This window comes from Alosa pseudoharengus, unplaced genomic scaffold, assembly GCF_046254945.1.
Source record: "Alosa pseudoharengus isolate Yale_2024_CS ecotype anadromous, Long Island Sound unplaced genomic scaffold, YU_APseudo_1.1 YU_APseudo_1.1_scf_4, whole genome shotgun sequence".
In the NCBI taxonomy this organism is placed as follows: domain Eukaryota; kingdom Metazoa; phylum Chordata; class Actinopteri; order Clupeiformes; family Clupeidae; genus Alosa; species Alosa pseudoharengus.
Genome location: NW_027468774.1, coordinates 6,983,578 through 7,106,077, shown reverse-complemented (window position 1 = coordinate 7,106,077; position 122,500 = coordinate 6,983,578). Strand labels below are relative to the sequence as shown.

Sequence of the window (122,500 nt, the reverse complement as noted above, 5' to 3'; positions counted from 1 at the left end):
CCAGTCTGCCCTTACCCACACACACCACCACCACCACCACACCCCCCAGCATCTCTGGGAGAGATTAATCAATGCGCACATCCGTCCACTGCCTTAGAGGAATTAATTGCGCTAAAGGGCAATAAGCAATGGATCTCTTTCAGACCCCGGAGAGCCAGCCCACGGCTCTGCGTATGCATGCTTATTAGGCCACTCTTGAGGCAAACTACACCTGTTAACTACCACACATCACATGGGCTGGGCACATGCCTTTGTATGGAGCATTCATTGTGAAAGCATTATGTAATCCTGTGGACCTGGTGGGTGAAACGCCTCTGTGGGAACGTCAGATGCAAAATTAGCCCAGCAGAGGGGCTTTCCTGAAGACATTTGAGCCATTTGAAAAGTTCCGCAAGAGGCGCCTTCTGCATCTATCAGACACCTGCATTGAGAAGGGCCCGCTCAGCTCCACTCTGCACCACCCTGGACGAAAGAGAATGAGAAAGAGAGAGAGGGAGAGAGAGAGGGACTGAGTGAGAGTGAAAGAGAGAGTGAGAGAGAGAGAGAGAGAGAGCGAGCTGGAGCGAAATCCATCCAGGAGCTCACTGAAGTGTTGCAGGCACTGGGCTCCAACGCTGGCTCTGCAAAGAGTCCCTTTCAAGGACAGACGGGGACGGTGTGGGCAGGGGCGGGGTGTCAGAAGCGCACTGCTGTTTCCCTTCCTCTCACCCTCACTGAAACCAGCTGCTCCGTCTCATAACAATGCCCCCGCTCAGACAGGAGGCAAGCCTGGGACAGCTCCGTCAGGGGGACAGACAGATGGGGGGGTCGAGGGGGGCATAGGACCCCCCCAGAATCCAGTCGGCCACCCCAAGTGCCACCCCACCAGAGATGTTATTTGTTTTCTTAACCAAAACATTTACTTTGCTTTGATGACCAAACTATTCAGGCTATTTTTTCAACCTGGTCTCACGGGAATCCGTGAAATAGCCACGGACGCTTAACTCAAAATCCGTGGTGGGCCCACGGAATCACTGAAATTTCCGTGAAACTCACACGGATTTCGATTCAATGCAAGTTAATGACACTCATATCCCGTGGCTATTTCACGGATCCCCGTTTAAACAACTGAGTGCAGATTTCGCTCAACGGACGTTGTTATCTTATTGGGAAACACACTTTTGATACATTCAGTTCGATTTTTATTGCCTTTTTTAGTGTCTGTGTAATGTTAGCCTGTCAGGCGTTGCATTCCATCCCTGTTTCAACAACTGAGTGCAGATTTCGCTCAACGGAAGTTACATTTCCGTGAAACACACACGGATTTCGTTCCAATGCAAGTTAATGACAATATATTCCGTGGCTATTTCACGGATCCCCGTTTAACAACTGAGTGCAGATTTCGCTCAACGGATGTTGTTATCTTATTGGGAAACACACTTTTGATACATTCAGTTCGATTTTTATGTAATGTTAGCCTGTCAGGCGTTGCATTCCATCCCTGTTTCAACAACTGAGTGCAGATTTCGCTCAACGGAAGTTGACATTTCCGTGAAACACACACGGATTTCGTTCCAATGCAAGTTAATGACAATATATTCCGTGGCCCACACACGGATCCCCCGTTTCAACAACTGAGTACAGATTTCGGTCAACTGACTTTTATAACTTTGGGATACATGGATATTGAATAATTACAGTCGTTTCAGGACTGCATATTTGCCGTTGGCTTAAATTATGCCCTCATTTAAGTGGGATATTTAATAAAAACGTTCTCACTTCTCATTTCAGCGAGGCATAGTAACCGTTGCTAGGTAAACAAAGCCCATGTCAGAAGCGTATCCCCAGAGAATGTCAACTTAAAAAGAATAGCTTACTGATAGCACTAGTTCTTTCGTCTCAATACTGATTATGAAGTTGTTATAAATGTAATACACTACTGCAGAAAAGTTTCTTTCATTCGGAGATGTATGCTCATTATTTTACAAATTTGAGCAAGGATATAAAATATTAAGACTGTACTTTTTCATTGCTATTGATATTTTGGCGCAATTTTGTGCATCGCGTCACTGTGTGCGACGATCCCAGAAACCATTGCCTGGGCGAGATTCCGAGCAGTAAGTACAAGGGTCTAATAAGCAAGAGAAATGCATAGGCATTTAACATGTCTAAAATTGAGTTTTGGCCAAAACAATTATGTCCTCCTATTTGTTTATTTCGAACTCCACTGTAAGAGCTGTATTTGAAAGAGACTGACATAATACAATTCTTTGTTGCATCAAAATAAAATGCAACGTACTTAGCCAGAGCCTCTGCTAGCTAGATAGATTAGCTAATTCGGAACTCTGCTGTTGGTTTATTTACATTGATTTGGACGTGTACTTTTGGCATCGCCAGCTATGTGGCACAATTTGCATATATGTGTAACACGCTTCCACCTAATTTCTGCGCCAGCAAAATTTTGTGTTCAGGGCTCAACATTAACTTTCTGAAGTAGCAGCTACTTGCCAACTGGGCAACCAGACATGGGCTTTTGGATGCCACATTAGCAGCTAGCTAAGCCAAATGGTTTCATCCTGTATAGTTCATGCTACTACTTGAAGTTAAAGCGTTTATAAGTCTGGCAAGGCTAAGTTTATACAAGTACCCAGCGAGCCACAGACACACAGACGATTGTTGCTTTATACATTATGATAGATAGATGGTGCAGATCAGCAGGGGTTGTTTTTTTTTTTGGGGGGGGGGTATGCAAAAGTAGTAGTAGTAGGCGCCAAGTGGATATGATATCTTATGTGTATGCAATGTACGCATGTGCTTCAATCATTCTTGTGTAGAATATAACATGAATGGTTACTGAGCAATTTGATGGTCAGGCGATTAGAGTCAAGGAGATTCTATTCTTGTAGAACATGTAACTAGTAATCATATCATATCTATCATTTTTGCTAATAATGTAGAGATAAAATATCATTCTAATAATGTTTTTTGTCTTTGTTACAGATAATTTACGAGATACATGCTTGTCTCTCTCTCTCTCTCTCTCTCTCTCACACACACACACACACAGACACACACACTCAACCTTTTTTATTCTCATATAGTAAGTATTCCAAGATTTTTATTTTCACAAATTTGAAAGACACTAAATTGTTACTTTATTATTGTTAACCTGAAGAGAATCGGATTCTGTTAAATATCCAATTGGCATTGGGGGAACACCGAATCATCAATCCACGTTTAATGTAGGAACAGCAAATCGCATAGTGTTATACTAGATACCCTGAGTTGGTCCCAAATATCAGTCTTGAAATAGATGAAATCTTGTTTATTACAGGATTGCCTTTATTACAACTGAGTTGAAAGACTGAACATGTTGTTTAATGGTTCAATCTCTCTAAACAACTGAGGAATTTGTATTTTTGAACAATAGCAATTCTAATTACCGGTATGCTTTTCTTGTTGATTTTTTGCAGCCTGTCATGGGAGGGTTAAAAAAAAAAATGCCCTGCATGTCTTGCATCCATTTTTAATGGGTGCAAAATATGCCCAGTATGCACGGCACCACAGCCACAGAAGCTGAGGCAAAAAAAACAACTAGAAAGCTTCAATGAAAAAAAGGAAACCTGGGAGGCCAATACCAAAAAGAATCAACTGACCTCCCATCTGATGGATGATGCTATTATTCTGGTAAGTCATTTGTGCTACATTCAGTGTCGGTGCTCCGCACAAGCAGAACATGCACTGCGCGTGGGGCACCAAGTGCCTGGGGGGCACCAAAAAAATATAGCTCGTAGAAAATCATCATGCCGCAAATCCTCAAATTGTGGCGGGTCTTTTATTTAGGCTACTTAGGTTGTGCAAACCACAGGCCTTTATTCGAGGCAGGCATTTATTTCTTATAAGGCTTCTGTTGAATAATTTTATGTAAAGCCTGTGCTAACAGTTCTCCTGCCCGCTACCGCATCTGTGTGAGCGCGTCCCTACTGGATATTGTGGCCTGTTCACACGTTATGTCTCTTCCTTGCAAACTTGACTAGCTAAACCATTAATGAAAGCAAAGCAACCAGTTACATCTTCATAAAATATCAATTTGCCAGGCATGCCTTCATGGACAACAGGCCTAAGGTATTTTTTCCTGCGTTTTATGGTGAGACACATTTGGAGTGGCATGGTATCAAAAGCAGAAGATTCTCGGTCTAGTTTGGATTTATGCCTAATTAACTTTTGGATTGTTTGATTATATTGCTCAATGTTGGAACTCATGGCCAATATCAAATATGATTGGTATTTTATGCTTCAATGTTCAGTTTAAATTTAGTTCAAACTGTGTCAGGTTTTCCATCCGCTGTTTATTTGCGAGCCAATAGCCACTTCATTCATTTTTTGCACATTAACCTTACTGTGTGTAGCCAAGCCTTATGCCATACCCAAGTAGCCTAAATCAAGGTAATTTTTAATTATGCATGATTTATTTTGTTATTGAATTCGTAGGCTGGGATTCCTCTCAGCAACAATTATGTTTAAAGGTAGCCTACTGCTTTAGCCTTCAGAAGGGGCAGGCAGCCAGGCTACTGACAGAGCGACGTTGGAGACCCATAGTAGATTTACGACTTTTCATTGCCAACAGTAGGCCTATTAAACCAACCAACAATATAAAGTATCCAAAATAGCGGGGGCACCAGAGTGGCACCATGCATTTGTGCTTTGGGCACCCAAATGGCTAGCACAGGCCCTGGTTACATTACCATAGTACTAATGTTAGGTTAAAGGTTGTATCAGTGATGATGAGCGATTTGTAAAGACAAAACACTTTTATAACGTTCAGCTAATATTTTCTCATGGTCGGCTAGCTCTCCTGTCATTCTAGGCGCTGAAAAAGACTGGTATTTTTACGCAGCCCATGCACCACAAACCGCGGAGTCTACCGGACATTAACATTGTGGTTGGTAGTACACCACTAACAATAACCAAGCATTGCATGGATTTTTTAAAAATGAATACTGGTGGTAAGGTTGAGTTATCTCTTGTGTGTCTTGTTTGGTCCTCAGACAAAATATAAAATGAGTTATATATCGGACAAAAACGTCTGCTAAGAAATTTGAACATAAACAATAACAAAAACACAGGCAATATCCGCCAGGATCACTGATACAACCTTTAAGAATGAAGTGTCAAAATGAGTAATACCTCTACTATGCTCCTGTAGTGACACGTTCATACATGAATCATGCACACATGCAAATAGACATGCACACCAAACCCACGCACATATTTTCACACCTTTCCCACATACACTCTCAACAAGTACATTCTCAACTAGTACATTCTCAACTAGTGCATTCCCGTAGCATCTGCTAGCCCGTAGCGTGTTGTAATTTATATGTATGTTGCTTTGGATAAAAGCGTCTGCTAAATACATAAACGTAAACATATATCACTGGCACAATTTATAAATGTTTTTTTAAAGTAACAGGGTTTTTTTTTTTTTCAGATTGAGAAGCTCAATGCTGTGGGCTGGAGTCCCGTCCTCCTTCTTGAATACCCAAAGAGAAACCCACAAATGCTTCTCCCTCAGGGCCTGAGGTTAAGTGGGGGGGAAAGTAAATGCCTCAATAACATTAAGGAAATTTTCACCTTAATGGTTAAAGGTGATTCCACATTTTCTATACATTATAACGTCTCTATACAACCCCAATTCTGAAAAAATGTGGGACACTGAAAATTAGATGACATCAAATAACAAAATGTACAGAAAAATATCATGACATCACTCCTACATTTCACATTTGACCTTATTGTACATTGTGTATTGTTTGTGTTGCTTGTATTCTTTCAGGAAAGAAAGCGCTGACCGATCCAAACAATTTGCCGGGTCAATGAGAGGAGGCCATCTTCATGTCAGAAAATGTGGCTTTCCACCAAGTGTAGATTAGCAATGGTAATTGCGTTAGGGAAGAAAGTCAGTTGCGGAGAATGTAAGATACAGGCCCTAATCTGTACACTGTATGATGAATTATATGATATGCTTGTTATTTGTGTTCTGTATGTATGTTAACATTTTGATTAACATACTACTATTTGCTTATGTCAAACAGTTTCTAGAAAAGGAAGTGAAGAACGAGTGCCCCCACAACAGCCCTATGTACAAGCAGCAGTACAGAAGAGTACTAAAAAAGAGAAAGACAAAGGTTATTTCCATACACAAAATTGCAAATAAAACAATGGATGATGTAACAGTACTTTTTGATCACTTTTAAAAATGTATAATGGCACTGCGGAATAATTGAAATCAGTGATCAGTAACTGTCAGTATGAGTAATCGTACCAGATAATGCGTTTGTTCATCTTTGTGTTTATGTTCAAAATCCCGAACAAGACACGCCAGAGATAACTCACCCCTATATTATATATAAATATAATATAAAGTATTCTCTGAAAAATATTCACGGCATGTTTTAGTATTGTTAGAGATGCTACCAACCCCAGAATGTTTGTCTGCAGTTACTCTATGTTCCAGTTTATGGGACTGTGTAAATTGACCAGGATGTTTTACAGCTCGTATAGGGAATGTAAAGTGAGTGGACCATGAGGAGATATTAACTGAACATCATAAAAAGTGTTACGTATCTACAAAACGCTGATAGTCACTGATGTGAAGTGTTAAAATTTGAATGTTAAGTTGAGTGCAATGTTATCTTTTTAAGCAAGACACTATTTTTCTATGTCTTTGTTTGCCTGCCACAGGGGAAGATGGAGATCTTAATAGATTGGGTGCCTTCCAAAATGTGGTGAGTTGGTTATCTTTTACACCAGATACTCACAATTACACAAAGGGAAATTACGTTGTTCCAGCAGCCATACATATACTGTAGGACATGTAAATGTACCAGATTTAGTTATTATAGTCTATGCTATAATTTAGTTATATACCGGTACTGCAGGCTACATGTAAACATATATACCGTAAATCAGTTTATATTGTAACACTCCTGTGTACCTGATGTTTTAGATGGATAGAAAGATACTTTATTGATCCCCAAGGGGAAATTCAAGTATGAACAGTAGGCCCAAGGGGAAATTCAAGTATGAACAGTAGGGTTTTATGGCAATTGGTAGTAGAGTGTTGTCTGGGGTGAGTGTAAGCTATAAACTATTTTTTATTCATTTGCACTCTGAACTTGTAAATGTACTAACCTGAGATGTTGATAATGTAACTTTTGTCAATTCAGAATGTCAGGGCCCAGTTTTTTTTATTTCCATACTGTGGAGTATTCAGATATTTTATTAGTTGTAACACTATTATGACATTGGTTAATCTAAACATCCCTCCACTAGAATATCTAATCAAACTGGAATACAGGTTACAGTCTTTTTCACTAACCATCTTCCCCCTTTTTTCTCAGCGGGAAAACCTGTCTGCCAACCTGGGAGCCTGCAAGATAAAGATCTACACACACACACACACACACTCACTCACTCACTCACTCACTCAACAGTCAACAAATGTTTTAGCTGAGTGTTGTTCTTTTGTATTTTTTTATATAATATAAGTTAATAAAGACTACTACTGAAATAACATCAAAATGTTGAACCTTCATCCTTGAACCTATCATAGCATGATATTGTTAAAGCTGAATTGTTTGCAGGGGAGGGGTGTTGGCACAAAGAGATTTGAACACACTTTATTGCATCTCAAACTAGATCCACACCTGGCAAAGTTAACATAATAAAATATTGACAAATCAACCCATATTTTGCCTTGATGACATTAGTTATCCCGAAACACCAGACACATGTACAGCTTTGACCATTGTGTAAATGATGCACATGCCTTTCCAACTATTGTCCATTATTCAAATTATTACTGGATACTGTACCAGGTTATGATCTATGAAGTCAATATTACTCTGAAGTACTAGGTCCTTACTACCTCCTGCTCCCATTCAAACAGTTGCCATATTGAATAGGAAGTATCACACATGTTTTACCACCCTGTTTTCTCAACAAAGAATCACCGTGTTGTGTGTTGTTAGCTTGTCTCCCACTACTTCTTGTATTGCAGTTGTTAGGACAAACTGGCAGAAGAACTTTCATTCACTAAACATTTAAAAGTGCCACAGAGTAATTACTGCTTTTGATATTTGTTTTAAGTCATTGTTGCTATTGTAGTATACTTGCTGTTGTTTTTGACTGTGGTCTAGAGGGTCCAGGTGCCTTGTGGCATGGGAGCTCCTGTTACTTCTTACATCAGTAAGTGCATCGATGATGTGACACACACAAAGACCCGGCTAACTGGAAGACATGACAGGAGATGTCCATAGGCTGCCGAGAACGCCTTCAGAGCCAAGGATGAAACTGATCTGAGAACAACGAGAGCCAAACTTTCCCCTAGCATCAGTAAAGCAAAACAGGAATACACACAAAAGATAACCTGCCATTTCAAAGATAGCAGAGACACATAGAGCATTCCCATCATGTGCATATAGCAAATTCTACTACAGCGCAGTCAGAGCCAGACAGTAACGGAGTACATTTACTTGAGTACACCAAGCACCTCATAACATCTATATTGTGCTTTTATCTGATGCAAGTGTTTTGATATGAAATAAACATAATTTGCATGACATGGTCAGTTCTGCTGGTCAGTTTTGACCTACGCGACAGCCCTGTAAAGTACCATCCACACAGCTATTCGGCTGCATTTTTTGACAGTTTTCAAGTTCAGTTTATTTCTTTGTCCCAAATGGGCAATTTGATTGCAGACAGGATCACATACCACACGACATAAATAGGTCTGACAATGCCTAAAAAGTCAGTAAAACCAAGATAAAACTTAATTAAATAAGTTAGATATAAGAGGAGGAAGTGAATGAATATGGGGGGGGGGGGGGGGGGGGTCACTAAATGGACAAATCTATCTTTTCCTGTTGTGTACATTCAGTACTTGAATAGAAAAGGGGATGAAGGAATTTTTGTACCTCTGTTTAAAAGCAATAGGATGCCAACAGACGCAAGCCAGGTGGCAGCAGCACGTATTCAGAATACAGGGGTTGGCTTGTGTCTTGATATATTTGTATCGCTTTGTTGAACACCTGCTTATTAAAATATTCGGTGAGACTAACAAACTTCACTCCCACTATCTTACTGGCCACATTTACTATCTTGGAAAGTGCATTTTTGTCTCTGATGGTGACATTTCCATACCAGCAGATAATGGAGAATGAGGATTGACTCAATAAAAGCTTTGTAAAACAATGCCATCAATGTTTTGTCCACCTGAAACTTAGCCAGTTTCCTAAGTGCAGAGAGTCTTTGTTGCCCTCTCTTGCACACCGAGGTGGTGTTCAGGTCGAACTTAAGCCGGTCATCAATCAAGGTGCCTAGGTACTTGTAAGATGATACAATTTCAACATCTTGATCGTTGATGACACTGTGCTTTGGAACAGGGGGAAGGCGTCTGAAATCTATGGACATGTCCTTGGTTTTACTGATGTTCAGATGCAAAAAAGCATCTTCACACCATGACACAAATTCATTGATAACAGGGCCATGCTCATTCTCATGGGAATTCAGGAGACTGACAATTACAGAGTCATCTGCAAATTTTAGAATGTGCCTGTTGTCATACTGGCTGCGGCAGTCATTGTTGTACAGTATGTACAACAGGGGGGAGAGAACACACCCCTGAGGTGAGCCTGTGGATGATGTTAGGCCACTGGACAGCACTTTATTTACCCTCACTCTCTGAACTCTGCTGAGGAAATCAAGTAGCCAACCAATCAGGCTTGGGTCAAGGCTAAAGTTGTTCAGTAGTTTCTCAATCAGTAGGTGGGGTTGGATGGTGTTAAATGCCGAGGAGAAATCTACAAAGAGCAACCTTGCATGATTCCCACTTTCCTCCAGGTGTTTATAGAGAAGACTTAGTAGAGTGATGGTAGCATCCTGCACCCCCCTCTTGGCCCTATAGGCAAACTGGGAAGGATCCAAGAGAGGTTGCACCTTGATTAGGAGCTCAGCTTTAATCAGCTTCTCTAAGGATTTTGCAATAAGAGATTTTGGATGCACACAAGTTCATGGATCAAACCAAGCACCTCATAACATCTATATTGTGCTTTTATCTGATATATGCAATGATATATGTAGGCTACCTCATGTGCAAAAATGGGAAAATAACATGTATTTAAAAATATTACAAATGTTGCAAGTTTTTGACTTTATAGTCAAGCAGGTGATACATCTTAATAATTCAAGCATGTTTCTCATGTTATATATACAAATATTTTTGTAATTTTGAAATTATAGCTATTTCTGTAATTAGACTACATGCCCCATGACGTGTAGCGTTCATTTCAACGCTGCTTTATAACAATGGCGCCGAATTTGTAGTTCATTAAAACGGCTTTGTATTAAAACATAAACAAATTATTGTTAGGATGCAAAACACTGGCACAGACGACTTTTGCTGGGTATAATATGTAGAGAAATAGTTAAAGCAAGTTAGTACATGACTCATTGGCATTCAATGAAAAGAAGTATAATTCCACAAAATATCGAAAAACGTGTACAGTAGGCTACTTCTGACCCTTGTTGCTAGGCAACGCCCCGTAGGCCTACCTGCTTGGCTGAAGAATAAGGAGGCTCATTATCCTAATATTTGCTGTTCAAAGCAACATATAAATATATAAAACGATATAACACTTAAATTGAACAGGGAATAAATTAAGATGTTGATCAGACTGTAATAAGGACAAGCAATAGGCTAATAAACAAATGCCCATTCAATCAATGATATAATAACAAGTTGCTTACTGTTTAATGGACTAAGTGCATGTTGAACAAATGTGCCTTTAGACCCCTTTTAAAACACTGTAAACTATCACAGGAACAAAGAGCACTGTGCAACTTATTGCACCCACATGGAACCACTGAGGAAGAGTCTTGAATTTAGCGTTCATGAGTGGTCGACAGAATAAATGGTAATCAGAAGACAGCAGTGGGCGGTTGGGGAAGTACATCTTGATCATTGAATTAAAATAACAAGGAGCAGATCCAGTCAGTGTCAGGCCAAAGTGAGAGATTTCAATGTAATGCTGGCTACTACAGGGGGAGTGTAGGAGAATAGGCCTAGGAGTGGATATGCATGCCCGATATCCATACCCCATCTTCCTCCTTGCTGGAACAGTTGGCTCATATATGTATTTTCACTGACACATTATCTATGTATCTATCTAATTTTAATTATGATAGCCATAGTACATGTGAGATTACAACAATAATAATGAAAGTAGTAATACAAACTGAAATGACTAAATGAATGAATTCCTTTATTGTTATTGCATTGGGAAAGAAGCTATTTCTAAATCTGCTAGTGCTAATCTGCTTGTTTTTAGACTCTGTAACATAGGTGGCTAACTGTTTCCAATTGTCCTGTTCTGTTCATGGTACACCAAAACTGTCACACTTGGATATTGAATCAATTACGATGAAAAACACGTAGCTTATCAACAAAGAAAAGTGAGATTGCTTTATGATGATAGATGCTTTACTTTTCCAAAAGATGTTGACACATTAAAGGAAATGACATGTAGTATTCATTGTGATCCTTCTTTATGATCTGCCGCTGCTGCTGGTGGTGTTTGTGGTGCTGGTGGTGTTTGTGCTGCTGTTGGTGTTGCTGCTGGTGCTGGTGATGGGGGTGATGGTGGTGCCTCAACAGACTGCTGCAGCTCAACAGATTAAAGGAAAAGCACATTATTGTTAGATATGTGTGTACAAATCTGTTTTAGTCTGTAAAACACACTGGTATGCAAAAGGTTTTAGACAGGTTCATGCATTTGTATATATACCTGGAGATTGTAATACGCATTGTATGAGCGTACCACCTGCCTCAGCTTTTCAGCAGTGAAAGCTTTACGCCCTTCACCTTTTCCATAAAAAATGACAAACAATGCATCATTACTGGTTTTATCATATACTCTTATGAAAAGTCAAATCATGTTGCAACAGCTGTGTGCATGCAGTTGAAACAGTAATAGTTGGTCAATATTAACATACCGTCACTGACTGAGGCAAAGGGCAATTCCTCAGGCCACCAAGGCGCCCTGTGTTGTGGCAGATATTCAGACAGAGACAAACCCTGACTCAGTGCTGAGATAGAAGGGTGTTAAAGTGTAATCAGATTCAGTAGTCTGCATCATTTTGATCTTTAAATAAGGAAATTGAAAACATACAATGCCAGTCATACCATGTTCTTTTATCAGACGGCCAATTGCCATCCGGCAATGTGTGCCACTGATATCAGGGTCAACGTATGGCCTCTCACCCCCCAAAGCATCTGTAAGACAGTACGCTCAGTGTCATTAAAAACAAATGTTAAGGTTCTTTTTCTGAACTTCAAGAAAGGATTGACACAGAAACAAACCTTAACACCACTTTCATTTATACATACCACTTGACACACCCCTATTAGTGTACATGTTTAGCAGCTCAGCCTTCCTGTCATTGGTCCAAAAGGCCTCAAGATACTTTGGCCCTAAATGAACCGTAACCGGAAAAAAAAACCTTAAAATCCATTATCAATTCGGTTTGTGTTGCCATGTCAATATCATTTTTATCAAAACTCAGGGCCAGATTGTGACCATACTAAAATAATTGTTCTTCCATTGAATGTCATCTTCGATAGATCTCATCATTGAAATGTTGTTGAATAAAAACATATTACATATACCTGTGAAATTAACGGTGGGTGACTCACTGCTGAAGTCAACCCATACGGCAAAAGCCAGGGGTGCTCCAGCCTCACCACCGCACCAATTCTTCATCTGAAAACAATATTAAAAATATTATACTTTCCCTCTCTTTTAAAAGCAGCCTCCCTCCCTTTCTTTCTTCACTGCACCCAATATTAGCATGAATTGAGACATGTCCCACTGTATTCTGAAAGCCTGACCTACTTTCCTGCAGACTTTTGCATATCATACGATCAGTGTTCATAACTCTATACATGGCACTATTTTGTATATTGGCGAACGAGGTACACATATGATAAGTTTTGAGCTCCAACTCAAAGGCAAAGCAGTTTCAGCCATGCAAACCATATATTTTCTGAAAGCTGGTCAGTTGTAGGTGTGATTTAACATACATTAGGACATGTCATGTGGTTACTATGGTCATATTGTGGTTGTTGCTAGGGTAAATTGAATGGTTGCTATGGTGTTGCTAAGGTAGATATGGTGGTTGCTATGCAAAATAACATGGTTGCTATGGTGGTTGTTAGGGTAAGCATGTTGGTTGCTATGGTGGTTGCTAGCTTGACATTATACAAGTGGTTGCTAGGGTAATTAAGATGGTTGCTAGGGTGTTGCTAGGGTAATTAAGGTGGTTGCTTGGGTGTTGCTAGGGTACATATGGTGGCAAAATAACAAAGCAGTGGAATTGCTAACGTTTAGCCATTTTTACATTTTTAGCCAAAAAACTCACTTATGTTGGTCTGATCAGTATGAAATCAGAATATGTTGAACAACGGGACATTACAAACAAGCCAGGCTCAGTTTGGAGTCGGTGGATTATTCCCGGAAGGAGATAAACGGTTCGAAACATACAAGGTTTCCCTCTTCTGCCGCGGTAACGCTAGGTGCTAGAGGGATGGGACCAAGACGCACGGCACCGCCTTGAGGCCCCTGACAACTGTTCCAAAGGTGGGATATCTGAGACACCCACACAAAAAACAGTGAATGAAAAACTTAAAAAAAGTTGACCACTCCCACTTCAGAGGTGGAGTTTTGGGTGGTAGCATGGAGCTACGAGGCTGAAATTCAAGTCAGACCTTCTGCACATGACCCACATAGAGCGTGCAAAGTTTCATCGCTCTAGCTGTAACGCAAAGCATTGTGCCTACTTTTTTGGCAATTTAAAGCAACACCAAAGAACTTTTCCTCTGTCGCACGCACTATTTGTTTATCCAGCACCAGCTTTGCAAATAACAATGTCCACAGACAAGGTAAAATATGTTGCATGATTTTATGAAAGTACGATGTATTGCGACATCAGATGCAAGTCAAATTTGTAGTTTCTCATGTCTCATTCCATCGAACTACATATCCGCTACCCGATCCGGCAAACTTACATAGTGCGGTTATAGCCGATAGAGGGCCTCGAAGCGGATGCAGAAAGTGCCGTTCACCCTGTTACGAGTTGATGAACCACTGAAACGATTTTGGAAACACTATTTTAAGGTACAAAAAACTCTTTGGTGTTGCTTTAACATTTAGCCATTTTTCAATTTTTAGCCAAAAAGCACACTTATGTTGATCCGATCAGTATGAAATCAGAATATGTTGAACAACGGGACATCACAAACAAGCCAGGCTCAGTTTGGAGTCGGTGGATTATTCCCGGAAGGAGATAAACGGTTCGAAACATACAAGGTTTCCCTCTGCTGGCGCGGTAAAGCTAGGTGCTAGAGGGATGGGACCAAAACGCACGGCACCGCCTTGAGGCCCCTGACAACTGTTCCAAAGGTGGGATCTCTGAGACACCCACAAAAAAAACTGTGAAGGAAAAACATAAAAAAAGTTGACCACTCCCATTTCAGAGGTGGAGTTTTGATATGTCAAAGTCAGTAGGAAGGTAGGACATGTCTTAATTAATTGACATCTAGAGGCTATAGGCTTTCAGAAAATATATGGTTTAGGTGGTCAATTCAGCTGTCCCTTAACAGTGTAGGCCTAAATATATCAGCTGTACAATGCGTTTCTCGATCTACAATATGGGCCTATGTACGCCTTATGATGCACCAAAGTCAGTAGGAAGGTGGGACATGTCTTAATGTATATTAATTGACATCTAGAGGCTATAGGCTTTCAGAAAATATATGGTTTAGGTGGTCAATTCAGCTGTCCCTTAACAGTGTAGACCTAATTGTATCAGTTCAATCTACTTTCTACAATCTGTAGAAACAATCTAAATCTACAATATGGGCCTATATTTAGCACAGCGACAACCATATCTAGCAAAATCACAGTAAAAGTAATGTAAAAGTGATGTAAAATACCTGCCAATTGTCCTCTGTATCCACCGCTGCAGTAGACCATGATGTGAGGATGCACTCCATAACACAGCTGTTAATAGACCTCTGAAGTTCGCCTACAAAAAAGATCCAAAACGGCCATCTTTGCCCATATAAGGAGATCCGGTTGTTAATTGAAGCTAACTACGGCACTATGGCAAGTTGCATTGAAAGTTAGCTCTGGAGTAGCAAACATCTAAGTGTGCCGCCTTCACTTACCGGAGATCACAGTATCCACTCGAAGGCAGAGGACAAAAGTGTGTTCAGGAAAACGTCTGCATTTCAGACTTTTTCATCCCCACGAGACTTTAACAGGTGCGATTATTCAAAATCCCCATGTTATTTTCCCATAGGAAAAATCGCCAGATACCGGATGTCAAAGATGGCAGCTTTTTTGTAGGCGAACTTCAGAGGTCTATTGAAGCAAGGACTGAGGTGTCAAGGCCAGCATGCTTCAGCCTCTTCAGGAAGTTGACAAATGAGTAGCCAAACAAGGACAAACAAGGCCTTGCTTACATACTGGCTGTCTTGTAGTTTGACACCACTCTCCTTTCTGTGAGTGTTCTGTTGGAGTAATTTAATGAAATGCAACCCATACATCAGGATATCAGGAGCAAGGATCTGTGAAAACATAAGTAGAGGGGAGAAAAAAAAGACATAAAGATATGTCGAGAAAACATTGCAGCACCATCCCTAAACAACACATCAGGACACCTTTCTTTCCTTTTTCATTTGATCACTACTGCAATTCATACACCTTGTACCCTTGTATACAGGTGAGACAAGGGTAAAACTGATGTGGGTATTTATTCTATTATAGAATAGGCTACTAAAATATAACTCCACAACTTCAAGTGTCAACACTGTAGTTTTGAAGGAGTATTTGTAGTTCTTATGCAGGAAAATCAGTATAGGCTACTTTGGACATTAAAAGCTGCATGCACTACGTAGTACACTCAGAAATGCATTATTTTGGAGATAGAAATGTTGCTTTGTTTTTCAGAAAAACCGTAGTAGCATAACAGAATTTTTTGTCACATGAATTACCCAGACCCAAAGAAACAAATAGCTTATTACGTGAAACTGACCTGCTTATAATTTAATGTCAAACACCATCTCAATCACCATCGCACTCATTTCGATAATTTAACCAAATAACCATAACAATTATTTATTTGGCTAATTATCACGCATTTGTCCACGTCTTTTACCATTATAAGACATTCACTAAGAAATTGCACTAATTTCGCGTGATTCTAGTTGTTTTACAGCATGAAGGGTTTTTGGTCATGATAAGTATACCTATATTTTGTTCGAAACAACAAAAAACAACACCATTATTATTATTATTTACTAAATTAACGTAGTTTAACTTACCTTACCCCACATAGCCAGCCAGCTCTCGCTCTACGATGCGTTTCCGCTTTCTTGTGGTGGCGTGTGTCACATGACAGCAACCAGCCTATCACACTGGGGCTGTTTCCTTTTTCGAGCGTCGCCCTGGGATCGTCGCACACAGTGACGCGATGCACAAAATTGCGCCAAAATATCAATAGCAATGAAAAAGTACAGTCAAAGATCCTTAATCAACCGTCTCTGGTACAGTCTTAATATTTTATATCCTTGCTCAAATTTGTAAAATAATGAGCATAAATCTCCGAATGAAAGAAACTTGGGTATATGTAGCCATTACATTTAAACACATCACTTCCCAGAATGCATCTCTTTGCCAAAGAACTTTATTTCCACCTTAAGCAATATAAACATTTCTGCAGTAGTGTATTACATTTATAACAACTTCATAATCAGTATTGAGACGAAAGAACTAGTGCTATCAGTAAGCTATTCTTTTTAAGTTGACATTCTCTGGGGATACGCTTCTGACATGGGCTTTGTTTACCTAGCAACGGTTACTATGCCTCGCTGAAATGAGAAGTGAGAACGTTTTTATTAAATATCCCACTTAAATGAGGGCATAATTTAAGCCAACGGCAAATATGCAGTCCTGAAACGATTGTAATTATTCAATATCCATGTATCCCAAAGTTATAAAAGTCAGTTGACCGAAATCTGTACTCAGTTGTTGAAACGGGGGATCCGTGTGTGGGCCACGGAATATATTGTCATTAACTTGCATTGGAACGAAATCCGTGTGTGTTTCACGGAAATGTCAACTTCCGTTGAGCGAAATCTGCACTCAGTTGTTGAAACAGGGATGGAATGCAACGCCTGACAGGCTAACATTACGTAAAAATCGAAATGAATGTATCAAAAGTGTGTTTCCCAATAAGATAACAACATCCGTTGAGCGAAATCTGCACTCAGTTGTTAAACGGGGATCCGTGAAATAGCCACGGAATATATTGTCATTAACTTGCATTGGAACGAAATCCGTGTGTGTTTCACGGAAATGTAACTTCCGTTGAGCGAAATCTGCACTCAGTTGTTGAAACAGGGATGGAATGCAACGCCTGACAGGCTAACATTACACAGACACTAAAAAAGGCAATAAAAATCTAACTGAATGTATCAAAAGTGTGTTTCCCAATAAGATAATAACGTCCGTTGAGCGAAATCTGCACTCAGTTGTTTAAACGGGGATCCGTGAAATAGCCACGGGATATGAGTGTCATTAACTTGCATTGAATCGAAATCCGTGTGAGTTTCACGGAAATTTCAGTGATTCCGTGGGCCCACCACGGATTTTGAGTTAAGCGTCCGTGGCTATTTCACGGATTCCTGTGAGACCAGGTTGTATTTTTTATTTAAAGCCTGCGTGAAATATTACATCTGTGTTCAGACGTGATTGCTGATGCTCACCAGTAAACCAGTAGCAGGTCTATAATTTCTTTACATGTTTTATCAATACAAGTTTACGGGTATTCATATGACAATGCCATGCATGTACCGTGTCACTGGGCTCAAGACGCTTGGAAGTTGCTCTATCCAAATTTTATTCTAACAGGCTGGCTACTGTTTTACTTGATTATGACTCCTTTGTTGCATCTACCAAGTGATGTGCTTTAGATGAAGTGACATGCTTCAGACTATCTACAAAGAGCTATTTGCCACTGCATATGTCAAGTTGCTTATTTTATTTGCCTTTACACAAACAGTTTGGTTATTAATAATGTTCAATTTAGTATTGAATTTCGTGCTCTGAACTGTACTTTTTTACCTTGTATAAATGTTTATGTGCCACCCTTCTCTGAGTCTGTGGCCCAGAGGTGGGAGGAGGCTGTGCCAGATCAGAGCAAGACCAGTGTAACCTGCAACGTGTTGACTGGGCACTTCAGACATACAGTGCCTATAAAAAGTCCCCCTGGGATATTTCCACTTTTACTGCATTTATAAATGGAATGTTTATCAACTTAAGTTGGCCTTTTTTACAATAATTTACAAAAGTCCTGTCTTTAATGTCAAAGTGAAAGCAGATTTCTACAAAGTAATGTTAATTAACTAAAAATATATAATGCAAAATAAGACCAATCTGGATTCAAACCCACAACCTTGCAGCACCTTATATTGGGAGGCAGGGTGCTGGCAAGGAGATTCAAATCATTGGGTGCTAGTCTGTGCTGGCAGCATGTCTCTTAAGCAATTCAATGCTCCAGGGCTCCCCCTACAGTTGTGGAGTATTTGTATTTTAAACAACTGTCACACTGCACATGTGGATTTGATCACAAACAGGCAAAAATAATCTCCGGAGCCATGTTGAATGACCAGTTCATATTTACATGATTTCATATAAATAGCAGGCTAGAATTATCATTGTGTAATTTGTGATTCGTAATTCCCTGGGTCAGGGGAGAGCAAAGTTGCAAGCAACGCTGTAGACGGCAAGACTAGTTTGTGGAAGGCGTGTGATTCTCTCTATTACACGTTAGTTTAACATAAAAATGACTTTGAAGCTGCTATAGTAAGGTGAAAAACTTACTTACGCATTTAGGGTGAAAAACGTGCATTTCTTTAAAGGCACCCTATGCAAGTGTTTCAACTTAAAGGCGTCCTATGCAAAGGCACCCTATGCAAGTCTTTCAACTTAAAGGCACCCTATGCAAGTGTTTTACATTGAGGTATACACTGGCATAGGGTGCCTTTAAGGTGAAACACTGGCATAGGGTGCCTTTAAGGTGAAACACTTGCATAGGGTGCCTAATGGAAACCCTTTTGCGTAGCCAAGTAGCCTACATTGAGTAATTGTTTAATTATGCATGATTTACTTTTTATTAAATTTGTAGGATGGAATGCCTTGAGTCGTGGCAACAATTATGTTTAAATGTAGTAGCCTCTGCTTCAGCCTAAGCTTGAAGGGGGTGGCAAGCAAATGAGCTTGAGAGCGAGTGTTGGAGACCCTTTTCTTTGCCAACAGTATTAATCCAACCAACAATATAATAAAGTGATATGAGCATTGTGCTCATATCACAGTTTTTACCATTTTTATCAAAAAATATTTTGAAAATAATCAATGGTATTATATCTGGAAATCTGATATCACTATGGGTTTGTGTTCACAATTTGGCCCCCCTCACTTTCAAAATAACTCCTGCGCCCCTGGGTGCCTTTAAGGTGTCAGGAGGGTTGTTTCCTCGCAGCACATCCCTACCAGCTGGCTGGCGTTAGGCTGAGACCAAACCAGGGTCTAGTCAGGGCTAGTTCAGGCCAAGTCTAGGGATCTTATCCGGGATGACGCCGTAGCTAACATCACCCGTAACCGTACAAAATCATGAACGTAATGTACTTACATTCTGAAGAAATGCAGCCAAAATTGGTCAGCTATTTTGGTAGACACGCTGCAAAATGTGCTTTTTGCAGCCAGAAGAGTAAATAGTGAATTGGCCAGCCTGATCCTGAACTGATCGTCATGGCTACATATGAACCTCCGGTGGCTTCACTTCTGACTGACACACGCTGTGTGTGTGTCTTTACTGCATTAAATAGCAAAGTCAAAGCATGTGTCAAATTCAGCACTCCAAGCCTGAGCCACAGGCATCTCCAGCTCTCCAGCTTGACATCCTGGGCGCTTCATGTAAATGAGATCATGACAAACAGGTCTGGTGACCATTTGCTGCTCTCTAAGATAATCATTTATCTAACCCAGTGGCTGGGATGGTTCTAGAAGGCCTACCCCCCTTTCCCATACAACACCTCAGTTTCCTCACCTCAGGTGTCTGAGCAATGACAGTGTGGACCTTTTGTTTGTTACCGTAATAAGATTACCATTTGGTAGATTATGGTGACCACATCTCACCATAATCTCAAATTCTCTAGAAGGACACTGTGAATCCCTACACTGTTAATGTTGTTTTTTGTACAGTCAAGATAAAACTAGGACCAGACTAGGATGTGTCTAGGGCCCATCTTGGCCAGGTATTTCCTCAGCTGCAATGAAAATGCCTTACATTTACATTTACACTAAATTGTGTAAATGTAAATGTAAGGCAAGAGCTCTAATATATCATGTGATAGAACAGCATGTAATATTCACTTTATTGTACCACAATGTTATTTTACAATGTTATTTATACAATGTGAATTCTTACAATTATGACTGCAATGGGATTCTGTCAATATATAAATGCTAGGACTAAAATGCTATCCTTTTTATAGCATTATATCTAGTCTGGCAGATTCAAGCACTCTCAGACTTTCTCTGTTTCCAATCAACTCTTTAACACCTCAGATTTATTCATGGTGACTTGTGAGTCTTCAGAACTGTGAAATTTTACCAGCACTCATCACTTATATCATCCTGTAACTATAATGTATGATGAAGTGCAGTAAAGAGAGAGTGAAGGTAAGAGTGAAAAACAAAGTTGATTTCAACCCCAAACAAACCTGAGGCCTCTGCACAGCGTCTCCCAGCCCTTCCCCGGTGGAACCATGTCTTCCCTGCACGTCACCAATCCAGTCTGTGCCTGTTCTGTTCTTCACACCTCGCTGGACTAATCAATTGCACTTCTGATTAGATAACCTCACTCGAGCCAGCTAACCAGGAGCATTTCAGGCACACTGGCCGACTTGGGGTGGGATAGGAGCAGGTTGAGGAGATGCTAGATGGCTTTCCATACACCTTAGAGACCTGGTCTCTTAACAAACACATCCTCAGTTGGCCAATGAATTTCAGCAAGAGAACTTTGTGGTCCACAAGACCCACAGTTTTCCGGATTGGCTTTTGATCAAGCCCATGAACAGGCCAATGCAATTGTCAAAGGTGATGGTGGTGCCATTGCCCTAATGTGTGTCTGAAAAAACCAAAGTACCACCTAACTGGAAAAGCTTCCTGCGAGACAATGACAACAAGACTGAACGTTTTGGGTTTCTAGCTTACCTAATTGTGACTTGGTGTCCAGACAATGTGGGGTCATTCCGTGTGAAATCACCCAATTTCAGCGCAATTTGGCAGGTGACCCCCTCCGAAAAAATCTGAAAAAAATCACAGGTGTTTGTAGACCAAATCCATGCATAGATCTTAAATAGTATATCTGTATAACTAATCGTTGCAAAACTACAGCCCTTTGAAACTTCAAGTCATTTTAAGCATTGTGGTGAACAATCCTTTTTGTTCAACTTCCAGCATTATTGGTTCTTTTGGTATTTCACACACATTAGTGAAACTATGTGAATAGAAGTACATTTTCCTGTTGAATTAAAAAATCCAATCGGATCAGACGTATCTTGTATACTTTCCCCTCTGCAAAGCTCTGAAAATGGCTATAAATTCATAATGTGAAAAGACATCATCACCTTTGAGGGCTTCTCATTCAAAAAGTATGTGACACAAATTCATCAGATTTTTTTCCTACACATATATGTATTATAAGGTCCTGTCCATGCATTAACTTTGGTTGTTATCATTTTCATATTTTCAGAGCATTTTTTTAAAATTGGGCTTGATTTTCAAAAAGCCTGTTTTCATCTTCTCATTTCACCACGTGGACAGTTAACAGGATTTTTTTTAATTTTACCATATATCATTCTGTATGTGAGGATCATCTGCCCAACATTTGGGCTTGTTGCTGAGTTTCTTCATTGAGATAAGATTTTTTTTAAATATTGTCTATAAATCCACTGAATTTGTACTGGATCTGCAGTACCACTTTGCACCACATGTGGTGCTCTTTTAATACAATGGAAGTCAATGGAAGAGTAAGAGAGTCACTTGTTTGCTGCACATATCCAATCTAAACACACAGTTTATGGTTCATAGTTGAATTGGTCCAAATAATTATTGCAACATGAACAACATACTACTCAACAACAAGAAACTCAGCAACAAGCCCAAATTTTGGGCAGATGATCCTCACATACAGAATGATATATGGTAAAATTAAAAAAAATCCTGTAAACTGTCCACGTGGTGAAATGAGAAGATGAAAACAGGCTTTTTGAAAATCAAGCCCAATTTAATAAAAATGCTCTGACAATATGATAATGTTAACAACCAAAGTTAATGCATGGACATGACCTTATAATCCATACATGAGTGGGAAAAAAATCTGATGAATTTGTGTCACATACTTTTTGAATGACAAGCCCTCAAAGGTGGTGATGTTTTTTCACATAATGAATTTATAGCCATTTTCAGAGCTTTGCAGAGGGGAAATTACACAAGATACACCTGATTTGATTGGATTGTTTAATTCAACAGGAAAATGTACTTCTATTCACATAGTTTCACTAATGTGTGTGAAATACCAAAAGAGCCAATAATGTTGGAAGTTGAACAAAAAGATTGTTCACCACGATGCTTAAAATGACTTGAAACTTCAAAGGGCTGTAGTTTTGGAACCATTAGTGATACAGATATACTATTTAAGATTTATGCATAGGTTTGGTCTACAAACACCTGTGATTTTTTTCAGATTTTTTGGGAGAGGGTGACCTGCCAGCCACTGGGTGATTTGACACGGAATGACCCTGTGGTGATTGTGACCAAAGAAGAAAATGTTCTTTGCATAAACCTGACAGCCTGGAAGGCCTAAGTCCTTGCAACCATGAAGAGGCTGACACTAGAATCTTTCTGCATGCCCTTCATGCAGTTGCGTGTAACCTGCATTGTGTTGAACCTGTGCGATTCAGCCCTGCACACGCCCGGACTCGAACCCGCGAACAGCAGCACCTTGGATTGGGAGTCGAGCGTGCTGACAATCGAGCTAAAAGCCCAGGCTACTAGCTTGCATGCCAGCAGCACTCTTGAGGTGTCGGGGAGTGAGGTTTACCAACATTCCACACACACAGCTAAGCTACATGCGCAACAGAAGAAATCTGTGTTGATTAAGGCCTGTGACACGGATATTCTTGCTATTGTACTCAGTGTTTTTGGGACTCTATGTGATGCAGGCTTAGAGGAGCTGTGGATTGAATTTGGTCATGGTAAGTCTGTCAGATCGCATGCTTTTTGTCCATGCCCTCACTGGTTGTGATGTTGTGTTAGCCTTTCGTGGTAGAGGGAAGTGGACTGCCTGGCAATCCTGAGAAGTGTGCCCTGAAGTGTCTAATGTCTTTGAGAAGCTCAGTCAATACCCACCAGTAATGGATGATGTGGATCTTAGCACACTTGAAGTTTGTAATAGCAATGTACAAACCCTTTTACCTATATTTAAATATCAAGATCATCAAAATGTGATTATCCAATCCCAATCCAAGTCAAAAACCAAGTATAATGGCTTTCAATGGTGGCCATCTTGGAAAACGGCGGCCATATTGGATTTTTTGCGTGTCTAATGTGCTTTTTGGATAAAGTGGGTCCCAAAGAATATTTGTGCCAAGTTTGATGCTTGTATAACAAAGTGAACGATGGTTTCACTAATCTGCGGCACTATTAGAAGCGTTCTTAAGGTTAGGGGTGTGAGGATTTAGACGGGCAACTAGCATGCTAGCTCAGTTCGCCTCCGTTACACTGTGCAGTGGAGGGAGGGGAGGGGAGGGAGGAGAGAGGCAAGGAGGGGTGGAAGGAAGGCTGAGAACACCTGCCCTACAGGAATGTTAATGTGGAACTGTGGTGACATTTCAAAACTGCATGCCTTCAGCAGGTGCCTTCACATTGGTGTGTGTTTAGAATGTTCTGTTATTGTTGGAATATACAGTATATGAATTCTTTAGAACCTTTCAAGGCACACATTCTTTCTGCCTGGATAAACTGCATTGAGCACATGGCGTCCCTTAGAATTATAAGGTTCTATCTACGTTCTGAGTGGTTCTGAGTGGTATTGAGCTTCAAAGTTTTAGAATTCCATAGAGTTATACTGATAAGCGGAACAAACCTCTTTAGATATAATGTCCAAAAATGTATACAAGAAACACCTCACCTCACCTTCTTAAGGTGTCACAGAAAACTATGGTCTGGACTGATTATGAATACAATAGCCTTGAATATGATTTTATCATTCAATCACTGTTTCATTGATGGTATCTATTTCTAGCTGTCTAAACAGAGATAACCAGTGTTGTTTTTCAGCTGAGACGGCACTGAGGCTCTCTAGTGACTAGTCCATCTCTGTCTATCCTGCCTTGGAGCACACTGCTGGTCTGTCACACAGATGTAAAGGTAGGATATTATGTCAGTAAAATAAATGCATTTCAAGACAACTGACTCCAACTGTATTTCCAAGACCAGACAATTCTGAACACTGCAACAGAGGGCCTCTGGGAGATGCTTGAATCAGAAGACGGAAATCTATTGACTTAGAGATTTGGGTATTTGTAGGCTCTTCCAAAGTGGCTAATTTGCTTCCATGGACTCCAAACTTGCTTTTCTCGGCTGTAAACAAGTTTAAACAGTAATGATACATGGCTTTGTGGAAATTCAGCTGAGTTTCCCTTTAAGGGTTCAATATGACTTCAGCCAGTGGCAAAAGGCATCTATCTCAGGCCCAGACATCTGAGTCAGATGGCCCTACGCCAGCCACAGTCTCCACACTGTCACTGGGCAAACACACTCCATGGCTTCAGACAATAGGCTGCTCAGGGCAGTTGTTCTCCCTCTTCAGGGAGGTGAACAGGGCCTGCCTCTGTTTACTAAACAGATGTTGAACCAAGATTAACCTCTGATTAACTGAGTTTATAATTCTTATTTCTTATTTGTTTATTTAGTTATACTGTTGCACCTACATATGAGGTTTAGCTGGTTTACTTATTATCCTGTTTATTTATACCTTATATTAAATTATTTTGAATGTTGTGCATTTAAATTTTATGTTACAGTCACTTGAAAATGAATAATGAATTTCCCATCAGTGATCCGTGAAGTGAACCCTCATCTTAACTCATCAGGTTTGGCCAAAACTAAAATCAGTTTTTGCATGAATTAGTCTGGAAACACTTAGTCTGGAAACTCTCAAATGACAAACAACTGATCTTGAGTGGTATACAATACCATACAATTGATATGCAGTGCAATTTTGAGGGGCGTAGCACAAGATCCTGCATAGGCAGTCCCGATGGGCCCCCATGTTCCTCATGCCCCCCCCATAAATAATAACAGTGATCGGGCCTCTGTACACATGGATCTGTAGGCCTAGATGTTGTAGTCATTCAACCAACCAAGTTATTCAGCCAATAGAAGCTTTACAAACTTTAAATTTCATCTGACATGCAATATGAAATTTAATTAGGAAATTAAAATATCCAGGTAAAATAAAATATATTCCAGACTTTTCAAGGGCCCTTCCTCCCCTTGGGCCCCTATAATCAGTAGTGGTTTTACCCCCAGTCCGACGCCCTTGCATTCACTGCACCCTAAGACCCAAATAAGTCCATTTAGAGGATGTCCAAACCCCAATGAAAGCCATGACATACAGGAAGTCTGCAGATGCTGGTGGGCAATTCCACGGAAAATGGACTTTATGTCACATCCATAATGCCAGTGAAATGCCTTGGCATTTGTATGATGTCAATGATAACATCAATTTTTTGTGTGTTTTTTCTCATGTACATTCTTCAGCCAAAAATAGCAAATGCTCAAATTTCATGTAATCATTCACATCATACCATACCATCACATTTCATTGGCGTTATGGATGTTACAAAAAACGTAATTTTCCATGGAATTGCCCTAGTACTCTGCTCCATCTGAGAATACAGCACTGGCATTACCGCTCTTTATCCTCTTCCTGTGCTTAACATGCATCGTTTTGCAGTTTGTCTGAAACTGTATTAGTATAAAAACCTGATGTATCGGCCAGGATTGATGCCTTTTGGTACGGTGTGCGCTTACTACTTTGTCTGCATCTTACGGTCACCAACAACAAGTATATTTCATCAACCACCGAATGGTTGCAATGTCACACAGCTGAAACTGTTCCACCTGGTGGCCAAAACATGTATTCCCCCCTCCCCCCCCCCAGCACATTGGTTGGGTGGTGCAATAACATTAAAGAACTGACTCTACTGTGCAGCACACACCCACCTTCATAGCTGTGATCGATGAGCAGCCTGCTCTCATCTGGGAAACTGAATTCAACAGCTATAGAAAATAAGGGAAGCTGCACCAGGCATGCAGGGAGGTTGTATATGGGGTCAGTGCCAAAGGTGGTGATAATATGGACATAAGATCAATGCCATGACTAATACAGAAACACAACAACATTGTAGACATATATAAAAAATAATGCATTCAATCATTAGAACAAATTATGACAAGATTAGATTAGATTCATCATTATTGTGATAGCAGAGATACAGAGCCAATGAAATGCAGTTGACATCCAACCAGAAGTGCAAAAGAAGCATTAAATACCAAAGTGCAAGTTGGCTACCGTATTCTGCACAGTTATGTATATTTTATGAGGATACCGATTTATTATGTACAACAGTGTATAGTTAGATAAATACAGGTTTTATTATGTACAATAGTGTATAGTTAGATAAATACAGGATTTATTATATACAACAGTGTATAGTTAGATAAATACAGGTTTTATTATATACAACAGTGTATAGTTAGATAAATACAGGTTTTATTATATACAACAGTGTATAGTTAGATAAATACAGGATTTATTATATACAACAGTGTATAGTTAGATAAATACAGGTTTTATTATATACAACAGTGTATAGTTAGATAAATACAGGTTTTATTATATACAACAGTGTATAGTTAGATAAATACAGGTTTTATTATATACAACAGTGTATAGTTAGATAAATACAGGTTTTATTATATACAACAGTGTATAGTTAGATAAATACAGGTTTTATTATATACAACAGTGTATAGTTAGATAAATACAGGTTTTATTATATACAACAGTGTATAGTTAGATAAATCCAGGATTTATTATATACAAGTGACAGATAAGGAGTATAGAGGGTTATGTACATAAAGTATCAATAGACATTCTATCTAAATAATATATATATATATTGCACAGGTTTATAGGCAGGTTATGGAATATAAAAAGTATATTGTGCAGTTTTGGGTGTTAGCAGTGCAAAGGCATTGATGAAACAGTGCAGCAGTAAATGTAAACAGGTAAACAGTGCAGAAGTAAAAAGTAAACAGGTAAACAAGTAAACAGCTAAAGTGCAAATGCTAGACAGGACGTGTAGTTTTGTTCAGTAGTGTTACAGCCTCTGGAAAGAAGCTGTACCAAGACCATGGTTTGGGTGGGTGGCATCCTTGACAATGGATTTGGCTTTGTTTTTACAGCGTTTATGATATGTGTTATGGATGGAGGGAGTTGGGAGCCGATAGTCCTTTGGGTCATAATAATTCTCTTTCTCCTAGTCATAATAATTACTGAGGGAAAACAATTTTTGTAACAGAATCTTTCAAATATTCGGTCTATACCTTATTTGGCCCTGAAACCACAAACACATGGGTTTTGATTTTAGCCTATATAGTTTTTTTTAGATGAATAAATAACGCAACAAAAACTACACAGTAAAGAATACGCAGCCCAGTTATTCCAATTAGATCATCCCTCGTTGGGATTACTGGAATATAGACTATCTCAGAAATTACAGGGGGTGGGAGGGGCAAACATCAGTGACATAGGCAGACTAGCGTATAGTTGCGGTTAAGTGCCTTGCTAGATAAGGGCTCTGTCGAGAGCATATGGAACACAAGGAGCCAGTCTTTAGAAACTTGGCAAGTGGCCAACCCGCCCCTTGTCTCTGTGTGTGCATCAGACTAAAAAACAAATCTCCTTCAGCTCAGCCGGTACAGCGGGCTATGTGTGCATCAGACTAAAAAACAAATCTCCTTCAGCTCGGCCGGGACAGCGAGCTGAGGCCCTCGGTGACAAAGGAGCAGCCACGGCACCCATCATGAACTGAGGGGGCGTAGGGGGGGCAGGGGGGCTTGGGTGCGCAGGGGGGGATGGGGGCATTTGATGCAAGCTTGACTGAGTTTGAAAAGAGGTGTTGGGTAGACGCTAGCATTGCACTCGATCCAATCAGACAAACCTTTGAACAGATTCATGATGAACAGTCAGCTTGTCACCCTTGTTTTGTCAGCCCTTTGTCTCATTTTACACCTTTACACTCGTTTGCGCCTTTTCACCAGGTCGAGTGCAATTTGCCCAAATATTGACACAGCTTTCTTTTACAACAGGAAGCATTAACATTTGTCACAACGTACTTAAATTCCCTCTAACTTTTCCCCAAACCATGGAACAGCCGTGCAATCTGTATTAAAGGTCTCTAATTTTGGAAACATGCCTCCTTAGTGATTATTTGGGAGTCAACCCCTTAATTATCATGGAATCCATGGACAAAGATCTACTTACTGGCACTTTAAGACATTGCCTATAAAATTAAAGGCGTGTTTCACTGTGTGTTGCAGTAATTGTAGCTAGCAGTGTGAAGTCTGATACAAGTGCCCTGGCCTGGAGCTAACCACACTGATGAGGAGCTGAGTGAAAACCCACAGCATTTCTCTTTCTCCGACTGCATTTTTATGAGCCTCATTGTTCTGTTTCAAAAATGTTAATGCATTTCTCCACAAAATCTGGAACAAAAAATCTAGATATAGCCTACGGAGTGCACAGGAACTTTATTCACAGTACTTTCAGAATGACATGTGTAGGTTTTGACATTTGTTTTTCTCTTGTAAACAAATATATATTAAAATAGCACCATCCAAAAATATTTGTAAACAGAATTTCAAGTTGTTGTACAGTGGCCTGGTGTGTAAGACTCCTTCCTGGAAGGCAGTAGACTAGGGCATCTGGCCTTGATGAAGGCTAGAGCTGCTGAATCCACCCTGGCCTGCTGGTGTCTGGGTATGCAACGGGCAGGCATGCTGTAAAATGGGCAAAACCACAGGTAATCTGATCCAATGAAAAGTATTTCACAGCAACGCCTTTTTCTTATTGACCTTTCCACTGAGATGCAAAATTCAGTTTGAGGTTTGGATCAGAAGTGTTGTAGGTCACAGGCCAATAACTGATTCACTGGCAATTTTTCAATTTTGCCATTATATCATTATAAATCATTATAATTACGAGGAGTAAAATGACATCCCCTTTTTAATGTAGCTTAAACATGTATGGCCACATTGTAAAGAGGAGCCGATGAGAGTAGGCAAGAAGCCTATGACTCCTAAAAACAATTAAACTTTGAAGATTAATTATAAATATATCATGTCTGTGCTCTCGAAAAACATCTTATGCTCACCGGAGAAATATGCTACACATTCTTGTTCGTAAACAAGTTCAAATTTGTGTGGCAGGCAGCTGCGGTTTGCAAACCCTGCTCTTGTGCCAGTCGTGCTTCTGCTTACCACCATAACTTTCGCTCGAGCTAGAGCTGCCAGATTTTAGGTCAGTTTCGTTCTCTTCACTTAATCCCTCAAAGCAATTTTTTAAGACCGCCTCTTTCAGCGCAAATTAATTGAGGAAACAAAAGCTTGTCACTTCGTATTATGTGGCAGTGATTCGAGCACGCGTGTCGTGGCAACAACTGATGTAACTGTAACCGTGCACGCATCCCCCTCTTATATAACAGACATGAATTAGGACAGAGCCAGTGTGCATTCCATGCAAAACCACATGCACTGCAGTGCAGACATCTTTTTGGGAACATAGTCACAGATAATCTCGCAGCGAGCTCATAATCATAGTGCCACAGAACAAAGACAGTTGGGTGCCATGATCTCAACCCCGCTTTCCGGTTAGTTAGTGTTGAGAACACTGCTTTTACCGTACACGAGTTTCAAGCGCGCACAAAATATTGGTGATTTGGGAGGGGGAGTGTCCCTTTAGCCATGATCAAGCCGTGTGAGAACAAGCGTATTTCTTTTGGGAAATTATTTAAGTTAATATTGTAAACAATCATATGCTTCTGCTATATCCGTGATCAAATACTAGTAGCCGTTGCTGTGAAGAGTCGGGAAAATGTACAGTCTGGCAGTCTTCAGTCGGTAACGCGTTGCAGTCTAATTTTACCACCCCTCGCCTCCATGAGCTACACACACGCTCACCTACATTAGGCTTAACATTACTTTAGTTACTCAACAATTACATAACACGCGCCTTCTGTTGATCGGAAAATAGTTACGTCGAATTACACAATCCATGTGACAGCAGCAGCAGCACACGCTTGTTTTACACTGTGTTTTAGTCTGGTTACTTTATTAATTGCGATTTGTACCAGAGATCAGGCATTATTTGGCCGTTACGCGCTGGGACCCGAGGAAAGAGTAGAAGCATGATACGTTTATTTTAAGTTTCTCCAAAATGCAAAGGTTTTCTGAAATGTTATGAACAGCCTGTGTGGTATCTTATTACGATTCAGATTAGGCTGTGTTTTATAGGTTTTAAAATTGACATTGACGGTGACATAGGAAAACAAAACAAATATTAATTAAATTAATGATGGAAGTTGGTTTAGGGTAACATAGGCCTATTGAACTTGACGCACAAACTAGCAATAATGAAAATAGGCTATTATTATGTAATAATAGATAATATTATGATTAGGCATTGACTATGCATTACACAACATAGATTTCACACCATGGCATTTCATTTTGATTTAGTAATAGGCCTACCTGGTCGAATTAATTGGTTCTCGCACTCAAATATTTTAGCCTACTCCCAAATCTGAATAAAAACTATTCATGGTTAGGGAAAGTTCTCTGTTGGAGCAAAATGGCGTACAACTACTAGTGGCCCATGCTGCAGAAACCTTGAAATTAGTAGATGGCAGGAATAGCGTTGCGTCTTCACAAGGGGGAGTACGGTAGCATCCAAGGGGTGTACATATGATGCGTTGAAAGAGGAGGTAGTTCTTCATTTCAATCAGTTGTGTGTTGAGTTCTGTCTATTTTTCATTTTTTTTCGGGGAGAGGGGGGAAGAATGAAAGTGGTCTTCCAACAAAGCGGACATCATGAACGGCGCACTGTATATTTCGTTTTTTCAAGGCCAGCTCGAATCGGCGCTTGAGCAGGTAGTGCAACTCGCTGTTCAGGAAATAACCAAGACTGTTGGTGCCACCTTGAATTCTATGTTGCTGGAAACAACTGCCAAGGACCAAGAAAACCAACGACTGAGGTTGAAGCTCCAGACTTCAGAGTTTGAATATAATAGAGGACATGGCAAAACGGCCACTTGCAAAGGCGGGAGAGAAACGAATGCGGCCAGCGAAGAAACAAAGCCGGAGCAACACACCCCCAGCCAGAATCGAGAGCGCAACATACAGGGAGACACACTCAGGATTGAGCAGAAAGGGCGAGCTGTGGGTAAGGTTATTTGCACACACTTTGTCCGAGAGCCTTCCTTTCGTGTTCAGCTCTAAAACTGCTTTCTAGCACGAAATCCAAATGTGTCAGCCACCATGGACACAGAGTAAATATGTGTAGGCTATGTCTTTGGCCAAGTGCTTCCTTCAATAAAAACAACCTCATCATTTTCTTTCGCGTAGCCTAATGATTAAGCCCAAAACAGGACAGAACACCACAACAGACGGAAGGAGGGGGAAGTTAACATAAGTATGCTTAGATAATTGCTCCCTTGTTCAATCATTAGTACTTTTTTAAACGCCATATTAAACACGGTTGAGGAATGAATGACGCATGGATTTTCTGTGCCACGCAGATACTTCATTTTATGAGTTCATGGTAAATAACGGTGCTAAGTGTTTATTACACAAGGCAACACACCCCCTTTTAACTCACCACTATTCGCTTACTATGCATTTTGTTCTCTTCCATTATATCCCAAAACAATAACTACATCAGTGTAAACTACAAAATTAGAAACACAAGTGGGCCGTGGAGTAGCTTAGGATGCCTTTTATCAAAACACTCCTCGCGCCTCGCGCAGTGCCATAGGGTGTAATGGTTTGAGGATGGAAGTAGCTATCCCTTGTATTGTCTGAGACAGCTTTCCCCACGGTCAGTGTTATGGTGTGTCGAATAGAGATGTGACCAGGGGTCACTGTGCAGTATGCAAGTAGTGTTTCAGCTAGAAGGCTGTTTATTATTGTGGCGGAAGTGTGCTCTGAACAGGGGGAAAAAATCTGAGTCAGCCTCACTTTGGTCTATATTAAACATTCTTTTGTAGTCTCTCTCTCTCTCTTTCCCTCTGCCTCCCTCCCTCACACACACTCACAGAGGGTTACACTCACATTAAGGCATCATGCATGCACACAGGCAGACACACACACACACACACACACACTGCAGTGCAGTGCAGTGCAGTGCAGAGCAGATTATGGGGCATGTTGTGACTGTTATCAGTGGTGGGTCGGGGCTGTGACGCCATTGTTGTTGAGTGTCTCCTAAGCGCTGCCTCTCACGCTGTGGTAACAGTAGCCAAGGAAAGGGTGGCTTTCCCCCCAATAATCAGCCAATGAGACTAGCTCGACCAAGCCACACCTACCCCATCCATGCGGACATTATCTGCCGAAAAAGGGTAGGGTGGGGAAGAGATGCGAAGGGGGTGGGGTGGGGGGGGGGGGTGGCACCTTCTGGGTCCATAAACGTCATTGTCCTCACTGTCCGACCGAGAAACAAAGCACCACGCACAAAAGTTTCTCCGTGCTCGAGCGTGGACAAGAGAGAGCTCCTGGGTGTAAAGGTTTAATTAAAGCCTTAGATGGTTCCCACACTTATTGTGGAGATAAGTGGCATCCATTTTGGGTTCCGCTCGGCATTCTGGGAGTGGCTGTTTTTGATCATGGCTGTCCATCCTGTGTAATACAGACAACCTTCTATTCTGCCCCTTTGTAAATCTGGAAGACAACATTCAGGAAATAGCAGTGCATGGCCCAGCAAAGCCTCGCCAGTTCCCAGAGGTTTTTGATTATCAGTCACCCCCACGACAAACCCTCAGCAGCCCCATAATTACAGCCTATTTCCTTTGAGCCTCAGAACCAGGAAGGAGTTAAATACCCTCAAACAATAATTTCATGTGTTGTTTTTCAGATTATTGCGCCAGTCTTGAAATAATCTTCACTCGATGCCAACGTTGTTTTTGGTGCAGTTTGAATAGTGTGGGGCATGGCAGTTGAGAGAGAGAGAGAGGGAGAGAGAGAGATAGATAGACACACACACACACACACGTAGGCACACACATCCCATGCAAAGACTTGTTCAGGGTGGCAGTGATCTGTCAATAATCCGATCGGGCAAGTATGCAGATAGTCTAAGCCACCTTGGCACGATTGCATCAGAGCCGTGGTTTTTGAGTGCTAGAAGAGGAAGGCTCTGTTTGGCAGGCCTGGAGCCCATCCGTGCCAGTCTGCTCTGGCTGTCACGAACATTGCAAACTCAGAAGGAAGTAGCTGAATCTCTTGCTATGAAACGCATCCAAACAACAATCAGATGGAAAAAAAAAGTTTGTGGCGAAAGAAAAACAAATTAATTTAAATTCTTATGTGCATTTCTCCCTGCAACACTACAATCAGTGTGCTGTTTGTTTTATGAGGTCAGCTTGCACATGGTAAAAAAAAAAGGTGTTGCATCTAACAGGTTTTAAAATGTACATTCCATTTGTTTCCCCTTAACAACATCACCAACGTGCTGTGTCCAGGCGGAGAGAGAGAGAGAGAGAGAAAATGTGATAGAACACTGAAATGAGGTCCGTGATAATGTCCTATAATTTTGCCCAGGGTTCCATTTAACATTTCAGAGGGGGACTAGAGGACCGAATCCTCCTGTGAGTCTCTCTCAAGTAACTGGTTTGGGACGTGCGCCCATGCACAGATGTGTCCCATGATTCCTTCTCCTCTCTAACTGTGCCGTGCGTCTCACTCCGCTGTAGGTGGTCAACGCACTGCAGTATGGAATAAAGCTGACCAGTACTGCTGTGTGAGATCTCTCAAGGCCAAGACCCACGTGTCCTGTTAATGGTGACCTCAGGAGGATTTCTGAACTGCTAGTTTAATGTCGTGGCAGATGCACTCGTAGCCAGCCGATGGGGTTCTAACTGTGCGTGTTGTTGAGAGGAACTGCTACTTGTTTGCGGAGTCTTGAGCGTGACATACCCTGATCGAATGTGAGTTTGTGTGAAGGGAGGGTGATGTGGACTTAAAACAATATCACAATGTGGCATGGTGTTTTGCATGAATGATGATTGAATGATATGAAAATGCAAACACAAATATCATACCATGCCAAGTATTATATCCTGGATGATGCAATGTGGCACTAGATGGTGCATCATGGATAATGTTACATCAGAGACTGAACAAACAGGCAGTACACCACTAGACCAGGGGTCTCCAACCTTTTTGGGAATGAGGGCTACCTGAAGGACCTGAAATCATATGGAGGGCTACTCATTTGAAACAAACAGACCCTCACCCCTTTTTGCAAGGGTAATCCTCCTGAATAATAGGCCTATGTGATTTTTACATTTAAATTATCAATATTATGCAGGCCTATAAGCCTTTATATATTAAGCAACTTTATTCTTCAATACTTCAATATTAATATGCGGCACTACCAACATTTTAAAGTTTCCATGGGGAATCTAATCTATTTTCTTAAACGAAAAAAGCAATCTTTTTGTGCAATTAATAATTTAGGTTAACATTTTTAGCATTACCTACCATTAAGAATTCAGAGGCTGTTTAAGTTCTGATTTCAGTGGAGAATTCGGTTGTAACATTTCAGTAGCAATCACCAACACCACCCTAACTTATGAAGACGCCTTTTATAGTTATTGCACATCTGAAATTTCTCGATGATCTGACAAAAAAGGTTTTGTGTTTGTGTTTGCATGGTAACGCTATTGCTACGCCAGTAAGCTACGGAGGAGAAGGGGCCCATGGGTTCAGTCCTTGAGCAATTATGCACGAACCGTATGGGACGAACACGGAATAGCCACAGAGCTTTTGCAAAGATATGCTTCCATTGGCTACACCAGACAAGTTTTTTTTCTCTTTTACTGTCTGTGTGTGCGAGCAGCGTGTAGGCGCCCCGCTTCCTTTGTTGTTTATAGATTGAATGGCGAAAGGGAATCGGAGCCAAAGGCTAAAATTTAACCCAGCTACAATTAGTAAGGTATCGCCAATATCAAGTTAATGTTACAGATGTACAGGTCTACAATTAAGTATCTATTAAAAATGTCACAGTGGAGGATGTTTTCGAGCGTGATCTGCTGGTGACTTTAGAAAGTGTGCTGCGGGCACCTCATAGGCGTCCCGCGGGCTACCTGGTGCTTGCAGGCACCGTGTTGGAGACCCCTGCGCTAGACCGTATGGCACAAGACAGTATATCATGCACAATACCACGTGGCACTACTACATCATGGAAGATCTGAAATGAGACTAGGCTGTACGTCTTAAACAACACAGTATGGCACTATACTGTTAATCTGGTCACTTCAGTTTTCTGGCCTACTTTGCACGTGAGTGTTTTGCTACACAAAGGGCCCTCAATTTTGGGCTAGTGACCCCTTACAACTTCCCAAGATCGCTCTCATAATTGTAACATGTAAGGATGTGTTGACAGCCCCTTGCATTTCTACATGCCATTGGAACTGGAGGCCCTAAACATTTCTAAATCGTTTCATCCTTAATACTTAATACTGTCTCTATTGTGCAGTTTTTTTATATTTATATACTTATATTACTTAAGTGCATGTTGTGTGATGTCTGTTTACTATTGAGACCTTGAATTTCCCCTTAGGGATCAATAAAGTATCTATCTATCTCTCTACTTTAGAGCTGTTTCATATAGATAAATAGGCAAAAAGAAATGTAATAACCACTGTGATAATATTCCATATGAGGTCACATCCATTTGTTGACATACATGTGCCCCTTGCATACTACACACGTTCATAGTCAGTATCCCAGTATCCATCCTGAGGCTGTACAGATGCATAGTTTAGTATGAGGTGGAAGCATTGAAGGTTTATTTGAACTGTTGAAGTTATGCATGTGATGCAAGTTCCCTGAGACAGGAAGGGGGGGTGGTGTTCTGTCTAGCTAGCAAGAAGAAGATTAGCCCCGCGTTCTTCCAGTGCAACTTTTGTGGAACATTGCATGAATGTTTACTGTGAGAATCTTGAAAGTTTTAAACGTTATGCATCTCATTTTTTTTCTCCGTCCTGCAGGTCAGCTGAAAGTCGTGATGGAGCAGGTGTTGGAGTTTGCTGTGACGGAGCTGACGAAGATCGTGGAGGACAGCTTTGACGACCTGCTTCTCGAACTTACCAAGGTGGACCACGAGAACGTGGCCTTGAATGACCGGCTGCGGGCAGGCAAGAAACGGCAGGAGAGTGGCAACGGTGGCAAAAGTGACGCCATGCCAGACGTGCTGCACGGGGTCGCCACGATGAAGAAGGAGGCGGACAACGACTCGGACTCGCCCGGAAGCTCGGAGGGCACGCGGTTGGAACCACCCAGGGGCCGAGAACGGGCCGCCAAAGTCACCCGGGCAAAGCAACAGACTTCGAACGAAAGCACAAATGGTGGGTGATGTGCTCCTGGCACGTTGGCGCTCCGGCTCATGTGGTAAATGAATACGCTGGTGAACAGGAAGCACCACTCACTTCCTGATGCCTGAAGCGCTTAGGAATTTAGACTTCTATATATGTGTGTGTATGCCTGTGTGTGTACAAACTAGCCTCTCTCTCTCTCACACATACACACACGCACACACACACACACACACACACACACACACACACACATACACACATACACACATAGCGCGGACCCAAACCTGGGTCCTTGTGGGAACCGGGCCTGTGTATGGTTTGGGCTGCGCATGTCACCATCCATGTGCATGTGTGCTGGGTGTGACTCCAGTGTAATTTGCCTATGTGCTATTTACACAACACTGTACCGGTTACTCTGCCTGTACATAAACATACATGTGACCGCCAACCGTAGCTTCCACTGTTTGGTTACTTGAGCGCACTACAGGCATGCCATGTGATAGTAGTCGATATGACGGCGTTAACCTTTGGGCTACACTGATAGTAGGCGAGTTGCATGGAGAGACTAGCTACCTGTTATCCTACTGGTTGTTTCCATTTCAGTACACATGCACATGATGATTGGGATTGCTTACCTGGTTTGAATGGCCGTTCTCTATCAGAAGGCTTTGTCTACTTATTTGCCTACAGTACTGCGTTGTTGTAAGAAGCAGCAGTCCATGGCCTGTATCACAAGTTTGATGATGTGAGCGCTTATGAACACAGGATTTCCGTAAGAGAGGGGCTGAGGTGAACTGATGCACTTCCCTGGCTGATGTATGGGTTTCTGTGTGTGTCCGTATACCACTGTACATTGCGGAGGAAGAAATCAGAAAATCTAATCAAGCACAGAGTTTCTGCATCGTCTTACAAGTCAGAAATGTAATAATATTTAAGTAAAAAGTCTGAAATACATAACAATAATACACACCATACTGGCAAAAAAAAAGTTACGGAACAAAAAAGTGTTATCTAAACTTTTATACAAGCTACAAAGTTTTTATCAGCTAGCTACACATACATGTTGTTATTTTGTTATTGCTACTGTGATATACTGTATCTGTACCATTGAGAGAGAAAGAACTACAAGGTCATACAACTTCAATCTATGCTGCTTAAATTTCATTCATAAAACTCTTAAAAATGGTCTCAAAAAATTGATCTTGCTGAAACCTGCAGAAACCCTGTAAGCAATACGAGTTGTATTGCGGCCTGTAGGCTGAATTGGCCCTTAGTACTCTTGTCTTGGCCATGTGTGGCAGGAGAGCGTCGGTGAGGAACAGCCCTTTGTTGCCCTGAAATGTTTAGGTAGTTTAAAGTTAACCATTAACTATGGTCTCACCATATAGCTGACCTAGTTGAAGTTCTGCAAAAAAAAATGTCTTGTGTCCTGTACGTCGTCATGCAAAATGTCTCGTAGTCGTTGTCTTTTGTTTGGTTACTGCGGAACCAAAGCCACCTGCCTCATTTGTTTTTTCCCTCCTGCGAAGCGCCTGTTCCAGAAAAATAACACGAACGAACTGGCTTTGGCACTCCTTTGCCTTTGTGGTGTCATATCTCATAGATATGTTACCTAAAGCCAGTGTGACTCAAGGAGTCTGTGGCGTACAGACAGTGTATACTATACTGTCTGGCCTATGTTCTTTATGTTGTGTTTGTGTGGGGGGGGATTTTCATGCCGAAGGTCATGTTTAAAAAAAAAAAAAAAATGTACTCAGCATTTCATTTCTGTGGAGGAGGAGGCTGGAGTGTAGAAAAGGGAACTGACGCAGAGGACTAACTGAACACCTCGTGTTTAAACCTGTCTGAGACCCACGTTGACGGCTGAACCAGTGTGCCGTTTCAGTTGTAGCTTAGGATACAATAAAGCATTCACAGCATGCAGCCAAAGAGCTATGTGCAGTGTTTCCCACAGAATTGAAGAATTGAATTCCATTTGTGGTTGTAGGATTGCAGAATTAACTTGAAAGCAACAGTTTTTAACAAATTTGTGTAGTGTGGTTATGATTCTAACCAGATGTAAGCACAATTTAGTACAACCAGGGAAATAGTTGTGTGGTGGTCAATGTTGATATTGTGGTGGGTTGCCACAAATAAGTCAATGTATGGGAAACACTGACGTGACGTCTCTGTGTTGTTTGTCCAGCGGACACGGACAAGCAGAAGGTGTTGGCCGTGGCGCAGGACTGGGTACCCATCCTGGACAAGGTCTTTGGCCAGAAGTGGTGCAGCGACGCGTGGCACCTCAAGGAGGCGGTGAAGGCCGAGGGCAGTGCAGGGCTTGCGCTCAACCTCGGCCAGGTCCAGGGTCAGATGTCCCAAATGGACGCTCTTATCCGCGAGGCACTGGAGCCCAGTATGGGTCAGTCCCAGTGGCTGCAGCCGGAGGACCACGAGGTCCTGTCCCCACGCTCAGAACCGCAGGGAGTTGCGGTGGTCAGTCCCACAGGTGAGTAGGACCAAGGACAGCTGATGTTTATGGTTTCCCTCGGGCTGTTTTGGAGCAGCTATTTTTTGGCAGGGTTGTGTGCTGTTAGGCAAAACGTTTGGCCACATGACGTGGCTGTGAATGTGTGACTGCCTGTGACTGACACAACATGTTTGACTGGATGGGTCACTGCATGTACCTCCGTAACATTTGATACGTGTCAGTGATTACTGTCTTAAAATGTTGACTCAGCATTCCCCACCTCCTCCTTTCTTTCTTTCTTTCTGTCTTTCTTTCCTTCCTTCCCCCTCTCCTTTCTTTCTTTCTTTCTTTTTTCATTCTTTCTTTCATTCTTTCTTTATTTCTTTTGTTCTTTCTTTACCCCCTCTTTCTCCTCCTTTCGTTCTTTCTTTCTCCCCCCCCCCCTCCAGATGGCGTTCCTGATCTCTCGTCCCCCTCCATGCTGCACAGACTGCTAACACTTCCCTCTCAGCTGCTAGAGGGCGATGAGGAGTCGATGGAGGGACTACCTGTCCTCTCGGAGGCTCCTGCCGACGACTCTTCTGAGCCCCGGCCAGCAGATACCCCTTCGGGCCAGATCACCCCACCGGTGCTGACTGTGGAAGAGGACGTGGCAGTGGCGGTGGAGGAGGAGAAGATGGAAGAGGAGGAGGAGGAGGAGGAAGAAGATGACAAAAGCTCGGACACGGACCACTGTTTCTCTCCTCGGGGAGGGTCACGGAGCTCGAGCAGGAAGTCGCACGTGTGCAAGTGCTGCGGGAGGCGTTTCAGCCGGGCGCACCTCCTCAAGGCTCACGGGCAGGTGCACGAGGCTGGCGACGCCCTCCGCTGCTCCGAGTGCGGCAGGCACTTCACGCAGCCCTCCCGCCTGCAGGCCCACATGCGCACGCACCGCGAGCAGCACCCCAGAGGCCGACGAGACCCTCAGCAATGAGGGCGAAAATGGAAAACACGGAAAAAAAAGGAAAAAATACATATAGGTGAACTTTACAGTGTTTTATTTATATATATATATATATATATATATATATATATATATATATATATATATATCTGACTTGAGTCATTGTGTGCGTCGCCACACAAGGAAAAGGAAAAGAGATGAAGGGAGGGAGAACAAGATTTCAATCCATCACTCCAATTACTAGGAACTGACTCTTGCACCTTTTTGCGACGGGAGTTCAGAACACAGCATTTTTTTCCTCTCTTCTGTTTAGGTACTCTGGATTTCGAACCAGAGCGGTGTAAGGAGTTTGATACCTGCTGTTTCTTTTTTTTCAAATGTTTTGTTTTTGTTTTTAAATGTGTTGTTTTTTATTTTTCTTTCGATCTCAGAAATTGAAGCCAGCTGAAATATCATCACTGTCACTGATTTCTAGGTGCTGACGTTACAGATTGGCAGATTGGAATGGCTGGACTAGAGAGTGGAGGGCGTGTGAAATTCATGTACATATAAGCATGGGGAAAATGTTGCCTAACGTAATGTAACGATAGGCAGTGAAGTAATTTTTCTTTTTAAGGAGAGGAAGAAATGTAACCGAGAGCTTCCCCCCTGAAGCTCCCCCCACCCACCCTCAAAGAAATGAGGCACTGAGGATGTACCTGCATAGTGTATGAAATCAATAGTTGGTTTGCCTTTTGAAATCAAAGAGGAAATCCCTGCAGGTAGAACAGGTTTTCTTTGGTAAAAGAAAAAAAAAGCCACACTGGTTCATGATGTATTGAGAACCCCCAGTGGCTTTTGATGATGGGTAAAGTAGCACAGAACGAAAATGAATGTGAATCCCTTCCACCATCTTCAGCGCTAGAGCTGTGTCTTACATTTGAAACGGCCTCAGTGTCGGTGGAGGGAAGGTTAGCTACTGTTAGCAGTGGACAGAGGCAAGGCCAAATTGATTTTTGATGCCCACCTCTGAATGTGATTTTTTTTTTTTTTTAGATTGAATGAACCAGGGATGTCTAATTATTGACGCACACTTCACAATCCACTTTCTGCAGCCGCCAATGACACAACTTTTTTTTCTTGTATTGAGCCAAAATACCTCATAACAGAATTTCAGATACTTACTTGGATAAAAGGGAACACCTGTTTTTCTTTCTTTGTTGTTTTTTTATAATGTGCTTGGCTACACAGCACAACTGCATACTGGCCATGGATTGGCAGATGGTCTGTCGTAGCTCTGTGACTTGGACATTCAAGAACACCACACCTACTGCAGAAGCAGCACAACATTCATGGTCATTTGTGTACATTTGACAGAAATTAAAGCCCCGTACAAGAGACACAAGGAGAGTAGAGGGGTAAAAGAAAATGTTGAACATGACTACAAGAAGCTCGAGGAAATGCTACTGTATCTTCAGCAGTTATGATGACGACGTGTTGCTGTTGTAGAGAGTCTTGTTGGTGTAGTGTCAAGAATTGTCCTTTTTCTTTTTTGCTATTTTAGGGTGCTTAAATATTTGCATCCTCCTTGTTTTTTTGTTTTATTTTATATTTCTTCATCTTCTATTGGGGTGGGGCAGGGTGCTTACTTTGAAATCCTGACACTTCAGGACTTCTGTTTGCCTTTCCACTGGTCTTTCCCAGTGGCATGCACTCTTTTTTTTTTTTTTTTACGAAAAAAGACAAAACAAAATGTCTCCTCTGGGCAGCCTCCTTGGGTTGCGTAGCGTCTTCCTATTCTCTCTCAATATGCTTGGTGTCTCTATGGATGTGTGTAGCGTCTTGGTTACGGAGGCACCACTGCCCACAGTGAAGGCCGCGGTTCAACTCGGTTGCACAAGGAAGGTCAACATGTGTCTGTTCTGTACATGACAGCAGTCTGATTCAACAACGCGAGGGCTTCAAATAATGCCCAGTCTTCTCAGAGACCACTGGTTTCAAGGGATTCAAACAACGTATTCATGTTGGGTGTTGATTCCCATACTCTTGTACAAAACAGGTTTTTAAACTTGTCTTGGAATCATACTTGATAACATGTGAACTGTGTTCTTAAAATATTGTAAGTGTGTGATTTGGGGGAAAAAAGGCCAGATCCCTTGTCAGAGAAGATCTTTTCTCCAACTCAGTCTCCAGTACTCTGGGCTAACCACCAGTGTCCCTTCAGTCTCCAGTACTCTGGGCTAACCACCAGTGTCCCTTCGATAGATCTGTTAAGAGCTGCACAGGGTTACGTTCTAAGCCACTGTCACGAGTGCCCTCTTCTTACTTTCTTTTTCTACAGAGCTTTTGTTTGCTAGCGCAGGAGACACAGGAAGGATGAATCAATTCCTCTCAATACCTCATTTCCTCTCAATACCTCATTTTCAGGGGAAATAAGACGTCAAGAGAGACGTGCAATAACAAGAAAAGTCGAATTTGTTGGGTCTTGGTTAAAAAAAAACCTCTATCACAGTTTACAAGGGCACTCCTTATAGTGGATGGGATCAAAACCTCATTTTCTATCTATATGCTAGTGTATGATGTACATTAACTTAAATAATTATCTTTTCTATAGGCCGATTATGTGTCGATAGCGATAGAAATCGTTATCGGCCTTCTTTTATGTCAGTCCTGGCATTAATAGACAATAACAGACAGGGCTCAGAGGCTTTTCACTCAGTCGAAACGGTCACCTTCAACCTTAACCTTGCAACTAGCTGAGTTGTGCATCGCTAGTGCTAGGAACAAGCCGGCATACTAAGCTATTGTCTTGTCTCTTCAGCTGGATTTTCAAACCTTGGATCAGACTAGCACTTGTTTCCTATGCTGTGTGCTGCATCCTTCATGTATCTTTCAGAGGCGTTATTGCTGATCTACTTCTCTTCATGTCATCTCGTGGAGCCAGATGCATGTTAGCATGCATGTTTCTGGACAGGTTTTTGGGTCTAAGTGGGGGCAGCAGTGATTAGCAGGTCTTAGTGTTTGTGGGAAAGTTCTAAACCAATTCAGAACGTCAAAGTTGTGTTGTAGTGTGTGGTGCTTCATAGAAGCTGTTAGTGTGCTTTTAAAGATTCACTTAACTGGTCCTTAAGCTCCTCATGGTTCTTTGACAGTCCAGTTTGTGTGTAGGCTTAAAAAAATGGTTTGGATTGAGCCACATCAGCCAAGCAGCATGTCGCTTCATGGAGCATGGAAGGGAAGGGTGTAATTTGATTGGCTGTTGCGCTCAAATATCAACAACCTTTCATCAGACTTGTGGACTGTATCTTTAAAAGTAAAACAAGTGTTTTCAGTCAGATTGTCACCTCTCTCTCAATACCAGCATTATCTCAGTGAGTTGTCTCCAGATGTGCACTCTGATGGCCGTATCTGCCTGGCCCCACGAGATTGCCCAGAATGCATCAGTGCAAATATACGGACCAGTTTTACGATTCCTGTGATAACTATTGTATTGCCACATCAGTCCACTGTAAATAACATTTTCCTTCATTTGATTAATGTGCATTTAGAAGGTATGTGTGACATCAAATGGCACTAGACACAAATGCAGAACACCCTGTCATGTTTCTGATATTAACCACACTGAATCTATGCTTGATGGATGCATTCTCTGACCATTGACTCATCCTAGAAAGGATCCTTGAAAGGATTTCCTTTCATCTGTGAGCACCTGTTCATAAATGGTTCCTCTGTAGAAGCCTCCATAGAACCTGTTTTCTCTATAAAACATTTCAACCCTTTAAAAATTCAACCTGTTGTTGCCCTTGGTGGTCCAACCACGCTGAGTAGATAAAACAACAAAACAAACTCCATTTCATGGTAAAAAAAAAATAGTTGGTAGAACACGAAAGTTCTTTTGAACCTTATCTTTATGAAGCCTTTTGTGTAGGTCATTTTGAACTCTTAGCTTTGCGCAAGATTTCAGCTTCTTTGCTCCACATGAAACTTGGTGATTTTAAACAAAACAAATCTTCACCTTGTCTCCATTGAAGAACCTGTTGAGGTTCTAGTTAGAACCTTCTGATGAGAAGTTATGTAAATAACCATTGAGCCATATCAGCCTTTAAAATTCTAGGTAGAACCTTAACAGTCTTCTGTGGGCAAAGGTGGTCCACCTCTGCGTGGCTGATGTTGGAGACTTCACTGGGTGTTGTTGCTTTTTGATGAATGTTCATATCCAGTGGTGGAGTGTTTTTCTCTTTATTCCATGGTGCCTTTAGTGGCAATTAGAGGGAAGCTCTTGCCTGTTGTTCATATCATTTGTTGCCTCAGTGTTATGTACAGAAATATGTATGCCTCAGACATCAGTGATTTCTTAATGCCTTTTTTTGTAGATGAAATGCATTCATGGCTGTGAATTTTGGTGAAATAGCAACATTGCTTTTTTATTTACTCTATAATATAGATGCTTTGTCTAATGCTGTAGCATGCCTCTCCGCTCATATAACTTCCTCTACAGTTTTTCTGAACATAGCTAGGGAGCAATAGTGTTTTGTACATTACTTGTGTGTGTGTGGGTGGGTGGGTGTGTGTGTGGGTGGGTGTGTGTGTGTTTTAGGCATTTATTTTCCTTTCTTAAGCCATTCAGCTTTTTGCGTTTTCCTAACTGCCCGCTTTTCAACAAATGTCAAGTATTAATGCTACACACTTAGCTTTTTTGTTTTGCAGTCGACCACTTGCACTTTCCTACTTCTCAGTTTCTCTTACAAACCACAGTACCTCATGAGACGTATGAGCAAGATTTATTCATGTGGAATTGGATAGTTGAACAGCCATTACCTCAGCAAGTGTTGATTCCCATCAACACGTTTACATTTTGACTGGTTGATGCAGCATTTGTTTGTGTTATTACCACAACAGATGTTACTTTTCAGTTGCAATGACATGCAGACTTGACTATACCAGTTTGTTGTTTATTAGAAGGTTAATAGTATGCTTGTTAAATATTATGGGAAGACTGCATGGGTCTGATATCATTAGGTTGGTTTTATTTGGCCAAAGACAAACACGCTGATAGTAAACATAGTGTCTCAACTATCCGATTCTAGACATATGACTTTTATTAATTTTGGCTATTTGCTGAAAATGGGCTGATATTATATGGAAGATATTACCGTAAAAATATGATTTTTTTTCTGTTTGGAATAATTAAACCCTTATACCAAATGTGCACATTGGATAAAAAATCAGGGAATTACTAAAATGAGGGATTTTAACAGTAGGCCTAGTCATATTGTAGGTTTAGTTGAAATTATTTTGGATTTTTGTATTTTGTTTTTACTTTGCAGAGGAAATCTCAAAACAACTGACAAAGTTTTTGAGAACGTCAGTCTGACTGATCCTGATTTTCAAATTGTCAATTTATTTTATGTTTCATGAGGAAAATGTGAATGAATTCTCAATTAAAATATTTTTAGATTTGAATGCCCCCAAAGGTGAATTGACTATGCACAGATTTGATTAGGTACTTTGCTAGATTTTGCCAAATCATTGATCATGGATGAATGTTATGCCCAAATACAAGAGCTTCTTCCAAGCTTATGTTTCCCATTTGAAGTACCGGAGAATTCTAAATGCTCCCTCAGTCGTGTTTGAAGTAACATTGCCAGAACAGTGTAATTATGTAGGCCTTATGTCTTCATTTTATACATGTTAGATGATGGAAATGGATACTTACTGTAAGGAAATTAAACAAAATAAACCAAAATATGTTAACATAACCTTATTGTATGAATACATTGCTTATTTCAGGGCAGTTTTGATCTGTCTCAACATTTCAATCAGAGCGCTGAACATATAGCTGTGGATGATTAGTTAATAGATGATTTTTTTAAATGCTATTTTTGTGAATTAAATTTTAAATTGATTTTGGACAATAGATTTGGACACTAAATGGTAAGGTGTAAATAGATTTAAATGAATTAATCAGTATTGATAATATAAAGTAATACTCCTGGATGTAGTTCAAAACGGTCCTAGCACCTCCACCTACCTTTGCTCTCTCCTTTTGCATGTAGTATCCAGCAATGGACTGGGTGTCGTTTCAGATGTTCATGGGCGATTGATATATAATTATTTTTTTTTAATTTTTTTTTTAAAACCACTACAGACTCAAGTTTTAACATAACAAAAACTGAATTATGCATACTGGCACAATGATGAATACAGAATTAAGGTCATTTAAATATGGCACTCTATGCAGGGCACTCTATACAGGGCTAGAGTGCAACCCTCAGCTGAGTTAATTTGTAATACTGCTTGGCAACAGAGCTGCTTATATTACAGCCATTCGTTATTGTTTCAGCTGTACATATTGCATTATTGGAATAGTTCCAAGCTGTTGTTACGTTGAGCACATCAGCTCTGCTGGCCCCATTTCAAACTGTACGGACCATGCTAGAGGTACTATGATCCACTCTACTGATATTTAGTTTACTACTCTGCTATAACTGTAGTATTCATTTAAAGTTACTAAAGGTAAACACCCACTGATGCATTGTAATTGCATAACACTTGGGCTAATTAGAGAGGTTATGTAGATGCAGAGAGTATTTCGTATTCGTAGAGACACTTAATAGGCAACTTACTTAGGTAATAGAATGGTTACGATACCTAGGGATTGAGGGATACAGTTTTACAAATCTGACCTGCAGTTAACAAGTGTGTTATCTATCTGTTTACAAGGATACAAGTATTTTATTTGTCACATATGTAAAGATACTGTAAAACATGTAGTGAAATGGCATTTTAGCTGCTCAACTTTCCTGTGCAGAGGTATTACTAACTATTTATAAGTATAAAGAAGAAAGATTTAAAAGAATTTAATAACTTGAGAGAGAAGGGGATAAAAAGTGCAGTGTGCAGTGCGGCTAGTCCATGTGATGTATTTAGAGTTGTATATGTATTCAAGTATAAGTATATATACTCTTTTGATCCCGAGAGGGAAATTTGGTCTCTGCATTTATCCTAATCCGTGAATTAGTGAAACACACTGCACACAGTGAACACACCGTGAGGTGAAGCACACACTAATCCCGGCTGCCTGCAACAACAGCGGCGCTCGGGGAGCAGTGAGGTGTTTGGTGCCTTGCTCAAGGGCACTTCAGCCGTGGCCTACTGGTCGGGGTTCGAACCGGCAACCCTCCGGTTACAAGTCTGAAGCGCTAACCAGTAGGCCACGGCTGCCCTATTCAGGGTGCGGATGTCCTGAGGCAAGTAACTCCTCCTCAGTCTCTGTTTTAGCCCTGTGAGCACATAGATGTCTGCCTGACCTCAACGGTTTGAACAGTCTATGGTCAGGATATGAATCGTCCTTTAAAATATTACTGGCCCTTGCTTGTACTCTTTTTATATCCTGCAGGGTAGAGAGAGGTGCTCTGATGGTGCGTTCGGCTGATGGAAAACCATGAGAAGACCCATCAGGTGCTAAATAGAGGATACCCGAGAAGACAGCCATAGACCTCTGGAGTTCGCCTACAAAAAGAAACCAAAGCTGCCATCTTTGCCCATATAAGGAGATCTGGGTTTTTATTGAAGCCAACTACCTATGGCAAGTAACATTGCAAGTTAGCTCCGGGATAACAAAAATCAAAGTTTGCCGTCTTAATGTACCCACTTGAAGGCAGACGACAAAAGTGTGTAGAGCAACGTCTGCACTTCAGATTTGTGTCCCCGTGAGAGTTTAATAGGTGCGGTCATTTAAAATCCCCATGTTATTTTCCCATAGGAAAAATCGCAAGATACCGGATCTCCTTACATGGGCAAAGATGGTAACTTTTTTGTAGGCGGACGTCAGAGGTCTATACATAGAGACACATAATCATAATAAAAGGCAATTGCTACACACTACAAACTAAAAATGTTCAGTGTGGGGAACAGTAAACTCTCACTGCCACACATCACCTGTGTTTTTTATCCAACTGCGCTGCCCTCCCCACCTCCGGAGTGTAACAGCATTCTCTCCTTTTGAGCAACCCAAACTAACATCCGAGGATGACGCGCTGGCGGAGGACTACAGTGACGTGGGCGCTGGTGGGGATAGCAGGTGGTGTGGGCGGGCACGCTCTCTCCGGTCCAACTGTCGGAGCTCTCTGATGGCACGTCAGCTCTGGTGAGTCAGGCTGACACTCTGAGCAACCTGTGAAGCTGATGACTTTCTCTGACAAAATCAGAACTGCTAGTTATACACTGAACATATCCACAGCAACCCTAAATGATATCATGTCTTATGAAAAGCATACTATTAGCTCACCCGTAAATCCATTCATGCAACATTGACTGTACACCGGTGTAGAGAGTTGTCCTGCAGACCGATTCTCAAATCTCAAGTTAAGATTGGGAATTGGCCTGGGGACCTTTCATTCACTTATTCCAGGGGTTAACAAGTGGTGAAATTGAGCTGAATTGTTATCATGAACAAATTTAGTCTGTCATTATAGCCATTTGTGTTGCTTCTGCTGCTGCTGGTGTTGATGATACTGATGCAGAACCCTGTGAAACACTGCTCACTGCTGAGGGGCAGCCGTGGCCTACTGGTTAAAGCTTCGGACTTGTAACCGAAGGGGTTGCCGGTTCGAACCCAGACCGGTAGGAACGGCTGAAGTGCCCTTGAGCAAGGCACCAAACCCCTCACTGCTCCTCGAGCACTGCTGTAGCAGGCAGCTCACTGCGTCGGGATTAGTGTGTGCTTCACCTCACTGTGTGTTCACTGTGTGCTGAGTGTGTTTCACTAATTCACAGATTGGGATAAATGCAGAGACCAAATTTCCCTCACGGGATCAAAAGAGTATATATACTTATACTTATACTTATACACATATGTCTGCTGCTGTTGGTGATGCTGTTGGTGATGCACAACCCTGTGGAACACTGCTCACATATAGTCTGCTGCTGTTGGTGATGCTGATGCAGAACCCTGTGGAACACTGCTCACATATCGTCTGCTGCTGTTGATGATGCAGAACCCTGTGGAACACTGCTCACATATCGACTGCTGCTGTTGCTGATGCAGATGCTGATGCAGAACCCTGTGGAACACTGCTCACATATTGTCTGCTGCTGTTGGTGATGCTGTTGGTAATGCAGAACCCTGTGGAACACTGCTCACATATCGTCTGCTGCTGTTGGTGATGCTGATGCAGAACCCTGTGGAACACTGCTCACATATCGTCTGCTGCTGTTGGTGATGCTGATGCAGAACCCTGTGGAACACTGCTCATATATCGTCTGCTGCTGTTGGTGATGCTGATGCAGAACCCTGTGGAACACTGCTCACATATCGTCTGCTGCTGTTGGTGATGCTAATGCAGAACCCTGTGGAACTCTGCTTACATATCGTCTGCTGCTGTTGATGATGCTGATATTAAGCAGGTGTATAACTGTTAGATTTACTGATGACAATCAGTGTTAACAGCTTTCAAAAGGCATCATCTAGTCAGAGCAACTGGTTTAAATGTCTATGGGATTCATTCATCAGCCTTGTGACTGATTTTGTTGTTACAATTGTGTCAGAAAGAGGCTGGAGATATTGCCATATATAGAGTCCGAGTCTCACTTTTCCAAGGAGATGTGAGATGCTTTTCAGCTCAGAGCATAGTTGACTAGCGGTGAAGAGCTACAATCTCACGGAGCAACAAACGGTTGCTGTTAAAAGTCCATCTACACGATCGCCCACTACTTCAGACTGTGCTTCCAGTGATCTCCAGACTGCAGTCTACAAGGCCTAACGTTAACGTTATCTCCAGACTGCCAGTGAATTCACCGGGTTGGCTAGTTGCTAAAGAACTTTGTTGGCGTTGCATGTGAAGACACAGCTCTGTGCGCAGTTTTCACGGATCATTGCCCTTGGACATTTTTCAGCTGGTTTGGAAATTGGACTAATTTTAACATCACTTTTCCAACTTTTTAAATATATATATATATATTGTTTATTTGTTTTGTTGTCTGTCTTGTATGTATGTCTTGGTGTCATGGGCACGCTGGCGACTACGCCGCTCCATCCGGCATCTTTTGTCTTGTTATGTGTCTTGTTTGTGGAGCGCTTTGGGTTGCACTCTGTGCATGTTTAAATGCGCTTTAAAAATAAAACTGACTTGACTTGACTTGACTAACAGATGTGCAATGCAGCTGCTGCCTGGATGTGCCTTAACCCTTAAAGGTGTGGGTTTTTGAACATTCTAACCTAAGATTCCGTTCTGCAAAAATTCAAGGTTCTAAAATTCTATGTTGAATTCAATGAACTCAGATATTCTTTAGAACGTTAATTTTCCAACAATCCTGTCACACCAATGTGACAGTATACCTTTAAGGGTTAAAGTGCGTATGTCAGGTTAAAAAATATTTTTGACAAATGAAGGGACATGAAGCAAGATAGTAGTGAGTAGTGATTTTTCTTGAAAAATCAGCTTTAAATACAATAGAACAATATTTACAGTTATTTTTATAACTGAATTTATGAACATTCCAGACACAGTGATGACCTCATAAGAGGGAGTCCAGCAAAGTTGAGCATAGGGGAGAATGGGTTTTAACTGCATTTTCTTTTACATAAGGCCAAAAATGCTCTCTATGACATACCAGTGGTTCATAAGCATGAGCCTGACTGGCAGGGACAAAGTAAAGATGAATAGGCTACAACATTTTGGTAAATCATGGCCATCAAATCATCAGTGAGAAATTGATTAGGGGTGTGAGTAGGATCGGATCACTATTAGTATATATCATGGCTGTTGTGTCATTTGCCATCACATAGGCTTTCATATACAACAAGTTAAGTAGAATCAGTAAGCAAATGAATAGTCTGTCTATAGCTAACATTAGTTGATAAGCAGATGTATAAAGAGCAAATGAGTGGTAGCACATATACACTGATGGTTTCATAGTCAGGTCTCTAAAGAAAAGCATATATGCCCATGGTTGGCGGAACATAGACTAATGAGTTGCTTACTGATTCTACTTAGTTTAGGCTATATAATGGCCTATATGTGATGGCAAGTGACACAACTGGCATTTTCAAGCATTGCTACTTACCCATATCCTCTTCATCAATAATGGTTGCCAGTAAAGATAAAAAAGTATCAGGATATTTTTACGTCAGGCAGGTAGTAGACTCTAGCATGACATACTGGAATGAAGTCATGTTTTTGGCCTCACCAGTGTAAAAAAACCTACTGTATGATCCCTTATTCCCATGTGTTTTAATTGACCAACTTTGCTGGACTCCCTCTTATGAGGTCATCATTGTGTCTGGAATGTTTCCTGGAATGTTCATAAATTCAGTTATTAAAATAACTGTAAATATTGTTCTATTGTATTTATAGTTGATTTTTCAAGAAAAATCACTACTCACTACTATCTTGCTTCATGTCCCTTCATTTGTCAAAAATGTTTTTTAACCTGACATACGCACTTTAAAGGGCTTCCCACACACTTCAGTTGTGAGTTTGTGAAAGCTTGTGGATATCTATGCTCAGTAGCCAGTCATATTACACCCTCACTTCAGTGCTCCTGAAGCACTGTGTTGATTGGCTGGGATTGTTTGTCGCTTGGTCTGAGCCACTATGTTTATTTTCCCAACTACAGAGGAACTACAAGGAATGTACCTTCAGTTATTGGTGGCTCTCAAAGCATTGAAAATATGTTCAAATCATACCGGACAATGTACAGTATGCCGATGGTCCAGATAATAAGCAATACATGCATGCCTGTAGCAGTGTGTGAATCCGGGCTCTGACAGCAACCTTCAACTCATCTGTCATGGCAACAGAGAGCACAGTTAATATGCGGTGCCACTGTTACACCTCATTGTTCATCATCACCCAGCAACAGGGATCGTATGGTTTAAAATTATGGACTCTGAAAAAACCTTGTAAAGTCTGAGCTGATTTTTTAAATCACTGTGGCATATTACAGACCACGGTACCAAGTCTGCTGACTATTTCTACCTGTGGCAGCATACATTTGTAACAGTTTATTACTCATGTAATAATGTGTATTACTTTATGTAATAAACACAATCTTATATTATTGATTGTAAATGGATGAGAGAATTTGGGCACGGTTGAAAAAAAAAAAAAACAGGGTGATTTTACTGATGTTGATATGCCTATGTCTAATATAGACTGATTGGCAAGTTGTTTTCAGCAAATTATTCCCTATGTCATTGATGAAAAATGAGTGATCTTTCACAGTAGGCTATTCAACACACGAAATGACAGCGTAGGCTAAGCGCATTGGTCTCAGTGAGGCTGGAAATCATTTGCGTGATGGTCAGTCAAGCACGCAAAATAATGAGGTCAAACCCAATTTGTCTGTCATCAAGATCTGCAGAGCGCTGCCAAATATGATAGCTTTCGCATACAGTGATGGAATGCATGTAGTCATCAGGTATGATATGAAAGGTGGGACGTTGACCTGAATATGAGAACATCTGCCAACGTTGTAAGCGAATGGTACACTGACATAGATTCTACACTGTTGACACAAAACAAGTATCCAGTGTGTGATACAATTTTGTTTAACATGTCCACAGCAATGGCCATCGAAGGGGAACGTAGATCATCAGTGGTTACATTGTCACAAATCATACTCTATACATTCGGAAGTGAAATGCCGCCCAGAGAGAATGCATGCTGCGCGCGCATTTACATTTTACGACGGAAGTGCACAGCAGAAACACCGAGGAAAGCGACAAGGGAGTGAAAACGAAGCGGAATTAGTCAATGAGAGAGAGGGAGGAGAGGAGAGAGGGAGAGAGGAAAGAAAAGGAGTGCGCGACACGGAGGCTGCTGGACTCTTGGGCCGAAGAGGACGTGGCGGGTCCGGCAGAGGTTTTCCCTTTCAATCACGACGGCGAGCCGAAGACGTAAAAAAAACAATGAGCTGGAGAAACAGCAGGTAGCTGCAGCTGGAGAGCTATAATTCATATTTTCACCTCTTTCTGCTCGGTGATGTAAAATGTGCATGGCCCAGCGCAGGTAGCCTATCGTAATTTGATAGGTCGTCTTTTGTTATGGAAAATCCTCCCTCAGACCGGACGGCATATCAAAGAAGCAAATGTGCGGGGCAAAAAGTTGTTGCTAGCGATGCTGCTCTTTATAGGCTGCAACTTTCCTCTTGTGCTTGTAGGTTGGCTGTGTGGTTCGCTGTATCAGCGACGTTAGCAATAAACAAGATGGCCACTGGCTAGCTGGCTAGATGGCATTTCGCCCCGTCTTTGTATATTATCGTACCCTCTGAGATCATAAGAACACTTTTGATTGATGTGCGAATTAACTTTTAATTTTATAATAAAATGGCACGCCCTCGTTCTACATTCCCCTACTATGTTCACTTAGTAATTTAAGTACGACTATAGAGGAAGAAAAACACCAGATTTGTGCTGCCAGCTAAAAGTGCATGATGCGTGGCGAACTGGCAAGCTACCTAGCTGCAAAAAGGTAGTTAACGTTCGACACATAGGTAGACAAAGTTATGCTCGCCGAATACCTTTCAAAATGCAAAATTGTTGTCGAAGGTTGTAAGTTCTTAGAACAAGGATATTTACTCTGAAAATGCAACATATTGTAAAATGCAGGCGCGCAACTTTTTCAGGTTGCCGACAGATTTTAACTCTTTGAAGTAAAATAAACCGCATGCCTGACATTTTCTTGTTGAAGTTAGTGCGGGTGCCAAGTACACATATTTTTGAAATAGCTCAAGGATGTGCATGTAATTTCCTTGACATTTAGGTCAACCTTTTTAATTCTGAGGTTTCTTGGGTACAACATATGTATCCCTTATTTAACGACAGACGATTTTAATGTATGTATGTCATGAGCCTATTCTAGGCTGCATACAAAATGAGGTCATGGGTGAAAATCGGTGTATTCTCTTAAGAATGCGATGTGACAGAAAAAACAGGCCTGGCACAGTACCTAAATACGCAAAGTTAGGGAATAATCTACTAACTTTTAAAAATCATGAATACACTGAACTCGCTTATCATCCACTTTGGAAAGCTCAAAGCAAGCCCTAATTATCCACAAATGGGCTGTTAGCATAAGAAAAGCGCCAATCAGTAGTGGTAATGATGTGGAGCCTCTATGCTGATTCTAACACAAGTGAGGTGTTATGTATTAGCACGAGACCATGTTTGCTTTGCAATTTAAAGGCATACCTCCAAAAAACTAACAAGCATTAGTAACAACAACAGCAGCAGCAGCAGCAGCAACAACAACGTAACATCATATTCTTGTCATTGTTACTGTTGACACTAACGACAGTAATCGTGGTGAAGATGAAGTCCTATAATAATAATAATAATAATAATAATAATAATAATAAAATACAATAAACATGTTATAACAACATACCAACTAAATTGTTGATACAATCAAATTATAATAATGCATTTGTTACTGCTATTAGGTTATTTGTGTAAGCATCATTATTACTTGTAACAGGACCAGCAATAGTAGTTTTAGATGTAGTTACAGCTGTAGAAGTAGCAGAATTACTATTCATTGTGAGATTGTACCAGATCACATTGCCTGGTGCATAGACTGTGGATAAATCTCTGGGAAATCATACAGAATCAGAATAGCTGTTTTGTTTTCTGTATGTTTGATGCCCTCAAACTTGTATATGAGATGCTGTAAGTGTTGGTGATGATAAAGAATAAATTGAAAAACCTTATAGATGGTTTAATAAGTGAATAAATGGCCACCTGAGGCTTCCTCGTTCATGAAGTGAGGCCCTTTGTAATTGGCAGCCATGATGGGAGTCTTAGCAGCTGCACCATGAGTCATGTGCGTGACTCACAGAGTTAGCATGTGCCCACATAGAGCGAATACCAGTAGTAGGCAGGTGCCCAGCGACACAGCCACTGGAGGTGTGATAGATGCGTGTAGGCTAAATGTCATGTTAAGAGTTAACTCTTTGTGTTTTTAAATTAGTTTATTATAGCAGAGTGAATATTGATGTACTTGGTAGTGACACACTTTGTCCTTTAAAGCAACACCAAAGAGTTTTTTGTACCTTAAAATAATGTTTCCAAAATCGTTTCAGTGGTTCATCAACTCGTAACAGGGTGAACGGCAATTCTGCATTCGCTTCACGGCCCTCTATCGGCTATAACCGCACTATGTAAGTTTGCCAGATCGGGTAGCGGATCTGTAGTTCGATGGAATGAGACATAAGAAACTACAAATTTGACTTGCATCTGATGTCGCAAATACATCAGACTTGTATAAGTCCTGCAAAATATTCTACCTTGTCTGTGGACATGTTATTTGCAAAGCCGGTGCTGGATAAACAAATAGTGTGCGTGCAACAGAGGGAAAGTTCTTTGGTGTTGCTTTAATTAAGTTTGATGGGTTAATGTGTTCAAATGGCCTTTCATTGCTTTTACACCAGCGTCACAGAACCTATTAACACACTAGCTGTCCAGAATATGTACTGTGTAGCCTAGTTCTTTTCTTAGCTGGTTAACCTGGGGCTCTCCCAACTGTCAGCAAATGTTGCTAGGTAGTTGCCAGTTAGCATGCTAACAAGCTTTTATCAGTGTTAACTGTCCTGTTCATGGTCTTTGAAATGTTTGACATGCCCTTTTGGCAGTTAGCTCGCTAGTGTTATACAAAATATCAATACTGATATTTGTTTTTTATATCAAATATTAAATTCATATTTTGTCCTTAATACTGATGCTTATGCTGGTGAAATGAAGTTCATTAATGGGTGGAGGCAAATTGATAGATTCTGAACAGCATGTTTGTCGTTCTGTTAAACAGTTTACATGTAATGAAGAAAAGTACAATGGAGACGGTTACAGTATTTTTACAACTAAATAACTGAATGTTTTTTTCTTTTTCTTCTCTTTGTTGAAATATACAGGGCCCTTGGAGATCAGCACTTACCCTAACCCAGGGAACAAGCCTTGGCACCTATCACAGGAAAACAGAACGTGGCCTCTTCTATTTTTCTCAGGTGTAAGGCCACCATATCATATCATAATCATTTTTTTGTAAAGCACAACCTCTGCTCCCATAACGGAAGCCATAGCCGGCGTGTGGACAGGACTCCGCCACCATGGCAGAGCTAGAGACCGAGTGTATCTCTATAGGGCTAAACACGCTGGCGTCCGAGTGCGGCTCGCCTCCGCTGGACCCGTTGCGGCCGGAGTGTAGCACGCCAACCCTACACCTGCTCTCCTCCGACTGCTCCACGCCCAACCTCAATACGCTGGCGTCCGAGATCGTTGAGCCCATGGCCATGCTACCGTGCGTGAAAACCGAACCGCCGGACCTGGAGCCCATCCGCACCGTGGACCTGTCGGAGATCCAGCCGCTCAGCACGGCCGAGCTGGGATCGGACCAGATCAAGATGGAGATCAGCGGGCTGGACTACATCAAGTCGGAGCACCACGGCGGTCACCACTGCGACATGCACTCGTTCCACAGCACGGAGCTGGACTCTTACAAGAGTCACTACGAGCCCAGCCTGGTGTTCGACTATATCACGCACGTCTCCGACAGCCTGGAGTACATCAAGTCGGAGCAGCACACAGACCTACAGTGCTACTACGCCACCGAGCTAAGTTCCATCAAAACAGAGTACGAACCCAACCTCATGTCCAGCCACATCCGGTCGGAGATCAACGGCCTCGAGTCCATCCACATGGCGGAGCTGCGAACCGAACTTAATAAGCTGAGGCCGGACTCCATCATCGACGGCATGGGGAAACTGGAGTCCGACTTTTCGGGGAGCGACCTGTTTGACCTCGGCTCCGGCCAGGAGACGAAAGGTTCGTCTGAGACGAGCCACGCGGGGACCAGAGGGCACAGCGCGGGTCCACGCAAGCCTCGCAACCTCAGCGGCGAGAAGCCCTTCTCCTGCACGCAGTGCGGGAAGAGCTTCAGCACTCTGGGCAACCTCAAGACGCACCAGCGCATCCACACCGGCGAGAGGCCCTACATCTGTCCGCAGTGCGGAAAGAGCTTCGGCCAGGCGGGCAACCTCAAGCGCCACCAGCTCATCCACACCGGCCAGAAGCCCTACACATGTGCACACTGCCCCAAGGGCTTCACCAAAGCGGACGACCTCCGCTCGCATCAGCGGCTGCACACAGGCGAAAAGCCCTTTGGCTGCCTCACGTGCGGCAAAAGCTTTAGCCAGTCCAAGGAACTCAAAACGCACCAGCTTAGCCACACTGGCGAGCGTCCGTTCTGCTGCCCGCACTGTGGCAAGACCTTCGTCAAGGAGACCAGCTTTCGGAACCACCAACAGATCCACACGGGGGAGAAGCCCTACACGTGCTCACAGTGCGGCAAGACCTTCAGCAATTCAGGGGTCCTCAAAACGCACGAGAAGATCCACTCGGGCGAGCGTCCGTTCGGCTGCACCCAGTGCGGCAAGAGCTTTGGGCGCTTAGGACATCTTAAAGCACACCAGCAGATCCACACGGGAGAGCGCCCCTACTCGTGCTCCCACTGTGGCAAGAACTTCAGCCAGTCAGGCCACCTCAAAGCACACGAGCAAATTCACAAACGAGAGCGGCCAGACCTTAGCAGTGGCAGCAGTCTCAGTAATGATAGTAGCTAAAAACCTTTTAACTTCTCAGAGTATTATTCCTATTTGTTTTTGTTTTTTATATATAAATACTACAGTATATATATAAATATATATGTTTCCTTTATGTTTTTCATACCTTTTTATGTCCTTTTTGCATTATGTTGTTTGGGGTCCATGTTGTGACTGATTTGCTCTTATGCAAGTGTCTGTTTTTTGGGAATCAGTGGCGTCACAGAGAACTGTGTAGAGAGCTTTGTACTTTGTCGGATCTGTGTTGTAGTGAGTGGCATTCCAGTTTCTTTCTTCCGGTAAAATACTCACCATGTACACATTTATTGATAACATGTAATTCCTAAACCTTGTACTGGAATGAGTTATTAAAAAGAAACTAATGTAAAACTGCAATGATGCTTGTTCCTTTATCAGAACCATGGTAATTTGTTGTACACTTTGAAATTGCACTTTAGAACATAGAGCTTACTTTTCAGTAGAGTCTTTTGCTGGTTCAGATGCCAGCAGGTGTTAAGACATCTTTTTTCAGGAATTAAACCTCATTCAAGGTCAAAAATAGTGAGTGTAGTAGTGAAATATCTTGATTCACTCTTACTGTAAATGCATGAGTTATAAGCCAGAGTTGAGAGTGGACAGATTAACTACAGTTTTAGGACTATGCACCTGTATTGAGGCCTGTTACAGTAACAACTGTTAAACGGTTCCCACGGGTCAAGGAATTTCTGGAATATCATGGAATTTTAGAAAGTCTATTCCAGACATGGAAAGTCAGGGAATTTTATATTTTTTGGGGCATAGTCATGGAATATCAGGGAATTTTATAAAATGTACTTGCCAAAATACATTAACACAAATATATTTCCACGCAGAAATGGTGTATATCTGGTTATTAGATTTAATGCTTGCTTGAATTGCCCAACTGTGTTTATTCAATGCCTATTTATTCATCTCCCGCTCTAAAAAAGTAAAAGATTCTTGAACGCTACGCAGGTCCTCTGAAATCTTTCGTCGGTATATTGTACTATTCATTATATAGTAAATCATGGAAATTCAGGTTTTTTGTGAGGGTAAAGTCATTTGACTTAGAGTGGGAACCCTGGTTAAATGTTTTGTATGTGAGACTGAATGTTCAGACTAATTATTTCCCCTCGCATAGTCCCGTCAAGATCAGGTGTGTGTCAATAACTGTTTTCAGACATGTCCTCTGCACTACATCACAGCACAACCCCCTGCAATTATGTAAGTGTAAATCAGGTTTCTCAGCCAGGTATACTTGCGTATACAAGGAATTTGGTCACTGCATTTATCCCATCCGTGAATTAGTGAACACACAGAGCACACAGTGAGGTGAAGCACCCACTAAAATAAAAAATATTAAATAATAAAAATACAAAAAATGTATTACAAACATCTTGTATCTTACCACAGCAAGCTGGCAGCTGGCATGTGTGTATAGGGCAGACTGTCCTGAATCTGGCAATATCATTGCCATGGTGAAGGGATTCTCTGGGGCTGAGCAAATGTGAAAAAAATATGGTGTGTGCCTTACGGAAATAAATGCCTTTTTTTTTTTATTTAGCCCTATAAGCCCTACTCTATTTTTGGCCATTCTCACTACCTTTAGTTGTAAGCATTTATCCTGGTCATTGTAAGTGCCATTTACACATGCTATATTTTTTCAGAACAGTCTAGGCTTCCCAGATCTGCCACCAACTCATATATTAATACTTGCATTGATTTTATTTTTATTTTTAAACAATACAAAGACAAAAAGCGTATTATACAATTCTTACATTTTGAAATATATCTCTGTCAGTTGGACATGACTTTCATGTATGTGTAGGCCAGACTGTCCTAAATCTGGCAATATAAGAACCATGGTGGCGGGGGGCTTTGGGGCTGAGCAATTTACAGACATGTGGTGTGCGCCTTACAGAAATAAATGCCATTTTTTTTATTTAGTAAAGAAAAATGACCTTTCTGCGCTCCATATCTGGGACACGAACTGATCTGACCTGACTTGACCCGAGTTTGCGTGTTAGTCTGTGTGTGCACTCATGATGATTCTACAACTTTTTACTGCATTGCCATGAACAAAGTGAAGGCAAAAAGGTGTTCCTTTGTTGAATAAATTAGGATGCAATGTGAGTTTTGAATTGGATGCCACGCAGGAATTTGCTAATATCTCAAAACCGGATTATGAACATGCTTTGCAATAGAGAAACACATGATAGAGTTGGATTATGAATATGCTTTGCCACCACAACACACAAAAACGTGGGGTAAGTCAAGCTATATGAAATTATTATTTTGATGTCACTTCGTCTGTTATATAACCCAGAAGGATGTACTTGGTATCAAATTGTAGATCTGTGTCTCCTCTTTCATCTGACATGCGTGGCATATATATCCGATCACGGGTTCATATAGGCCTAATTCAAACAAGAGTAATGGGTGTGCAGCGTTGGTTTTTGTACATGACTGTTATTTTGCAGTCATGTTGTCTGTTTTTATATCCCAGAGGGATCGATATACTTGGTACCAATGGATAGCCTTGTGCCTCCTGTTTCTTCTGATATGCTTGCCATATCTATGTGATCACGGGTTCGCGAGTAGCCTAATTCAAACGAGAGTAATGGGTGCGCAGGTGAAGTGTAAATATGGTGCAATTTGATTTAATTTCATTATTTTTTTATGTTCATACTTGATCGCACAAACAAGTGTTTAGTCTCGTTGGAAAGCCCCATTTCTGCTCTGTCACGCAATTAAGGTTTCATCTCGCTGCAATGAACAGTTCTGGAGCAATGTAACAAAGAACTCAGGCAATGCAGCTGCCTGCCTCTGCCTGACCAGCTATGGCAAGAACCACACGCAGTCAGCAAATTATGTTTATATAAAGTAGCCTAGGCTACGAGATATGTGCCTATAATATGCTTGCATTTCACCCGAATATTATCGAAATATTTTTTGTAACAGAGTTACCGCGGGCATTCGCTTACTTTGATCAGCTTCACACTTCAATGTCAGAGGCTAAAAAAGGACAGCCCAACGCAGCTCACTTTGCTATGATTCGTGACACATTCTAACATCTTATTAACATGAATGTTCCAACTCATCATCAACTCACCTGTTGTTACTGAGGTTAAGTAGTAGGCTAGCCTAGTCTACTGTCAAGTGTTTTTAACAGATGACTTGAATTGTCCCGCTGCTGCTGCTGCACTAGGCCTACTCATGATTTGATTAGAACCATAGGCTACACTTCCTGACTGGGCCAATGGTCGTAGATAGAGTGCAGTAATTGGTTCAGTCCCTGCTTTGCAAAGTGTTGGCAAAGTGCCGTCGAAAACGGCAGCAATCTTTTTTTTTTTTTTTTTTTTACTTTTCACTGAACGGAAATGGGGGGGCCAGCAGGGTGGCCAAGCTTTGGACAGTAGTGGCCGTGGCCCCCCCTGGCCACCACGTAGCTCCGCCTCAGTGTCTCCATTCAGTATTTTTCTGTGGATTTTCACTCTACAGCATCTGTTTAAAGACCCTTGATCACGACAGATTATGACGGAATGCGTAGCCTTCCCGAGGATCATTTGGTGCAGAGTAAGATATCTTTTTGATTTTCTTTTTTGCTTTGCTAACCAAACACAAATAAGGATGTACACAGAATGTAGATTTTAGTCTGCTCTTGCTTTATTGGTGTTTTTTTAAAACTTGACATTGCAGATATCCTGTAGCAAACTGCAGGTTTACAACCTGCCTTGTGCTCAGGGCAATAAACAGGCAAGTTGTGGATCAGGGCTTTGCAACTCAGTGGAGGCACCTTATTAGGAGCCGATGAGGGAGGAGGAGGATGAAGACACCACTTTCCCATCAACCACCTCTTCCACCACTGTCACCACTCTGGTTCGTGTGGTGGACGTGGACATTGCGGTCACTTCTGATGCTGCTAGCGCTGCGGATGACGATGTCGATAATGACGAAGACGAGATGGTTCTGGCAGAGGGGATAGAAGAGAGCGGTCAGCAGGACTGTATCGGTACTGAGTTGAATCAACTGTAATTCAATTAAAACGTGGTTGTCTACTTACGAGTACGTAGAGGCCGCGTATGCGTCTCCGTCGAGCAGTCTTCTGTACTCGGCGATCTCCAGCTCCAGTCTGGTCTTGATGTCCAGCAGGATGGAGTATTCGTAGCCCTGGCGCTCAAGGTCTCCGCGGAGGGCACCAAGCTGTTCCTCCAGGCTGCTCACCTGTACCTGGAAGCCGCCCAGCATGCTCACGTAGCGGGTCTGTGTCTCTGTCAGGGTGCCTTCCATGGAGGCTTTCTAAGACAAACAAATAAGAAAACACCTCAGTAAGCCATTTAGGCACCCCATTTACATACCACTTTATCAATACAATTGCTATTACTAATCTTAATATTGCACTTCCATTGGGGGTAGCCTATAGGCCCACTGCCTAAAACAAATAGTTCTTGAACTTATAAAGCAATAATTAGCTATATACTAGGCACTAGGCCTACAAATGAGTAAGACACCGTTCAAGTGTCCACTCACCATGCTGATGAGGCCTTGCAGCTCAATCTGTAGTGCCTGCATTGTGGTCCTCATAGACGTGACTTCTGAGTTGGACGTCTGGAGGACGGCTGTGCTTGTGAGGACTTCTTTGCTGAGCGCTTCCGTCTGGACGTGGGAAAGAAAATGCAACAATGTTACTGGGAGTTGCCTCCTCAACGTAGCCTGCATTTTGTTGTTTTAAAACTGTTCTTGAAGGCCCATACTCGAATTTGTATGAAAACGGTTAGGCTAATTGACTTGGATAACTGTTATTAGGTTAATAACTATTTTATTTGTGGCCTTTGCTTTGTTTAGGCCTACTAACTCTGATTTGTTCTGATAACATTTTGATCCATGTTGAGCAGGTGTAGCCCTAGGCCTACTCACCTTTGCCTGGAACCAGCTCTCCAGTTCCTTCCTGTTCTTGACGGCCACAGCCTCGTAGTGTTCACGGACGCCGGCCAGCACTGCCATGAGGTCCTCCTGAGGAGCAGCGTCCACCTCCACGTTTACTGTGCTGCCGACGTGTGCGCGAAGAGCCAGGAGATCCTGAGGAAGACGTCAGGTGGGTGGATAAGATGATGATAACGACCAAGGGGATTATATTGAAACTTTGTAAACAACACATTCCATGCAAGTGAGTAGGAAAAACTCTAGTCTGGCCTAATGACCACAAGGACATGTGAACGAGGAAATGTTTGTAAATCAAAGAACCTCCTGGTGGTTCTTCTTCAGGAAGGCGAGCTCCTCCTGAATGGCCGTGATCTGCATGGTAAGGTCGGATTTGGAGAGGGTGATGTCATCCAGGACCCTCCTGAGTCCAGCGATGTCAGCCTCTACAGAGAGACGCATGGCCTGCTCTGCCTCAAATCTGAAATGTAAAAAGCATTTAGCCCAGGGATGTAGTGGAGGCTAAATGCAAGTAAACACAGTTTATCCATCTCTGAAATGTCAGAAATGGAGTTTATCCACCTGTTATTATAGTTTATCCACCTCTCAAAAGAGTTAATTCAATTGCAACTTTTAACAGAAATAACACTGTATTATCCACATTCACAATATGTACGTCAACACTCTAGGAACCATTTAAAATCACTGGTATGGTTATAAACATTGGACAATAACCACCATCATCAAACATGTTCTGAATGCCTTTTTTTATTTTATTTGTATTATTTTTTTTAATCCGATGCCCTATGGCGCAGACAGTACACCTTAGAGTGATCACAGAATTCATAGTACCACCTCTTATTTTACCACTACACCCCTGATTTAGCCTAAATAAAAAAGTCAAGTTTAACAGGACAGGTCTTCGGATGATGTAACAAGAGCGCGCGGGCTGCACGTGTTTCACACATTCCATATAGAGGGCACCGCGAATTTCAGTCTGACAAACGATTTAGGCCACTATGCTGCAGCAACAGGTCAACCAATATTTTCGTTGATAATGTAAAAGGATTTAACAAAACTCTGTTCTAAGAGTAGAAGAGGGCTGACACTTACTTAACTCTGAAGTCATTAGCAGCCAGTTTGGCGTTGTCAATACCCAACACAACTCCTCCCTTAAAACCGATGTTGCCCATAATCTTAAAGTAAAACAGACATTAACAAAAAAACAAAGAAGATTAGATCCTGCAACAGGTAATGCAATTGTGTACATGTCATGACTCTATAATCACATGATTTCACAATCTTGAATTTCCCCTGGGGATCAATAAAGTATCTATTTATCTATTTATCTATCTATCTATCTATCTAATCTATGCGTTATACAACACGCATGTAGCCAAGGCCTAAAGCAAAAAAAAAAAAAACCTTTATCTGTAGGCCTAATCTTAGTTTCTGCATTGAGACTGGACATGACAAACACCCACCTTGGCCTGGAGGTCATTGATGGTGACCATGAAGCCAGAGAAGTCATGCGCAGCAGGGCCGATCTTAGCCTCCAGGAACTGTCTGATCTTCAGCTCCAGCTCGGCGTTGGCCTTCTCCAGGGTGCGCACCTTGGACAGATAGGATGCCAGGCGGTCGTTCAGGTTCTGCATGGTGAATTTCCCGTTGCCTACAACGGCTTCGAAAGCTCCGCCACCAGAGGCCATGCTGAAGCCGCCGCCGCCGCCACCGCCAGCAGCGAACCCGAACCCTGCGCCACCGCCGAACCCGGCGCCAGCACTGGAGATGCGAACGTCAGATCCTCCTGCTCCGCCGTAGACACTGCCGGCCCGCATTACGCTCATGCGAGCTCCACCTCCGGACAGGGAGAGCCCAGACATCCCCCCTGCGATGGATGATCCGGAGGACATGGATACGCGGCTGGAAAAGGTGGTTGCCATTGTGAGTGCAGGCTGCTGATGCTTCTCAGAGCAGGTCAGGAGTGATGAGGGAATAGATACGCAGGCCTTTTATACAGGAGCACATGGCTTGAAAATATCACAGCGATTTTGCCTCAGGTCTTCCAGTATTGCCGCGGGCGGTTTTTTAACGTTCACTTCGCATAAGTGACTGTGTTCACTCAGGGTTATAATCATTAAAAACCACACGAGTAGCATCTGCTATTGGGAATGAAATGTCAAATGTCGAAGCATGCCGAAGGCCTTCAGGTTTAACTATTATCTTGTCATTCTGTATAACTATTTATTGTGGGTGGGTGTAAGTCTGGAACACAAGTAGGTCTACGCTTTTGCCACATATTAATTGTCATTCACTAAAGAACAATATTTAATTTACACGTGTAGTCTACAGGCTACCCGTTAAGTTATTGCTGTTAGTTGAAATATCTATCAAAGTTTGTGTAAGACTACAGTCAGTCAAACTTTATCCTCACATGCTTACAAAAACAAGAGGACTGTTGGTTCAGCAGGGCAAATGCACCTTTGAAATAGGCTAGCTTTATTAACTTTTTAGGCTGTATAAAATAGGCTTTCTGTTTTAACTCCATTGTTTTTGTTGTCAAGATTGAAAATGTAGGCTACAATGCTACAAAAAAGGCCAGGTGGCTACATACTTTTACTTACTTGTGTCCCATTTACATTCTTCAATTCTACTACAAGCCCTCAAAAACAAAGTCAGACAGGACACAACAGTCAAGGATTGTCTTGATGTCCTGAGTGTACCTAATGCATTTATTTGTCATTAACATTAAGTTCAGTCTCTCATCACAAGTATCAGTTCAGATGTTTATTTGACATAATTGTAATTAAAATGGTCATTGTAGTGATCAATTTCCAATAGAAGACTGGTAGGAACATAGTGAGAATCTGTGTGTCCAGGTATGAAATAGATCTTACGAGAGTTGTTTTAAATATGGTACAGTTACAATCTTACAAGAGTTATAAATATGGTATAGTAAACATATTTTATGCTATACATTACAAGATGAATTCAGATTTGTTATGTGTGGTATGTGTGGTGGTGAGCCAGACAGACATGTAAGACAGATAAAAGAATTATCTTGGGTGTGTGTGAGATCTGATCACTTGGCCTTTAGAAAATGTCAAAGCAATTTTAATCCCCCCCTCAAGCTGCACCACAAGCCTGTAAGCTTATAACCTGTTGGTTTGGTGGGTTTCGGCAATGTAAATGCTCTTCAGTGCTTATTACTTAATGCAAATGTTATAGAGCATTAAACTATTAACTTTCTGTGACATTCAAAACCTAAACTGACAGAACAATTAAGCAAGGAGTGTAATAGAATTATGTGTGTTTTGGCCCTGACAGGCAACACACTCTTCCATGGCTAAATAAACTCTTTCAAAATAAAGTTGGGTTTTAGTCTTCAGAGAAGAAAATAATTGACAACACTAATCCACAAAACACGACACACATCTATCTAAACGTTGAGATAGATAGATAAATACAGTAGATAGATAGACAGATAGATAGATATCCACTTTATCAAACTTTTAATAGAACTTTACCGGTGAAAGACCAATGAAAGAAATGTATGCACCCAGTTGCTCATGCATCTCATGATAACAGAAGTACTGGACTGGCTGCCAATTTGGTCAGTGCTGTTGGAGAGGAGGGGGTGGACTCCAGTGCTGTTGGAGAGGAGGAGGTGGTGCAGGACTTAAAGTGTTAAGGCACCGTGCCTGAATTCAGGCGTGAGCTGAAATGCTTAAGATTTGAAAATAGGCAATGAGACTACAGTATATATGATGTCCTCATAAAAGACATTTCTATTGCTTTAAGCTCTGGGGGGGGGGGGGGGTGGAGTCAGTGCTGGGGGAGAAGAGGAGGGGTGGAGTCAGTGCTTTTGGAGGGGGGGTAGAGGAGGGGTGGAGGCATATTAAGGTTTTCCTTGATCGCTTTAATGCTTGCGTCAACTCTAACATTATGTTTTCAAAACAATTAACACACAGGTCTAAACAGAAGCACTGGCCAAAATGCCACATTTTGCTTGCAAAAAACTAACAATCATTTAAAACATGCAGCAACAGCTAATTTTGCCTTTAAACAACTCATCTTGTAGTCAAATCACTGTTTCAATCAAGCATTACACAGTGGACAACAAAATGCAAAACATTTCTCAAAATGAGGAGTGCCATAAAACTGTGAAAAGAATAAGTACCGGTACACTGCAAAAAATGAAATCTAACCAAGTGTTATTAATCTTATAAGATCAAAAAATCTATTTGCTATTGTTTTTAGCATGAAAAGACTTACCTAGCACTCTTTCGAAACATCATTTTGACTTAATTTAAGAAGACTTTGACTTATTTTAAGGAGTCTTATCAAGACAAATTTACTTAACGCACTGGCAGACAAATTTGCTTGTTTTTAGGACAAATTTGCCTAACGCACTGGCAGAAAAATTTGATGTCTTAAAATAAGTCAAGCTTTTCTTAAATTAAGTCAAATGATTTCACGAGAAAACGCTAGGTAAGTCTCTTTATACTGAAAACAATACAAACAAATTTTTTTTATATCGATATAAGATTATTAGATAAGCAGTTTTTGCAGTGTATATGTTGAATAAATGTTTTGAAACGTGTCAAACGTGTCAAAATAACTTCTGCTGTGCTAAGAAGGTGAAGATCAAGATCAAGTGAATACCAGTTTCATTAACCGCATCTAAGCAATCGAGAAAAACAAAGCAGATGGCAAACTTATCACACATGTGTGTGCTTAATCCTACAGCAGATGGCAAACTTATCACACTAATCCTACAGCTGCAAATTTATCACACAAGTGTGTGCTTAATCCTACAGTGGCTGCAGTTCACACTGGATCCAATGGGTGGAGGAATTTCGGAACTTGTTGTAATAGACATAAACCACCACTGGGAGGCTCACATCCTAGTATACAAGCTGATGTGAGAACCATCAATGAACCATGATGAATTGACATACATCCCTTAAGTGCAAAGTGTCTGGACCCTTTAGGTCGCAGCAGTCGTGATGCAGGAGCACTACAGTGGCAGACAGGTGTTTCATTGCCTCTAGTTCAGGGGTTCCCAACCTTTTCGGGCAGGTGACCCTATTTTGATGTCACAAAACATTGGCGACCCCAATCCTTCACAACATCACAAATTTCCCTGCAAGCTAATTCGCTTGGCTATCTTTGTGCGTCTGAAGAATCCGATTACATGTTTTTGTTAAAAATATATTTTTTAACAAAATGTAATGTATGTATATTTAATGTAATGTACTGGTCAATTGTAAGATACCCAGTATCTCAGGCGACCCCATTTGAATTTCAGGCGATCCCACATGGCGTCCCGACCCCAAGGTTGGAAAACAATACTAGTTACTGGATTTCCATTCAGATGTTTGAAATGCCTTTGTTGTACACTTTCAACACAAAGGTTGGGAATGAGCTCCCAGTATGCTCTGTATTACACATGTGATTCCAAATCAGCAACACATTGGGCCCTAATTACAGTTTTCTCTGATTGCTTGAGCACACTTTATGTAACTATGGCTATTTTTGCAACACTCTACACACAAATAAAAAACCTTTCACCAAATCAGCAAAACATTGTAGTTCTCTTGCAAAAGTTATCACACCTTGCTTAACTCTTCACACCTTCGTAAAAATTGTGTTTTCGTATCAAACAGTAAACACAAGCCATCACAATAATGTGCCAACTACACACTAATGGTCTGAATAAAAAACACATCTGGCTTTTGCTTTCTCTGTGCACAAATGTTAGTTTGAGGTCATACTTTTGTCATAGTTCTGTAAACATACAGGGATCCAAACTTCAAGTATTGTTGTTTATTTACACACATCAAAACAAACACAGGTGTGTTTTTCAAATACATAGCAATTTCACTGAGAGAAAAAAAAAATCAGTCTACATTGTGTCGTCTCTCTCAAAATTTCGTCTACATCACATGCAATGTCCTCTAGTCCAAGGCACCAGGGAAAATATATTCTGGAATGCCGTATCCAGGCCTGACATGACAATTTACATGACTTTTGATTCAGTTGAAGTGGACCACATCTTCTACAGACAAGCTTACAGTAATATTAAAGTCAAGGCAGATGGCAAACTTGTGACACAAGTGTGTGCTTGTTCCTAGCTGCACTTAACACTGGATCCACTGGGTGGAGGAATTTCCTAGCTTGTGGTAATGGACATAAATCACCACTAGATGGCGCACAAACTGTTTATACAAGCTGATTTGAGTGTGGATACTGAGAACCATCAATGATAAAACAAACGTTTTTTGTTTAAAGAGCATTCTGTTAAAAGAATGGTCCATTGTCTTCATAACCAATGGTTTTGCACCTTAGATATTAACCCATGGCAGTGGCTATGCAGTTTTTGTTCAGATTGTATCTATATCTATTGGTGAGAGTGTTAAAAACATAATGTGCTCTTCATGCAATTCCAAGTCAATCTTCTGCAATAGAGCAGTGATAAGACTGCAAATAGACAAGTACTCCAAGCCTATAAACTGCAAAGGTTGTATTGCAACATATTAATAATTACTTTAAAGTGTGCTTTGATTCTGCAATTTACATGTAAGCATAATTTACTGAAGGAAGTCGTCTGTATGCACTTACAGTGTAGAATAGAGAAGTCCTCAGGCTAAGGTCAATAGGGGTCAAAAGTGTCTGCAGGCAGCAGCTATACTGTATATTTGCATTGCTACATTTAAAAAAGTAAATGTTGTATCCATTAGTTTGTGTGATAGGTCAAGAGTTGTTTGTGTCAGATTCTGGTTTGTATTTAAATCACATGTTTTCTTCACTCCTGTTCAACACAAACAACCCTCCACAGACACAAAAATACAGCTAACTCAGGTGACAAGCTTGTGAATAAAACTGATCATCAACTTATGATGGTAATGGTGTAAGTAGAATATGCTATTTTGTGTTGATTTTAAAATAGAAACATTGAGGCATGATTGGTTGGAATGGTTAGGTGCCTAGGTGCACTGCAAGGCCAGAACCTCTAGATGAAGAACTGCACTCTGACTTGTGTCTGTGTAATATACACAACCTGCCACTAGGTGGCTCACTAACCAAGTAGACGCCAGAGCCAGATACATATGGTTCTGGTAGAGGCCAGAGGCATAAATGGAGGTATCATTTTCATATTCACAATGGTCTCCATCAGAGCTGTTATGGCTCTGGAAAATGGGACTGCCTGACAGAGCTGTCAATGTTAAAAACAAACACTTACACCACCTTTTGTTTACAGTAATTGTCATGAACCAGAAATCCCCTCAAAGTCAGAGACTATCATGAGTCACCTATACATCATAACAAGGAACAACCAGTAATGAATTGATAATATGTTGTTTGTGTGTTTGTTGGTGCATTTCTCGATTCATCATTAACATTTGCACAGCAGTTTACACTATTAGTGTAACACTTGCACAGAATTTACACTATTAGTGTATAGTGTGTATTTTTTTTTTTAAAGAAATGCTGCCAATTTGATGTTTAACTTGATAAAGTATTGATAAATGGTGCATTGTCACTTTAAAAGAGTCTAAACGGTTCTCATAACGTCCTTTTGTCAGCTGCTTACAAAGGATAAGGCTGATCCAACTCTAGCCTTGTTTGTTTGCGCCACATTGACAACACAATATTAAGTTATTACAAGGAGCCTTCATTGTAAGGATATGGAAACATGTAATGAGTTGTTGCTAGCGTGACATTTCTGTTTGCAGTTTTCCATTAAAAGTGCAGTATGAGCATGGTAGCCACCTAGCTATCTGAATGGAATAGGATATGTTTAAACGCTACTTAGTCTGTTAACATGAATAGCCTATTTCCAAGCCTCCAAGCACAGATGTCACACTTTAAATCTACCTGTTGCCTTTCACCATCCACTTATTTAACTGCTGTCGCATCCCTTGACATGCCATCTCATTTTCCGGCTTTGTTTTTAGCCGGTGACAGCTTTTCTTTGCTATATCCATCTTTTTCCATAGACAGCAACTCACTACTCGTAGGCCTATCTGCTCGCTCAGCGCCCACTCCCTCTTCTATGTCAAAATTCTATGATGGAATCTTATGAGATAGGGCGCCTACTCAAGCATAACATTGAGAAAATACAATAATATATATATATATACACACACAATTTTTTATTTTTTTTTACCATCGCTTTGGCGCCCACATGGTGCTGCGTCCCTATGCGCTGCATATAGCACATACCCACTTTTTGCGCCACTGTTCTGCACCACCACTGAATCCACCACCACCACCCATGGCCAGCATACGGGAAGAACCGGAGATGCACCCCCCGGCGCCACCATACACGCTACCGGCCCTCATAATGCTCGTACGGGCACTACCGCCCGTAAGGGAAGCTCCAGGGAGTGGCATGCGGCTAGAGTATGACACCAAGCTGTGGCAGAAACGAGGAAAGCAGAGGAGGGAAGAGAAGCCTTCTGTCTAGATGGGCTGTAGCCTACTGGAGAAGGCGGGGCACCATATCAGCGGCCTCCAACGCTTTTAAAGCCGTAAAGAATTTGCATATAGCACCAAAAAAAAAAAAAAAACCCTCGAGCAGGATAATTAAATGTTGGAAGGTCATATTCTGCCACACATTTCTGAGAAGGTCACACTGTAGAAAAAAGGAATTAATGGGACCATTACACACTCAGTCTCAGATAATTCCTGTCAAACAAAGCCTTAGGTGTGGAACTGAGCTGTTCCATCCACAGGTTTTTGCACAAACACACAAGCCTCTTTGGCATTTATCCCTGTCACATGGATTAAAATGTCTGCCAAATGAATACATGTAAGACTTATTCTGCAGTAAACATTAATGATCAATTCATAGTGAAATCTGAATTCCCAAATTGTGCAGATTTCCAGACATTCAAGACAACTCATTCACTTGACATTGTAAATCATTTACTTGGCATAATGTGATACCTGGTGGTAGCATAAGGTTAAGGAGCTGGGCTAGAATGCAGTAGGCTGAAAAGTTCTAGGCTCAATTCCTGGTTTCCACTGTTGCAACCATGAGTTGTTCTCAATGGCCCTTTGTAATATACAGTAGGCCTAATTGACATAATGTAAGTTGCTTTGGATAAAAATCATCTGCTAAATTATTAAATGTAAATGTACCTTTTCTATTCACAACAATAGTTTTCAACAGATGACTTAAGTTAAATAACAATACATTCTATGTGATATTCTGACATAAAACTGGGTAAGGATTTTTGGCCAGATTTTATATCCTTCCTGTTAATGACAGGTAAAGGCATCCAGACATGTGCCTGCATTGTCCTGACCTTCATAACTGGGATGACAGAAAGTCTGAGAAAGAGACAAACAATTGCTCAGAGTCACCTGACTAATGAGTCATCCGGGCAAATGACTACAGAGAAAATAGATGCCCTCTGCTCTGCAGTATTTTTCAATATATGCATATTAAAAAGAAATACATAAGAAAAACAAGGTAATTGTGATGTCATGCTCTCATGTTAAAACTCATAACTCACTTATACTCAGCACTCTAATATTATTGCTTGTCTAGTTTTTGTGTGTCAATCCAACAGCTCTACCCTAGTTCAGTTTGTAGTAGCTACTAAGCACTACCCTAGTTCAGTTTGTAGTATACTAAGCACCACCCTAGTTCAGTTTGTAGTACCTACTAAGCTCTACCCTAGTTCAGTTTGTAGAAGCTATAAGCACTACCCTAGTTCAGTTTGTAGTAGCTACTAAGCACTACCCTGGTTCAGTTTGTACTAGCTACTAAGCACTACCCTTGTTCAGTTTGTACTAGCTACTAAGCACTACCCTAGTTCAGTTTGTAGTAGCTACTAAGCTCTACCTTTGTTCGCTTTATAGTAGCCACTAAGCACTACCCTATTTCAGTTTGACAAGATATGAACTAGTGATCACTCAAAAATCGGATCTTTTTTCTTCTAAAAAACTTTTTTTAGGAGAGACGGGCCAGGTAATTGGAACTGGACGACGAGGATGACACAACCTTCCCATCAACCACCTCTTCCATAACAGTGACGTACTTGGTCCTGGTGGAGGAGGACGAGTTGCTGCTGGGGACAGGATGCAGACCATGTGGTCAGTTTCGACCAATCACAGACAACACATCGGCTAGATGTTTCTCTCATAGTTGTCCCACACAGATACACAACTCCACTTCACAAACCTATTAAGGTACAAACGTCCTCATCTGCTGCATGAGGTGTGTTGTTTTTGTTGTTGTTGTTGTTGTTACATATAGGGCAACAGACAGAGGGTTAGGAAGCTGGGAAGGATAAGGTAAAATGTGGCTTTTTAGCCTAAACTTAAAAACAAAGATGGAAGGAGCATTTTTAAATTCCATGCGCAATTGGTTCCACAGCTGTGGCGCTGCAACTGCAAAGGCTCTGCCACCTTTTAGTTTGAGCCTTGACCGGGGCACGAGGAGGAGAGCTGTGCCAGCAGATCTGAGAGACCTGGGGACTTGGTGAAGATGGATGAGGTCAGTGATGTAATTAGAGGCCTGTCCATTAAAACTGGGATACTCAACAGCCCTACTTGTGGGCTTCCAATTCACAGTGTTTCCATAATGTCCATAGTGTTTCCATAACTCCATGAGTTTTTTTGTTTATAAAAACTCAAACCTCTGCCTTTTGCAATGATGAGCTTGAAGATGCTGTACATAAGCTTAGCAGTGAACACCATGCTGCCTTTTTATCGCCACGGTTATACATCGGATGAGTGCTAGTTATCCTAGTTAATAATAAATCAGATTGACATGAATGCCTTTAGTGTTGACATAGCCTGACATAGTTGGAGGGGTACCACTGCACTACAGTATCAACCACACAAGGAAGTTATACCAGCCCATGTGTTACAGTGCAGATAACCACAAAAACCAACAGACCAACACACTAACTGCAAAAGCAATGTACTGTAATGTCAGTTTAATACAACAGTAGTATTCAAACCAATGCCCCACATTTCTATTTTACTATTACCATGTTGTGGACTGCAAGCTGTCTGATTCATTGCATGAGTGTTTTCCATTGATGAATTGATTATTCATTTATACATTTATTTATTTATTTATTCAGTAAAATGAAAGAAAAAAAAACATTTCAATGTAAAGAGCAAACAAACATGCAAATGGCAACTCGTATGAATGTGATGCATGCACCATTTGCACACCTCACAGATCTTTTACAACATCAAAGTCAGACAAGACACATACTTGCTATATTTAGTGAACTATTCATCATCGAAACTAATAATTGTTAACTATATGCAAAGTGCAGACAGATGAGTGAGAGTGGTTTGTGTGCCAAGCGTGTATTTCCACTGTTACAGTTTATTGCCCTTACATTACCTCAACTATTCAGGTGCAAGCAAAATGCCACTGGGCTTGGTTGACCTTCATGGTATTACTCTTTGAGATTAAAGTAAAATGTCAGAGTAATTCTGTAACAATGCTTGGTTGCAATAACACCTGAACTTGTCATGACTCGTTGGTCTAGTTTATTTTTTATTTTTTGCTTTGTTTTGCAGTGACTAAATTATCACTTTATAACCACTTACATTTTTGACATCAACCCAGCGTCTGCATTTTGATACATGTTTGACATCAACCCAGCGTCTGCATTCAACTGGTGGAACTGGGCATGTAATCTCCACGCAGGTGACGCGTTCTGATATAAAGAACCTCCAGACGCTCCGTCTGCACTCTGTTCTCTCTCTGCACTGCCCAGGTTCTGCCAGCTACTGCACCACTTTGCCTTCGCGATGGCCAGCACTTACAGCCGTGTCTCCATGTCCTCATCTGGCTCCATGCGTGGGGGGTCCTCCATGGGCGGAGGGCTCTCTATGGGCGGAGGGATGTCCATGGGCTCTTCCGGACTCTCCCTGTCTGGGGGTAGTGCCCGCATGAGCGTCATGAGGGCCGGGAGCGTGTACGGAGGGGCAGGTGGCGCTGGCGTGCGCATCTCTGGCGCCTCCCGGACCCTCTCCATGGGCGGCGGCGGTGGCGGTGGTGGCTACGGCTTCTCCTCCGGCGGAGGGTACGGAGGAGGCTACAGCATGTCCAGCAGCATGGAAGGAGGCGTCATCGGCAACGAGAAGTTCACCATGCAGAACCTCAACGACCGCCTGGCCTCCTACCTGGTCAAGGTGCGCACCCTGGAGAAGGCCAACGCTGAGCTGGAGCTGAAGATCAGACAGTACCTGGAGAGCAAGACTGGACCTGCTACCCATGATTTCAAGGGTCACTTTGGAGTCATCAATGACCTCAGGGGCAAGGTCAGTCTAGTGACTCTATATTAACTTGTATTATATATTTAATATTCTAATATTAAAACAAAATATTTCTTTTTTTAATGTGCCATGTGAGGAAAGTATCATAATTGTAGAGAGAGAACTTCAGTATACTATGATAATTGAAAAATTTGAATGACCTTGAATGATCAGGGATTGGAACTCTGTTGAAGTGACCTGATGTGTTCATGTTGACGGCTCTAGATTCAGGCAGCTCTTCTGCTTAAGGGCAGTGTGCACCTCAACATCGACAACGCAACTCTGGCAGTGGATGACTTCAGGGTCAAGTAAGCGCATCCCCATACATCTCCTGCATCCTTACGGTTCCAAAACATTTCTTTTATTTTTTGCACGATAATAAGCATTGCTATTCGGATGCTGAATGACAATGTAAAGCATGTACAGACACGACAGTAATCAACAATCATCAAATGACCTATTTTGGCATTATAACACTAACCTTACAATAATGATGGGTGTGATCTGCATGTTCTTCACTGACTGACTGATTGATTGATTCAGGTATGAAGCTGAGCTGAACATGCGTCAGTCTGTGGAGGCAGACATCGGTGGACTGAGGAGAGTGCTGGATGACCTCACCCTGTCCAAATCCGACCTGAACATGCAAATCTCTGGCCTACAGGACGAGCTGGCATACATGCAAAAAACCCACCAGGAGGTAGGCTGGAGTCACATGCTAATCTGTGCAAATCACACACCTATTCTATGATTCAAATCCTGCATTCGAATACTGTTTATCACTGCTTATCACTGGGAAACATGATAGCAGTTATGCTGGATGAAGTCTTTCTGCTCCAGCTATATCTACAATGTTATAGTAATGACTTACTGTCTGAGGCCTATACACTTTGTTTATTTATGCATGCATATGGGGTAAAGAACATCTATGCTTGACATGTCTGAGTTATGTATTGCATGCATCTGACAAAATTGGCATATCAAGGCACCTCAAGTTTAATTGCATTCTAGTATGTCTGTGATGACAGAAATGCCTTTGAATTCAGATTTGAAGATGATCAAGGTTGAAGATTGCGATTGCAGATTGTGATTGTGGAGCGTCTTAGGGTCCGTTGTCATATAACTGATGCCATTCTTGCCATGCTGTTTCAGGACCTGCTGACCATACGCGGTCAGGTGAGCGGTCAGGTGCATGTGGAGGTGGACGCGGCACCTCAGGAGGACCTGACTAAGATCATGGCAGAAATCCGCGAACACTACGAAGCTGTCGCCGTCAAGAACAGGAAAGAGCTTGAGACGTGGTTCCAGGCCAAGGCGAGTCCATTATTGTGTTGTGAACTACAGACAGATAGCATTCCCTCTCATTATGTCGTAACTACTGACAGATAGATACTACAGTAGATATGTTTCACATACAAAAGAGATGGCCAATCAAAATGAATTGTGATTTTATGAGCATTATGTTTGTTGGTTTTTTCCCTCATACAGACAGAATCTCTACATAAAGAGGTGAAGACAAGCACAGAGGTCCTGCAGACATCCAGAACAGAAATCAGCACCGTCAAAAGCACATACCAGGCGCTGCAGATTGAGCTGCAGTCCCTACTGAGCATGGTAACCTTCCACACTGAATCATGATAGATGAGCTGTTGATAGATGATAAGGCATTACTTAGGTAATGTGATGATGGATCAGGGCAGCAGTATTTTGAGCTATATTGCTGGGCAACTTTATAAGCGGTTGGATGTGTTCTGATTAAGTGATCATAAAAAATTGCCTGCTGATGATTGTACTCCAGAATACCCAGGAACGTTGCCCAGCAACATTACTCAAAAAGTAAACTTTCCATCAGCTCTTCATGAATTACCTTATACATTCATAAAGAAATGTGTTCTTTTTCACTGACAAAAGCACATGTTCAGGATCCAAGATTTAAATGTGTCTTCTTTCTGTAGAATTGAGTTGAATCTGAATTTGACACAAGCAACAAATTAGCAGCTCAGTGTTGAGTATGACCTGTACAATTATTTCATACAAACATACATCACAGACCACTTAGAGGTGCAAACAATATCTGAGTTTTGCTTGATTTGACCATCAGTTAACTTCGAAACTGCCATTTTATTTTGGATAGACAATACGCCAAAAAATCTAGACTGGAGTAGAGCAATTCCATGGAAAATTAAATTTTTTGTAACATCCATAACGCCAATAAAATGTGATGGTATGGTATGATGTGAATGATTACATGAAATTTGAGCATTTGCTATTTTTGGCTGATGAATGTAAATGAGAAAAAATGCACAAATTAACAAAAAGTAAATTTTCCGTGGAATTGCCCAGTAACTCAACATGTGGCACCTCCGATATGTTAAGTGTTCTAAAGACGTCAAATGGTCCGCTGTAGTCACCACATTCATAGCCAAGGAGCCAGAAGTGAACACACATGGATGGCTATAACAACTGTGCTTTCATTATACAACTAAATACGGCAAAATACTTTTATAACCTTGAGCCAGCTTCTTACTATGTTATCTTAATGGCTGTTTGTACCTCCAACAGCAAGGCGTACCTAGTTACTGCCTGGTTACCGCCCAAAAACATCCTCAAACGCCCAAATGTTTGTGTGAAAGAATAAGGCCAGGTTATTCCACAAATGCCGTATGTTTGTGTGAAAGATTAAAGCCAGGTTATTCAACAAATTCCGTATGTTTGTGTGAAAGAATAAGGCCAGGTTATTTCTAAAACTCCCTCTTCTATCTCTCTCCCTTTCTCTCTCCCTCTTTCTCTCTCTCTCTCTATTTTCTCTTTCTGTCCCTCTTTTTCTCTTTCTCTCTCTCTCTCTTCCCCCCTCCCCCCCCCTCCTCCCCCTCCTGAACAGAAAGCGTCCATGGAAGGCACGCTGGCGGAGACTAAGAACCGCTACGCTGGCATCATGGCTGGGTACCAGTCTCAGGTGAGCAGCCTGGAGGCCCAGCTCACCCAGCTGCGTATTGACCTGGAGAGCCAGAGCTCCGAGTACAAGATGCTCCTGGACATCAAGACCAGGCTGGAGCTGGAGATCGCAGAGTACAAGAGGCTGATGGACGGAGAAGCAGTCAGGTGGGCCTACTGTGATATCACAGTTTTCCTCTATAATTCCCTTCTCTGAAATGAAATACTTGCTTTATTTATCTATAGATAGATAGATAGATAGATAGATAGACGAGTCTGACATTTTTCTTCCGTACATTCTATCTGGAGCTCTCTCCAGTCCTTTGTTCCTCAGAGAAGGCATTTTCCAGAAAAAAATAAGAGAATTATCCCTCTTAACCAGCTCCATCCTGTTCAGTGTGCACTGCAGCTGTGCTTCTCATACCCTCTGTTCACCACTAGATGGCACAAAAGAGTTCTCCATCCTCCATCCTTCATCCTTTTAGCCTTTGTCCATTATGCCACAGTATAATCTGACCCTGTTCCATTGTTTGCACCCCACAGCTCGTCATCCTCCAGCTCCAGTTCCAGAACCAAATATGTCACAGTGGTGGAGGAGGTGGTGGACGGTCGGGTAGTGTCCTCGTCCAGCAGTTCCACCTCGTCCTCCGCAATCCGCAGGTACTGATGAACCTGCTTCTGTGGGCCTCGGAAACTCCTCCAATCGAATCGTTTCCAATCGAACGAAACAATAAAGTGAAAAGTTGCATCAAACCAAAAAAGGTCTACTGTTGTGTTTCTCTTGTGTTTCTCCTGTGTTTCTCAGCTGTGGCCTACTGGTTAGCGCTTCGGACTTGTAACCAGAGGTTTGCCGGTTCGATCCCCGACCAGTAGGCACGGCTGAAGTGCCCTTGAGCAAGGCACCTAACCCCTCACTGCTCCCCGAGCGCCGCTGTAGCAGGCAGTTCACTGCGTCGGGATTAGTGTGTGCTTCACCTCACTGTGTGTTCACTGTGTGTTGAGTGTGTTTCACTATTTCACGGATTGGGATAAATACAGAGACCAAATTTCCCTCACGGGATCAAAAGAGTATATATACTTATACTCCTGTTAGACCAACACAAAGTATTGTCTGATAGCATGCCAATTTGTGTCGACTATATCAAGACATGTCCAGATATCCACTGATGTTAGCTAGCGTCGACCTGGCTCTTTTAAAGTGTCAACCTGCACTATGTGTAGCGATGCACTGCAGCAGGGATTCCCAAACTGTGGTACATGTACGTGTACCACCGGTGCTATGCGAGCTTCCACTAGGGGGTGCGCGAGATGAAAAGGGCAATGGCGGAAATTATTTGTTTTTAAATCTTAAGCCAATGTTCTCCTTGTTCTTTGTGTTTAATAGTGTTGTTCTCAACACTGTTTTTTTAGCGTGAGAGCTCATAGACACCGTTGCACATTTTGATTTTGTTATTTGTTATCATGTAGGGTGTCTAAATTAAAAATTATGCCTGGAATGCGTCAATAGAATGTGTTACGTTTGTATATGTGTCGGATGGGGTACGCAAGCCGAGTCAGGATGTAGGTGGTGGTACGCAAGCCGAGTCAGGATGTAGGTGGTGGTACGCAAGCCGAGTCAGGATGTAGGTGGTGGTACGCGGGAAATAAAGATCGGGAACCGCACTACTGCATTTTGAATACAAGTCAATAGAAGTGTGGTGTGTTGCTGCGCTCAGAGACAACTGAAGAAGTGCACATAACACCTTACAGTTTTTTTCATTTTGCTGAGGCACAATTTTAAAAACAGGGCCTGTGTTTTTTGAAACACTACACACTATTAACACCATACCCAAGAAGCAGAATCAAAATGAAACACTTCAGTCAAAACTGTACAATTATTTATTGAAACTCTATTTTATTATCATATCACAACACATTCATCACATGATCTGATAATGTTTGAATTAGTTACACACTAATGTACTCAATGCAAAACACATTTGACAAAACATGTTTTCCTAGGGTATAGAGCATGCTTGTTCAAGAAGGATTAGAGGACAATTTAGAGTACAAAAATACATTGACCAAACAACACATAAGACCATTGAGGACTATTTTCTCTCCACATTGTGAAATACAATACAGTTTCTTTTAAACTGCTTACACACACAGGGCCCTATTTTCATGACGCAAAACCTGGCGGAAAGCAGATTATTATCCCAGTGCAAAATGTATTCTTATCTTGTACGTCTCTTTTATTGAGCAACGCGCCAAGGGGTGCGGCAGTTAACGACAGGGCCAGTTCTCCCTATACGCACACTACACAAGGGGTGCGGGAGTTAACGACAGGGCCAGTTCTCCCTATACGCACACTACACAAGGGGTGCGGCAGTTAACGACAGGGCCAGTTCTCCCTATACGCACACTACACAAGGGGTGCGGCAGTTAACGACCGGAGGGGTCTGGTGCATTGTCTAAAAACTGCTGTTTTACACTACCTAAAACACATTACACCATTGACCAAGAGAAACCTGGTCAGAAATCCATGGCGAGTTGTTTATGTTATTCTAAGAGCACATTATCAACAGTGATATGGGCGGGCCACAACGCACTCTGCTTCTCTCATCCACAAACGCGCACCAGCGCACATCCATGCAAAACATTACAACTTACACAATTACAATGGGAAACATAATTAGAATAAAGATATAATAAAATACATCTCACAATGAGTAGTTATTCACCATCATTTGCAAATTGGTAATGACGGATAAAAGTAATTAGGCGAGAGGCAAATATGAAGCACAGCTGAAGATGCCCTGTCACGAGATGTACAGTAAGCAGCAACTCCTCTGCAGGATAATAGTTTTTTATTCAGTCATATACGAAGTTCGAACACTTTTGGGGTAAGTGTTGCTTTTCTCAGGCTATGTTTTCGATGGTAACCCATTGTCAGTTAATAAAGTAATTAACTGTTTTGTCATTGACTGACACCACAGTGAAGTTAATCTGGGTACCCAGAAGCTCGCTGAACGAAGAGTGAAGTTCGTTTCAGTTTGCCAATGAGCTCAAATAATAAGAGTGCATATGCGTGTTAGTGGAATAACTGTTCCATACTGTCTCATGTGCAAGCAGATTCCTTCAAATCCAAAATACCGATGCGCTGTTTGAAGTTGTGCTGTTTGACAGATGTCATTCTCATTGGTTTAAATGATGTTACGGCCAAAACACACCCTTGACTGATTAAGAATATTAGCGCCTTGTTGCGCCATCCGCATGATGTTTGATAACGAAAACACTCCCAATGTGGACTAAATTTAAATAAGCTTTTGACTAGTGACCATGCGTTTTAGACCACGATAATAGGGCCCACAATCTTGCATATCACACAATTTTTCACTGTAAACATGTCATTCAAACACCATAACTCCATATAACACCATAACCCCACACCAAATCTGCAAAACCATATACACTAATTATCACCCTTGAGTTTTCAATTTCATAAAATACTTTTTGCAAGACAGTGTCTCTTCCTCCTCCTCTCAGTTCTATATGGCCTTGAATGTCTGTTGTTGACAAGGGCTCAACTGTATAAGTATACATACTCTTTTGATCCCTTGAGGGAAATTTGGTCTCTGCATTTATCCCAATCCGTGAATTAGTGAAACACACTCAGCGAGGTGAAGCACACAGTGAACACACAGTGAGGTGAAGCACACACTAATCCCGGCGCAGTGAGCTGCCTGCAACAGCAGCGGCGCTCGGGGAGCAGTGAGGGGTTAGGTGCTACGCTCCTACTGGTCAAGGTTCGAACCGGCAACCCTCCGGTCACAAGTCCGAAGCGCTAACCAGTAGGCCACGGCTGCCCCACTGTTGCCCAGTGTCTAGGACTGAATGCTGAGTTTACAGTTATGCACCCAAGTGTCTACACAAAAGAGCTGTGCTCTGTGTAATTATGACCGCCGCGCAGCGACGCGGCGGTTATATAGGTTTAGTCAGATTTCCGTCAAGGATTCCCGGGACACTGTAAGACCGGGGTACACGAAACTTGGTTGGCATGTAACCCCACATGGATAGCATGGAACCATCGTTTTTCGTCTTGATCTGTAGCCCCGCCGCTGGACTGGACCCCCCGAAAGGAGGCTAGGGCAGACACAGTTTTCTGTGAATATCTTGAGAACCGTAGGGCCTAGGATGACCAATTTTTTCCGTATGTTTGCCTCCAGGGGTCATCTTAACCCATTCCATGTGCACACATGTGCATAAACAGATACACACGCACACACATACATTCACAGTAATCATACGTATGACACATACTCACACAGTAGACATATGTACTCATGCATGCACATGCACAAACACAGGCACATACGCAGGCACACACACAAGCACGCACACACACACACACACACACACACACACACCCACACACATAAACATAAACATGTACACGCACACATGCACACAAGAATTTCTCAGAATTATGAACAGGCAAGGGGGGTGGGGTTGTATAAAATGAATTTTACATGTGAAATCTATGAACTAATCATGTTTTGGTACTTGTTGTCTAGCAGATACCAGTGAGAATTCTGTTAACAGAAAACCCTGATTACAGAGACGTGCCAGGAAAACACTGGCTTGCCTTGCACAGTAATCCTCTCTTGAACCATGGCTTACTGTACTGTGTGTGGCAAAGTTGAAGAATACCACAGAAGCATGAAATACCTAATGAAAAAAGCGGAAGTGCAAAATTACACACTGCCTTCTCTCTCCACCCTACAAACTGAACGGGTATAGTGCTTAGTAGCTAATACAAACTGAACAGTAATCCTCTCTTGAACCATGGCTTACTGTACTGTGTGTGGCAAAGTTGAAGAATACCACAGAAGCATGAAATACCTAATGAAAAAAGCGGAAGTGCAAAATTACACACTGCCTTCTCTCTCCACCCTACAAACTGAACGGGTATAGTGCTTAGTAGCTAATACAAACTGAACGGGTATAGTGATTAGTAGCTAATAGAAACTAAGCAAGGGTAGTGCTTAGTGGCTAATAGAAACTGAGCAAGGGTAGTGCTTAGTAGCCAGGGGCGTAGCAAGTGTGGGGGTTGTGGGTGTTATAACATACATACTTTTGCTGAAACACGATTCTATCCCCCCCACTTTTTGTCAAATTAAAACGAAAGTATTATGTAAATAAACGGTCCCGTAAGACCTCATTCACCAAGTCCCCAGGTCTCTCAGATCTGCTGGCACAGCTCTCCTCCTCGTGCCCCGGTCAAGGCTCAAACTAAAAGGTGGCAGAGCCTTTGCAGTTGCAGCGCCACAGCTGTGGAACCAATTGCCCCTGGACTTTAAAAACGCTCCCTCCATCTTTGTTTTAAGCCATCTTTTTACCTTATCCTTCCCAGCTTCCTAACCCTCTGTCTGTTGCCCTGTCTGTAACCCTGTACATGTCTTCTGTTGTCATTGCTGTTGAGTCATTGTTGCTGTTGATCTGTGCCAGTCTGCTGTTGCTGGTCTCATTATAATTTATTGTTTACTTATTTGTACTTATTTTATTTTTATATTTATTTTTATATTATTTTATTTTGTACAGCACTTTGGTCAGCGAAAGCTTTGTTTAAATGTGCTCTATAAATACATTTTTACTTACTACTTACTTACTTACACTCTGAGACCTCTGGTCTGTGCTCCAAGACATGAACTAGTGATCACTCAAAAGTCGGATCTTTTTTCTTCCAGAATGTTTATTTTGTCTTAATTTTCAAACAGTTGGCAAGAGGCAACACCTGTGCACCTAGGGACGGGCCAGGTAATTGGAACTGAACGACGAGGATGACACAACCTTCCCATCAACCACCTCTTCCATAACAGTGACGTACTTGGTCCTGGTGGAGGAGGACGAGGAGCTGCTGGGGACAGGATGCAGACCATGTGGTCAGTTTCGACCAATCACAGACAACACATCGGCTAGATGTTTCCCACATAGTTCAGTGTTTCACATACATTGACTTATTTGTGGTGGCCCACCACAATATCAACATTGACCACCACACAATGATTTTCCAGGTTGTACTAAATTGAGCTTAAATCTGGTTAGCATCATAACCACGCTGCGCTAATTTGTTAAAAACTGTTGCATTCAAGTTAATTCTGCAAACTTACCACCACAAATATAATTTAATTCTGTGGGAAACACTGTAGTTGTCTCACACAGATACTCAACTCCTTAACTATGACCGATACTTCACAAACCAATTAAGGAACAAACGTCCTCATCTGCTGTATGTTGTTGTAGTTGTAGTTGGAGTTGTTGTTGTTGCCGCTGTTGTTTTTCTATGACATTTGTCACCTACCTGCTAACTTGACTGTCCAGCAGTCTGCTGTACTCTGCGATCTCCAGCTCCAGCCTGGTCTTGATGTCCAGGAGCATCTGGTACTCGGAGCTCTGGCTCTCCAGGTCAATACGCAGCTGCTCCCCTGAGACTGGTACCCAGATAGCATGCCTGCGTAGCGGGTCTTTGTCTCAGAGAGTGTGGTCTCCAGAGAGGCTTTCTGTAAACACACACACACACATAGACACACACACACACACACACACACAGACAAAATATGAGGGAAATGAATACATGCATGCACACACACACACACACACACACACATTCGGACAAAATATGAGGGAAATGAATACATGCACACACACACACACACACACATTCGGACAAAATATGAGGGAAATGAACATACACACACACACACACGCTCTCTCTCTCTCTCACACACACACACACACACACACACACACAATTTTGCTTTGTATCACCCCATTTGACTAGACTAAGATGCGTGGACCTACCATACTGGTCAGAGACATGAGTTCAATCTGCAGAGCCTGAATGGTGCTCTTCATGGAGGTCACTACAGAGCTGCTGACCTGCAGGGTGGCCGTGCTGGTGGTGACCTCTTTCTTCAAGCTCTCCGTCTGCAGCAGGACATTGTGACATCATTGTGACATCAATAATCAGTTAGAAGCATTCCAATACCGTAACGTGGCCTGTCAGTTTCATCTTAGGGTCAAAAATACCGCCCTGTTAGAAATAGCATAACTGAGCAATATGGCATGGGTGAGAGTGGTGCTGGTGGCACAAATATCCATGGCTGTGATACGGCTGGAGGCCCAGCTCCTCGGAATGACTCATGGAATAGCCCTCGACCAATCAGAAATTAATAAATACTTACTTGTTGTATAGTGTACTGTACATGGTATGTTTGGCACGCTACTGCATTCAAGTAGAAATTATTTTATATACTGTAACCGCCATACCGGCATACTGAGTGAGTTGATGTTTAAAAACACGCCTCAGACCTTGGCCTGGAACCACGCCTCAAGCTCTGTCTTGTTCTTGACGGCCACAGCTTCGTAGTGTTCGCGGACTCCCGCCAGGACAGCAGAGAGGTCTTCCTGGGGTGCAGCGTCCACGTCCACGTTGACCTGGTGGCAGACTTGGGTGCGCAGGGCGAGCAGGTCCGTTCAGAGTGGACAAATTAAATTACAATAAGCTGGCACTTAGTCGCAGAGATCAAAGCAACCTAAAGGCTTTATCTTGTAAGATCCATTGGATGCTCTATCCACTACAAAAAGCAACAGCTACTGCTAACATGTACAATTTTACAACTATACTACTATAATTACAGTTATACAATTGTAACTACTGCCATCACTACTGCTACTGGTTGAGTTTTCATACTATATGCACTAAAATCAGCCATTCCAGCAGAGTATGGCAGTAACACTATGGCGGTAGTGACATCATTTCCTTTTCTATATTATCAAAAAAGCAAAAGTGTATGTGTATTTGCGCATGTTAGATGTCTGCATAGATGAAGTCGAGGCCCATCAAGTATAGTACCTCTGTGTGGTTCTTCTGCAGCACGGCCAGGTCTTCCGTCAGGCCAGTCAAGCGGGCAGTGAGGTCTGTCTTGGCGAAAGTGATGTCTGCCAGTACAGTTTTCAAGCCAGCGACATCAGCCTCCATGGTCTGGCGTGTGGTGGCCTCACTCTCATACCTGCAATGCAGATAAGCATTCATCACACTCCTCTCAGACAGTACTGGACAGTTTGATCAAGTTCATTCAAGTCCACTCATTAACTAGCGTGGCGACTGTTAGTGAAACAGGAGGAATGGGCTCCATAGTGAAACAGGAGGACAGGTACTACATCCTCAAATGGGCTCCATAGTGGAACAGGTGGACAGGACAAAGCAGTACACTTACTGCAATTTGCAATAAGTTTCAACCCAGATAGCAAGAGGCTGGCGGACCACTGTCGGTCCATTGGGGGCATAGCTGGCGGAACACTGTCGGTCCATTGGGGGCATAGCTGGCGGAACACTGTCGGTCCACTGGGGGCATAGCTGGCTGTCCGCTGGCATTTTGCTCATCGGTTCGCTGGCGGTGCGCTGGCGGGTTGCAGACAAATTGCCCAATATATTGCCACTATTGGTCTAAAATCTTTTTCATTTGTTCAGTTATACTCCATATATCACTTTATTAACTTTTCTTAATATTCATGACAAGTTAAATTTAAAGAGATGGTGGTCCAGTGGGGGACCACACCGGCAGCATACCACCAGCGGTCCACCATCTGCCAATCTGCCAATCTTAAAATGTTTTTGATATAGGAAAGGAACAAAAAGACTACTCTGTTTCTCACTCACTCCAGAGCAAACAGAAGTAAATATAACATGTCTTACATTACTCTTTATACTAATGAGCAGTCAAAAGGCTTGTATTTTCTTTTAAAACCCAATATGTTTTTTAATATAAAAAAGACAACAACTTAGAGGTACATACTAAACTAGTCCTACACATCCTGTAATTAATCGCTTTTGAACCACACTGCTCAATTCTCTTCAAGACAGTTTACGTTCTTGGGGCTCTATCTTGCACTCCAGCGCAATTGACTTTGTATACTCGAGCTTTTGTCTTTCCTATTTTGCAGTCAGCGCATATTGGAATTTTCCCTCCACAGGTACATGTGCGCCCACGGGGGCGTTTCAGCGAAAAGAGGGGGCGTGTTCCGGCGCAAACGCTACCTGTTGATATTTTGCAGTTTCAGAAAACAATTCCGCCACAGACCAGAAACCTCCTGGTCTAAAGTCAGTGGCGCAAATTCAGATGCTATTTTAAGGGCGCATGCATGGCCACAGGCCTGCAGGAATGAATGCTATGCACACCGATCTACAGACACCCTGTGCACAGATGGAAACATTCAAAGCCTTGATAATATTTGTCCGTTTCCCGGTTTTGTTCGTGCATTGGTCAAATAAAAATTTAGTAGCCTATATAGTACATCTACATGCAATATCTTTACAACAACAATGCCTAATTACGACCTATTAATTTGGACAACTTTATACAGCCCTATAAAGGCTAAAGTTACTTTTAGTTTTGTTCCAATTTAATTGTGTATGGCTTTAAACATTGTGTGCGCTTTAACACCAGCCTATAAGCATTATTCCAGCTGCGCTAAGGTTTTGACAAGCACCACAATTTTGCCTACCTTGTTGTAGCCCATCTGAAATAACTCCAAGCTTTGCTATGTTCCCTCCATCCTTTCGTTGTTTTCAAAAAACGTTTTATATCCATGATGGCCTTGGAGTCTTCGGTTTGTGAATTAGCTTAAATCCGCTTATTATGTGCTGTTAACCAGCAACCATAGACAGTAAAAGAAAGCAGCAACAATTTCTGTAGTTGCTGCGTCCATTCATTGTTATTCTCTCTCCTGCTCAAACAAAAGTTGTGCGTGCATTAAGTTGATGATAACGTGTTTACAAACTCTACTTTACATAAAATATTGTGAATAGCTTACTGTCATGCAGGTAATGGGATACTGTGCAGAGTTGGAAAGATAGGTCAACTTGGAAACTGTTTCTCGTTGTTGAGTTGCCTGATGGTAAGGTACAGCCGTAGCTTACACCTGCAGGAGCGCTTGCTTGGGCGCTTGTGTTGCGCAATGCACTTTGCTCCTCTCATCTACATGTATACGACACAGTTCCCATTTCTCCAAACCATACATAATTACAAATAAGGACAAATATTGCTACACGAGGGAAATCAGTGTGGTGTCCGATGTGAAAAAATAGGTATAAATCTAGCGTACACATTTCCACGAATCACGGATGTGTTGATGACATAAATTAGGAAATATTAGAGGACTTAATGAGACGTGATGTTGAACTGCATGCCGATGCCATTTAACCCAAATGCCCCAGCAGCAGCACGGGAGAGGAGAGCTTATCTGACAGAAGATCTGCATTGTCTATAGTGAGGTAATGTTAGATTACATTGCAAAAATATCCCCATGCATTCATAACCTAGTGATTCATTGAGAGTGATCCCAAAACATCGGAAAGTGACATTTCTGTATTACATTTTGTCAATCAATAGCAAACTGTTCCCAACTGACTATAGGCTGTGAACCGCTCCTGGCTGCGCCTGGCAAATCCGCCATCATAATAGCAATCCGCTATGGAACAAGCGTGCCTGTTGTTAAAGGGAATGTGAGATGACGCTCTGATTGGTTTATTGCCCAAACCACACCCATGAGTAATGTAGCTACTACAGACCACCCCATTTTAGATTTGCGTCGGGCACAACAGTCATTACCCCGCCGGTAAAATAGCAACAACGCCCAAGATCCGCCCTCAAAGCGACTTGCGCAAAGTCAATTGCGCTGGAGTGGAAGATAGAGCCCATGGTGTCTGCTTCGTCCAGCAAACTACGACGAAATGGACGTTTTCCTACCACACCCAATGTAAGTTACAATTCATTTGTATTTTCTATTCGAATGGTGTATATATGTGAAGTCTGTTTTTTAACGACTCGGCTAGACAAGTAAGCAAGCAAGCTGGCGTTAGCTGCCATCAATTAGCAACACACTCGTAGCTGCTACGTCTAGAGAGGACGTTACGTTTAACTCTTAACGTTAACATTTAAGTTAGTTTGATAATATTGGTATTACGTCGAGTAAGTTCATAACTTGATTAAGCGATAACCGAGGATTCAGTAGGTAAGTTATATTACCTTAGCTAGACCTCGGGAATGTTTCTAGGTTTGCGGTTGTGTGCAGTGGCGGCGATAGTGCTTAGCCTTCACACTCAAATTGTCAGCTGTTTTGAACTACGTTTGTATGAGTGGCAGGTTGTGGCGTAAAATGACTTGATTGTAAGCTTAGCTGGTAGTTTGTTGAACATATTTATCTAACAACTGTCTCTTTTCCCCCACTTCTATTTCTTTTAGGTGCCGCTTCACTCTGCTACTGGAGGATCAGGCTGACTGCAACTGCTATGGATGGCAGGAAAGCACAGCACACGTGAATTTCTAGATGAAGAGGGAATAAATGCACTTGCTTAACTGATAACAAGTTGTCAATGGTTATTTATGCAAGCTTGTGTAGCCTAAACCAGACAAAGCCTACCTAGGTCTAACCAAATTTATCCTGGCTGTAGATAAAGCAGGATATGAATTTCCCAATATTTTGCCAGATTAGGCTAATAGTGGTTTACTGAGGTTTAATATCAATTGAAATACCACATGAAATCACGTCGATTTTTAGTTTGGTTGTAATTTCAACGTTGTTTCAATATTCATTTTAGTGGAAATACCATTGAAATCCCGTTGATCTGTAGTTAGAATTTCAACGTTGCTTCAATATTAATGAAGGGTGCAAAAGTGATGTAGAATCAATGTTGCAGTGTGACGTTGATTCAATGATTTTAACGTTGACAAAGTAATGTTGATTAACATAGATTCAATGACTAATTGTTGGGTGCAAAATTAGCAGTCATCAACACCAACTGAAAGCCCCGTTTTGCAGGTAGCTTATTGCATTGCATAGGCTACAATTAGGCTTTCTCTGAACTACATTTTCCAAAGGCCAGCTTTCGTGCTTGTGCCACAACTTCAGAACGGCTTGACATAGGCTACTTGCTTCAAATTTGGTGTGAACATTTGTATGGACTCAATGATGAAGTCAAATGTCAAGGTCAAACCCACCTTGAGTGTGATATCTCAAGAATGCCAGACACACAAGGTTTTTTGGTAAGAGGGTTTGTATGAACTCAAAGATTAAGCGATTCAATGTTTTTTTTTTTCAGGAATCTCCCCACCAACCTTAAGCCAGCAGCTTTCCATCCACTATTGTAATTCCTTTGGCATTACATTTCTAGTTCTAATTATGTTCCCCATTGTAATCGTGTAAGTTGTAAGGTTTTGCATGGATGTGCACTGGTGCGCGTTTGTGGATGACAGAAGCAGAGTGCGTTGTGGCCCGCCCATATCACTGTTGATAATGTGCTCTTAGAATAACATAAACAACTCGCCATGGATTTCTCACCAGGTTTCTCTTGGTCAATGGAGTAATGCATTTTAGGTAGTGTACAATAGCAATTTTTAGAAAACGCATACTCCTCCTTACTGTAGGTCGTTAACCAGTGCCGGTTCAGACCTCCATGGTGCCAAGGGCGTAGGTTTGGTCTCAGCTTTGGTGTGGACACATCCACAACTCCTGTTGTCACGATACCAACATTATTGTTTCAATACCAATAGCAAGTGAAGAATCACGATTTCGATACTATTGCGATTTTTTTTAAAATTTGATTTGGTTTGTGTGATTTGTGAGATCATTCACATCAGTGGCAATCATAGAATTTGATTGACCCTCCACACACACACCAGAAAGTGATGGTTGTCATAGTTTTCTTTTTCATATTTTGGAATTCATATAAACTATACATTTATATTGATAATTATTTATAGTATTTTATGATCTGCATGATTACTAATAGCTAAAACATATTTAGTAATTTGATTGATCATATTGATATTTAAAGTATTAGGCTACACTTGTCTATATCATCACATTTGGTGTGTAAATCTAATTGAGTGCCTGTCACTTTAAGAAGAACGTGAATGCTGAAAAATAGTTTCGCAAGTGCAAGGACATGTGGATTCAATTCATCATGTTTGCTATGTCATTAGATAAAATAAATGTTCAAAAAACTAACAAGTCAAAGAAAATATTTCTGGGATGAGATCATAGAAGAGATAAGTGTCTCGCAATGTTCATTTCTATGAGTATGGAAATGCACCAGTTTATCTTTTATTTCTTTGCATTGTGCAGGCTACATTCACAAATTAGCCTACATAAACAGAATATAGGAACAGGAAAATGTCTCGAATCCATTTTTTATTGCGACTGCAAGATTGGTAGCCCAATTAGCCTAAGAGTCAGTGATGGTGACAGCCTATGTGACTGTCCGTGCGGCACACCCTTATTCAACATGACTCCTAACTTTGGTTGAAAGATTACAGAAGCTAGGTTAGCTGTGACAATATCCTGGGTAATATCAGAGCCCGTTTACGGAGAGCCGGATCACTCCCTATTAACTCCATTGTACCTGCAATCTGCTGCAGTTCCGCTAGGGGCGATCACGAATAAGTGCAAAAAAAATGGGGGTCTATGGAGCTAGACGGCTAAATGTGTCTATTTCACCTGGTTGTCGTTGACAAATCGAAGATTGGATTGTGGTTTCTGCAAGATCAATATGGATTATAGGTCAAAAGTTGAATGAACGAGTACTTACGTCCTTTCGATTTCTTACAGGTTGGGTCGTTGTTGCCCACAACTCACTAGCTTGCTGCTAATGAATGACGTCATTGACGCATTTGAAAGGCTTTTTAGAACAAAGAAGTGACTCAAAAAATATAATACTCAGCGGTGTATATTTTCTCTGCCCCCTCTTTCGCATGCAACATTCCAATTTCTGGCCAAAAAATTATATCCCGAGAAAAGTGGATTTGAGGGGTACAGCTCCATAGACCTCCATTCATTCTGCACTTATTCGTGAGCGCCCTCATGTGGAACCAGAACAGGAACTGCAACCAGTTCAGAAACCGGAAGTTTCCCGAGAGTGGCGGTTCTCCCCTTATTAGACATTCTCTGGTAATATCCTAACAGCTAATGCTATTTTACACAGTAAAATCCGCATTTGAAAGCCTGGTCACCAGTTGCCAGTTTGTTTGGCTAATTATTTTGCCTAGACTGCAATGAAAAAGCTTTGTATTTTTGGGTGGCATAGCTGAACTACAAACCACAAAAAGGGGCAAACATGTACATGCTGAAGGGCAAAGGGAATATCACAATGTTTTACTCTGGCCTTTTTTGGGATAGGCTATGTATTGGCAGACAGCCCAAACTTACCGTTGTCGTTGACACACCCGCTCGCTTGACTGCCGGTGCAAACAAGTACAGTAGCCTGTGCTTTGTCACTCTCCGTGCGTGTAGGCCTACTGTAGCGTGCATGTCAGATGAGATAACCCTTTCCCCTCCCCCTTTGTTTTTCAGCAAATCATATGACGACGTTTCTTGTACTGTTGTGCTGGCGGTCGGAATGATCAGCAGCACAAATAAGTTCGCTAAAATATTAGTGGGGACAATTTTGTCATCTTAAAATATTGATTAGGACTAGTCCTTAGCGTCTACCATGCATGGTGCCCTAAGCAAAATCCTGCTAAGGGGCCCTCCAATCTGAACTCTGAGGGCCAAATTGTAACCAATCTTTTAACGGTCGTATCTTACACCTCAGTGCTCCCAATACAATCATCCCGCCCCATTTTGGATTTCTTCGGAGAGATATACTGTGTGTTGACATCAAACCACACAAGTTTACCCGACTGTTGTTACCCGACTGTGTGCGCTTTCACTGAAGGGGAGACGGGGAGGGGGCCTTCATTTACTTGCGGGGCCCTACGCACCCCTTGTGTAGTGTGCGTATAGGGAGAACTGGCCCTGTCGTTAACTGCCGCACCCCTTGTGTAGTGTGCGTATAGGGAGAACTGGCCCTGTCGTTAACTGCCGCACCCCTTGGCGCGTTGCTCAATAAAAGAGACGTACAAGATAAGAATACATTTTGTGCTGAGATAATAATCTGCTTTCCGCCAGGTTTTGCGTCATGAAAATAGGGCCCTGTGTGTGTAAGCAGTTTAAAAGAAACTGTATTGTATTTCACAATGTGGAGAAAAAAAAGTCCTCAATGGTCTTATGTTTTGTGTTTGGTCAATGTATTTGTGTACTCAAAATTGTCCTTTAATCCTTCTTGAACAAGCATGCACTATATCCTAGGAAAACATGTTTTGTCAAATGTATTTTGCATTGAGTACATTAGTGTGTAAAATAAATCGGCATGTTATCACACAATCATTTTTGTAGGTGTAACAGGAGAAACACAACAGTAGACCTTTTTTGGTTTGATGCAACTTTTCACTTTATTGTTTCGTTCGATTGGAAACGATTCGATTGGAGGAGTTTCCGAGGCCCACAGAAGCAGGTTCATCAGTACCTGCGGGTTGCGGAGGACGAGGTCGAACTGCTGGACGAGGACACTACCCGACCGTCCACCACCTCCTCCACCACTGTGACATATTTGGTTCTGGAACTGGAGCTGGAGGATGACGAGCTGTGGGGTGCAAACAATGGAACAGGGTCAGATTATACTGTGGCATAATGGACAAATGCTAAAAGGATGGAGCTGGTTAAGAGGGATAATTCTCTTATTTTTTTCTGGAAAATGCCTTCTCTGAGGAACAAAGGACTGGAGCGAGCTCCAGATAGAATGTACGGAAGAAAAATGTCAGACTCGTCTATCTATCTATCTATCTATCTATCTATCTATAGATAAATAAAGCAAGTATTTCATTTAAGAGAAGGGAATTATAGAGGAAAACTGTAGGCCCACCTGACTGCTTCTCCGTCCATCAGCCTCTTGTACTCTGCGATCTCCAGCTCCAGCCTGGTCTTGATGTCCAGGAGCATCTTGTACTCGGAGCTCTGGCTCTCCAGGTCAATACGCAGCTGGGTGAGCTGGGCCTCCAGGCTGCTCACCTGAGACTGGTACCCAGCCATGATGCCACCATAGCGGTTCTTAGTCTCCGCCAGCGTGCCTTCCATGGACGCTTTCTGTTCAGGAGGGGGAGGAGGGGGGGGGGGGTGGAGAGGGGGGGCAGAGAGAGATAGAGAAAGAGTAAAAGAGGGAGAGGGACAGAAAGAAAAAATAGAGAGAGAGAGAGAGAAAGAGGGAGAAGAGTGAGTGGCCATTTGAAACTATGAGTTTTAGGAATAACCTGGCCTTATTCTTTCACACAAAGATACAGCATATGTGGAATAACCTGGCCTTATTCTTTCACACAAAGATACGGCATTTGTGGAATAACCTGGCCTTATTCTTTCACACAAAGATACAGCATTTGTGGCCGTTTGAGGGTGAGGGTGTTTGAGGGCGTTTTTGGGCGGTAACCAGGCAGTAACTAGGTACGCTCTGTTTTTATAACCATCCATGCATGGTCACTTCTGGCTCCTTGGCTATGAATGTGGTCTAGTGGGCTATTTGACGTCTTTAGAACACTAAACATATCGGAGGTGCCAAATGATGAGTTACTCCAGTCTAGATTTGTTGACGTTAATCACTCCTTTTATGTATTGCTATAGTCTATCCAAAGTAAAATGCCAGTTTCAAAGTTAACTGATGGTCAAATCAACCAAAACTCCGATATTGTTTGTACCTCCAAGTGGTCTGTGACGTTTGTTTGTGTGAAAGAATTGTCCAGGTCATACTCTACACTGAGCTGCTAATTTGTTGCTTGTGTCAAATTCAGATTCAACTCGTTTCAACTCAATTCTAGGTAGACACATTTAAATCTTGGATCCTGAACAAGTGTTTTTGTCAGTGAGATAAAGACCACATTTCTTTATGAATGTACAAGGTTATTCATGAAGAGCTGAGTAATGTTGCTGGGCAACGTTCCTGGGTATTCTAGAGTACAATCATCAGCAGGCAATTTTTTATGATCACTCAATCAGAACACATCCAACTGGTTATAAAGTTGCCCAGCAATATAGCTCAAAATACTGCTGCCCTGATCCATCATCACATTACCTAAGTTATGCCTTATCATCTATCAACAGCTCATCTATCATGATACAGTGTGGCGGGTTACCATGCTCAGTAGGGACTGCAGCTCAATCTGCAGCGCCTGGTATGTGCTTTTGACGGTGCTGATTTCTGTTCTGGACGTCTGCAGGACCTCTGTGCTTGTCATCACCTCTTTCTGTAGAGACTCTGTCTGTATGAGGAAAAAACAAATAAACATAATGCTCATAAAATCACAATTCTATTTGATTGGCTATCTCTTTTGTATGTGAAACATATCTAGAATCTGATAGCGAATCATATCTGTCAGTAGTTACGACATAATGAGAGCGAATGCTATCTGTCAGTAGTTCACAACACAATAATGGACTCGCCTTGGCCTGGAACCACGTCTCAAGCTCTTTCCTGTTCTTTACGGCGACAGCTTCGTAGTGTTCGCGGATTTCTGCCATGATCTTAGTCAGGTCCTCCTGAGGTGCCGCGTCCACCTCCACATGCACCTGACCGCTCACCTGAGCACGCATGGTCAGCAGGTCCTGAAACAGCATGGCAAGAATGGCATCAGTTATATGACAACGGACCCTAAGACGCTCCACAATCACAATCTGCAATCGCAATCTTCAACCTTGATCATCTTCAAATCTGAATTCAAAGGCATTTCTGTCATCACAGACATACTAGAATGCAATTAAACTTGAGGTGCCTTGATATGCCAATTTTGTCAGATGCATGCAATACATAACTCAGACATGTCAAGCATAAATGTTCTTTACCCCATATGCATGCATAAATAAACAAAGCGTATAGGCCTCAGACAGTAAGTCATTACTATAACATTGTAGATATAGCTGGAGCAGAAAGACTTCATCCAGCATAACTGCTAGCATGTTTCCCAGTGATAAGCAGTGATAAACAGTATTCGAATGCAGGATTTGAATCATAGAATAGGTGTGTGATTTGCACAGATTAGCATGTGACTCCAGCCTACCTCCTGGTGGGTTTTTTGCATGTATGCCAGCTCGTCCTGTAGGCCAGAGATTTGCATGTTCAGGTCGGATTTGGACAGGGTGAGGTCATCCAGCACTCTCCTCAGTCCACCGATGTCTGCCTCCACAGACTGACGCATGTTCAGCTCAGCTTCATACCTGAATCAATCAATCAATCAGTCAGTCAGTGAAGAACATGCAGATCACACCCATCATTATTGTAAGGTTAGTGTTATAATGCCAAAATAGGTCATTTGATGATTGTTGATTACTGTCGTGTCTGTACATGCTTTACATTGTCATTCAGCATCCGAATAGCAATGCTTATTATCGTGCAAAAAATAAAAGAAATGTTTTGGAACCGTAAGGATGCAGGAGATATATGGGGATGCGCTTACTTGACCCTGAAGTCATCCACTGCCAGAGTTGCGTTGTCGATGTTGAGGTGCACACTACCCTTAAGCAGAAGAGCTGCCTGAATCTAGAGCCGTCAACATGAACACATCAGGTCACTTCAACAGAGTTCCAATCCCTGATCATTCAAGGTCATTCAAATTTTTCAATTATCATAGTATACTGAAGTTCTCTCTCTACAATTATGATACTTTTCTCACATGGCACATAAAAAAAAGAAATATTTTGTTTTAATATTAGAATATTAAATATATAATACAAGTTAATATAGAGTCACTAGACTGACCTTGCCCCTGAGGTCATTGATGACTCCAAAGTGACCCTTGAAATCATGGGTAGCAGGTCCAGTCTTGCTCTCCAGGTACTGTCTGATCTTCAGCTCCAGCTCAGCGTTGGCCTTCTCCAGGGTGCGCACCTTGACCAGGTAGGAGGCCAGGCGGTCGTTGAGGTTCTGCATGGTGAACTTCTCGTTGCCGATGACGCCTCCTTCCATGCTGCTGGACATGCTGAAGCCTCCTCCGTACCCTCCGCCGGAGGAGAAGCCGTAGCCACCTCCGCCACCGCCGCCGCCCATGGAGAGGGTCCGGGAGGCGCCAGAGATGCGCACGCCAGCGCCACCTGCCCCTCCGTACACGCTCCCGGCCCTCATGACGCTCATGCGGGCACTACCCCCAGACAGGGAGAGTCCGGAAGAGCCCATGGACATCCCTCCTCCCATGGAGAGCCCTCCGCCCATGGAGGAGCCTCCACGCATGGAGCCAGATGAGGACATCGAGACACGGCTGTAAGTGCTGGCCATCGCGAAGGCAAAGTGGTGCAGTAGCTGGCAGAACCTGGGCAGTGCAGAGAGAGAACAGAGTGCAGACTGAGCGTCTGGAGGTTCTTTATATCAGAACGCGTCGCCTGCGTGGAGATTACACGCCCAGTTCCACCAGTTGAATGCAGACGCTGGGTTGATGTCAAACATGTATCAAAATGCAGGCGCTGGGTTGATGTCAAAAATGTAAGTGGTTATAAAGTGATAATTTAGTCACTGCAAAACAAAGCAAAAAAAAAAAAAAAACTAGACCAACGAGTCATGACAAGTTCAGGTGTTATTGCAACCAAGCATTGTTACAGAATTACTCTGACATTTTACTTTAATCTCAAAGAGTAATACCATGAAGGTCAACCAAGCCCAGTGGCATTTTGCTTGCACCTGAATAGTTGAGGTAATGTAAGGGCAATAAACTGTAACAGTGGAAATACACGCTTGGCACACAAACCACTCTCACTCATCTGTCTGCACTTTGCATATAATTAACAATTATTAGTTTCGATGGAAGGTAGTTCACTAAATAATAATTGCAAGTATGTGTCTTGTCTGACTTTGATGTTGTAAAAGATCTGTCTGGGAGCTGTGCAAATGGTGCACGCACAGCATTCATTCATTCATTCATTCATTCATTCATTCATTCATTCATTCATTCATTCATTCATTCATTCATTCATTCATTCATTCATTCATACCTTTATTTGGGGGCGCTGTGGCGCAGCAGGCTACAGCGCCCGTACCAGGTACGGATCCGAGTGCCCAGGGGATCCAGGTTCAAATCTGACCTGCGGTCATTTCCCTAATCCCACCCCATCTCTCTCTCCTGCGGTCATTTCCCGATCCCACCCCATCTCTGATCCCACCCCATCTCTCTCTCCTGCGGTCATTTCCCGATCCCACCCCATCTCTCTCTCTCCCACTTACTTCCTGTCACTCTTCATTCAACTTTATTTATACTTTTAGGGCATTGAGGTTTCCCTCATTTACAATGACGACGAGTTTACAAAGAAAGGTCATGTATTTAAAAAAACAATAGAAAGGACAGATAAAAACATTTAAAATGTAAAATATCATACGAGTTGCCATTTGCATGTTTGTTTGCTTGTTACATTGAAATGTTTTTTATTTTATTTTACTAACTAACTAACTAACTAACTAACTAACTAACTAAATAAATAAATAAATAAATAAATTCATAAATTAATAATCAATTCATCAATGTAAAATACTCATGCAATGAATCAGACAGCTTGCAGTCCACAACATGGTAATAGTAAAATAGAAATGTGGGGCATTGGTTTGAATACTACTGTTGTATTAAACTGTCGTTGCAGTAAACTGCTTTTGCAGTTAGTGTGTTGGCTGTGTTGGTGTGTTGGTCTGTTGGTTTTTGCGGTTTACTGCACTGTAACACATGGGCTGGTATAAATCCCTTGTGTGGTTGATACTGTAATACAGTGGTAAACCCCCCCCCCCCCTCCCAACTATGTCAGGCTATACCAACACTAAAGGCATTCATGTCAATCTGATTTATTATTAACTAGGATACCGTAATACAGTGCTTCTTAAACTTTTTGTCTGGCAACCCCGCCCCCCTCCCCCCTCCAACTAGCAAAATGTGTTTTTACTTTGGAAAATGTTGCGGAGGCAGAAAGTGTCTCCTCTCATAGGTAGGCTATGTCAACACTAAAGCCATTAATGTCAATCTGATTTATTACTAGGATAATTAGCACTCATCCGATGGCACTCATCCGATGTAGAACTGTGGCGATAAAAAGACAGCATGGTGTTCATTGCATCATTGCAAAGAGGTTTGAGTTTTTATAAACAAAACATCCACTTTCGAAGCAACATTATGGAAACACTGTGAATTGGAAGCCCACGAGTAGGGCTGCTGAGTATCCCAGTTTTAAACATGTTGGTCTAAAAGCCTTGATTTTGTAAAGTCTTGAAATTTATTTAACTTAGACTGCAAATCATTTTGCGACCCCCAGTTTAAGAACCACTGATGTAATACAGCATTCACAGTTCTGATTTTGAAAAATATTTCCCTGACTGTTGCATTGCCTATATGCATATTAGTGCAGCCAAATTATATATTCCCATGACTGTTGCATTGCCTATGCATATAATTGCAGCCAAATTATATATTCCCCTGACTGTTGCATTGCCTATATGCATATTAGTGCAGCCAAAGGATATATTCCCCTGACTGTTGCATTGCCTATATGCATATTAGTGCAGCCAAAGGATATATTCCCATGACTGTTGCATTGCCTATATGCATATTAGTGCAGCCAAAGGATATATTCCCATGACTGCTGCATTGCCTATATGCATATTAGTTTATCCAAAGGATATTAGAGGTGTAACGGTACACAGAAGTCACGGTTCGGTTCCTACCTCGGTTCGGACATCACGGCTCGGACATCACGGTTCGGACATCACGGCTCGATACGAGTTCGGTACAATGGAGGGGAAAGCAAAACAAAAATGCAGAAAGCATTTTTTATTGTGCATGTCTCAGGCTGTACCACCTAGTGTCATACAGTCTCTTCCCTGAGCTATCTGCAACAGCCTGAAGTGTGTAAGATGTAGGCTAAACAGTACAATAAGTACCCAGACTCCATCTGTAACTTGTAAACAAAATAAGACAATCAGCTCTAAAACTGAAAATAGGCCTACAGCATCTCTTATTTCTGAAAGTGCAAATTACATAGAAAAATTAAGCAAGACCTTCAACATCTGTGTTTAGTTGTATATGGAAGGGTCTACAATTTGCCTCAATATTTTTTTTATTGTGTGTAAAGTAATAATCTAGCCTACTAATTGTGAAAATATCACACTATTTTGACTTTTTTTAAAAAACGAAATTGCTCCTTTCATTTCATAAACAGACTACAACTAGAAGTCACGTGACTTTGCCCTTTGACGTTTACTCACCATAGCATGGTTTGTTTATTAGCCTGGTTAGCGTTGTCACTTTATTTTACTGTCTATGCACTTAACACTACCAGAACCTCATGTGAGAAGTTACAAGTTACCCCAACATAAAGGCAATTACCACGCGATTTACATAGCTTTCTGTCATTACGAAATCATTTAATTTAAGCCATAGGTTTTGGCCCTATTTGTATGTGTATCCAAAGGCTGCTGAAGCGCAGGGGAAGTTTTTTCCCCTCGTTTCAGTGATTGGTAGCCTACATCATCTGGGTGATGGCTTCGAGTAGCATTTTTTCCACTCACATACCCAACAACTGCTGAACAACGCCGACAAACAGTTTCATCTTATCCACCACTCTTTCGCCTGTACTAACGTTACTGTAACTGAAGTTTTCAAACTTGCGCTCTTAAAGAGACCAGCGGATCCTCTAACTCTTGTGGGTCTAACGTTAGTGCTGCTAATGACTGACGGACTCGACCGACGACCTGACAAAAAAAAAACATAGGCGCCAATCAGAGCTAAGGCGAGGCTACAGATTAGCATTAGGTGTCGCTAAAGAACTCCCATAACTCTCGCTACTTAACAGTAATTGCGCATGACATTAATTAATCCGCACACGAGTTTTATGTATTTTTATACCGTGTATTCTCCATGTAAATTCATGCACCGAACCGTGACGCCCGTACCGTTTCGGTTCAATACGAATACATGAACCGTTACACCCCTAAAGGATATAGGACAGCATTGTAAGATCAATAAAATGGTGAGTTACTTTCTTTGGAGCCATTAGAGGGTTTTAGAGGACAATGAAAACTGGTAAAACAAGACCCAATCTGCAGCAAGATTTGACTAAGCTTTAACTGACATATTTGACATTTAGAGATAATCCCTTCTGAGGGGCAAGAAAGGCTTCGAACTCCCAAGGGCATTTTGGAACTTCATTCAAAACTATAAACCAGTCAAAGAGCAACTCTCCTTGGTGATATATGCTTGACATGCTTCAGCTGGGTCACACACTTGTTTGATCATGATTTAGTCATCTTTTAGTTTAAAATTGCACAAAATCATCAGCCTTTTCTTCTTTTCAATTACAAATGGTTTATTTGTTCACCCTCCACCTCCAAGTGCAGTTTGAGTAAAGTTTTAAGACGGATGCTATAGAATATTTACAGGGTATATGCTATAGAATATTTACATTTAAATCAATTTAGATTTATATTTAGATCGAACCGGCAACACTTTAACGAGTGGGCCACACGCTTGGTAACAAAAACAGCTGAGTTGTTAAACGTTTCAAGAGGATTTATATCTGAAAGAGACATCTGTTATATAACATATACGTTTCCATTATTCTATAAGTTTGTGCTTGTGTTTTTAATCTATGACTGGCAGAATCTTGTATTTGTGATTCTGCATTCTTGACCTTATAACAAGTAGGCCTGACACGAGATGTTACAGGAACAGCTAAAGCAGCGAGAGTAAAGATGGCTTATGTCTTAATAGGACGGTTTTGTTTTTGTGACATTTTAGTGGCCCCGGAAAGCAGTAGGCCTGTTCATTTGTGTGTGAGACAAATGACACGGCATAGGCAGGGGCGTCACTAGACCTTATTCACTGGGGCACGTGCCTTAGTAAAAGTCTCCAGTGCCCCAGTAAAATTCTAGCGCGGCTCTAGCTGGAAACGGCATTCATGAGCGCATCTCCGTGCCTGCTTTAATCATGGCTCGAGTCTGTCACTTACCAGCCAATAATAAAAAAAAACAAGGAATAAAGAAAGGGGCCATAATAGCCAATCAGGAAATAGCACCTCTGTAGCTGGCTAAGATTGAACGCAACAACCAATGAAAATCGTTCACATGATTCTTCCGAGTGTTTCGTTGTACTGCACACACATACACTGTGGATTGTGGAATCACTTTGAGCATAGAGTAAATCGTCCCCTGTTTAATGTTACAACAAATTCACAAATTGTTTGACAGAAAAAATTACAAGTTGATCGCTGTTAGAGAGTGTTAGGGTAACATAACATAACTAGCATCTGTTTTTCAATGCTTAGCGTCATTGTAGCCTAAATTTAGCAACAGTTTACCAGCTTGTGCTCTCTCCCTCACACACACACTCACACCATGCGTAGGCTGCATGCACACATACGGACAATTAATAAGGATTTATACGTATACTGTAGAGACTCCTGTAAAAGTAGCCTATACTGTTTGTGAAGCTGTCCTACTGTAAAACTAAACACAGCCTTCTGACTATTCAGAGATGGACATCAGAAAATTCTTCCTGAACAGAGGGAGAGAGGAACAGTGAGGAGGATGAGGGAGGTATGATAATTTTGCCCACATTAACGGTAACATTAACATTTATGCTGTAATAGCCAGTGCTGTGATTTGATCAATGGTTTAATGGCAAACTTAAATAAGTTTGCTGCATTTGCAAATGTAGCCTATAATAATATACACAGAATCAGAATAGCCATCTGTGTAGATTATTATAGGCTACATTTGCAAATTATCACCAAAAGTCAGTATGAAGGCTTTAGTAGGCTATTTAAGCTACAAAGAACTGCAGTATTGCCAGGATGTATATAGGACCCTTGCCTGGGAGGGAAGTATATCTCACTTTTGACTAAAAATAAGCTTCCCTTGTGTTAGTAGGAAAGCCTATTAAATTAATGCATGTGAGTATAGGCCTACTTATGCCTATGTGTTTGGATGTTGCTGGATAGTGGCTGCTACAACAATTGAGGGAGAGAGTGCTGGAGGAGGAGGAGGAGAAGGTCGAAGAGAGGGAGAAGAGAGGGGAGAAAGAGCACAGGCTGGGCAGTCCAATACCAGGCAGGAGGAGGAGGAGGAGGAGAGACAGGCAAGAAACGGATGAGGACATGATGGGGGCTAGGCGTAAAACTATTCAGAGTATGGAGGAGGATGTCTGTGACCTAGGGGAGATATGTGATGGTCCAAATCAGGCTAGCCATTTATTCATATTGCGCGCACAGTTATTATTATTTTTTTTTAATGTATTGGGAGTTGGGGGCCTGTGCCCCAGCAAAGCTCTAGGTCTAGAATCGCCCCTGGGCATAGGTCACGAGTAATCTGGATCACTGGCAGCTGAAAATTGCCACTCCCTTAAAACTGGTTCTTGTTGCACTAGCTATTCAATCCATGTGGTTGGTTGCCCCAAGGCTTTCTCTGTTAAGGAGATGCTATAAGGATACTTTTGGTTTTAGGGTTTCCAATGTTTATAGAGGCATTGCTCTGACCAAACGGCATATTATAAGATTTCAAAATGTGGATAAAGCCTACTCATCATATAAAAACAAAGATCATGGTACTGAATGTAGCATGACAATTAGAGAATTCCCTCAAATAGCTAAACCTGTGCTATTAAAGAGGTTACAGGCTTACCCTGTAGCCTAATTTCAGTTCAGTGACTATATATTTGTATACTGTACTATATCTGTGATATATATTTTTCTATTGATGGTTATAGATTTTATGTGTGTGAGTATATTTGTTGTGTATGGTTATTCAGATGGTTATAGATTTTATGTGTGTGAGTATATTTGTTGTGTATGGTTATTCATATGCTTGACCTATATGTCAGTTTGAATTATAGAATAGCACACACCTTTGAATTGCAGACAAAATATACAAAATATTCACTAATTCTATCATATATTCAATGTGTCACATACTGATTGAGACTCACTCACTGATTTCTGATACAGTCTCCATTTCCAGGCCAGTGTTTCACCATGATAAGCTGGTTTTGGAGTGGGTCACGGAACAAGTCTCATTTTTGTTGAAGCACTTCCATTGGAATGTCTAAACCAGAGATTCCCAACTGCTTTGGCCCAATTTCAATTCCCAAAATCTCCTGTGGCCCACCCAAACATTTATTTACAATTCTGTAGTCGGAGCACTCGCTGAGAGTTTTGTTCTTCACATGTTCACTGTGATCTTTTTCTACCTGACACAACGACCGCTCCAATAACACACTTTAGTTTAGTATTACCCATAGTCTGTCAACCCCATTGAATATGTTCTGGACCAACATCAAATGAATACCACTTTGATGAATAGGCTTAATATCTCTGGCTATGGTTTGAATTTGAACTACTGTACGTAATCACCTGTAATACCTTGACAGCCCACCAGAGGGCCATGGCCCACAGTTTGGGAAACACTGGTCTAACCCGTTTAGCCTTTAGCCATTCCATCTATCACTAGCTGACTGCTGTCTACAGCATGCACGTCCTACTGATGTCAATAGCCCACTGGTTGACTAATGAAATCACTAATATGTACCATACCTATGCATGAGTTTGAAAGAATTACACACACACACACACACTTTCACTGTACTTTTATGTATGTCCTCTTTATTGTCCAGCATATAATGAGGGAGGCTCTCAGTGCACTGGACTAAAAAAAAGTCACACAGTGGATTCTCCCATCAGACACTTGATTATGGTTGGTACTGACAGAGGTGGGGTCTGGACACGATTAGGCTCTTACTGGGTCTGGACACCCGTGGGCCCCACGCCAGTCAGGCCTGTTTGGGCCCAGAGCCGGCTGCTGTCAGGTGGGCTTGAAGTGGATGGTTTACTTAATGAGATGCCCAGAGGAAGTAGAGGAGGAGGACACCACCTGCCCATCAACCACCTCTTCTACGACGGTGATGACCTTGGTGGTGGTGGTGGTGGAGGTGGTTGACGAGCCTGAGTGAAGGCTGTTGGAAGGGACAAAGAAAAGACATTTCACACTCTCATTCTCATGTCTCATGCCAACTCCTTTTCTTTCACATTGTGCCTTGTCCATCATTCTCTGAACTCATGTTGTGGTTGCGGTTACAGGTTAATTTGCCGATAGCTACATTCATGCTAACCGATTAGCGTATTAGCGATTACCTTGCGTCTCCATTCAAGGTGAAACCTCCGGCCGCGCTGAGCCCTCCGCCCACGCTACTGCTACTGATGGTGAGGCTTGAGCTTGAGCTTGCGCCTCCGTCCAGCAGTCTTCTGTACTCGGCGATCTCCATCTCCAGTCTGGTCTTGATGTCCAGGAGCATGGAGTACTCCTGTCCCTGGCGCTCGAGGTCACCGCGCAGCTGTGTGAGCTGACCCTCCAGGCTGCCCACCTGCATCTGGTAGCCCGAGAGCATGCCAGAGTAACGGGACTGCGTCTCTGATAGTGTTCCCTCCAGCGAAGCTTTCTGCGGGGGCGTGGGAATTATGACAGTTTGAATTAGAGATGTTTTGTTTTGCTTTAGTTACTGTTAAAAGGTGATTCAACAGGGGAAAAGCATATCAAGTGAACACAGGGTTTCCATGACAGAAAAGTAGTAAGGCAAGTTGCCAGAAAAAACAAGGTCAAGAACTACATTGTTTTAAACAGTAGAGTGCGTAGGTGGAAGATCAAGGCGTGGGAAAGGTAGGAAGGAAAACTATGCATAATGGATTATGATGAAATTGCTCCTGATTTTACTGCATGGCCTGACTTGTCATATCCAGTGAAACGGCACGAGACACTGATTGATTGTGTGCAACAGTGCTGTGTTATGGAGCTGACGTGTACAGTATATCTCACCATGCTGAGGAGTGACTGAAGCTCGATTTCCAGGGACTGAACGGAGCTCTTGACGGAGTTGATCTCTGTCCTGCTGGTCTGAAGGACCTCTGTGCTCGTCATGACCTCCTTGTTAATCGTCTCCGACTACAAAACAACAGCAGACAGTGTGTGAGAAAGGACATTTCACAATAGAAGAAAATAGATCACCATTGTGTGTATGTGTGTATGTATGTAAATATGTGTATATATGTATGTGCATGTGTGTGTTTTTTTCTATACGTGTATATCTGTGTATGCCACTCACCTTGGTCTGGAACCAGGACTCAAGGTCCCTCTGGTTCTTGGCTGAGACTGCCTCGTAGTGTTCTCGGATCTCGGCCATGATCTTGGTGAGGTCCTCCTGAGGAGCCGCGTCCACCTCCACGTGAACCTGGCCAGACATCTGAGCACGCAGGGCCACAAGCTCCTACCACAGAAAAATACAGTGACATATTCAGTATACATCCTCTCAAACCCAGACGTAATACAGTGACATATTCAGTATACATCCTCTCAAACCCAGACGTAATACAGTGACATATTCAGTATACATCCTCTCAAACCCAGACGTAATACAGTGACATATTCAGTATACATCCTCTCAAACCCAGACGTAATACAGTGACATATTTAGTGTATGTCCTCTCAATGCCAGACGTAATGTAGGAGGCAGATGGTGCAACATGACAAAAATCACAAAACAATATCAGTGAGTGGGTAGGTAGATATCTACGTGTATCTGTGGTGTGCAAGGCAGTGCACTCAAATCAGTGAGTGGGTAGGTAGATATCTACGTCTATCTAAGTGTATCGGTGGTGTGCAAGGCAGTGCACTCAAATCAGTGAGTGGGTAGGTAGATATCTACGTCTATCTAAGTGTATCGGTGGTGTGCAAGGCAGTGCACTCAAATCAGTGAGTGGGTACTTAGATATCTACGTCTATCTAAGTGTATCTGTGGTGTGCAAGGCAGTGCACTCAAATCAGTGAGTGGGTAGGTAGATATCTACGTCTATCTAAGTGTATCTGTGGTGTGCAAGGCTCCCGTAGAGTGAGACTTGGGGCTTCTGCCTGTTCTCACTCTGCCACCTGCTCTGCACAGCATGTTGGGACAGAGCCGAGCGGAGCAGTTGGAGCTCGGGGGGGGGGGCCTGAGGCGCTAATCACAGCTTGGGCCACTCAAGTCATCCTGATGTCGGCTTGGCTCTTTCTGAAGGAGGCACAAATGAGCAGTGTGTGTTCCTGCCGTGTAATTAGCGTTGTGCTCACCTCCTCGTGGTTCTTCTTGAGGAAGACGAGCTCCTCTTGCAGGCCAGTGATCTGCATGGCCAGGTCAGCCCTGGTCATGTTCAGCTCGTCCAGCACCCTCTTCAGACCAGCAATGTCCGCCTCCACAGACTGACGCATGGTGAGCTCAGTCTCATACCTTACAGATATAGAGGTGGTGTTACGTCTTTTAGTCGTTTATCTAATCCTTAATTGCTGCTGCAATGCACATATTCTATTAAATAACAATCTCCGGGCTAAAATGGTATTGATATCTACCTTGAAATTGAAAATGCTACAGAGGAATCCATTCATGAACGTATTGCCATGTATATTGGTCATGCCATGCATGTACGTACATGTGGAAACTTGCATGCAGACTCTCTCAAACATAGCATACTGTACAATATTTACTGCATTTGGTAACTTAGTGTTCTTACGAGCAATCTATATCATCATGAGTTCATTGCATTTTGTAATTTCCCTATAGCTTATAGCAACAAGCTTTCTATCATTATTTTGGACTAAACCTAGCAAGAGGATTTCTGTTTTTCTCTCTGAGGTAAACCTACTTGACTCTGAAGTCGTCCATGGCAAGGCTGGCATTGTCTATGGCCAGATGCACAGATCCCTTCAGCTGAATGGCCCCCTGGATCTGGAATACATCAGTAACACATCAATCAACACATCATCAATCATAGTGAACTGCCGCTGCACATGGTTAAAAAACACGTTCAGTAGGAGAGCGAGGCACAGAGTGGGTGTAGGCAGTGCACTCTCCTAGTCTCCTGCAGGTAATTATGATGATTAGAGCAGCTCACCTTGGTCTGCAGGTCAGTGATGCTGGCCATGAAGCCACCGTAGTCATGGCCAGCAGGTCCGACCCTACTCTCCAGGAACTGCCTGATCTTCAGCTCCAGCTCGGCGTTGGCCCTCTCCAGGGTCTGCACCTTGGCCAGGTAGGTGGCCAGACGGTCGTTGAGGTTCTGCATGGTGCCCTTCTCGTTGCCAATGACGCTGCCCTCCCCGCCCACGGACATGCTGAATCCACCGCCGCTGGCGCCGCCGCCCGCTCCGAACCCTCCGCCTGCTCCGAACCCGCCGCCCGCTCCGAACCCTCCGCCCGCTCCGAACCCTCCACCGAAGCCGCCCGCCGATCCCAGGCTGGTGGCGCTGGAGATGCGCACCCCGGAACCCCCGGCGCCCCCGTACACGCTGCCGGCCCTCATCATGCGGCCGCCGCCGAGCCCACCGCCCACACCCATGCCTCCACCGGACATGGACATGCGGGACGAGCCCATGGAGAATCCACCTCCCATGGAGGAGCGGCTGGCGAAGACTGTTGCCATGGTAAAGAGAGGCTGGGAGGGTACTCTGGCTCTGATAGGAGAGGACTGAGTGTCGAGCTGGGGCTCCGAGTGGCTTTTTATCCACACTCCCACAACCCCCGAGCCAGACTCAGCCCTGCCCACCTCTCCATCACACTCCCAACATCTGTCGCCACAAGGCACACACACACACACACACACACACACACACACACACACACACACACACACACATACACACACACTACCCCCATCCCCGCTGGGAGTTTTATGTTTTATGCTCTGGCTTGTACACTGCCAAGCTCACAGCATTATTCATGCATGGATATATACCTGCGGGAGAAAGCTAACAGTGAATCTGTGTTATTGAATGAAGGAAGTGACATGAGAGAGAGCCAGAGGCTGTGATCAGACGCTAAGATGGAAAGGAGCTCCGGGGACAGAGAGGCTACTACTCCTGGCAGAGCTTGTGTTTGTTCTCTCATTCTCGCACACAGGAGTCACACACTGAGCTCCAGGGAAAGAGGCTACTACTCCTGGCAGAGCTTGTGTTTGTTCTCTCATTCTCGCACACAGGAGTCACACACATCTTGGGCTCACGCACAACGAAAACATTGAGCGTGTTTGCCTGAGTAGGCTTCTCCAGCTCACACTGCCAGTGGCTGAAAATTCCATGTCGTCAAGTTTGCACAGGTTGAGTACCCCTAAACTACCCATCAACTCTGTTTGAATGTCATCTCTCCTTTCATGGGCACAGACCTCAGCCATTCCCCTCACCTGCTGCTTGCTGTTACATGTTCAGAGCAACACCTCACTCTCCCATCCCACTGACCTTTAAAAATCATACATCCTCAAGACATGAAATCCAGAGGCTTAAGGACCATGCCGCTACATGTGCCCCTCGGCAGTGTCGTTCACCTCAGTGTAGAGAGCTGTGCAGTAAAAGAGACATGGGGCTCTAGTGCAACAGTACTCATACTGTCCTTTCAAATACACACAGTACTCATACTGTCATTTCAAATACACACAGGAGATGTGGTACATTTCTAGTGCTATATGTAGGGGATATTTCACACAGTGGCAAATCAACAACCAAGCCTATATGACATACAATATGACAAGGGGCCGCGGTAGACAGGACAGGAAGACAGGGGATTGAGGAAGAATACAGCATAACATGAGGAGAGGGGAGGAGGAGAATACAGCATAACATGAGGAGAGGGGAGGAGGAGAATACAGCATAACATGAGGAGAGGGGAGGAGAATACAGCATAACATGAGGAGAGGGGAGGAGAAGAATACAGCATAACATGAGGAGAGGGGAGAAGAATACAGCATAACATGAGGAGAGGGGAGGAGAATACTGCATAACATGAGGAGAGGGGAGGAGAATACAGGAGAGGGGAGGAGAATACAGCATAACATGAGGAGAGGGGAGAAGAATACAGCATAACATGAGGAGAGGGGAGGAGAAAAAGCAACTCCCAGACTATGCTCCTGTGGGGAGTACAGTGTGGGAACAGGAAAAAAGCACCTCAGCAACATTAGCATATCGTCAGTACAACTTACAACATGAAAAACACACAACTTGCAACAAGGGAGGGGAGTGGGGGGTGGAGGGAGTCCAGTGCAGGCAAGCAGCCATCCGGTCCTGCAGCCATTTGCGGCACTGGTCACAGACCCGCTTGTCAGACAGTGGGTACAAAGTGACGAAGGCGAGGGATGGGGGGTAGTGGGGGGGGGGGGGGGGCGTTGTGATTACATGTCTGTATATATGTTAGGAGTTCGTATATATATGTATAAGCTCAGTTTATGATCCAAACCAGACAAGTGCAAGGCCTTAATGTGGCCACATAGCCTGGACAAATCCAAACGTATTCACAAAGTGAATAGAGTCTGGTGACTATTGATTGGGAAACGTTTCCAACATTTGCATTGCGACGGGACTTCATTGCTGTGGCCGTTTATCAACTGATCAACAACATATCCAAACAAAACACACACTGTTGATAAGTGCCTCTGTGCTGAGTATTAAAAGTCTGCTACAAGAACAAATGTAATGGCATTTGCATTTTCCTTAATTTTAGTAGGCTTCTTTTTGTATAGTGATACACCAAATCCAAGATTCGGTTTCGTATTTGGCCAGATCTTAAGCTTTTTGATAGGAGCCAAACCTTGTTTTATCAAACTGAATCCTATGCAGCTGACTGTAAATTGTAATAACGTTGCAAGTGATCATGGGAAGGTGTTTACATTTGCGCTGAAAGCATGCGATGGAGTTCAAAATGTGTAAGGAATCTGTTGTTAGTAACAACACAGACAGCAGCCAGGATGCTGCAGCTAGTTGTTCAGCAAGGACATTCACAAATAAAAAATTATGTATCAATCTACTCTAGTTGTTGGTGATGTTTACTACATTTACTGCTTGTTCAAACTCCATACCATCTTCTTCCTTGAACACATCATAAAGGCGATTCTCACTGCTTCAAACAAACAGCAAATGCTTTTAGTACATAAATACACTTGATTGTGTACAAATGTCTGCTGTTTTTTACATTTTCAATTGCTAATGTCATGTTGGTCAAAATGCACTATGGTCCCATGCTGAATAGTCGTACCCCATAAAACAAATTGGCCTTATTTTATCGCTTGAATCATTACATGCAAAAGTGTTGACTAGATTGTCTGTCTAGCATATGTGACTCACCTGACAAACAGGAACGCCAGGGCGTATACAAAAATATTGACTTATACAGTAAATCTGGCTTCCCTCTGGCCAAGGGGTGTTTGACTGTTTGTCATTTTCCCTTTGCACAATGTTGTAAAGCCTTTGTTTTCTTTACAGTAAAACAGTAAAAACTTTGAAACATATCCACTCTCTTGCAATCAACCCTCTCCACAAACAGTTATGTGTAACTTTGGAGTTTTGAAATAGCTGTGCCACATCGAAAATAGTGCTACCCTGTGCACTATTTTGAAAATACATACAGAGTAAACTGTCATATCATAACAAAGCAGTTTGACTATGTTGTTCATACACAATGGTGAAAGGACATGTGAGGACAGTTTCATTGGTATACATACTTGCTTTTTAAACATACTGTAGACTAAGCATTTTGAGCAAGGTACACATTTTAGCAGGTAATACATTGTGGTATTGTTTTGAAAAATGCATTAACTGTTGTGCAAACATTTGAGAAATGCACCAAAGTGACTGAGAAAAACTGTAAATAAAATAAAATAAATAATAATAAATAATAAATAGATAAATAAAACTGTAAATAATGGATTTGGTATTCAGCAGAACCTTAAAAATCAGGACTCAGTGCATCCCTATTTTTGCAAGAGGTAGTTGGTGAATATGGACAAGCCATTGTATACAAACTGATAACATTGGGTAGAATTGTTCAGAGACATGCCTAAGACACGCTTAAGTGCTTAAAAAGGAAATAAGTACGCTCCCCAAGGGGCAGACGCGCTATTTGTGTTTTCAAAGGCTTATAACACCCAGGTCCTTCTTCTTACATGCCTTCAAACCAGCTCATTATCACCCAATTATATTGTCTCTGGTTAAATATCAGCTGCTCTTTACAATAACAGTCATAAATGATACAACTCATTTACCTGCTGCTTGCTTGGAGCTAAACCTGCAGCAGAGGCTTATCTCTCCGACCTTTAAATCGTCATCTCGGGAGACACGGCTCTCTGCTGTTAAATGTGAAGTGATTTGTCAAAAAGGCCTCTCAACCTTGTACTCCTGCACAGGTGGGGGAACCATATCACCTATAATGTTGAAGGGGAGAGATTAATGTGTCCGGTCGTGATAATGATTCTGATTGACATGTGCTGGGGGAAATTAGTTTTATTAGTCAGCCTTCAAGACTATTATGGTTTGCTCAGTCGCTTTGGTGCATTTCTCGAATCATCATTAACGCTTGCAAAACAATTAGTGGAAAGATGGTTGAAATTCACATTCAGTCTTTAACATTTTTGTTGAATTATAACCGGTTCTGAACATCTCTTTAACCAAACTCAACCCCTAACCCAGCAAACCCAACAAACCTCTTTAACAACCCCTAATCCAGGGTTGTAGTGGAGGCTAAACGCAAGTAAAGACAGTTTATCCACCTCTGAAATGTCAGATATAGAGTTTATCCAGCTCTTATTAGAATTTATCCACCTCTCAAAAAAGTTTATTCACCAATTGCAACTTTTAACATTCAAAAATCACATTGAAATATCCACGTTCACAATATGTACACTTATCAACACTCTAGGAACCATTTAATACCTAATACCACTGCTATTGTTATTAACATTGGACAATAACCTCCACCATCATCAAACATGTTCCAAAAGCCTTTTTAAAAAATCTGATACTACATGGTGCAGTCCACCTTACCGTGATCACAGAATTCATAGTTTACCCACCTCTTATTTTACCACAACACCGCTGCCCTAACCTGAATACAATGTTGTTCTCAGAGTGTCAATAGCTTGTTCATGATTTGAGCATCTGTACATAGTCTGTGGAAGACCCGTAAAGTGTGACCTGTTAGCCAGTTAGCCCTTTAGCCCTCTAGACCGTTAGCCAGTTTGCCCTTTTCCTATACATGGATTTCTATGCAACGTCACGAAAACATGCGTGCGCAACTAAGAGGCAGAAAGCACCATAGAACAGCATAGAGCAGTGCTCTCCATGAAAAGAATAAAATGAGTTTTTGTGCTGAAAACTGCACCAATTCAAAATCACAATGTATGACAAAGAATGTTAAATATGTTCAATATCCCTAACGGAAAGCATGTCTTCGCCAAAAATGACAAAATACGATGTTATATTAATAATGCGCGCTCGGGGAGCAGCGAGGGGTTAGGTGCCTTGCTCAAGGGCACTTCAGCCGTGCCTACTGGTCGGGGTTCGAACCGGCAACCCTCCGGTTAGTCCGAAGCGCTAACCAGTAGGCCACGGCTGCCCCCAAACGTTGTGTACGGCCACAAAGCGTCTTCTGCCCCACGGCTGCGCGTGCATCTAGTTTTGTATACCCGACAGAAAAGACTCTCACGCATGAATTTGCATATAGTGTTGCTGTATGCAAGTCTCACAAAAACGTGTTTTTCTAAAGTGAAAAAATGCACTCTGGTGACAAGTGTGTAGTCAAGACCTGGGTGTGGAGCATATCTGACGCCTTGCCAACTTGGCTCAGTTACACAGTGGATGTTGCAATTGTCGCTGTAGTGTCAGCACATATGCATGCACACACAGTTATGGCATTTCTCAAAACAATTCGTGCAAACTACATGACATAGTGAATTGCCTCCAAAAGCATGTATCTTGCTCAAAATGCTTAGTCTATGTCTCAAAATCAAGTATTTATACCAACGAAACTGTCAGTGCAATCAAAATGGCAACTCTTTATGCCATTGTGTTCTTTCAAGATATTCAAACTGTGTTGTCTTGTTGTCAATATGGCAGTTTACTCTATAACTATTTGATATGAATGTGCAAGACAGCACTATTTTTACTATGTGGCTATTTCAAAACTACAAAGCTACACATTATTATGTGTGGAGGGGGTTGATTGTAAGAGAGTGGATACCAGTTTTTACTGTTGACAGACATTGTGGAGGCATAAAACAGGATTGTGCAAATTAAAATGACAAATATACAGTAAAAAAAACCCTTAGAACTGTGCACCACTCTGTATAAATCCTGATGTTCCTGTCTATCAACTCACATTTATGCTAGACACAGTATGGAAACTAGTTATGACAGCTATCTATTTCAACACTTATGCATGAAATGAGGCCAATTTGTTTTATGGCGTAGGACTATTCAGCATGGAACCAGTATAGGTTTTGACCAACATGACGTTAGCAATTGAAAAAAAAAACAGCAGACATTTGTACAAAATCAGCTCCATACTACAGTAAATAACATGATGTACTAAAGCATTGCTGTTTGTTCAAGATGAGAAGAAATTGCTTTTATGATATGCACAAAGATAAGATGATATGAAGTTTGAACAAGCAGTTTTGAGAATTTTAATTGTGAATGTACCATAGCAACTGAGAAAAATTATAACCCACACACATAATCATTTTAAAAAACCTAAAAGCAGCACTAAACAATATCTGTTCTCAGGGTCCCCCTACAGTTGAAAAGTGCAATAACACATGGACTAATTGTGCGTCTTCGAATCTGAATTCCTGTAGTAGCAGCTCTTTTCCATTTAGATTTTTTTTTGTTTTGTTGGGTGTTCCTACCCAAACAGCATATGGCTTTCTTGCAAGACCTCTTGTGTGGCAGAACCGCGTCCACTCTATCTAGAGTTTATGAGCCATCAAAATGATTTTGGAAACATTATTTTAAGGTAAACAAAAACTCTTTAGGGGTGCTTTTGCTGCAAACATTTACTGCAATTCGAAGTTTAGATTTAGCTTAATGTGATGTTGAATGGTGTCTACTTCTAAATGAATGGTTGCACAAATAGCCCTACTAAAGCAAGCAAGCTACTGCAGAAAATGTGGAAATCATTTGTGTATGAGCGATATGAAGCCCAGTGAGTGCATGGGAATGCTTTTAAAATCTGCTGTCAGTGCAACTTACATAACACCTTACATGTAACCCTACTTATAAATCAGAATGGATTCCTGACAAACCTGAGGGTGTACAAGCCTGGGCGAACTGCCATGTGTTCAGCTAAAGGTCATGTGTCATTGTCTCACCAAACACTGGGTGGTCATGAGCTCCCTGGTAACCAAGACAGGATTAGGACAAATCCTCTTCCAGATGTATTTGCTACAGAACATTGAGTCTCAAAGGATCAAGAACTCGTTTCATTGAGTTAGACTTGTGGAAACAAGGCATTGCATGCAAAATTTGTTTCATAAACATATTTTAAAGTGAAAGATCACAGTGTGCTGCATAGTCCAACAGTTACCACTTGATCTTAATGAGTATCTGGTGCATGCTGATTACTATGCCATAGCAGTGTGTGCATCCCATGCATCTCCTCAATGGGGGCCTGAATGTTGTAATCAAGCTGTGTGTGTGTGTATGTGTGTGTGTGTGTGTGTGTGTGTGTGTGTGTGTGTGTGTGTGTGTGTGTGTGTGTGTGTGTGCGTGTGCGTGTATGTGTGTGCCTTCAAAGGTTCAATACAAGGTAAAGTGTTACCATATCTCAGGCATCATGGCACGATGATCTGGATTCCGATCAAGATAACTTTTTTCACTTTCTTTACTTACCAATCGTTGGGGTGAGAGTTGATGAGAGTCAATGTTGTGTTGTTATTGTTGTTATTACTAATGGCTCATTGCACACATTGCACGCAACATCATGACTACTGTAGTAGGTGCAGAGGAGTGCCACAAGGTGGCGATATAGGTCTTTTCAGTATTTCTTTTGACATAGTGAGCGCCATTGTAAAAACATCCATATTACCATATTTTTGTCTAACCAACTACACACTGTTGGGCACAATGGAAAGCACTCTCATCTGTAGTATGCTTTGCCATAATACTAAAATAGTTCAAATTGTAGAAAATTCTTCAGTTTGTTCACATGCACAAAAATATTATTTTTTATTTTTCACCAAACAAGTCAGTGCAACATATGCACATATATTGGCCAATTAGCTCATGTACTTTTGAATGTCATTTTGAATGGCAATGTTTTAAAATGGCAAACGTGACTTTATGCCAGATTGTTGTGTCTTATGCAGAGATCTGTGTTCAGTGCATTTAAAAAGTGGCATTTTGAATTGCAAAATGTGTGTAATGCAGAAAATGGGCTTTGACTTTTGGAGACTTTTGAAGAGGTTTTGCTCTCTGTGTGTCAGTTTAAATAATTGTGCTATGCCTGTCATTTTAGTTTGTTAGCAATTGCAAAAAAACTGTAAGAAAAGGCTTTTACATCATTGTGCAAAGAAAAAAAATTGGAGGGGGGTTGTGGATGTGTAATATATTTAAGCAAATATTTCTATACATCTTGACATTCCAGTCAGGTCACATGCTAGACAGTATATATGCTAGCTAGACAGACTATGAGAACAAGTTATGACTGCTAGTTCAGCAATTTTGCATGCAATGACTCAAGCCATAAAATAAGGCCTATTTGTTTTATGGAGTAGAATATGACATTAGCAATTGAAAATGTAAAAAACAGCAGACATTTGAACACAATCAAGTGCATGGATGTACGAAAGTATTTGCTGTTTGTTCGAAGCAATGATAATTGTGTTTATGATGTGCAAAAGTGAGAAGATGATATGGACCTTGAACTAGTCATTTTGAGAATTCCAGTGTTCTATTGTACCATCATCTGAAGTAATTACAGCAGATGACCACAGAGTGGCGATGTGGATGATTCTCTAAAGTCTTATCAGGAAAAAAAAAACCCTTTGTGATATCTTTACAATCTTTAGGGTTAGGGTTCATGTGTCATGACAGTGTCATGTAACTCTTATGTTGATACTGTCAAGTAAAGTGTTACCCAACATTTATGCATTTAGCAGACACTTTTCCCAAAGCAACTTATGTATATATTGTAAGGACATTGTCACATTGTCCCTGGAGCAACTCAGTGTTAAGTGCTTTGCTGTGGGGCACAATGGTAGAAACCAGGAATTGAACACACAACTTTTCTGGCTAGTGCATGTGAGCCCAGCTCTGTAACCACGGCACCACCACTACCCCCAAACACATTAGAATGAAAGGTGATTCTGTGATTCTAACCCCCTAATACACTTATTGTCCAATTCAGGTATTTGATCCAGCCCTTAACTGTCCTTTGAGTGTGTGTGGTCAGAGACCCCGGTGTCAATAATCTAATGGCAAGCGATTATTGGGGTACAGACTGTACCGCCATTTGATTGACTGTTGAGCTAAAATGTCAACATTTTTGTGCCAGAATCACAGACTGCCTGAATTACTGTAATGTATTGTTTGGGCCTATGAGTAACATATGAGTGGTAAGTACAGAATATGAGTAGTAGTGGAGGTGTGCACATCCCCACAGGTGAGGTGCAGGGCAAATGGAACTAGAGCTGCAAATGAATTGAATGCCCGCACTCGTCTAAAACTCCCATATATTAATGTGCTGCAACGTTTCGACCCGACTGGGTCTTCCTCAGGCAAAAAAAACAGCAGAGTGCGGGCATTCCATTCATTTGCAAGTACAGAATATGGCCACTAGGTGGCAATGTGGGTCTGTTTTCAAAGTTTTTCCAGGTGTTTCCAGGGTGACTAATCTGTGCAAACGCTACAACCATTTTGTTCTTTTAAGGTTTTAGGTAAATTAACACTGGAACTGTTAAGAGCACAGTAACCATGCCTCAGATTTGTTGTTGAGGATTATATCAGTTTAGTGAATGGATAAATGGCACATCATGCATAAGCTACGGTAGCATTTAGGGCATGGGCAAAGGCACAGACACAGGCAGGAAGACCCAGAAATGGGCTTATGGAGTATAGTATAGCAGCATAATGGAGTATAGCAGCGTAATGGAGTATAGCAGCATAGTGGAGTATAGCAGCGTAATGGAGTATAGCAGCGTAGTGGAGTATAGCAGCGTAGTGGAGTATAGCAGCCAGAGTTTCCGCTAGAAAAAAATGGTGCCGGTGTTCCAGTTTAGATGGTGAGCAGGTTAACTTGTGATATTTGCATAAAATCCGTGAATATTCAACAAGATCCTGCCTACTTGTTAACAACACTTTGCTCTGCTTCCGCCCTTCCAGTGCTGGAGATTCACAATTTCACAAGCCTGCAGTGCACGACAGAATATGAAGCAAAATCTTGCCGAAAACATGCGGGAATCGCTATGTAGCCTATAATGCATGTCTGCTTAAGCATCCACACAAAATGTTGTGCAAACAGGAAATGTGTCAAAGTAAATCAGCGAAGGTTTTGTTGGGTTTCGAACATGAGTCTCACTGAGGCAAAATGTTCTAAGCAGTAAGTACTATCACCACTACGCCACAGAGAGCAACACTTGTTATTAGTCTATTAGACTAGTCTACTAGCTTACTAGCTATCCTGATGTCCATGTTAACTGGTGATAGCCTATAACATGTAGCCTGGCCCTTACCGCCTGTGACTACGAATTCTCTTCGTCATACAGTCTGGAACAAAGTAATAAGAATCCGTCTCCGTAATGGGCGAATGCTTATTTCGAGGTTTAAAATCATTGGAGTTCCCTTAACCAATCAGCAACGTTTGGTAATGACGTATGCTGTGCGCCGGAGTTCAGGCTATTACACTTACCACTTCCGCTTCAGGCTCTTACGCTTCCCACTTCTGCTCTCAGTAGTAAACAGACCGCTGGCTAGTATGTAGGCTACCTGACCGCCAGGGCAGTCTCTTCGTAGTGGATATATCCCTAACTTGCGCCAGCCACAGACCGAGAGTTGTATACCAAAAGCGTCATGTCACCGACATTATATCAGCTCTTGTCACACGCCAGTTTTCCTCTTATCTCTTCTCGCCGCTTATCAGACGATTGTTGTTCTACGCAGCCCGGTGACTTCGTCGGAGCTACGGAGCTTTTACTTCGTCCTACACGGGCTGTTCAGACTACACTCTTGGATAAGTTGGATTGTACTGATGACCTACGTGTTATTTAACCTGGAGCTTGCTCAGTTAAACTAACAGTTGTTCGGCATAAAACAACGCAGCCTCACCTTGAGCCATGCTCCGTGACTGGCTAACGTTACTGTCCACAAGCACGGTAGCCTCGCCTGGAGCCCAGCTCAGCCACAGGCCTCTGTCAAACACAAACACGGAGTGGTTTACCTTGAGCCCAGCTCGGTAACCGCTAGTCCCAGTCAAGCACAATCACAGCAGCCTTTCCTTGAGCCCCGCTTGGTAACCGGCTAGCTCAAGTCAAGACATACAGCCTCGCCTTGAGCCCCGCTCGGTAGGCTAGTAGCTAACATTCCATTCCTTAAGTAGGCCGCATTGATTTTGTAAAGGTAATTTGAGAGTAGGGGGGAGAATAACGAGCAGCAAACGTTTATTTGAAAACATGAAAAGTAGTGATGCATGTAGTACACTTGTGCGTTTAGGTTTAGTAATCACCATCTGATAAATCAAACTTTTTTTCCAAAGCCAGTTGGAAGGAGAGTTTTACGACGTCCTTGCCATTTATAAAATTGACAAGACAAGCCTCTTGTTCCTGCTTTAATTGCGTGATGCCCTCGAGAGTTGAGACAACTTCGCGGATAGCTTCTAGCGTCTCTTCCTCCGTCGCCATTGTTGCTATAATGTTGAACTACAAGCTTCGCTGGACTACAACAAGCAACTCGGCAGGCAAGTTCCGCGTCATCACTCAACTGTTCGCTGATTGGCGCGGTTGTACGCGAACCGCATACTGTCTGTTGGGCCAGACTACGTGCGAGGCTGAAATCAAATTTTGGCCGGAAGTACGTAGGATGGTAACACCAGGCTATATAACATGAGCAAACACAGCGAATGCATGTCTTGAATAATGCAGATTAATTTTGCCTCAGTAATTTTGCATCACAAACAGTAACAAATGACCCCATCAGACGTTGCTCGTTTTTTGTGCAGAAAGCAAAAATTATGAAGATCACTTGGGCCTCGAACTGCTCACTAAAATAGCAAGCTAGCAGCAATAGTACACGCTGCTAACCAATTGCACCACTGGTTATTTTGTATCTATGCAATAGCATGGTGTTCCTATTAAATGAATGTAGGTCTATGTTGTCTTGTGATAGCTTATTTGTCAATTGATCAAGATATTCATTATAGCAAACATCTAGGCTAAGTGAATGTTTTGCAACAGGCTGCTGAACAAGCAGTAAGTAGGCTAAACTATTTTCTAATTTAGGCTACGTGAGAATCTGAAACAGCAACATCTGTCATCAAACTCTCTAGCTACATCAAAGTTTTGTAATATATGCTACCATGATAACCATTTTGTGTCGTCAAATTAGGACCAACAAATTAAATAATATTTAACTCGGAGAAAATAAGTTTCATGTGTTCACTTCAAATCATTAGACAGCTCACTGCATAACTTCACCGAGACATGACACTAAGTTATGATAATTTTTGCACATGACTGATGTATTTCATATTATTAACCCCCAAAACGGAATAAAGTGTTATGGGACATGCCAGTTTGTTGTACATCAGTTAGGTTTTGGTATGTGAGGCAAAGATGAACCTATTTTGTTGTTTTGAGGCTTGCATATGCCCATGTTAAATTGTGATGGCACCAGTTAACATGGGCGTATATTTCTCACTTATGTTAACCTGTGTTAACTTTGACTAACAGTTCAATATATACATAGAAATCTGGCATCAATTTCAGCAGCTCTTAGTGTAGTGGTATAGACGATGTAGAAGCTAATCCAATCATCTTTCTTGTCCATGGTTCAAATCCCAGCTAGATCGCTAGTTTTATTTTTTTCCATTCATTCAGTATGTGTCATATTTGTGGATAATGCATAAACGGACATGTATTAGACATACACTGGTGATGTTTTCAGCGATATCCGTTATATTGTCTCACTTGCAAACACTTCGTGAAAATGTAGCCTAATATAAACCTGCACTATCGGAGGCAGAGCAGATTAAGAAGTAGGCAGGGTCTTGAATATTCACTGATTTTATGCAAATAAAGTTAAACTGCTCACCATCTAAACTGGAACACCGGTCAAAGTGACCGGCAGAGGTTTCGTTTTCCGGACATTTTGATGATATGCCGGTCAAATATCCTATTATCCCTTCTTAATTAGTCAAATTGAGGAAAACTGGAGACAGGCTATGTAGCTTAAAGAATGACATAATCAGGCTGTATAGAATGCAACATGTTTATTAGCCTAACTTAAACATGCCTACAAGATCTAGCCAGTAGCCTATCTCTTCATGGACAGCAAGAGTCCGCTTCGTTCGTTATTTTAAAAAGACTAGGCTACTGTACGTTGTTTGTTGCTGCTACCCACGTTATCTCCAGTGGTGACTGTTTAACTTACACAGATGCGCACACACAAGAATGAGCGCTCAGTCGCTCACACCACTACCCCCTAATGCTATGCCTCTTTATTTGATAACAATAAATTAAGAAATGTTTTCTATTCTGGGAAATGTTTAGCTTCTTTTTCTTTCGGCCGCGGTTCAATGATACCGTTTAATTGTGCCAGAAATTCGCGGACCAGTAATCGCCTCGTCGAGGAGGCCCTAACACTGCAGATCATAGACAGAGAACGCATCATGCTTTGGGTAAAGAACACTTTGCCTGTCCAGTGTACACGGAGAATGACAGTGTCTTGGAGCGGCCGCACCCCCCGCAACTCCACTTCCAATGTCACTGATTCCGACAGATACGCCCGACACTTCTGCTTTTTATCTGGTGGTGGTGGAGTTGACCGGACATCTGAGGCTTCAGACGTTACCAATTTATCATCATCCATCGCGTCTGGCCTCTGAAAAAACTTTTAAGGCTAGTCTGCCTGGGCCTGGCCATGTTTGAACCGCCTCACTCATGTTCGTTGTTTAACATGGACGTTTTAAGCGTGCGCTTTCTATTTGAAATGCAGCATAGGCTATGCGTGTTGTTTAATAGCTTAGGCTACTTTTCAAACGGTAGAGCCTGTTCATTTAAAAACATAGCCAGAGGACGTATAATATAGGCTTACATATTAAGGCTTATTCTCAAATTCAGATTGCGTTAGGGGACGGGATTATTAGACAATTTCAATCGGACAATTTGACCGGAGAGATTTAATTTGGTCGGACATTTCATTTTTTTTCCGGCCAATGTCCGGTAATTACCGGACAACGGAAACCCTGATAGCAGCGTAATGGAATATAGCAGCATAGTGGAGTATAGCAGCGTAATTGAGTATAGCAGCATAGTGGAGTATAGCAGCGTAATGGAGTAGTGTAATGGAATATAGCAGCATAGTGGAGTATAGCAGCGTAATGGAGTATAGCAGCATAATGGAGTATAGCAGCATAGTGGAGTATAGCAGCGTAATTGAGTATAGCAGCGTAGTGGAGTACAGCAGCGCTAGATACAAATAATCCATCCGCTACAGTGGTAAACATGAACAGGCTATGAGAAGTTTGCTGTACCTCTTTTTAGTCTGCTGTAAGTGGCAGTACTGCTT

At 42.0% G+C, this 122,500-nt stretch overlaps 6 protein-coding genes, 3 long non-coding RNA genes and 1 pseudogene across 12 annotated transcripts; 5 read left to right on the top strand and 5 right to left on the bottom strand.

Moving 5' to 3' along the window:
* Positions 1–2,732: 2,732 nt before the first annotated feature.
* LOC143103324 (uncharacterized) lies at positions 2,733–5,607 on the top strand. Its single transcript, XR_012982773.1, has 3 exons — positions 2,733–3,079; positions 3,453–3,666; positions 5,471–5,607. It is a non-coding gene; the product is annotated as an uncharacterized LOC143103324 (long non-coding RNA).
* LOC143103322 (uncharacterized) lies at positions 5,606–7,549 on the top strand. Of its 2 annotated transcripts, none has more exons than XR_012982772.1 (5): positions 5,606–5,627; positions 5,816–5,917; positions 6,075–6,167; positions 6,724–6,767; positions 7,383–7,549. It is a non-coding gene; the product is annotated as an uncharacterized LOC143103322 (long non-coding RNA). The 2 variants fall into 2 exon arrangements; XR_012982771.1 differs by having other exon boundaries at positions 5,816–5,954.
* Positions 7,550–11,277: 3,728 nt separating this feature from the next.
* On the bottom strand, positions 11,278–16,612 carry LOC143103321 (uncharacterized). Of its 3 annotated transcripts, none has more exons than XR_012982770.1 (9): positions 16,424–16,612; positions 15,563–15,667; positions 15,032–15,098; positions 12,707–12,800; positions 12,428–12,511; positions 12,224–12,313; positions 12,034–12,126; positions 11,826–11,902; positions 11,278–11,705 (listed from the first exon to the last, which is right to left on the bottom strand). It is a non-coding gene; the product is annotated as an uncharacterized LOC143103321 (long non-coding RNA). The 3 variants fall into 3 exon arrangements; XR_012982768.1 differs by having other exon boundaries at positions 11,278–11,699; XR_012982769.1 differs by having other exon boundaries at positions 11,278–11,699; positions 16,429–16,612.
* A 13,268-nt stretch (positions 16,613–29,880) lies between these two features.
* On the top strand, positions 29,881–40,354 carry LOC143103316 (uncharacterized). Its single transcript, XM_076267145.1, has 4 exons — positions 29,881–31,737; positions 36,563–36,919; positions 39,075–39,377; positions 39,788–40,354. The coding sequence occupies exons 1-4, from the start codon at positions 31,386–31,388 to the stop codon at positions 40,309–40,311; spliced, it is 1,536 nt and encodes a 511-aa protein (XP_076123260.1). The 5' UTR covers positions 29,881–31,385; the 3' UTR covers positions 40,312–40,354.
* A 12,599-nt stretch (positions 40,355–52,953) lies between these two features.
* Positions 52,954–58,251, top strand: LOC143103317 (uncharacterized). Its single transcript, XM_076267146.1, has 2 exons — positions 52,954–53,193; positions 56,170–58,251. The coding sequence occupies exon 2, from the start codon at positions 56,365–56,367 to the stop codon at positions 57,874–57,876; it is 1,512 nt and encodes a 503-aa protein (XP_076123261.1). The 5' UTR covers positions 52,954–53,193; positions 56,170–56,364; the 3' UTR covers positions 57,877–58,251.
* Positions 58,252–61,932: 3,681 nt separating this feature from the next.
* LOC143103318 (keratin, type I cytoskeletal 50 kDa-like) lies at positions 61,933–64,736 on the bottom strand. The gene is made up of 6 exons (XM_076267147.1): positions 64,278–64,736; positions 63,907–63,989; positions 63,118–63,274; positions 62,791–62,952; positions 62,404–62,529; positions 61,933–62,172 (listed from the first exon to the last, which is right to left on the bottom strand). The coding sequence occupies exons 1-6, from the start codon at positions 64,734–64,736 to the stop codon at positions 61,933–61,935; spliced, it is 1,227 nt and encodes a 408-aa protein (XP_076123262.1).
* Positions 64,737–74,586: 9,850 nt separating this feature from the next.
* LOC143103320 (keratin, type I cytoskeletal 50 kDa-like) lies at positions 74,587–78,782 on the top strand. Its single transcript, XM_076267149.1, has 7 exons — positions 74,587–75,099; positions 75,319–75,401; positions 75,637–75,793; positions 76,246–76,407; positions 76,582–76,707; positions 77,975–78,195; positions 78,571–78,782. Exons 1-7 carry the CDS (start codon positions 74,587–74,589, stop codon positions 78,692–78,694), a joined length of 1,386 nt encoding a protein of 461 aa, XP_076123264.1. The 3' UTR covers positions 78,695–78,782.
* A 5,018-nt stretch (positions 78,783–83,800) lies between these two features.
* Positions 83,801–86,658, bottom strand: LOC143102265 (keratin, type I cytoskeletal 50 kDa-like; annotated as a pseudogene).
* A 6,662-nt stretch (positions 86,659–93,320) lies between these two features.
* On the bottom strand, positions 93,321–100,219 carry LOC143103298 (keratin, type I cytoskeletal 50 kDa-like). Its single transcript, XM_076267113.1, has 8 exons — positions 99,620–100,219; positions 96,689–97,235; positions 96,387–96,469; positions 95,991–96,147; positions 95,377–95,538; positions 95,070–95,195; positions 93,812–94,032; positions 93,321–93,532 (listed from the first exon to the last, which is right to left on the bottom strand). Exons 1-8 carry the CDS (start codon positions 99,631–99,633, stop codon positions 93,409–93,411), a joined length of 1,434 nt encoding a protein of 477 aa, XP_076123228.1. The 5' UTR covers positions 99,634–100,219; the 3' UTR covers positions 93,321–93,408.
* Positions 100,220–104,516: 4,297 nt separating this feature from the next.
* On the bottom strand, positions 104,517–108,417 carry LOC143103297 (keratin, type I cytoskeletal 13-like). Its single transcript, XM_076267112.1, has 7 exons — positions 107,860–108,417; positions 107,611–107,693; positions 107,042–107,198; positions 106,041–106,202; positions 105,755–105,880; positions 105,076–105,380; positions 104,517–104,897 (listed from the first exon to the last, which is right to left on the bottom strand). Exons 1-7 carry the CDS (start codon positions 108,385–108,387, stop codon positions 104,771–104,773), a joined length of 1,488 nt encoding a protein of 495 aa, XP_076123227.1. The 5' UTR covers positions 108,388–108,417; the 3' UTR covers positions 104,517–104,770.
* Positions 108,418–122,500: the final 14,083 nt, after the last annotated feature.

Coding starts and splice junctions, on each gene's coding strand:
- LOC143103316 (XM_076267145.1), top strand. CDS start 31,386: ATGAACGGCGCACTGTATATTTCGTTTTTTCAAGGCCAGCTCGAATCG. Junction 31,738..36,562: donor GCAGAAAGGGCGAGCTGTGG/GTAAGGTTATTT, acceptor TCCGTCCTGCAG/GTCAGCTGAAAGTCGTGATG. Junction 36,920..39,074: donor TTCGAACGAAAGCACAAATG/GTGGGTGATGTG, acceptor TTGTTTGTCCAG/CGGACACGGACAAGCAGAAG.
- LOC143103318 (XM_076267147.1), bottom strand. CDS start 64,736: ATGGCAACCACCTTTTCCAGCCGCGTATCCATGTCCTCCGGATCATCC. Junction 63,990..64,277: donor TCAATGACCTCCAGGCCAAG/GTGGGTGTTTGT, acceptor TTTTACTTTAAG/ATTATGGGCAACATCGGTTT. Junction 63,275..63,906: donor GCTAATGACTTCAGAGTTAA/GTAAGTGTCAGC, acceptor TTTACATTTCAG/ATTTGAGGCAGAGCAGGCCA.
- LOC143103320 (XM_076267149.1), top strand. CDS start 74,587: ATGGCCAGCACTTACAGCCGTGTCTCCATGTCCTCATCTGGCTCCATG. Junction 75,794..76,245: donor TGCAAAAAACCCACCAGGAG/GTAGGCTGGAGT, acceptor ATGCTGTTTCAG/GACCTGCTGACCATACGCGG. Junction 76,708..77,974: donor TGCAGTCCCTACTGAGCATG/GTAACCTTCCAC, acceptor CCTCCTGAACAG/AAAGCGTCCATGGAAGGCAC.
- LOC143103298 (XM_076267113.1), bottom strand. Junction 96,470..96,688: donor TCAATGACCTCAGGGGCAAG/GTCAGTCTAGTG, acceptor TGACGGCTCTAG/ATTCAGGCAGCTCTTCTGCT. Junction 95,539..95,990: donor TGCAAAAAACCCACCAGGAG/GTAGGCTGGAGT, acceptor ATGCTGTTTCAG/GACCTGCTGACCATGCGTGC.
- LOC143103297 (XM_076267112.1), bottom strand. CDS start 108,387: ATGGCAACAGTCTTCGCCAGCCGCTCCTCCATGGGAGGTGGATTCTCC. Junction 107,199..107,610: donor ATGGACGACTTCAGAGTCAA/GTAGGTTTACCT, acceptor TATATCTGTAAG/GTATGAGACTGAGCTCACCA. Junction 105,881..106,040: donor AGTCCTGGTTCCAGACCAAG/GTGAGTGGCATA, acceptor GTTGTTTTGTAG/TCGGAGACGATTAACAAGGA.
- LOC143103317 (XM_076267146.1), top strand. CDS start 56,365: ATGGCAGAGCTAGAGACCGAGTGTATCTCTATAGGGCTAAACACGCTG.